The following is a 144,179-nucleotide window of genomic DNA, read 5'->3' on the forward strand; positions in this document are numbered from 1 at the left end:
AATTTGGGGGCATCACCTAAGTCAGCTACTTCATTGCTTATCCCTAAATGAACATGTTAAAAAGCACATGTCCTTATCCACATAACCAGCTGTATTGTGTGTGTTTCTCTCTTGTAAATGTAATATCCCATGCTAGCCTTGGTTTGGTTGAATTTAGATTTTATGTGTTTGTCTAAAGTTCTATTTTGTTATTTGAATTATATGGTAAAATTTAATTAAAAATACCCTTAAAAAGGACATGTCCTAATAGCAGCTGTTGGAGGAATGCTGACTATTGGGAAATACTGAGCACTGCTAATAGTTAGGATTCCTACAAAATATGCTGAACTATATTGACCTTTATCTGATTTGGTAAAGCACTTCTTACAATGAAATGAAAGTGTTTATTAAGGATCAAGTAACATAGCTTACTAATCATTTCAGTGTTAGGCGATCCTGAGCCTGCAGTTTAGAATTTTGCATTTAAAATTAATCAACGTATTATACAGATTCCAATAATAACACAAAGTAGACACCTGGTCAGCCGATTCTGGGTTTTAAATAATGTTACATAAAATATGGAACATATATTTTGAGCAGAACTACACTACAAAATGCAGAGAAATGTGCCGTACGTAGGATTACTCCATACTGATCTGCATCTTAGTTCAGGAGGTGAGGAATGCATTCCTGAAGCATCCCTGAGTGTATCCCCAGTGACATTCAATCCCTCTGGTTACAGAAAGCATCACCTATCTGTCTGTCTACCTTTCTCCCATAGTATGGTGTACAGAGTATATAATCATGGATAATTAAACAACAATTTCCTTCTGTTTTCTACCAGTTGATACACCTTTCAAGCGCTTCCTGCCTCTATAATTCATCATGTTAACATATTGTAAGCATTGCAGATCTCCTTCAATTAACACCTAATTTCCCCTCCTTTTTCATGTTTATTTGTTCATTTTGTTGTTGTCTTCCATATTAATGAGGTATTAAGTGGTATTTGTTGTGCTTCAGTTCTCCTCTTCTGCCCATTTTCTAACTGAGTCTGGCATAGTATGTGATCATGCCAACAAATAAAGTCAGCATGACTTTATTTCACAGCTACAGATTTAAGATACATGTGATGGTGCCATAATCAGGACTTCATTTGCAATACAAACTCCTTGACAGAGACAATGTGTGAAATGACAGGATGGAAAATAAGCTTTGAAATGTCATTCACTGGGAAAGCAAGGGAAGCACTGACAAATCATGCTAAATTATTGTGAGCTGGAGGACAAATGAGAGTGAACATTTTACCAACTTAAGCATCATTAGCAACTAACAGACCTGTACTTTGTGGTTGGACAGAGCTACTAATGTCTATAACTGCAGGGAATCTGTTGGCCTTCAACAAGTTCTGGTTGAAGAAACTGTCACATAATGGAAACATTTAGCATAAATGTTGGTTCAAAATAATTCATACATTCAAAATAATCTCCTTTGTTTGCAGCTCATTGTCTGAAAAATGTTAGTGACCTGAATTTACTACACATATTCTGTAAGGCAATAGAAATAAAATTCACATTTATTGCAACCTTCCATTTTCTGAATGTTTTGGATATGCTTTCTCCTCTCAGCTGCTTCAATGATACATGCAAAATTTTAGTCACGGAGTACCCTAATTTAATACCGGAGTATTCACTTGTATACATTTTCTTTTACCATTTTCATTTTCTCCTTTGTCTCATGGTTCATTCCAGACAGGGCTAACAAATAAAATATAGAAAAATATGTGAAACTATTGTGTTAAGTGGGATGTTCTTCAGAAGAGTTAATTCATAGAAGGTATGGTCCTCTGTCCATGCATTTTTTAAAGGTTAACAGGCAGTTGGGGCATTGGGCAGACAAAACTGGATTGTACACAAACAGCCTCAGTTTTGCACATAGACTTAGGAACTGCTCAGTTGGTAGCCACAATCAGCTAAAAGGTAAAAGGACCCCTGGACAGTTAAGTCCAGTCAAATTTGACTATGGGCTGTGGTGCTCATCTAGTTTCAGGACGAGGGAGCTGGCATTTGTCGACAGACAGCTTTCCGGGTCATGCAGCTAGCATGACTAAACCACCACAGGCACATGGAGGACCATGATGAGTGCCAGAGTGCTTGGAAATGCTGTTTACTTTCCTGCCACAATGGTACCTATTTATCTACTTGCACTGGTATGCTTTTGAACAGCTAGGTTGGCAGAAGCTGGGACAGAGCAACACGAGGTCACCCCATCAAGCAGATTCGAACTGCTGACCTTCCGAATGTCAAGCCCAAGAGGCTCAGTGGTTTAGAACACAGGACTACCCATGTCCCTAGATAAGCAGGTATCTTTCTTTGAGGGACATTGCTCAATCATACCTGGTTTTTGCTTGAAGCCCACTGTAGTTTGGAATGTAGGGGGAAGTGTGGGACACAGTATCTTGTATTACAATTCTACTGTTCTTATTTTTTTATATAAATCTCAATTTGCCCAAGATTATTTCTGCACCACTGAAAACCTTGTTGGGAGAGATCATCACAGACCCCAGCTGAAGCAGTGGGCCAAGCAATATCAGGAACTGTACTCCCAGGAAAACATAGTCTCTCACACAACCACTGAAAATTGTGCCTGTTTGATCTTTTGAGCCATCTGGATTAGAAACTAAATCAGGTTCAGAAAAACTTTTGTACCATCTCCGCTTGTCATATTGTCCAACAAGATACTTTTAGAAGATTCTCAAGGAAGAAAGGAAGCCAGTTTCTGGAGACACACACATACACACCATTGCTCCTCATCCAATTATATTTAGTGGCATAACAGCTCAGAACATGCCAGTTCCATATAAGCATTTTCTTCCTGAATCTGGCTAATTCCTAGCAGGGAAGGCTCAGTGGTTCAGCATTTGTTTTACATGCAGAAGTTTCCAAGTTTCCAGGATACAGCTGGAAAAAACCCTGTCTGAAATCTTGACAAGCCACTATTATTCAGGTTAGACAATATTGAGCTAGATGGACCTATAGCCAGTATGGCCAAAAGTAGTTCCATCCAGATATTGTTAGCCACAGCCATCATGGTCAAGGATCAGGGCTGATGGGCTATCACTGAACCTATGATCTGGCTCGATAAGGCCAGTTATCAATTGCCTTCACCATATATTGTAACAGTGAAGACAATTAATTGTGTAGAGTATTTTTATTTTGTCCTGCCATATTCTTCACATTTTTTAATACAGAGGAAAACCTCTGGATTAGATGTGTATGGAGAAAAGCCAGGATTCATTTAGTAGGAGTTGTGCACTGTATTTCAGCAGAAAAGGAAATGTAAGGGATAATATACAACTTTTTTTCAGCATGATGACTTCAATGATTTTTTTAAAAAACCCACCTAAAGTAACCTTTATAGCCAAGAAAACTAGGTCAGTCATGTGTGACCTGAATTACTGAGCTAATGATATTCTTAGCCTTGGCTGTCCTCTGGGCACTGCCATTGAGAAGGAAAGCTTGTGTGTTGCAAGTTGAAGCACGGGAGGAAAAAGATGTTGTCAGGTTGCTTTCCCTTCCTTCAGCAAAAGTGTTCTGTGTCTCTCTCAGATAAAGATAAAGTTGATTTCTTTGAAAACACATTTAAAGTAAGAGATAATGCCAGGAATGCCAAGAGCCAAAAAGGGGATGGGGGCGGGGAGGCAAACAAAACAGGCTGCTCTCTCACATTTCTTCCTCTACATTTTGGCCAATATGCTGTTTCTCTGTGTAGATGATATCAGACATTTGTTTGGGGATTTGTGGGATTGTGGTTCTGGTGTGAGCATTTTCAGGAGCAAGGCCTTGTATAGAGGCAGTAAACGGAGGCCGATAACACAGGTTTAGATGTTTTATTTAGAATAGCTTGAGGTTTAGAAATAATTTAAGCAAACGTTTAAACCCTTCCAAAGGATCTGTAATAGCAACACTTCCTGCATGTCTCCTAAATATACATGCTTAGGTTAGCAAGAGGGTGCCTTTTTGGTAGGTCTGCCACTCCCAGGAGTCTCAAGAATAGCAACCTAGGAATGGGTTTGATATGTGGTAGCCCCTTAATTGTGTAAATCCTTCCCCACAAAGGTGCATCCAACACCTTCATTGTACAGATTTTGCTATATGCTGAAGACACACCTCTTTACCTTGGCCATTTTATGGGTAAGGGCAGGGAAGGCAATTGACAAATAAATAAACAGCACCACAGAGCTTTGTATTACTCAAGCCCCAATTGAAAAACAGATGCTTGTTGAGTATAAGTTTATTGTTAAACATTGGTTCTGAAAATACATAAACTAAAATGTAGCTTCTTTGAGAATTCATGGGGCCACATATATTGGAATGTGATAACAAATCCTTTTTTTAGTATAAATATGAGCAAAGACTGAACTTGGTGACACTTTGGTCAAAACTTCACCAATTTTGAATGATATTGTTTCCTGCCCAGTTCCTGGCTACACAAGTATCTCATGGGTATTGAATTTGTAGAAGGGCAATCTGATTCTTAGTGAATGTGTTAAGTATGCGTTAAAGTTGACAAATACTCTCTCCAGGTCTTTAGTATTTTGGAATGGTAGATATGGGACCAAATAGACCATTGAGGTGACATAAAATAGCATGTATTTCCTGATGTTCTTAAGCATTTCATTCTAACATCTTAGTTGAGCATGCACAACATCACAAGTAATGGTAAAGGTAAAGGGACCCCTGACTATTAGGTTCAGTCGCGGACGACTCTGCAGTTGCGGTGCTCATCTTGCCTTATTGGCCAAGGGAGCCGACGTACAGCTTCCGGGTCATGTGGCTAGCGTGACTATGCCACTTCTGGTGAACCCAAGCAGCGCATGGAATTGCCATTTACCTTCCCGCCGGAGCAATACCTATTTATCTACTTGCACTTGGACGTACTTTTGAACTGCTAGGTTGGCAGGAGCAGGGACTGAGCAACAGGAGCTCACCCCGTCACGGGGATTCGAACCGCTGACCTTCTGATCGGCAAGCCCTAGGCTCTGTGGTTTAGACCACAGCGCCACCCGCGTCCCACAACATCACAAGTAGCTGGGCCAATACAGTGGTTCTTTCATTAAACCCTGTGTACTTATTTCTAACTGAGAATGTTTAAGGATGGAGCCTTGGACACCAATTAACAAACAACTTGTTCAATTACAAAGCTGTATCATCATTTAGAAAGTGATATTCAATGGATTATTTCATTGTTTCGTGTAACATTTTTATCTGTTCCAGAATTAGCACACTTTGTAAGTGTTGCATTTAAATCACAGATTAGTCAACTGTTCTCTTAACTGTAATTCCATTTTTGTGACCTATGCTCACATTTTCTTTTGCTGCAACATGTTCCCCTCCCCCTTGTATGATGTGCAGGAGGTGTTATTGCAATTTCATGGCTCCCAGGTGGAATATTAGTGCACAACTTTGTATAAAGGTTTAAACTAGGAAACATAATGCATTCCTTTATCTTGTCAGTATAGATTTTCTGTATTTATATACAAGCCTGTGGAGAATGAAAGGGTACTTTAGTGTCAAAATAAGCGATACTCAATGACAAATTTTACCGCCATAAGCATATATCAACCTGGAGGTGAAATTTAAGAATTTAAGAGAAATTTTCATTGCACTTCTGAACGTAGATTTTTTTTAAAAAAAATCAAATATGGATGTATTCAAGTCATGTGGACTGGTCCTTGTACCTAATTTTTCACTGCAAAGCCAAATAGCCTAAATATTGCTGCTGTCTTGGTTAATTTTCTTTTAATTGGTTTACCAATTAACATGGCAATATTTCCTTATGACAGAATGTCTATACAGAAGGTATTTCAATCAAGCTAAGCAGAAAAGTTGCAAACAGTTAAACTCAGCAATTATACATGGACGTTGAAAATCAATTTTGACATGGATAAACATTTTTTAAATGATACCTAAATGACTTTGTCCTTTGTTACTGAAAGCAATGATGTTTGGATGGGACCAATGGTCTTCAATGATATCTTTTTGGTATTTCACTCAACTCCATTTTTCTTCCTGTTTTCACATTTGGACTCACAACCACAAAATATATACAGAAACTGAGCATAGTTCCTATTTCTTTCTAGAGACTGACCTGTTTCACAGATATGCCTTGTTCCATGCCCAATAAGCGAGGGGTGCCTTTGCCTGGTGGCACTGGGTTCCATAGTTTGCAGCAAAATACAGGGCAAGGTTTTGTTCATTATCTTGTCTGTGTTATCAGCCCACGGGCCCTTCCTTCCTTCCTTCCTTCCTTCCTTCCTTCCTTCCTTTCCCCCCCAAAAAATTTTTCTATTGAACAATTTCAACAAAACAAATTCTCAATCAAAATAACCAATTACAATTTTTTGCCCATTTTTATTCCCCCCCTCCCTCCCTCTCCCCCCCCACCAAAGACTTCCCTCAGCTCCCCTCTCTGATTTGTTTGCACATATTATTCTCTGCATGTTAAAAATTGTACATATTGTTACCTTATCTGTCATATATTCTATTGGCCCACGGGCCCATTAAAAGGGGAGGGGAAAACCCAAGTACGCCTGCTTTCCTGGAGCTCAGGGCCATTTTATCTGGACAGTTCCAGCCACCCACTGAGAGCTTCCCCACTTCACTGATCAATTTTACAAATGTAAAATTAGCACCATTGTTCTGCCACCTTTTGTTTCTTGCCATGCCCTCCTTTGGTATTTGGCCCCAGAAAGTTACTTACTAGGGAATGTGACCCTTAGGTTAGAAAAAAAGGATATTATCCCCTATTCTGTACTATTTTGCTTTGACAGATAGCATATACAAATCTTGAATCTGCTTTGTAAGCAGATGGAAAACTGCAGAACATATATTGGAAACAACTGAATCTACAGTAAGTTGATGTGGAATTTTCTCAATATGACATGCAGGGTTCTCGTTAATGGCTTCCTAGCATTTGGTACATTATATTACAGTCCCAAACAGCTCTCCAAGTCACTATGGCAAAGATTTGAATCAGGCAGAACCAGGATGATGAGCTAGCACACTGAAAAGCTCTGTGGGAATCACTTTTCTTTCACCTTGGCTTAACTTAATCTGAAAGGAATTCTCTCTGTGGGTGCATATATATGGAAAAACATAACTGATAAATTTAAACAAAGGATACCAAACCTACATTGTACTACAGAGAAGTACTCTTATCTTGAAAGATGAGACGAGCCCTTGACTTATGCTTTGAATTACTGATGCCGCATAGATGAAAAATGTCAGGGCAATTTTTAGCAGTTGCCAAAATAAAAAAAAAAGGCTCTTCTATGATTTCATATAAATACCAGGTCATTACTTGCTCGGTCATTTTCTCATTTATCACCCCAGGCATCTGAATTGTCTACCAGAAAGAAACCATTGTGAAACAATTCCACCTGCCTAATAAAGTGTGAGGTGTTTTAAAACGTTTTGCAGTTGTCATACATACTGCAGTTGTTGCATTGCATCCTCACACACCACAACTGTGGTATGTAATGAAAAAAAGGCATGGAGCTACAATATAAGAAAAAGACCATCTTGTGTTGAGTTATGTTGAATGAAGTAACAAATGGTTCAGAGAGAGGCAATTATGTAAGAAGAAGAGCTGATGGCAACGTCTCTTCAAATACTTGAAAAGAAGAGCTACAGTGCTACTGAAGTCTCACCTAAATGCTCATTTTTATATATATGCGCACAAACCACAGAGCCTAGGACTTGCTGATCAGAAAGTCAGCGGTTCAAATCCCCGCAACGGGGTGAGCTCCTGTTGCTCGGTCCCTGCTCCTGCCAACCTAGCAGTTCGAAAGCACGTCAAAGTGCAAGTAGATAAATAGGTACCGCTCCGGCGGGAAGGTAAACTGTATTTCTGTGCGCTGTTCTGGTTTGCCAGAAGCAGCTTAGTCATGCTGGCCACATGACCCGGAAGCTGTATGCCGGCTCCCTCAGCCAATAAAGTGAGATGAGCGCCGCAACCCCAGAGTCGGTCACGACTGGACCTAATGGTCAGGGGTCCCTTTACCTTTACCTATGCACAATTCCACCTCTCATGACTCCATTATCCAACAGTAACAAGGGCACTGAGTCAGAAGGTGTATATATACAGCCAGACTGAGTTCCTGACTATGAATCTGATGATGCTGGTGACTGGTGACCACTGAACTTGAGGCTGGTAGACAGGAGAATCTTGACCCTCATCCCACAGCACCAGAACCTGTAGAACCAAAGTCGGGACCCTCACAGGAACTTTCCACTTGGCCAAAAGACCTAGCAGTGACCTGAACAACCTTACCAGGCCAATGGCACAGACCGTGCAACAGGTGAGAGGCCATATAGCACAGGATAACTATCCATTTTCAGGTCATAATGTTGTACTTTTGAGGGTGCTAGTTCTTAAAAGGGGGTGGAGCCTAAGAAAAATAGGCCATAGGCAAAGGCTCAAAAACCTCAGTTCACTCTCAACCATTGTCAGAGAAAGTTACTCACTTGGAGGTCTCTGTGGTGCTGTGACAACTGACCTGCCTTGCTCCCTTATGCCATAGACTCTTCAAAGGAAGAAGAAGTGTGGGATACCATTTATTAATTTAGCAAATTGGACAGCTGCTAAAATAAAAAGAGTATTTCCTTGATTACATATAAATATCAGGTAATTACTTGCTTGGTCATTTTCTAAGCTAGTCTCATTTATTATCCCAGGTATCTGAATCAAATATTAGAGAGGAACAGCTTGTGAAATAATTCCATCTGTCTAATAAAGTGCCAGTGATTTTAGAACATTTTGCAGTTGTTCATAAATACTTAAGTTGTCATCTTGTGTCTTGACTGTGCATTGAAAAAAGGCATGGGGCTGCAAGTTAACCCCACTTCAGGTGTTATTAAAGTGAAACCATCAATCATCTCTTGCCAGCTACTAGCCGTTAAAGGCCTAGGAAAAAATCCCACAATACTAATCTCTGGAAATGGCCGTGCAATTAAAAAGGTAATCACAGTACTTCCAGACTTCCAACTCCCAACCCACAGAATCATTCCATGAAGATACCATTTTTGATATCAAAGGTCATCAAGACAGAGGGGGGCAGAGAGAATCAACAAGATTACACTTCTGTTTCTCTCTCAAGAAAGGTGATCCACCAGTGTCTGAAACCGAGTGTAAAGCCGAATTGAAATGAGTCCAGATCATTAATTTCACCCCAATATATATGAAGTTGCACAGCCACCACGCTCTCAAGAACCTTGCTCAAGAGAGGAATATATGCAACTTGGTAACAATCATCACACATCACCCTTCAAGAAGGCACTGTCATTTATTACTCCTGAAACCTACCTAGTCAACTAGCTCATTTAAACATGAAAGTAGAATTCGCAACTATTTACTACACCATTCACTTCCCATGACTAAACATTAACCAAGCATTAGCGACTATTCACTTGCAATTTGCCTGACAAAAGTAGTCAACCAGAAGCCATAACCACAGTAATAGAATTGAATTCCCACAAAGGATTGTTCAAGAAACACTCAATTAGATGTGCACAAAAAATAAAATAAAAAATGAATGCCATTTAACCCAGTCGCAACAATGATAACAAGTCACTGTGGATCCCATTACACAGTATCATTTTTACTAGTCATAGGCAATGGTTTGGACACTTCCACTGTGTGAATCCAAGTTAAACAAGGAATTACTGAGTTTCTGTCAAGAAAATTGCTTACACAGTAATGCAATTATTGACTTAATCACAAAATGCAAAATGGCTGTGCTTTATAACACTTAATGCATCATTAGATTCTGTATCTCCCTTCTGACATATTAACCTTCCTGCAATTATGGGAATATATAAATCTCTCTCTCTCTCTCTCTCTCTCTCTCTCTCCCTCTTTCTCTCTTTCTGTGTGTGTGTGTGTGTGTGTGTGTGTATGTCCTTAAAATGGAAACCCATCTGAAGGTCTTTTCACAAGACATAAAATATGCAGATTTGTTGCTGGTGTTACCAATATCTTTAAAATGTCTAAACTCAAAATACTTAAATATTTTTCTCATCATGATTTTCCTGCCATTTCCTCCATCTGTGGTTTAAATAGTTCTAGTTTACATTAGGAACAAAAATTCAGTGTATAAAATGCTCATCTGGAATGTTTCAGTTGCTTCAATCTCCTGTAAAGTCAGGTTAACTGGAAATTATATATATATATATATATATATATATATACATACACACACACACACACACATATATATATATACACTTGAGTTTAAATTAATTTTGGCTTTGTACTAGAAGCTTTTCTTGCTTATAAATTATTAAAGTCATATTTTTGAGTTGTTTAGTGAAGCATCCTTTTTTAATTTGTTACTTTATTACAGAATTATTAGCTCATCTTCCCTATAAAACGTGCCCCAGATTATTCAATACATGTGTTGGTCCCAAAGGAGAGATGATACAAAGTAGGTAAGTGATATAATTTATTGGACAAGTCATGTTTCCCGCTTCTTCATAAAATCCCAAACCTGTGGTTGTCATAGAATTTCCATTAATTTTGTAGCCTGTTGTCTGTGTTATTTGCAAGCTTTGGCAAAATTAATGAACAGGATTAACTGTCATTACGAAATATAAAAGTAATTGCATGGTGAGGCTCCGAGCACCATCCCATTTCTTAGATAATGAAACACAAGGACACCTATATTTTGGGTTAATGGGATAAATAAGGCCACAACTTTATTGGTTACAGATGTGAGTGGTATTGGCTCAGGCACTGGAACTGAACCGACTATATCTGACTCCTGCCCGTATCCCTTCAGATAATCTGGTCTCGTTAGGTCCTCTTTTTTTGGTCAATATAAAAAGCTTAAATTTGGCCTGGGAGCAAAGAGGCACTCAGAGCCACAGTGGCCACTTGGACCTATAATGGCAAAGGTGAATATATGAGCACTCCCAGACCCATTCCTTCAGAGAAAGTGCAACCCCATCCAGAACACACAAATAGCCCAATTCCCAGATCCAGGAATCATCCACCCGATAAATCCTCCCACTTTCAGGATTCGGCTTATTGACCCTCATTGAGCCCATCTCTGGTTCAGACACCAATCTGGTTCAGAACTTGCATGGCTACACCTGACACAGATGTAACAGAAAAATAGAGCTGGGTGTAGTCAGCATCCTGACGGCATCAAGTTCAAACCCCCACCCCCTGATGCCATCCAATTGCTTCACATAGATGTTAAGCAGCATTGGGGACAAGGTAGAACCTTGTGGCACTTGGCGTAGTCATCGCATTGGACACCTCACTTGAGCATGTCATCACTACGGCTTCAGCGCCATGGGCTTCTGTTTTATTTACTTCTTTAATCCACACGCCACTTCTATCTGAGCTCTTAAAAAAACACCTTTCCGCAATTTTGGCTAACGCCAACTGCATCATGCACGACTAAACACACATTTCCTAGTTTGCCCCTATGTTATCCTGAGAACATGTTAATTCTTTATTAGTGCTTTGCATTTATGGAAGGGGAATCTGGTAAACCCCAACAATGCTGCAACCCATCCCATCTGGCATTGTTTAATGATTTTGTGAATACGCCCTTTAAAAAGAAAGAAGAAAAAAGAAATGTCATTCGTGGAGGCGTTTTCCCTTTCTAAATTGTTTTATCTTGCCTTGTATTTCCTTCCTATTATTTCCCACATTTATCTTACTACTTTGCAATATTGCCTGGTTTCTGCACTCTGTTTCTCTCTCTCTTTTTTTCCTGTTCGCTCCCTCCTTGGTCCACGGTCTCTGTCCTTTCCCTGTCTGCTGCTGCCCTTCCCTCCCTGTTTCCGGATATCGTTGCCAAGTAATGCCAGCTGCTGCACAGTGCTTGGAATGTGGGCACCACAGTCTGGGGCCGTTTTCACAATTGTTCACTGCACTCTGTGCTGAGCTATTTGGCAAGGATGATTCAGCTGGCAGGCAGTCCCCTACCACCTCCGCTGCCTCTCAGAGAGGGCTCAGAACATATTTTTCTCCTACAGGTTTCCTTTTCCGACACATTAAAGCCTTGAGTGCTTTGGAGGTGGTCTTCAGTCTTGTCATAACCAAAGTCCCTTAGCATGGCTCAGTTACCTGGATGAGCCAAAAATGAATAAAAATGAAGCAAAGGAATAAAGTATTGTACCTTGCAGTACAATACCATTAAGTATTGCTGCACCTTAACAACAAACAAATGTTTCTTTTGGGTCACTGCTCACCTCATCAAATACTTTCTCTTTGTCACATCACTCTTCTGGAGAAGAAGAAAAAGCTATGCTCCAGGAAAACATGTAACTAAATAGATTCCCAAACTTTAACTCTGTTGTTGTAGGTGCAACAAACTAGGGCACTTCTCCACACAGTTCATAAGCTGTGGAACTCACTCCCATGGGAGATAGTGATGGCCACCAATTTAGTTGCCTTTAAAAGATAAAACATTTTTTTGGCGGGGGAGCCAAGGGTAGTATTGCAAAATTTTCAGTGTTTCCCCTGCCTGTTATTCCCCTGCCTGTGAAGGTCAGTTCATTTAAGAAGGCAGATGAAACAAAAATGTTCACCATGTCTAAGGAGGAATATGCAGGCAACTCCCAATTCATGCACATTCGAGTCATGCCCAACCGTGCACACACACACACACACACACACACACACACACACTGTTTTTGGTGCCAAAAGGGGATAGGGCTGGAATGGGGCAGGGCTGGACCAGACTAGAGCGGAAGGGACTTACACTCTTTCTACTGACATGTGTGGTGCCCCCCTCAGAAGCGGGGATTCCTCTGAAGTCTGCCATTTGACTATGATAGGTATTGCCCTAATATGGATTATAGGAAGAAGTCCCTACACAAAATTCCCTACACCCATTTTCTTGTAATTTCACAGACTTAATCCTTTCTGAAGGAACTCTTATGCCAATCAAATTGGAGGGAGAGAGTACACAAGAAACAGATTTCTTTAAAAAACAAAAACAAACAAAAATGCACAGATACACATGGAGTCCATGCACAGCTCTATAAAATACCATTTCATGTCCACATACAAATAGTAAAAGCTCATTGCATGGAAGGTATTAAACCTTGTCAAACAGCTGCCATCAAAGATTTATACAAAGATATTGCTTTCAAAGACATGGAAAAATTGCAGTTTTAATTGTTAATAAATAACTAAATGCTATAAATTAAGAATAAGGAATAAGGAATAGGACAAGATAAACCAATAAGCTGACTTGGTATGTGTCAGGGGTTCAGGAGCAGAGGCAAGGGCAAGGGAGGAAACAGAGAGCGAGGGAGAGGAGGCAGAAGAAAAGATGAGTGATGACGACGACCCGAGATCTCCGAGTCTTTCCAGTGAATCAGAAGATTCACAGAAAGGAGCACCAGTGGCCAGGGCAAGGGGGGAGCCTAGGGGGACACCCCAGGAAGATAGAGCCAGAGGGGACTCAGAGGGGAGCAGTTGGAAATCAGGACCAGCGTCACCGCCAGAGAGCAGGGAAGAGGAAGGGCGCCAGGGATCAAGCGCGGGCAGCTCACAACAGGGGGGAGGGCACGAGTCAGGAGTGGCCACACCTCCATCGGGGAGCGAAGAAACGGTCAGACGGAAGGTGGAAGGTTGGGCGCGCGTGCCAAGTTCAAATGCACAGGAAGGTGGCGCAGTAGGCAGCCCGGAAAGGGAGCCAGGTCCTAAAGCCCGCCGAAAGGAGGGAGAAGAGTCAGGGGGGTCAGCGTCAGCGTCAGAGGAATCCCGGAAGGAAGAGACCCCGGGGGGCAGAGGGACCCAGAGAAGAACAGTCAGGCGGAAAAGGTGGAGCAAGGGTAGGATATTAAGTTGGTGTACAAGGGGCGGAGACTCAGATGGAGCTTCGCCGATCTAACCATGAGACGTAGAGTTGCACGCAGCAGCTTGAGAATGGAAACTGTAACTCAATAAAGACTTTTATTTAATGATCGCTGGCTAGCGTGATCCTCTGTGAGCTAGGATCTGGAAGCAGCTCTGACAGTAAGCTCCATCCCTAGATTGTGGGCATCTACGTCCTCGCGGAGAGGAGAGAAAGCGGGTGCCTACTAGCGAGCTCACGAACGGCAGACAACATGACGGCCGAACAGCAGATAGTGGAACTCAGAGAAGCAGTGACACGACTGAATGCCGAGGCTCTTGCATCCAGGAAGAGAGAGGAGGACGCAGCTGCCGCCTACAGGGATCTCCAGGTCAGGTTGGAAGTGCTTACGAAGCAAGGGCAACTGACACCCAAACCGGAGGGGATTGGGTTGGGGAGACGAACAGGCGGTCTGGTCTCTCACTTCGATGGGAATTTGCAACAGTACCCCAACTTTAGAGCAGATGTAATGTGTGCACTGCAACTGCTGAACAAAGACTTTAGAGATGAGCAAGAGAAGGTGGGATTCATCATGTCCCATTTGCATGGAGATGCTAAAGCATGGCTGCGCAATTTGTGGAGAGATAATGATCCGGCGCTCCAAAATGCGGATGCCTTTATTAAAGCGATGGATGGGTGCTTTTTATCAAGCATTGACGTGGATCTTGCTCGGCAGGAGATACATGGACTGAAGCAAGGGAGGGCCAGCGTAAGGCAGTACCATGCCCGCTTTTTCGCTTTGGTCAGTGCCCTGGAATGGGACAGAGATTCGGCTCCTGTAAGAGACCTGTTTTGGGAGGGATTGCACGGCTCGGTTAAAGATGAAATTGCGAGGGGGGAGAGACCCCGGACCACGCAGGAGATCGTTCAGAGGGCGCTGGCGGTGGGGGTGCGGCTGGAAGGACGTCCGTGGAGCAGGGACGAAGGGCGTGGAGGGCGCGAACCAGCCAGGGGCTCCTCCTTCCTTCCCAGAGAAGCAGCGCGTGCGCAATCCACGCCTCCGCCAGGAGGAGGAGCGGAACCTATGGAGGTTGGAGGTGCAAGGGCTCAGTCAGCAGCCAGAGCCCTAGCACCGGCAGCAGTGAAAGCGAAGCCTCCTAGAGGGAACAGGAAGTGTTACATCTGCGATGATCCACAGCATATGGCGAAAGAGTGTCCCCAGAGGCTCCACAAGCACACTGCAGCCTCAGCAATGGTAACTGCAGCAACGCAGCAAGGACAACCACAGCAGGGAAACGAAGGAGTCTGGTTGGAGGAAGAGGCACTGGGGCCCAACCAGACGTGTCAGTGAAGCAGTCCCCAGAGATTTTACAGCCCATGGACCCCCTCCCGCCCAAACCGGTAGTGAAGCTCACCGCGTCGCTCCAGCTGCCCAATGGAATCACCATGGACGTGCCAATCACCATTGACTCCGGAAGCAATGCGGACTTTATAGGGCAGGACTTTGTCGACCGGCACGCTATACAGTTGCTGCCTGCCACGCTGCCCCTGCAGGTTGTCACGGTGGATGGCAGGGAGCTGCTAGGGGGGCAAGTGGTGAAGCAGACGCCACCAATGGTGATGCGACTTGGGAATCACAGGGAAATCATCAGCTTCAATGTCACTCAACTATCGGACACGCCCATTGTATTGGGCATGAGTTGGCTGGACAAGCACAGCCCGACGCTGGCTTGGTACCAGAGGCAGCTGACCTTCGGCTCTTCCTTTTGCGCTGAACACTGCATCGTGCCCAGGCAGGAAGGAGGGGAAGAGGAGTCACAGCTGCAGCTAGGCACGCTGCAAGTGGTCCCCCACAAGTACGCAGAATTTTTGGAGGTTTTCTGCGAGAAAGAGGCAGACAGGCTACCCCCCCACAGACCATATGACTGCAAAATTGACCTGCTGCCGGGGGCGGCGCTACCCAAAGGGAAGCTGTATTCCATGTCTGAGGACGAACTGCAGGAACTCAAAGAGTTCATAGATCATAATTTGGAGCGCGGTTTCATCCGAGAGTCCAAGGCAGCGGGGGGCAGTCCGGTATTCTTTGTTAAGAAGCGGGACACGCCCCAAAAAAGACTTGTAGTGGACTTTCGCATCTTGAACAGTGTGACCAAGCCATCGGACTTCCCCATGCCCCGAATCGACGACCTCCTCGCAAAGGTACGGAAGGGCAGAGTGTTCACCAAGTTGGACCTGCGAGGGGCATACAACCTCATTCGCATGCGGGAGGGAGATGAGTGGAAGACAGCCATGTTCACGCCCCTGGGCACCTACGAATATAGAGTTATGCCTTTTGGATTGCAAAATGGCTCCCACGTTTTTCAAGCTTTCATGCATCACGTGTTGGCGGGGCTCCTCTACAAGACGTGCGTCTGTTTCTTGGATGACATCCTGATCTTTTCGGAATCGCAGCAGGAGCATGACAGACACGTCAAGGAAGTGCTGAGCAGGCTACAGCAACATAGGCTTTACGCCAAGCTGGAGAAGTGCCAATTCGACGTGACCGAGGTGGATTTCCTGGGCTACAAGTTGTCTGATAAAGGGCTCGCCATGGACAGCGCCAAGGTCCGAGCAGTGTTGGATTGGAAAAGCCCACGCAACCGGAAGGAGGTCCAACGGTTTGTCGGCTTCGCGAACTTCTATCGCAAGTTTATCAAAGGCTTTGCGATGCAGACAGCGGCCATCACGGACACGCTCAGCTCCAAGAAAAAGAAGTTCATCTGGACAGAGCAGGCGGAGCAGTCCTTTCAGGCACTCAAGCGTCTCTTCGCGTCGGAAGAGCAGCTGCTTCATGTCAACCCCAGCAGGCCGATGAGGGTGGAGACAGACGCTTCGGACAGAGCCGTGGGAGCAGTCCTGCTGCAGAAAGACCCGCAGGGGGTTTGGAGGCCGGGAGCGTTTTACTCAAGGAAGCTCAGCAAGTCCGAACAGAACTACACCATCTGGGACAGGGAGTTGCTGGCCATTCATGCAGCGTTCAAAGCGTGGAGGCACTTCCTGATCGGCGCCAAGCACACGGTGCAGGTCTGCACGGACCACAAGAATCTAGAGCACTGGCGCACGGCACAGTTCCTGAACCAGAGGCAGATACGTTGGGCTGAGTTCTTTGCGAATTTCGACTTCCGAATAGAGTATGTCCCGGGGGACACCAACATCATGGCGGATGCTCTCTCCCGTAAGCCACAGTATCTGGAGGAGGCAACGCCAGCGGCCGCCATGCACATCTTCGCACCGACAGTGTGGGCGTGCGCGGCGGCAACAGTTGACCTGGATGCGGTGCGACGAGCGTTGCAGGATGACTCCTTCGCGCAAGCAAAGATGGCAGAGGTGCACAGGGGCACGGCAGCGACCGACGAGTTCCAGCTGCGAGATGGTTTGCTCATCCGTAAAGGGGCCATCTACGTGCCGGGAGACGAACTTCGCGCCAAGGTACTGCAGCAGCTGCACGACGCGCCCACTGCCGGGCACTTTGGCAAGGAGAAGACGGTGGAATTAGTAGCCAGAGACTTCTGGTGGCCCGGAATGAGAGGGGAAGTCGCGGACTACGTGGCGAGGTGTGACACCTGCCAGAGGTCCAAACCAGTGCACAGACCGCCGGCCGGACTGCTGGAACCGCTGCAAACTCCGTTCGAGCCATGGGAGAGAGTGGCCCTGGACTTTGTCACGGATCTGCCCAGCTCGAGGGGCAAGACGGCTGTGCTGGTGGTGGTGGATTTGTTCTCCAAGATGGCACATTTCATTCCGTGTGCGAAGGTGGCCACGGCGGAACAAACCGCCAAACTGTTCATAGACCACGTGTTCAAGGTTCACGGTCTGCCGCGGTCTATTCTGTCCGACCGAGGGCGACAGTTCATCTCAAACTTCTGGCAGAGGCTGATGGGCTTCCTGAACGTCAAGATCAACCTGGCGTCGGCTAGACACCCGCAGACCAACGGGCAAGCGGAGCGGGTCAATGCCATCATGCAGCAGTACCTGAGATGTTATGCGAATCAACAGCCTGCGACGTGGGTGGATTACCTGCCTCTCGCCGAGTTCGCCTACAACAACATGAAGCACGTGTCCACGGGGGTCACGCCGTTCTTCGCCAACAACGGGAGGCACCCTAGAACCTTCCCGGGACTGGAAAGAATGGGGGAGGGGGAGCCGCAGACAGCAGATGCGTTCGCGTCGGAGTTGCAGGAGGTCCACGATCAGCTGCGGCGGCACCTGGAGCTGGCTAAACACGCATACAAGGTACAAGCGGACAAACACAGAAGGGTTGGCGAAGAGATCCATGTGGGAGACTGGGTCTGGTTAGCAGCCCACGCAGTGCCGGCCAGGTCGTTGGCGAAGAAGAAACTAGGGCATAAACAACTGGGGCCCTACCAAGTCGACGAACAGGTCAACCCGGTGGCTTTCAGGCTGGCTCTTCCGAAGGGTTCCAGAATGCATCCGGTGTTCCACAGATCGGTGCTCACTCCCTACAAGGCACCTCACAGGTTTCAGGAACCAGGAACGGCACCGGGTCCGCTCCGAGAGAGAACCGGGCAAGGGGGAGTGGCACAGGAGGAGCGCATCAACGAAGTCACGGAGATTTTGGACTCCAGATGGGGGGAAGAGGGGGTAGAATACCTTCTCGCCAAGGAGGGCACCCCGGCCAGTGCCAACAGCTGGGTGCCGGGCTACGCTTTAGACGAACCTCTGCTCAAAGAAGAGTTTCATGCCCTCTTCCCACATAGGCCAATGCCAGCAGACTTTTTCGACGACTGGCTTTTCACGCCCACGCTTTCAGCCAGCACGTTCCGGGGGTTCGACTCGGACGAGGAACCGACACGAGACGCCCGTTCCCCAGAGGGGTCACCCTCGGGATCTGCTTCAGAACCCTCGTATTGGTGGGATGATCGACCAGAGGAGCAGTTCCGCAGAAGGTGGCTGGAGGGTCCAGGACGAGCAACGTCTCCAGAAGGCAACGAAGGAGAGACGGACATGGACGTTTTCGGGGACGACCCGGGTTTCGAGCACGGCGGCACAGAGATGGAAGCGGAGGTGACCGTCGTCAACGAGAGCAGGGAGGAAGAACCGGAAGACTTCGGATGGCGGCCCGCCACGGGAAGCGAACTGTATCCGACATTCGTCCCCCTGACACGGCAGCACCCAGATCCCGCACCGGAAGGAGGGGAGGGGGGAAGAGGGGGCTTCGAGGGGGGGATGGATGTCAGGGGTTCAGGAGCAGAGGCAAGGGCAAGGGAGGAAACAGAGAGCGAGGGAGAGGAGGCAGAAGAAAAGATGAGTGATGACGACGACCCGAGATCTCCGAGTCTTTCCAGTGAATCAGAAGATTCACAGAAAGGAGCACCAGTGGCCAGGGCAAGGGGGGAGCCTAGGGGGACACCCCAGGAAGATAGAGCCAGAGGGGACTCAGAGGGGAGCAGTTGGAAATCAGGACCAGCGTCACCGCCAGAGAGCAGGGAAGAGGAAGGGCGCCAGGGATCAAGCGCGGGCAGCTCACAACAGGGGGGAGGGCACGAGTCAGGAGTGGCCACACCTCCATCGGGGAGCGAAGAAACGGTCAGACGGAAGGTGGAAGGTTGGGCGCGCGTGCCAAGTTCAAATGCACAGGAAGGTGGCGCAGTAGGCAGCCCGGAAAGGGAGCCAGGTCCTAAAGCCCGCCGAAAGGAGGGAGAAGAGTCAGGGGGGTCAGCGTCAGCGTCAGAGGAATCCCGGAAGGAAGAGACCCCGGGGGGCAGAGGGACCCAGAGAAGAACAGTCAGGCGGAAAAGGTGGAGCAAGGGTAGGATATTAAGTTGGTGTACAAGGGGCGGAGACTCAGATGGAGCTTCGCCGATCTAACCATGAGACGTAGAGTTGCACGCAGCAGCTTGAGAATGGAAACTGTAACTCAATAAAGACTTTTATTTAATGATCGCTGGCTAGCGTGATCCTCTGTGAGCTAGGATCTGGAAGCAGCTCTGACAGTATGGAATACATGTCAACATTTGAATCTCCTCATTCCTATTCTCATAAAAGTCAAGCATATTCTGGAAGTCCAAATTTAGGGGGGCAGGAACACCCTGATATTTTTTGTTAATTTCCCCTGGAGAAAATGAAAAATTAAAAAGTATCATTTTTTTACTGCTGCCTGGTTTTACATACAATTCTAAAGAGATTTTATTCCTCTTTCATTTTTATTAATTGCCCGTTTATCACATTCTAATCAGCTAATTGGGACCAATTATTATATCTCAAACTGACCAACAACCACTGCTGTATCTTGTTTGATTAATTAAATGCTTGTTTAGAAGTAAGCCTAATTTGAAGTGATAAAAATATTTTCTTGGCAAGCAAGTTCATATAACTTTATTATTATTCTGTCTGTATAAGCAGCGCATGCAAAGCTACTAAGAAGATTATGTATAACACCTTGGATCTGCCATAAAGTGGCTCAAATGGAGCTTATGTTATTGTTAAATGACTTGTAAAAGGAATCTTTAACAAAGTTCAGGTTATGATATGTAAAGCCTTCCAGTATAGAAGAAACTCAAACGTAACAAATAAGTTTCCATTGGCAAAGACCCAGCATCTGTGCCACCACGGAAATCCTAAATGCAAACACAAAACAGCTTTCTTTGATGGAAACCACTCCTTTATATTCAGATACCTCCCATCTGGATATTCACTTCCCAACTTGCATTTCCACATTTACTCTCTTACTGGACCCCACATCCAACCCTTTTGAGTTATAACAATACGGAAAGACATTTCATTGGATATAACCCTGTGTTGCAGAAGCACAAGCTTATCAGTTTGTAACCCTTGTGGAGGGGTATTCAAGTGATTTTTTAAACAATCTTATTAGATTTGTTTATTAAATAAATAAATCTCAGTTCCTTCCATATTTTGCAGTTCTGTACTTCCATAATGTATTCTGGATTGGAAAGTGGTACAGCAAAATCTAGTTGTATTCTGCAGGAACATTTTGACATTCTTCCAAGGGCAAACTGAGCTGCCAAAATTTTGAAAGAACATTTTGTCATCCTCAGCTTTTAAAAATGTACAATATTGTGGGACAATGTGATAGTAGAATTGCATTCTAATTTCATTATTGCATCTTGTACAAATCCAAAATCAAAATCCACAACAGGAAGCTTCTCCCTGCCTGCCTCCACCCCCAAAAAACACTATGGCAAAATGCCAGATGATCGACAGATAATTGAACATGTCCACATTTCCCCCCAATAAAACACACACACACGTCCAAGAAATATTTATTTATTTATTCAATTTTTTGTACTGCCTTTCATCTGAAGATCACATGGTGGTTTACAATATAAAAACACAAGAATACATAACATAGTAACAAACAATAGCAATCTCTCTCCCCCCACAACTAAAAGGCCATAAAGGTAAAGGGACCCCAGACCATTAGGTCCAGTTGTGACTAGCTCTGGGGTTGTAGCACTCATCTCACTTTATTGGCCGAGGGAGCTGGCATACAGCTTCCGGGTCATGTAGCCAGCATGACTAAGCTGCTTCTGGCAAACCAGAACAGCACACGGAAATGCCGTTTACCTTCCCGCCGGAGTGGTACCTATTTATCTGCTTGCACTTTGTGCTTTTGAACTGCTAGGTTGGCAGGAGCAGGGACTGAGCAACGGGAGCTTACCCCGTCCTGAATTAGCCAAAGCCCTGGGAGAAGATATGTAAAGATATGTAACAAAGGCACCAAGTGAGCTTCCCTGGGGAAAACATTCCACAAACGGGGTGCCACTGCAGAAATGGCCTGCTCTTGTGTTGTCACCCCCTGGACCTCTCATGCATGAGGCACACAAAGAAGGACCTCAGATGATGATTGCAGGTTCTGGGTAGGTTCATGTGGACAAAAGCTGTTCTGGGTTTTCCCACAACCCTCTGGAGCAGATCTGGGGATGGTGAGCAAGAGCACAAGGTGGAGGAGAGAGAGGCAGTTATTTCACTGAATACTACAACTTGCTTTCAAGCTTTAAGGCAGGTGCCCAAACTTTTTGCAGAGAGGGCCAGATTTGATGAAGTGAACATGTGTGAGTGCTGACCAAACTTGTTGAGCTTTTTTTAGGATTAAAGTTGTTGTTGAGCTTTTTTTAGGATTTTGCCCCAGGACGTATGCTGCCACGGGGGGGGGGGGGAGATTAAATTGACTGGCGGGCCGAGTTAGGCCCCGAAATGGACTTTGGACATGCCTGCTTTAAGGGCATTATGTTTTGCATGCAAATTTAACTTGTATGTAGAAAAGTAACAATGTACATTTTCCCCCAAATATTTGATACCGCATAATGCAAAAGAGCAACTAGATGAGAGATGCATTATGCAAAAGGTTACAGAATTTTCACACTGTTTAATGTGCAGTGGGGTAAATACAAGTCCACTTTCTTTTTGACAAAATGGATTGTTTTTGCATTAAGAACCACCCATACAAAAATGAATGGTATTTGTTTTGATACTTCAAGGTGGAAACCATACTGTGTGTTCTAACCAACCCTTTTGCTGTACTTGATATATAAAAGCAATCACTCTTCTGACAGCAGGAACCTATATTTATTTTGTCAGTTAAAATCATTACTTTAAATGACACATTTAAATGCCATGAAATGTTCATTCAAGCAAATATGTTTAGGTGGAAAAGCAAGGATCTAAGAACCAGAGTAAAGATCATAATCATAACCAAAGGAAGTCAGGCACTGAACCCAGAAACTGATGCTTATGGGAGCAAGGCCAAGGGTTATTTCTGAGATAGTGTTAATTCCCTTTCCTTATGCCAACCAGTTAAAGAAAGATTTTTTTTAATTTTTTTTTTAAGAATAGCAGCTGAATTTTGCCTTAATATTTCATTCTAGTTTTTAAGAGTTGTATAAAAAGCTACCGTGGTAATCAATCATTCAGAAGAGGAAGCAATAACAAAATCTAAGTGCAAGGCTCTCTCTCCCTCCCTCCTTCCCTCCCCCCCCTTGTGATACATCACTTGATGGAAACACTTAGAGAAAAGACTTAAATGTCGCTCTTGTGGTCTCCTTGTCTGGGTAGGCAATTCTTCAAGCACTGAGGAGCCTAAACCATGAAGGCTTTCAGGACCAGCACTTTGAACTGGGCCTAGAAATGAAGCGGGAGCCAGGCAACGCGACTGGCATAATGTCCAGCCCCATATAGCAAACTTTTGGCCATATTCTGCATCACCTGTAGTTTCATCACCATTTTTAAAGCAGTAACGGATAGCAGGGTGGGGTGGAGACATTTACCCAACCTCTCTGTGGGTGAGTTATGGGTGAGTTGCTGCTTCTGGAAAGGCAGAATACAAATAAAGTAATGTTGTTGTTGTTGTTGATGATGATGATGGACATGCACCAAGAGCCAGGACCTCAGATAAACAGGCTGATTTCAGTCCACCAATACCTTTCCAGAAATTACACTGAGTTCACGGGTCTATGCCACTTATAGTGCAAAAATACAGTAATGAACAAAACCATACAAAGACTAGGGGGGCAATTGGAAGCAACATTTCCAGGTGAACAACAAGAAGGATTATTGTTGATCCTTCTTGAAAAAGGACCGGAGCTCTCAATAGCCAAATGACAAGAGATGACAAGAGATACAAGGGATTGTAAGCATGAAGAAGGCTAAGGTGTTTATTGAATTAGTATGTGGAGACTGAATTAGGATGGGCGAGTGGGAAGCTGTTGAGGCAAAATGACCCTGAGCTGCAGGGGAAACAGCCTCATATAGGATTTCCACCTCCCCTTTGCAAGGGATTATTGGACAGCTTTTCCCTATGAGACTACCACACAAAAAAGATACTGGGCAAAACATTTCCCAGTATTTTACTGCAGTCTATGGGCCCCAGCACCACCAGGTAAAGGCACCCCACACTTACTAGACATGGAAGTTTGTAATGTTGTCAACTTAATAAGTAATGTGTGTTATTTTAAGAAAATGTTTTAATATATTTCATGCTTTGATATGGATATGTTTAAATTTTATCAATCCTATTTACAAATTTTAAATATTAAGTAGTAATCTTTTATATGACTTTATGTAAATTCTGTTATCTGGTTTTTAAATTGTCATCTTGCTTTGTGCTGTTATTTTCTAAGGACTAATGCAGTACAAGTTATTCACAACTATTTGCTCTACATGAAGATTTGAATGCTGAAAATGGATCTTCAGGATGAAAATAAATTATGTTAAGGGTAAGGGTAACAGGTTACTGAACTGTTTGACAAAATTCATACTCTCTCTCTCTCTCTCTCTCTCACACACACACACACACACACACAATGTATGCATGTATGTATTTATAGATATCTCCATATGAATTGATAGAAGCATTAAAGTGTTGTGTTGCTGCTCTTTAGTGGCAGATTTTGTAGATACTATTAGCATTCACATGCCACCTGCCTGGTGTTAACAGAGTAATTCACACCACAAGTTTGCATTGCTAACTGGCAAGCAGTTAGGAGTCTTTCTCCTTGAAAAGCATGTCTTCATGTTCCCCTAAACTTAAATAGTCTCACTCTCTCACTCCTGTTCTCACTACCTCCTATGACTGGCAGGTGTTTCAGTTTATTTCAGAGTCTCAGTCAAGAACTCTTTCATATGAAAACTGAAGAGGAAGAGAAAAGCTCTTCAACTGAAAATACAATTTTCACTAAGTTACATTGGAACGCTAGACAATTTTTGCAGCAGAAATGCATAGACAAACTGGGGAACGATGCAGATGCCATTAAAGGTGTAAGAACATTGTGCTTCCTGGGAACTATGTGTTCCTTGATGTATAGAGGTAGTTGAACTTCCCCCATTCTTTGATTCTGTTTTAGAAAACTCAGTTTCATTCTGATTTCTTTGATAAGGGCTCTTCTTCCACTACCTCATAATTATTTCTTGTTTTTTTTTATTATTTCAGTTCCCTTTACCACTTTCTTCCCTTCCCCCCTTGACATTTATCTGAAATATTCCAGGTTTCAATTTTCATCACACATGGAGATGTCAACATTGAATGGCTACAGGAGTTAACTGCATTGCTGTCGAACCAGACACTTTCTTTGGATTATTTGAATGCTCTGGGCACTTAGAGTTCTGAGTCCAAAGATCCAGAATCTCCCATGCTGGAATCACACTTACAGCTCTAGGAAAGGTAGTCCTGCTAACAGAAAGTCCCTCAGTGATGGTGTGTCTCTCTACAACTCTGTATCTTTTACTGGACTTTTTAGTAACGGATGGGTTTTCATTTCATTTTATTTCTTTAAATTTGCATTAATTATGTAAGGTATGAGAATTATTTCAGTTTTTTATTATGCATTGTATATATTTATATTATATAGTGTCTACACACACACACACAAAATATAATATAAATATTATATTTGGAAAAGGGTGGTGTATAAAATTCTTAATAAATAAAATACGATGAAATAAAGGCATGCTCTAACATGATGTAGGGCAGCCTTTGCCAGCCAAATCTCTTCCTCCCCAAATAATTTTTCTTAGCTGTGAGACCCATTCTTAAGAAATGCCAACTGAATTGTATAGAAATGAATTGTGTAGAAATGCATGAACTGTATAGAAAGAGAATGTAATGCATATATATATATAGTTACTGTACTAGTCAGACCTTGGGTTCCACTTTTTAATTTTATTTATTTACTTATTTATACTAAAACGTGTACCCTACCTACTTATGGTACTGCAGATGTAAGGTGGATTTCAATACATTAGACAAAAAAGAAACTTAAAGAAAATCCATTGTAAATTACAAATGATTGTTTCTTTATCATATTACCGAAGGGAAGGTTAAACTAGGGATGGGGAACCTCTAGTATTCCAGATGTTATTGGACTCCAGCTCCCCTCAGTCCTAGCCAGCATGCCCAGTACTTAGGGATAATGGGTGTTATAGTCCAAAAACATCTGAAGGGTTGCAGGTCCATGGCTTAAACCATTTGTCATAAGAAGAGTTCTTTTTCCCCCATAGGAGTCCATTCAAATATGCAATTTTCCTAAACCGTCTAAACTGACACATTCCAGAAAGGAATGCTCTGCATGTGATTTCTGTGTGTTTGTATCATCCCTGAGTCAGGAAAGCAAGTGAAATTATTGGGCAGTTTTGTGGAAATGATTTGTTGTACAATCACTCTACTGGCATGTCCGAAATAATTTCAAGTGCAACTCAAGTGAGATCACAGCTCATCTTCTATGAACTGGGAGGTGGGGAGCATTTCACAGAAGAGGAACCACAATTTTACTGAATTTGCAGTTCAGACATTATATTGCTCATGCAAGCAGACCACTCTTACGAGTGGCTATTGGTGGAAGTGAACTGCTGGCTGATAAAAGGAACTGATGCGCTTTAAAATCTCCAAGGATCCAAGTGCCACAGAGCATCACTGGGATAAACAGGTTTTGTTTTTGCTGGAATAACAGATGTCTGCAAATGAAACAAATCTAATTATGGTGGACATTGGGATTTTTGATCATTTTAAAGCACCCATGCTGAACATTTCTCTGTATAAGAAACCAAATATCTAGGACAAAGCTAAGCACATTCAAATATCTTCAGGCCTCCATTCAAACGAAGATTCACAATGGTGAAGGTGTAGGATGCTGTTATAGGAATGGACCAGAAAATGGACCAAGTTGTTAGGGGATGTTTTGCAATATTCCTATGATACAGAAATAGATTGAGAATGTCTCGTCAATGGTTTATTTTAGGGTCAGTAAAGAGAATTAAACTAGGTGTCCTCTACAGTCCCTTTATGGTTCTTTATGATTCTGGGAAGAAAGCCATGCTTCTTTCTTTTTTTTTACATTTAGGCCTGCAGTACAAGCAGCTAGTGCCTATAATTACATATAAATTGATCCACATGGCTCTCCCATTCGCCTAACTAGAGATCTACAACTCACTTAGAAGCACAACCTCACCCTTGATCAGAGTTCATGCTCCACAAATACACATTCAAGAATGGATAGGAATTTAATAAATTTAATATTGGCTCTGTTATCATCAGTAAATACCATATGCTCAATTGAGCAAAGGCTAACTTTGGTATCAGCATAAGACTGAAAAACTGGCTGGTGCACTTGCAATCATTGCTCATGAATATTTGCATTTAGCTCTGATATATCAACATGAACTTGATTTTCCCACCTGCTGCTCGGGGCATCAGTAACAGTGGTGGCACTGTAAAACTATATGAAAGGAAGAAATGTACAGGTTTATTGGGGGGGGGGGGGGTTTGCAGCAAGTTTCAAGCTACAAGCCATTTGTGGCCTTGCACTTTAGGGAACTGTTCACAAGGGCTTTTGCTTAATGTTCCTTTTTTTTCCTCTTGAGTTGCAGCGAAAGGGGCATGAAACACATTACTTTTTTGAAAGCTCCTTATGCATATGTAATAGTTTTGAGAATGCCAAGCTTCCCCGATCCGATTCTCGGCTGAAGCATAAGGCAGGCCATTATCCCTCCAAAGTGTGCCATGAATGATAATAATAAACAATGTGGCATTACATTCCTGTAACTGCTTCAGCAATTGACAGATTTCAGACCATGGTATCCAAGTACACAGCACAATGATGAATAGCTCCAATGTAGCAGGAGAGAGCAAATTCCAGAAAAATCTTATGGAAAGCATTTAACAACTAGTATACCAAGAGAAATCTGAAGCCACCCCATGAAAGGGCAGCATCCCAATGTCCATGGAGTATATTGAACAACTAGAACAGAGGTGAGCTGTATTTTCTTTCCTGCCAAGGGCTACATTATTGTGGGGGGGCTATCTTTTGGGTGCTGTATGTCTGTGATGGGTTAAACCACAGCTGATGATGATAGGCAGAGCAAGAGCCAAAGGAATTTGAGATTAATTACTGTGGGATCAAGGTCATCCTGCTTCTATTTTAACTTTGTTTCTCTCAGATTAGAAATTCCCAATTCCTGCAGTTGTACAGGAAGCAAGACCCCATTGGTTTTTAATGGACTACTTTCTAAACAGTACACCTTCTTCTTCTTCTTCTTCTTCTTCTTCTTCTTCTTCTTCTTCTTCTTCTTGCCAATACAGCTACTCTTTAGAAATCAAGTGAAAGTAATTCGCTTGCCCCTCTAAGGTTTTGTTGTTGTTTAGTCGTTTAGTCGTGTCCGACTCTTCGTGACCCCATGGACCAGAGCACGCCAGGCACTTCTGTCTTCCACTGTCTCCCGCAGTTTGGTCAAACTCATGCTGGTAGCTTCGAGAACACTATCCAAACATCTCGTCCTCTGTCATCCCCTTCTCCTTGTGCCCTCCATCTTTCCCAACATCAGGGTCTTTTCCAGGGAGTCTTCTCTTCTCATGAGGTGGCCAAAGTATTGGAGCCTCAGCTTCACGATCTGTCCTTCCAGTGAGCACCCAGGGCTGATTTCCTTAAGAATGGATCGGTTTGTTCTTGCAGTCCATGGGACTCTCAAGAGTCTCCTCCAGCACCATAATTCAAAAGCATCAATTCTTCGGCGATCAGCCTTCTTTATGGTCCAGCTCTCACTTAGTGTGCTATAAACACACATATGACAGAAACCTACAAATCTGTTCTCTAGTGGTTGGAGGGTGGTGGTTTCTTTTCCTCAAGCCATATTACCAGGAAAAAAAGGTTTGATTTCTATGTTTGTGTGTGTTATTTACTTCTGGAAATGTTTTTATACCACATTTCAAAAGGATATCAATGTAGCATACAGGAACATTTGAAATGTGAATGTCAAACAAGCAAATTACTGACCCGCTTTCAATTGCTCTGAAACCACATGAGAAGAAGAGAAAGGTGGGTGGGAGGCCTATAAGAAGTCAGCGTAAATAAGGAAGGAAGGAATTGTGATAAGATTGAAACCTAAGGCATCTTCAGGACACATCAGAGGGCACATGAAATGAGGATGGGACTGCTTGTTGCTTGCTTGGGGCCTAGTCTCAATACCATCAAATGACAGATGGCAACCAGGCACTGGATGTTGTGAGCTACTGCACCCAATTCAAGATGCTGCTACTACTGGTGTACAAAACTCTAAATGGCATGGTGCAATGAGTGCCTCTCCAAGTACTGAATGACACAGATATTGTGTTAAGTGGGGGAGCCAAGCTTGTGTGTCTGGCAACCAGTTTGGGGTGACTAGCAAAGACAAGGCCTTCTCAGTGGTGGTGCCTCAACTGTAGACTTCCCTCTCTGAGGAAGTAACTCTGTCCTCCATGACTTTGAGGCCAGAGGAAGAGGGTTTGTGTGTTTGTGTTTGTGTTTGTGTGTGTTTGTGTGTGTGTGTTATTGCAAGTTGGGCCCTATATTCATATTGTCATTCATTCTGAAGAAAATCACGACAACTTATTTTGTCTATCTCTTTTCACTGCGTTTGCACAGCAAACATTGAAAACATTTTCCTCCGTATTTTAGATATCTTTGATTTTTCTTTATTTAAAAGCATGCTCTTAAAGTGTACTGCAGTGCTGTCATCGTGGCAATGTGCTTTAAAGTAAGGAGTTTTTCATTGACCCATGGTACAGTGGGAACAGAGCCATGGGTGGTATTAATTCTAGGTCAATCTCTTAATATATTTACAGGTACAAAACAATTTATTAACAAAAGAAACAAGTTCATGCCTGTTAATTGTCTTGTATGCTTGTATACCTTGTTATACTAGAGTAATGATTATGGAGAATGCAAAACAGTTGAGTGCGTTGCTTGATAGCTGTACCAAGCACACACACATTTCGAGACTTAGTGAGTAAGATTTAACCACTAAAGATGATAAGTGGATCTGACAAACACAATGGGATAGTTTCCTTGTAAAATGGAGCTTACTAGAAAGTGGGATAATATAGCCATTATGTGTAATTCACTCCTACTGGGAAGTTGTATTTAGGTCTTTATAGGAAATAAACACATTTATTCTAGACACCAGTACAGTTGGAACAAATTGTATTATTAACCAGACAAGCATTTAATTTCTCACTGTGATTTAAATTAGGGTTATTTCAAAATGTGAGCACCCCAAAAATATTTATGAGGAAAGCATCTCTTTACTTTGATCAGTTGCTTAATCCATAATGGGGAAAACCTTCTAATTGTTTTTAAGTTTTGCTTAGCCTCACCATTTTAGGTATTTTAGATGGGGTTAGAGCAATTTAACAGTTTAATACACCTAATGGCCCAATTCAGTTGTAGTGGGAAACTACATGAATAAGCTGAAACAAGCCTCATTTGCATGCTCACACTTCCTCTTTCTTCGTGTTTTGCAGATGAAATTAGAAGCTCTTACTTACAATTTTAAAGAAACCACAGTTCTTTGTGACATCTAAGCTCAGGGAACTGTGATATGTTAACAAAGAGGCCAGAATCTAAAACCAGAGCTTTGCTTTCATGAACCAGAGTTTAAGCAAACCACGGGTCCCAAGTTTTGGTTCTGCTGTGATTTGTTTGAAATTAGAAGTGAAAGCTTCCAATCTTCTGCATGCAGCTATGAAAGCAAAAGAGGAGGAGGGGGAACATGTGAACCTGAGGCTTGCCATGTTCACAAAGTGTGTGTTTGTGAGGGAGGGAGATGGTTTCCTCTTATATCTCAACTAGGTCAAAATCTGTATTGCACACTTGAAAAATAATGCTGAATGGGTGAATCAAGTCCATTTGAAAACATTGGATTTGAAATGATAAATTATATCTGTGTCAGTCTTCTTATGTATGCAAATCACTGTTTCTATGTTGCAGTTATTAAGTGCATGTATGAACCAGCCATTAACGCCCAAGAAATATGGAAAGCCACTTTTCCAGATTATAGACTGGAGACTCCTACTGTCCAGCACTTCATGCAGATGCAGCTTGTTCTTGAGCATAGAAAATAGCCAGTCCATATGCTTCTTCTCTCATGTAGAATAATTTATCCAGATCACTGCCAAGATGATTGCCTTGGTAACTGTTACCTTTCAGTCATAAACATGTCTACTGGGAATTGGGTCACAATAAATTCAGTAAAACTTACTTGCGCTTGGGCACTTATAGGATCACAGTAGTTCCTTTATTTAGAGACAGAGCAATCCAAGCTATAGGAAGACAGCATGATTTATGCAAGGGTAAGTTATGTTTGTATAACTTATCCCTAATTCCACAGTTTTGAAGCAGGGTTAATACCAGCTGAGCCAGCCCAAGCCTGATGGAGGGAAAATGGCCTTTAAAATAGAGTTTGCATTACACTTCTATTTTTGCCGGTGTAGCATCTGCTGAGTTGCTAGATTACATGACTAAGATAAATTGAGCATGGAAAAGGGGTAAGTCTTCCTGCTGTCTCATACTGCCACACCCCCAAATGCTGCTTTTAGAGAATAACCTTGACCCCAGCTCAACCAGCTGAGCCAGGATGAAGGATGAGGAGCTGGGATAAGGGACTTTGAAGAGCTACCGATTCCAAACCCCGCTGCCCATGGCAGATATTGGGTTTGGATTCTTCCCAAAATTCACTAATATCGAAGCTCATTACAATACAGTTTCTTCAAAGGTAACCTTTACTTGGAAATAAATGACACCCAACTGAGTACATAGGGATTGCATGCAAGTTTTATAAATGTAATACATTTAGGATCTTTGTCCTCAACATTCCTTAATGAAGTGTGATGTGCAAATCACACATAAAATAGCACATCAATGCAGCCTTTTTTAAAAGGAGGCAGGCAGCGGAAAAGAGTAGGAGACAAATATTTTTCATCACCATTGGACATGGATCAAGTTTGTCCTCTGTCCCACCTTGACATTTATACTGAGTGATACAGCATCCTTTTTTATTTTTGCTTTGTTTTCCAGTGTGCACATCAGCAGCTTTACTAAATCAAACTCCCATCGGCTGCTACATTTGGAAGAAAAGTGAGTTTTCAATATTATACTTACACATTTACCCAGAGGCATAATATTTCTAATACACAGCTTTCCTCCTGTAATTTAAAGGCAAGTTTGTGGATCGTCTTCCTTCTAGCAAACTGTCACCGTATTTCCCATATGTATATATTAAATAATATCCTGTTCCTGCTCCCATGGAAACAAGCCGAGCACAAATCCAGCTGAAAAGTGTTGGTGCTCAGGGTTGAAGTCTAAATAATTAGTTCCCAATCCTGTTTGCCTGCTTCTTGTAAAACAAAGGCAATTTAAGGCACACAAACTGTGACCTTGGGTGATCCAAATGGTTAGAGAACTAAAATAATGAGTCTAGTCTTGAGCTACTTTGGGGGAGGATAGATTAATAAAGGGAAGGGTAGAAATGCCCCTTAGCACCTTTGTTTGTTCACCTGATCCTGCGATGACCTACTCTGGGTTTATCCATCCTATGCAATTATGTGCAGTTTTGTCAATTGATGTCCTAAAGGAGAAACAAATGTTGCAGCTGAGAATAGCTAAAATATAGGTGCAGACTAGCCACTTTCTTATATTTTACTAGATTCTGAGAAGCAGCCACAGGCAGAGAGACAACCAAGCCACTGAACCAAATTTATCTCCCAACCCTACTGTCAACTCTCCTCACACAGAATCCCACTAACCCTAAATCTAAAGGTGATGGAAGTCACAAGCCAACACCACTGTGGAATGGAAATTTCCCTTATCCCATGAATTTTCTCCCTTATAAATGCCTTGGAAAAACAGATTGTAATTGCCGGCTAGTGTTTCATCAGTAAGTCTTAATGCTTTCAAGGTAGCTGCTCTCATATCTCATCAACACAAATAGTCATTGGCCCTTTCTATTTCTTTTGCTTTTTCCTGAAAGGAGTCAAGTGGTCATAACAGATAGATTGTATGAAAGGGTTAATTGCAAAGAAACTGCTCCACTCTGGATGGCTCCTAAACCTGGCCGAATTGGCCAAAATTCAAATAATGGCTGGTAGGAAAGTCCGCCAATCCAAGTAGCTGACCAGGGGAACCCCCCAACTGCCAGCCACCCTCCTCTGTGTTGCTCCCCCAGGGTGAGGTCTTGACCACAATGGACCACAACTGCCACCCACCCTGGGATTGGATAAGCATCTATTTTCATATCGAGTGTCAGGTCTTACTAACTCTGCCCAATGCATCAAGCTTCTTCAGTAGCCCTGGTCTCTGAACCAGGCATCTAACTTGACCAGGGAGCCCGTGAATGTGGAAGCAGAAAGCATTGCCAGACACACGAAGAGTAATTTTATTCTACTTATTTTAGTATGCATATGCTCTTCATGACACTTGTTACATCTTATGTAAACCTCTGTAACCCGTATACTTATTCAAATGTACTTTCAGATTTCATGAAACAAAGTGTTTTCAGTGCACCCCAGTTTGTACAATTTTCAAACTTTCAGGTAGTAGAAGAAGAGATTGTGGATTTTCAAAGTGTGTATGAATCAGCTCTTAAGACCAGGACCTGCAATCCTCATGACATACTCAGAGCCATTCATCCAGTTTTTGATAATGCACTCACACTAACAGCACAAACTGAAGCTCTTTCATTCATACAGTTTACTGTTGTAAACCTTTAATGAAGAGAAACAAAGAATGTGAATGGAACAAAATACAAGTTTCTTGAAAGACAAAATCACCACCACAACAGTGTATGAGAGTATCGACTTCCGGGGTGGCGCCATCGGCAATGGCGGACTCCCTCTGAATTGGAGGGACTAGCTCCGCGCACGGGTCTTTTCCGCTACGGCGAAGCGGGGACCCTTTTAAAAATCACAGGCGGATGAAGCCTGTGACCATGGGACTCGGCGGGCACCCTTAGCACCCCCCCAACCCGCAAAGGAACCCACTAACGGGCTCTGAAGTGAAGAGGGGGAAGTGCCGCGGTGCTGTGAGTCAACTGCTATTTCCGTGGAGCAAAGCCGCACAGCCGTTGCCGGAGAGCGCTGCCTTTTTCCTGGGACAATTTGGCTTCTAAAATAAGCACCCGTGAGTACTTAAACTTTGAACAATTGGACTTTAAATAAGGACTTGCGACCAGAAAGGAATTGGACTTAAAAATTTTATTTCAATTTGGTACTGAAACGGGAAGGTCTAAACAGGAAGTCAGCCTTCCGTTTCTTTGTAGACAGAATAAAGCAAAGACAACGTAAACTAGAGCTCAGAAAATCGCCTTTAAAGGATTGGCTTTCATCATTTAAAATTGTTGAACCCCCCTTCGGCAGCAGGAGAAGAAGGGGGATCTTTTCTGGACTGTTTAAACCTGCAGAAGTGAGTTTAAAGTAAAGTAACTTTCCATCGTCCTGACCCTGGAGCGGGGTGTCAGGACTGATGTTTGAAGCTCATTGACCAGAGACAAACGCTTTTGACAGATAGCTAAAAGAAGAGAAACATAGTGATTCCATTGTTTCCTTTCGCACCTTAAAGGAACAAATATTGACAAAATATCTGAAAAAAGGAAACTCTGTTGCTAGACTTGTCTTTAAAAGAAAGATTAAATAGAAGTTTTCCCCCTAGAGGGAGACTGTGAAACTGTAACCAACTCCTGGGAGCTGGCAGCTGTTACAGATTACAATCGTGGGAATAGACATCTGACCTTGCAGGACAATGTATTCAGAAGCTCTGTTGTGTGCTTTCTATAAAACAAATGCCCTACTGGAACAGCTACATGAGAAGACGAATTTGATGGCTGATTCGATTAGAAATTTTGAACAGGCAGTGGGAAATTTTGAACAGGCAGTGGGAAAATATGTGGAGCCCACCCAGGAATTAAATCAGGAGTGTGCCCTGACAGAACAGGCCCAACAGGACTATGAACTTTCGGATTTGACAAATGAACTTGGAAAAAGCCAGATTTGGAAAGAAAAAGTTTGGTTCGGTTTGGAAATGGGGGGTTGGATAGATCCTCCTATGCAGGGATGTTTGGACTTTTCAAGTCTGGCAATGGGCCGTGAGATGTTTGGGTTTGTGGGGGCTCTCAATTTTGGAGGGATTTTGAAACATGTTTTTAAATACCACATGGAATTTAGTGTCGATTATGGAAAAGGGGCTGATCTGTCGAGAAGGGTCAAAAATATTGCTAAGCTGGAGTTCCCATGAGTGAAACGAGCAGGAGACAAGGGAAAATACAGTTACAAATATGAAGAAGAGCTGCGGAAGGGACATGGAAGAGACTTAAGGGCCTCGGATATTAGGATACCAGGTTAATGTGCCAGATCGATGGGATAACAAGGACTGACAAAACCCGGGACCAGGAGGAAGGGACGCTGGATGAAGATTGGATTTGTTTTTATTTCTCTTTTTCACTACTAGGACTGTTTTACAAAATTGATGAATGTTAGAAAAATGTTGGAATGAAATTACTTGGCTTTAGTAAAAATGTTTAAAGAATTATGCAAGAATATTATGGTTATGAGAAGTTGGTAACAATAAGATTTAAGTTTTAAGTTTCAAGGTTTTTTATAGTAAGCTAAGATTAAAATAGTTTAAGGTAATGTAATGACAGAATATTATGAAATATGGAAAGGATTTGCTGTGACAATTAACAACCAGGATACAAGGAAGGGGAGGAGGAGGAGGTCAAGGAAAGAGGGTAATGATAGTTGAGGAGTTGAGAATAATGGATTTGTTTTTAAATGTTTTTAAATGTTTGTGGTGTATTTTTGTTTGTTTTTTTTTCTCTCTCTTATTTTGAATTGGTATATGTATGGTTGGAAGTGGCTTGTTTCTCTCTTTTTCTACTTTGTTTTTCTTTTGTAACTTTAAAAAAATTTTTTTTCAATAAATATCATTTTTTTTTAAAAAAAAGAGAGTATCCACAACAGCAACTGTGCAGGAACCTATTTGCCTTCTACAATTGCCGCAGCAGCAGCAGTGGTAAGTAGAAGCAGTGTCCAGAATATAACATTAAGTCTAGGGTAGCAATTGTGGAAGGAAATGTTTTGTACATCAAGCCAAATTGGACTGCTCCCAGTTTGCTAAGCAAGTCACCTTAATGCAAGCCATGAATCACAATTGCATGGTTTCTCTAATTTGGAGCAGGTGCATTCTCCACAAGTTGCAGGGTGCTTTATAGGGGCAATTTCTTCAAGCTGAAGGCAGAATGCTGCCTTAACCCTGCTAAAGAAATACAGCTATGCAACTGAATTGTTGGTAGGCTAGCAATAGCACATTAAAGTACATCTGTCTGCTATGTTAAGGCGAAAAAGCAACTGCTTATCTTGCAGCCAGCCTCTCCAAAAGGCCTGTGATGGTTGAACATCATGTCTGGCATTATTCAAACAATGCTGCACCAGCAACTTTTTATTTCGTAACAGAAAATTGAATTTGTCAGATTTGCCAATAAAGGAAAGGTGTGTATTTGCTCAGATTCAACCCCGGTAGCAATACTGTTGATTGGGATGGCAGATGGTGGCAGAAGAAAACTAATTGAGACTCAATCAAACAAAATAACTGACTTTTCAAAGAAGTGCTCGTCAATTATTGATCATTCACCATGTGGTCAATATGTTGACTGGCACACGCAGACAATAACCACCTTAGGGCTATTTCAAGTTCTCAATATATTGTACGATTTTGGCCCTCAAATTCAATTTCCTGTTACTTTAGCCATAATGAAAGTAACATATAGCGTACAGAACAAACGTGGAAATCACATTTCTTCCTTTCTCTGTGCCAGCTGCAGTCTTAATTGTAAGTCTTCCTCCCTCCCTCCCTCCTTCTTCCTGCAATTTGCGAAAATACTTTTCTGAGATACACCAAAGTACTTTTAGTTAAACATATTTATTCTACAACAATTAAGTTTTGCTCTGTATCTTCAGCAACTTATATTTCTGTTAAGTAAAAAATTGTCCAGTAGCACCATCTCTAAGGTGCTACTGGACAATTTTTTATTTATTTCGACTGCGTCAGCCCAACATGGTTAACTACCTGAATTTATATTTGCATGTTCAGACCCAGAAACCTCCCCCCTAAATAAATTCACACTTGACTCAAATTTTAGTTTCATTTTTGACAGAATTTAGGCCACAACTTTATTGATTACAGAAAGTGAGTGGTTGCATAGGCTCTGGTTCGACTAGCTCCCTGCCATGCAGGTAGTGCTGACCCAGGGTTCCAGCATAGATCAGCCAAGGCTGAACACCTGGATAGGCGGAAATTCAGGAACAGACTATGTCCACCACTCAGATGTCCTCCTGGACTCAGGCATGGGCACAACCCCCTCTCAAGGGTTGACCAAACCATTTGAGTCCCTGGATTCCTTTAACAGAATACCTTTCACATAGGGAAGGCGAGAGCGCTCTCCCATCCCTATCACCTGAACCAGAGCCTATCTGCAGCCTTACAAGTTGTGACACTTTGCTACGCAGCAGGCGAAACCCAAATGGCAACAGCCAATCAGCCAAGTGAGGAAAATCCCTGCCGTGCCCCTGTCCCAATGACGGATGACACACGACAGCGTAGCAAGGTCAAGCGCAAAAGCCCTAAAAGTAGGGAAAGGTCGGCGGGTGTTCCAAATGCACGCGCTGAAAGAAGAAGCTTTGGGTCACGTGCATGGGTATATAAAGGTCCCTCAATCCGTTTTGACTGCGCCCCATTGGCCAGATTGAACCCAGCATTGAGGGACCTACCAACTGGGTATTGTGGCTGACCAATCTTACCCACCCACCACACAGGGTTTCGGTTGCCAGGTCTCACCGCAGCACATGCCCTCTTTAAGGGAGGACACAATTTATATTATTGTGTTATCAAAGATAATAGATTCTACACAGTAACTCACAAAAAAGAAAGGAAAAGTATTTGCATGGATAGGACTGAGACTTGGTAATGTACTCCTCCTGTTCCATATCTAGTCCCAAACTGGAGCAGTAAATTCTTTCCTCTCTGAGCCACTGGAAAAGTTCCATGTATGTTGGCATGACAGAAATGTGAAGCTACCAGTACAGAATATTACATTTTGTAGCAAGCTGGATTCAAAGTAGGCAATGGCCTGGTTTGCATGCAATGAATTATATGACACAGTTTGCAAGAAGTCATAACTTGCTGTGAATGAACAGAGTGCTAGTACACACTGCTCAGTTGCACCTACTTCACTGCTCCCTTTAAAGAGCTGAGAAACTCATGGTTGCTTCTCTCCAAATATACTACAAGTGGGAACCAAGGTTGGTGCTTGATCTATTGCTTGTGGTTTGTTAGGGAGAAACAAACTGCAAACGCTGGTTGGCATGTAATGCTAGGTAAGGCTTGCTCCTGGTTTTGGAAACAAGGAAGGAAAGTGGGTACAACTGAACAGTTTGCAACATTCACAGTCAGCCATGGTTAATTTCAGATAGGTACATGGTTATTGGTTTCTCTCTGCATTCCATCTATAGTTACCCTGTATGTCCTACCATTCATTCATTCATTTGTCTGCTTCTACTGATCTTTAATGCTTATTTTAACTGTTTTATTATTTTGCTATTAGCTACCATGAAATCTTTTTTGCTAATTTTTTAAGATTAAAGAAATAAAAAGTTTTAAACTGGAATCCCTTAAAAATATGAGAAATAGTTCTATTTACTCACAAGAGATCATGGTGTCCTACTGCTTTAAAGATATTAGTAAAGGTAAAGGGACCCCTGACCATTAGGTCCAGTCGCGGACGATTCTGGGGTCGCGGCGTTCATCTCGCTTTATTGGCCGAGGGAGCTGGCGTACAGCTTCTGGGTCATGTGGCCAGCATGACTAAGCAGCTTCTGGCGAACCAGAGCAGTGCATGGAAACGCCGTTTACCTTCCCACTAGAGCGGTACCTATTTATCTACTTGCACTTTGGTTGGCAGGAGAAGGACCAAGCAAGGGGAGCTCACCCCGTTGCGGGGATTCAAACTGCCGACTTTCTGATCAACAAGCCCTAGGCTCTGTGGTTTAACCCACAATGCCACCCATGTCCCTTTAAAGATATTAGTCCGTTGTTAAGGGATAGGTGTTTGTCATCTTACCCCACTTGTCAACATCAGCTCTATTTCACAAAAAGATTGTTGATTGTTGTTTCTGCCATCTGAGGTACAAAAAATTGATTTCAGTCTTTATAAATATGGAGTTATGTCCTATTTTATTTGACATGTACGCTAAATCAGGGAATGATTCAGAAAAGTGCACTACTTCGGCAGCCTACTCATTTCAAAATTCATGTAAAGCATCTGCTTTATATTCTCACACTGAAACTAACATCTCTTCGAAATGTTTAACTTTGGTTGTGCCCATAGTATATAATGGTTGGAAATGTTTGTTTTTAGTTTGTTTTCCCAAATCAATCATGCTATATTGTATGGGTGTCTGCATTTTTGTCCTTATACTACCTAACGCTCTTACCAAATCACAAAGGCTTGACCAGACATGCAAACCATTGTTGCTTTTGATATATAGTCCAGAGAAGAGAAAGTAACTCAACTGGTATGTTACCTGACGTGTGTGTGTGTGTGTGTGTGAGAGAGAGAGAGAGAGAGAGAGAGAGAATATTTTGATTAAACATTTATGAGAATTAATCAGACTAGTTTAATTTGTGAACAGTAATAAAATCACTCTAGAACAGCTATGAAAGTGAAAATTATATTGGGTTACACAGAGCAACATCTGGCTTGAACTAAAAGGCTTTGTCTCAGTCTAGGTACAGTGGTACCTCAGGTTAAGTACTTAATTCATTCTGGAGGTCCGTTCTTAACCTGAAACTGTTCTTAACCTGAAGCACCACTTTAGCTAATGGGGCCTCCTGCTGCCGCCACACCGCCAGAGCACGATTTCTGTTCTCACCCTGAAGCAAAGTTCTTAACCCTAGGTACTATTTCTGGGTTAGCGGAGTCTGTAACCTGAAGCGTATGTAACCTGAAGTTATGTAACCCGAGGTACCACTGTATTATGAGAACAAGGCTTCATGAACACTGGTGTGCGTGTGAATACTGCAGGCTTCCTCAACCTCAGCCCTCCAGATGTTTTGAGACTACAATTCCCACCATCCCTGACCGCTGGCCCTCTAGCTAGGGATCATGGGAGTTGTAGGCCAAAAACATCTGGAGGGCCGAGGTTGAGGAAGCCCGACTTACAGTGCTATCCAATCAAGTCATACTCAGAGTAGATTCATTGAAATTAATGGACTTAAGCACATATGCTTTGGCTGGAAGACACATAGGGCCTTCAAGCATTACCAGGGACAATGTATGCACTGCTTTCTACTCTCCCTGCATAATATATTTTATATGTTCTATTTTTAAAAAATCATGTACTTCAACCTGTTTCAACTCAAAGGCTGCATATGGAACTTAGGGTGAAAGAGCTTAGGGTGACTACCAAATATCCACTACTCATCACAGGCCTGCCTGGATGCTTCTTGTCTTGCAGAGCCATAGTCTCTCAATAATTATTACAGACAGATATCAGTTCTGCCTCTGCCAATGCCACTAGCTGGGAGTTAGTAGTAAGGTTAGTAGTAAGGTCACAGTTCTCAAAGGCAAGATAAGCAAACTCAATTGGTTCTGATTTTATTTGAGTTGGGGCTTATTGGATTATTTTGTTGGATGCCCCATTGACTTTTCATTTTGCCATACCCTGAATAAGATTTTCTGTCTCCCTCTCTAGCTCTCACCTTCCAGCCCCTTCAGACAAGCTGCAGAGGTCATGTCTGTGGACCACACAGACAGGGTTGTGTAGGGTTTCCATATTTTGTAAAATAAAAACCAGGACACCCCAAAAGTTGCCAAAGATCCAGGAAAAATTGCCACCTTACAGAAATTCCCCCCAAATTGATAATGTGTAAAACAATGAGTAATGGTGCAATCCTATATGTGTTTCATTAAGTACTTACTCCCAGGATAAGTAAATATAGGATTGCAGCCTTAAACATTGGAGTTTTATTCAATCAGGCAACTCAGTTGCTGTTGCCTCCATTAAATCAAATGAGGAAATGAGAGGGTGGATGGATCTAGTAAAGGACCATAGAGTGTATTTCTTATGATGAAAAGGACTTTGCACTTGACCTCCATACTGCGGGCTCCCTAACACTAAAAGCAAGAGCTAGGTGGGCAGTCTACCTTAAAATAGGTTCGACCTTGCTCCAACTGCCAGATAAATCCACTAAGTGGCCAACACTTTTATTTGTTGTGCCAAGGAGACAACTGACATCTAGTTTCCATTTCTGCTGAGCAACCCTGGATGGAAAAAAGATGCCATAGCCTAAGGGTATGTCCCCACCAAACCTCTCTGAGCTGGATAATTGAAGGTATTTCAAGCAACCCTTGAAAGCCACTGAAATGCATCAGCACAGTGTACACATAATTCCTTCTCAGCCAGCCCTGCACCTTTCTACTGCGGCCAGAGAATGCATAAACCAAATCAGTCAAATGGCAACTTAACAAACCTTATTAACTCTACAGTGTGAAATAGTGAAAAAGGTGGGGGGTGGGGAGGTAATTGCTAGCCTGCTGGCCCATTGAGGGGTGGGCAGGGCTGCTGTGTACAAAAAAAAGAAATGCTACTAAGGACCTACTGTGATAATCTTTAAAGGGAAACTTCATATCTCCCCTGACTGGCTCTCCAGTGGCCACGGACAGCTTCGCTGACCTGCCTCCTGCCGTTCTTCTCCCAGCATGGGGGTTGCGGGTTTATCCACATTTGCAAACTATTGCCATGAAATGTGATGACCTTTGAAATGAAAACGTATAGCTGGAAAGGTTTTTTAATCAGAAGGAGTATTTATTTGGTTAAGATTTTGGAACATAACTGGGCAGGGGAATAAAAAAGTCATAGAAACCCTATGAAATACAGTGGTACCTCAGGTTAAGTACTTAATTCATTCCGGAGGTCCGTTCTTAACCTGAAACTGTTCTTACCCTGAAGCACCACTTTAGCTAATGGGGCCTCCTCCTGCTGCTGCGCCGCCGGATGACGATTTCTGTTCTCATCCTGAAGCAAAGTTCTTAACCTGAAGCACTATTTCTGGGTTAGCAGAGTCTGTAACCTGAAGTGTATGTAACCTGAAGTGTATGTAACCCGAAGTACCACTGTACAACCATTTCTTATGGGAAGCATTATTCCATTTCTTATGGGAAGCGTTATTACATTGCTTCCAGACAATTTTACAAAGAAAGAGTTTGAGGGTTAGTTACTGTAAAACTAAAAGCTATCTTGATAAATGAAACAGTTTATTTTTTAAAAAATGAAGTCAAACCAAGGAGTGCATACCAAGGAGAGATCCTAGCACCCTACCATTAGAACAGCCTTCCTTGAAACTTATATCCCTGATCCTTTGTTTGGTTTCTGAAAACCCATACAGGTGAATCATTTTCTATGTAATGAGGAACATGAGTACAGAATGTCATTCTCAAGTATTCTTGAAAAGCAATATAGAAATGCAAATGACTATTTTTTTAATACCATCACAAGCATGCCAATGACTCTAGGAAACCTCTCTTTATGAGACATGTCCATATGTAGGAGTTTCTATCTACGGTTTTCAAACAGACATACAAAACAGAATATACAAGGTTATCTCATCCATTTTTGTAATGCTCTTTAGTTGTTTCTTTCTTAGTTTTTTTAAAAACCCATCAGAATTATGAAAAGGGAACGTGTTTTACAAATAAGTATAAAATGAATCATTTCAAATGACGGAAGGTTATAGTCTTAAACAGCAAACCCTATTAGATGTTGTGGTATAGTTCACAGTCAGCCCCCATGAATAAAGTATAGAGTTTATTTTTTAAAAAAATCCATAGAAAATACAGTTCAAACAAATGGAAGATAATATTGCTCAGGAGGTCCCTGTTGTCATGAGCTTTTGTGTTCAGATGTGGAGACAGAGATAGTCTACCTGACATTTCGTCAGCTTTCCTTAGCGTAAGCAACAAAGAAAAATATTCATTCCCAGAGTGGGTCACAGGCAAACTTTGTATTTTTTATTAACGTAATCCCTGCATGCCTCTGACTATGTAAAGACATGTAAGGTTCTGGAAGAGAAAACATAAAAAATCCTATCTTGCTCATTTCCCTCCTTGTCATAGAAGGAGGTAAATGTCAAAAAATCTCTTTAATTTTATATTCCAAGACAGAATGGAATATGGGCAAACACAAACTATGTTACTTATCTATAATTGGAGATTTTTGAAGATAGCTTTCCATTTCCCTGAGGGTAGCATTGAGCAATATATAATGATCCAGCAATGTTAAAAGTACAAAGTAAGACATCCAAAGGTTTTTTAAAGTTATCACCACACTCTTTATTTTTTTTGGGGGGAGGCATTGCAGGGGAATGAAAATGATAAAGTAAAAGAATAAAAAGTAACTCTTATTTTAAATAGCAGTGGCATGGAATCCTATATTAGCCATAGGGCAAGCTGAGCCAAAGCATGGGGATTTAAATATGCCATTTCATTTTTGGACCTGACAGCTTGCATCCTTGACACACCCAGAGAGAAGTAAAGTGGCAAAGAGGAGAAGAACCTGGAGGACAGTGTGTGACTAGATATCAGGAAGGGAGGTGGGTGGGAGGGAGGTGTTACCCATCAGTTATCTGTTGAGAAAAGGAAAGGAGATGGGAGTTCTCATCAGCAAAGTAAATTCAAAAGGTAGAGGAAAGGCTTTTCTGGAGGAACAAAAGGCATGGAGATGCAAGGCACCCTTTGCAAAAATGGGGCACAAGTTGCCAAATGGTTGTGGTTGGCACTAGGTGGAAGGTGTTCGGGGTTCTCAGTGTAGTCAGTTAATGAGTGGAAGAATATTGCCCTGATTGTAATACAATGTGGAGGAAATTGGCTTTTACATATTCTTGAGTTCAATAACCAAGCATAGCCCCCACCCCACGATTTCATTGGAGGATGCAGAATAGCCAGTTCGGCCTACTGGACTTGGCTGCCAGCTTTTGGCAGCTCAACTACCACAGACAGGCAAGATGGAATCTTTATTAAACCAATTGGAACTTTTGGAAGAAAATGAAGGTGATCTACCAACACACAAACTGGCTGTAGCTCCTCCTATTTGGCCTCCCAGCCAATTAAGTAACAGTAGCAGAAACAGTTCAGGAAGTGCCAAAGTATGTGTTTTTGTTGGGTTGAAATGAACGACAGACGAGTAGGTAGGTGTCATACGGAAGGCGTCTCCTGAGCAAGCCCCGGAGAGTCCCTTTTATTGAATATTATCGCGTTTGCCACGTATGTGCTTGTTGCTGATTGGTTAACATAAGTACAAAGCAAGGGTTGCATATAAGACATTAATCATTGCATATAAGACATTAATCATCGATAGGTTAAAGGTTGGGAAAAGGAACGCGGAGTTTAGACAGGCATGGTTTCGGACTGCCCGTACCAGGGTGGTACGAAAAGGAATGTACACAGAGGGATAAGTACAGATTGATATGGTGTGAACTCAAGGTGAACAGAACGTACCAGGGTGATGAGGGAATGTCTTAGCATCAGCACGGTTTGTGCAGCGTGAGCAGAAGTAAAGCTTAGAAGCAAGACTTCCCATCATGCCACAGTTATGTGCAGAAGCAGTGCTTCCCATCATGCCATAGTCATGTGCAAAAGCAATGCTTTCCTTCATGTTTTCAATCCTGGCCACTGGGAAATATCTGAAAACTACAAGATGAGCTAAGTTACTATAGTTAAAGTAGATGAATAACAAAATCAACTTTTCACTCTAAAGCACAATCCACAAGGGACTATCTTCAGACAAGCCTCATTCATAGAAGTGGGAACTCTGTTTAGTTTGTTATTTTTTTAAAAAAATCTATCATGAATATTTGGGAAAGGGTGGATTTAGATGGATACAGATACTGGTTTTTGTTCTTAAATAGTAATTCTGGCTTAGAAATAAATAAAGGGAAAATCCTCATCCCAGTGCCTTCATGGCATACACCTGGATCAACTGGGTTTTATGTTACTCACATAACACTTAAACCTTGCAGATCCCAATTTATCAGGATGCTAGGTCACTAGGAGTCTAAATTCAGTGAATCAATACATGGTTTGGAAATAATGATGACCTTTGGAGACTTCCAACAATCCAGGACGTTTGCCCCATTGAGGACATCTTTGTACAATTTTTTATAGATGAGGCATGAATACTAGTTTAAATTTCTTATTAAATTTCCCTAGAATGTTATGAGGCCTTTTCCTTTTAAAAAAAATAAAATAAAATTATGTGGTCCACATTATCTTACAAGATATTCATTCATTTTATTTGTAGGCTGCTTTTCTTCAAATAATCATGCTGAAAGCAGTTGACAACAAAGAAACGGGTGCATTTCACACAAACACTACAAAAACAATTCCATAATAACATGGCAAGACAAGAATATACCAACATACAAAAAAAAACACCACCTTTTCTATACTATAAATATAAGACTACTTAAACAACATGCAGCATCCAATAGCAACAAGGGAGCTTCACAGTTTCACCTTAGTCCTAGAAACACCTCTCCCATGATGTTGCTCAGAGTCCTCTTCTGCAGCAGCTTCTTACAGGGCTTCCAAGGGCAAGGGGTGGGCTGGCTGGAAACACTCATCTCATGATGTTGCTCATAGACTTATAGTTCCTATGTTCTCCTTGAGGGTTTGTACGGGATCTTTTCCTATACAACCAAAACACATGCTCCCTGGGATAATACAAGGTACAGAGCTGAGAAGAGTATTCTACAAATAATTTAATCATTTTGGAATTTCAGAATTGCTCCATTTTTATTATGAAAAACTAAAGCACACTTTCAATCATCCCTTTCTTCAGAGCATTTGCTAGCAACTTTGAATTTACTTGTCCCAGTAAATTCCATGTCCCCACCCTCTTCTCATTGCTTTTAATGGATCAGATGAAAACATCAGGTTGAGAGCATTAGACTAGGAACATGCCTGATAATGTATTTTTATAATCTCGTGTCTTTTTCTCTAATGAGCCTATTATTCTACATGTACTGTACATATTTTGTTGGTTATCATATATTATCTTTGGTTGCCTGTGATGCCAAGAAGCTTTTATTAAAGTCTTTAGAAAGTCATTTATTTCATTTATATTCCACTTTTCTTCTCTCACAGAGATCAAAGTAGCATATACAGTTCTTAAGTACTCTCCCATCCAGGTACTGACAAGACCAAGACCTGCTTAGCTTTAAGAAAGTTACTACATCATATGCCTTCAGGCACAAGTGTGTAATCTGCTGTTATTTGTCTAAATATACCTGTTTAAGATAGTTTAATAAAATACAACATTAATCTATTCAGCTGAGAGTTAAATCAATAACATGTGCAACCTATTATTCAGTTTGACATAAGCCTTGAGTAGACTGTCAGCAGAAGGTTATAGCCTGAAACATAATTAAAATAAGATAAAAATTGATTACATATGTAGGCCTTGAAAAATTTAAAGACATTTTCGATCATTGGATGCCAAAGGATTTATCAGATCATATCCATTGAAAAATATGCTTGATAAGGCATAATCCATTATTTTTCATTTGGCTTATTTTATTGTTTTCAGTTTCAAAAGTGTAGTTTGCATCATCAAAACAGATATTTCTGATATATATGTATGTATGTATGTATGTATGTATGAGATATATACCCGCAAAGTAAGATAAAAGCCTTTTCATAAAATGAAAAAGTCACAATATGGGAAAACAACTAAACAACTAAAATTTCTATTGCTGAGAATATTGCCCTCAATATTTATCTGGGAAATTGTCTGCTTCACCAAAGAAGAATAAGCCTTATGTGACTTCCTCCTGAGGGGAGGGAATGTGGAAGTCTATTACATGACCCTGGAGTGGCCAATAGATTTGCAGAGTGGGCTGCCTATAAAAAATGGATTTTCCTTGTCTTCTGCTAAGCATCACACCTTCTCACCCTTTGAACTTTGTTGGCTTTGGATGGAACCTGGAAGCCACAGTCTCACAACCCCAGTAAGTGAGTCTTTGATGGCTGGGGGAGCTCACTCCCTTTTGTCTCAGGTAGAAAAATGGGATGGGCCAACCCTGAAAGAATGAGGCTCCATCAGTAAAACATTTTCTTGAAAAGTAGCATAAAAAGAATCACATTTTGTTCTGGGCCCTTGTAAAGTGGTAATGAAAGAATATATAATAAGAGCAGGGCTGTTTTTCTAGAAGAAGAGATGCCAGCACTCACTATGAACACCTCCCCCATTCTCTTAGATGGCAATGGCACCAACCTGAAAGATGCCGGAAATAAGTTCTGGTGAGTTTCAGCTGAAAAAGTGCCCTGAGCAAGAGTAAAGTGTTTTAGATTGAATCTTAATTGCGGGGGGGGGGGGGGGGACAACACCAATGGGAATTAATCATGATAATGGACCCCTCTACACAAATACAAACCAGATTTGATGTATAAGAATCATGACATCAGTTTCATTAGAATTCTTGGGGTAGGGATATGTCACATTGTTGTTTCATTTTCCACATTTCAAGTTTTGCTCACAAGTAGCAGCAGGATCATCTTTTGTACTGTCTGTCGTAGTCTTATTGCTATCAGTTCCACATCTGCAGTTGACACTTCTAAGTTATCCCTAGTGGCTAATTTAATAGCAATAGCTTTGTAATCATAGTAGGAGTATCACCTAGAGACCATTATTCATTGTGCAAAGAGGCTGAAAAAAGTTTGTTTTTTAAATAGCTTTATAGTTTCTTTGATTCTGCTTTAAGTTCAGGCTTACAGAACAACACTTTTTTAGGTCCCAGAAATTTACAAGCATTCACAGGTTAGTACATGTTGAATGGCTGCTGCTAATGAATTTTTAACTAGATGGAGAGTAGTTGTATTTTTCTTAGGTTTGCCTGCTTGGTTCCATGAGACTTTAGACTCAGTGTCTTCACACTAGAGAGAACACCTTTATAAGATTCAAAATAATTGAGACTTTATAGATTTTTCATCTTTACTGGCAATACGGATTGAATTTGGGTTGCTTGTTGGTGTACATTGTATGAGTCTTCATAATCTGACGTTGTTTATAACAATGCAAGTCTTTGATTTGTCTTTTTAGATTTTCTGAAAATTGTTGTTGTTGTTGTTGTTTAGTCGTTCAGTTGTGTCCGACTCTTCGTGACCCCATGGACCAGAGCACGCCAGGCACTTCTGTCTTCCACTGCCTCCCGCAGTTTGGTCAGACTCATGTTTGTAGCTTCGAAGACACTATCCAACCATCTCATCCTCTGTCATCCCCTTCTCCTTGTGCCCTCCATCTTTCCCAACATCAGGGTCTTTTCCAGGGAGTCTTCTCTTCTCATGAGGTGGCCAAAGTATTGGAGCCTCAGCTTCACGATCTGTCCTTCCAGTGAGCACTCAGGGCTGATTTCCTTAAGAATGGATCGGTTTGTTCTTCTTGCAGTCCATGGGACTCTCAAGAGTCTCCTCCAGCACCATAATTCAAAAGCATCAATTCTTCGGCGATCAGCCTTCTTTATGGTCCAGCTCTCACTTCCATACATCACTACTGGGAAAACCATAGCTTTTACTATACGGACCTTTGTTGGCAAGGTGGTGTCTCTACTTTTTAAGATGCTGTCTAGGTTTGTCATTGCTTTCTTCCCAAGAAGCAGGCGTCTCTTAATTTCGTGGCTGCTGTCACCATCTGCAGTGATCATGGAGCCCAAGAAAGTAAAATCTCTCACTGCCTCCATTTCTTCTCCTTCTATTTGCCAGGAGGTGATGGGACCAGTGGCCATGATCTTCGTTTTTTTGATGTTGAGCTTCAGACCATATTTTGCGCTCTCTTCTTTCACCATCAATAAAAGGTTCTTTAATTCCTCCTCACTTTCTGCCATCAAGGTTGTGTCATCTGCATATCTGAGGTTGTTGATATTTCTTCCAGCAATCTTAATTCCGGCTCGGGATTCATCCAGCCCAGCCTTTCGCATGATGAATTCTGCATATAAGTTAAATAAGCAGGGAGACAAAATACAGCCTTGTCGTACTCCTTTCCCAATTTTGAACCAGTCAGTTGTTCCATATCCAGTTCTAACTGTAGCTTCTTGTCCCACATAGAGATTTCTCAGGAGACAGATGAGGTGATCCAGCACTCCCATTTCTTTAAGAACTTGCCATAGTTTGCTGTGGTCGACACAGTCAAAGGCTTTTGCATAGTCAATGAAGCAGAAGTAGATGTCTTTCTGGAACTCTCTAGCTTTCTCCATAATCCAGCGCATGTTTGCAATTTGGTCTCTGGTTCCTCTGCCTCTTCTAAATCCAGCTTGCACTTCTGGGAGTTCTCGGTCCACATACTGCTTGAGCCTTCCTTGTAGAATTTTAAGCATAACCTTGCTAGCGTGTGAAATGAGTGCAATTGTGCGGTAGTTGGAGCATTCTTTAGCACTGCCCTTCTTTGGGATTGGGATGTAGACTGATCTTCTCCAATCCTCTGGCCACTGCTGAGTTTTCCAAACTTGCTGGCATATTGAGTGTAGCACCTTAACAGCATCATCTTTTAAAATTTTAAATAGTTCAGCTGGAATACCATCACTTCCACTGGCCTTGTTATTTGCAGTGCTTTCTAAGGCCCATTTGACTTCACTCTCCAGGATGTCTGGCTCAAGGTCAGCAACCCCACTACCTGGGGTGTGCGAGACATCCATATCTTTCTGGTATAATTCCTCTGTGTATTCTTGCCAACTCTTCTTGATGTCTTCTGCTTCTGTTAGGTCCTTACCACTTTTGTCCTTTATTATGGTAATCTTTGAACAAAATGTTCCTTTCATATCTCCAATTTTCTTGAACAGATCTCTGGTTCTTCCCATTCTGTTGTTTTCCTCTATTTCTTTGCATTGCTCGTTTAATAAGGCCTTCTTATCTCTCCTTGCTATTTTTTGGAAATCTGCATTCAATTTCCTGTATCTTTCTCTATCTCCCTCGCATTTTGCTTGCCTTCTCTCCCCCGCTATTTGTAAGGCCTCATTGGACAGCCACTTTGCTTTCTTGCATTTCCTTTTCATTGGGATGGTTTTCGTTGCTGCCTCCTGTATAATGTTGCGAGCCTCCATCCATAGTTCTTCAGGCACTCTGTCCAGCAAATCTAAATCCTTAAACCTGTTCCTCACTTCCACTGTGTATTCATAAGGGATTTGATTTAGATTGTATCTTACCGGCCCAGTGGTTTTTCCTACTTTCTTCAGTTTGAGCTTGAATTTTGCTATAAGAAGCTGATGATCTGAGCCACAGTCAGCTCCAGGGCTTTTTTTTAGCTGACTGTATTGAGCTTCTCCATCTTTGGCTGCAGAGAATATAATCAATCTGATTTTGATGCTGCCCATCTGGTGATGTCCATGTGTACAGTCGTCTCTTGTGTTGTTGGAAAAGCGTGTTTGTGATGACCAGCTTGTTCTCTTGACAGAACTTTGCCCTGCTTCATTTTGCTCTCCAGGGCCAAACTTGCCAATTGTTCCTTTTATCTCTTGATTCCCTACTTTAGCATTCCAATCCCCTATAATGAGAAGAACATCCTTCTTTGGTGTCACTTCTATAAGGTGTTGTAAGTCTTCCCAGAATTGGTCAATTTCAGTTTCTTCTGCACCAGTAGTTGGTGCATAAACTTGGATTACTGTGATGTTAAAAGGTCTGCCTTGGATTCGTATTGAGATCATTCTATCATTTTTGAGATTGCATCCCAGTACTGCTTTCGCCACTCTTTTGTTGACTATGAGGGCCACTCCATTTCTTTTGCGGGTTTCTTGCCCACAGTAGTAGATATGATGGTCATCCAAACTGAATTCGCCCATTCCCATCCGTTTTAGTTCACTGATGCCCAGGATGTCAATATTTATTCTTGCCATCTCATTTTTGACCACATCCAACTTACCCAGGTTCATGGTTCTTACATTCCAGGTTCCTATGCAATATTTTTCTTTACAGCATTGGACTTTCCTTTCGCTTCCAGGCATATCCGCAACTGAACGTCCTTTCGGCTTTAGCCCAGCCGCTTCATCAGCTCTGGATCTACTTGTACTTGTCCTCCGCTCTTCCCCAGTAGCATGTTGGACGCCTTCCGACCTGAGGGGCTCATCTTCCAGCGTCATAACTTTTATATGCCTGTTGTCTTTGTCCATGGAGTTTTCTTGGCAGAGATACTGGAGTGGCTTGCCGGTTCCTCCTCCAGGTGGATCACGTTTGGTCCAAACTCTCCACTATGACCTGTTCATCTTGGGTGCCCTGCTCGACATAGTTCATAGCTTCTCTGAGTTCTTCAAGCCCCTTCGCCACGGCAAGGCAGTGATCCATGAAGGGGTTTCTGAATGTACTTATGTTTAAACTTAACATGGTTTTATGCTTTTAAATAGTCTGATAACAATGTTGTCCATTATCTTTCTTTACAGCTCATGATAAATGAGATTACCTCTGAAACATGGAGAGCAAAGTAAACATCTTCCAGTAAGCACCAGAGCCTGTCTCCTCTCTGTCTGACTTCTCATGGTGCTTCTTTACTTCTTCCTGTCTGCTGCTGAAGGTGCAAGACTCCATCTCACCAGCAGTCCTGCAAGACCTGTTCCTGGCTTGTCTGGTTTGAGCCAACTCCAACTGGCCTGGGAGGGAAGAACATTGACTTTCTTCAAGTAGAAAGGCTGTTCAGGATGTCTAGGGACCATCACGGTGTGGTAGTGTTTAGTAGTTGTTGCTGTTTCGGTTTTAGATAAATGTTGTTTTGCTGTTAATCTGTGTTATGTTCATATATGTGTTTGTGTGTTGGATGATTTAATTTGATTTTATATTTGTTAATCTGAGATATTCTCCTTCTATCACTGTATAGTTGACCATTTAATATTTGTTGTATCTCGTAACTCTTAGTGAATTATCCCCCAAGGGGATGTGTTGGGAGGTTGAATCAAGCAGATCTAAAGTCACTCATAACTCCTCATCTTTTGCTTCATAGGTTTTAATTTACAAAGAAGCACACACATATCATTCTAACCTGCACCCTGGCCATCTTAGGTTTTTACATATGCGTACAAGCCAAGTGTAATGTGAGAGCAGTTTATGTGCATAACACCTGACCATACTGCACATTCACCATTGTCTTATGGAGAATGTGCACATAATCTGTCAATGAATAGGGAATTATGCACATTTCCCAGTTAATCTACATAACTTCCAGCAGGTTTGGGAAATGTGTATTTGCCCAGGCCTGCACATTATGTGACTCATGAAAGCAGCAAAATAACCAGACTGTATAACAGTGAAGGGATAAAATCAGGCCAAATCTTTATTGCCATAAGCAGACAGATCAAGGGTTTGCATGGCATTGGGTCCCAGGATCAGTTCTTCATTCCACAAGCCCCATGTTGATGGAATGGATCCGCTGGATTTGGATCACTCGAAACCTGTATGATGGGAGTTGGCCAGTGCTGAACTTTGCCGTGGAGCAAGCCAAGCAAGCAAGGTGCAGATTCCAACCAGGCAAATACCGAATGCACACTTGTGTTTGCTGTGGTCAATCCTCCCCTCAGACCCCTTATGGGGGGTCCCCTATATTATGATGATCCTGCCAATGCTATTTCTGCCCCCATGCAAACAGTGTTCTTCCACCTAACAAAGGAAAACCATAATTTCGCTGAGGGAAAGGCAAAAAAACAACAAAGAACCCACCAACCAAGTGCCAATCAGGTTGAGAGGGAAAAAAATCCTTTCCAGCCCTGTCAACCAGTGACCCAAAATTGCTCAGTGAAGGCTCTAACCCGAGGGTGGGCAGGCAGCAAGCTCTTGAGAGAAAATGGCCCTGAGCTCTAGGGGAAACAGCCTTATATAGGCTTTCCTCTCTCTTTGCAGCAAGGGCTCATAGGACAGCTTTTTCCCATGAGCCCATCACACAGAGAACATACTGGGCAAAACTATGCCCAGTATTTTGCTGCAATCTATGGGCCACAGCATTGCCAGGCAAAGCTGTCCTGTGCTTATTGGATATGGAACGGGGCTTCTCAACAACATTTTGTTTATTTTCCAGCCTTTATGCAGATTCTCTAGTCAATATGCATAGTCTCCAATACACAGCAAGGACTGTGCATATCTCAAGAGTATCTTATACATTCTTCAGCATGATCTGTTCATAGCGTTGTCCTTTGCTAGTGCTATAAAAATAGTGTTCCAGTACCTTAGAGATTGCACAAGAAACAGCTATATATGAAGGACCATTGCATATTGATCAGTCCATCTACTTCGTCTGCAAGTGATGTTGGGGAATGTTCATAAATAACAAATTACTGCATAGATTAATCTGAAGGTATTGTTCATATTAGCACAATATAGTTCACAATGGTGTCATCTAAAACAAGTCTGGCTCTAAACAGTCTGGAAAATAAAGCTGAATTCTGGGAGTACAGGAAACACTGTTCAAATTGAGTTTTCTCAATGGAATTTTAAAGCAATGCTTTAAAGATTTCAGGACAAGAAGTAGGCTATGTTGCCACAGAGAAATCAGGCTGGCTAGGAGCTAACACAGATTGAAGAGGGAGGGGAAGCACACTAGGTTTCAAAGTGAAGTAATGATCACTGGAAAGCAAGGGACTAAAGTACTTTTTATGTCTTGCTCTCCAAGAATACATAGACTTAACTCACTTTTTCTATAAGCTCCAGACAACAGGCTATTTCACTGAAAAAACAACCAAACAACACTGTCTAGGAAAATGAAAATGTCCAAAGAGTTGAGTTTTATTTTTGTAACAATCACTTCCAATGTAACTTTCATATTTTGCCTGAAAAAACATATTAGTTTTGCTATGATATTTGTGTGAATCACATTACACCAAATGCCGTTCTTATGAATATTGAATCATATCCTTCCCTGTCTGAGGTCCTGTTTAGAGTTTGTAACCTCTGACAACCGGGACTCCATAGAAGTGTCTTCTCTGCCTTATCTTCCTTTTGGCATGCTCCATGATCCCATTTTGAACCACTGAATGTGGAAGTAACCAATCTTCAAATGGTCCAAGACTACATACTTATAAAGCCCTCTGGAAACACATAAGGGAATTTGAATATATTTGGTATCCAAAATCATACACAGGTGTTAGGAAACGTTGGTTTTATCTGTGAAGTTAGCTGCTCATTATTCCTCAGATATGTGTGATGAAGAAGCTAAGGTCCTTCAGTCCACTGTAAGGGAATTGCCCTAATGAGTAGCATAATAGTCTTCAACTTGTCAGAGAAGGTGAAAAGTCTTATCATTTGAAACACCGTTGATTGAATCTTTCATTCATTCTGAAACCAAATCCTTTTCAGCATATGGAAGTGCTGTGCTCATTAGGTACAAGTTTTACAGCTTTCATTTTTTTTTGCGCCCCCCCCCCCAAAAGGTGCACAAAGATTGTGGCTTCTTAGGCACCTTATTCATATTTTTGCACTTGAAATGTTTTAATTCTCTATAGAAATCACAAAGAATCACTGAAATAACTGATTCTTTCATGAACCTGTCCTGTGCTAAAGGATTAGCTATTCACACACAAGTCAGGATTGCAAGAGCACATATAGACCTTGACATATGTTAGATAAGGAGTAACTACTCTCATGCAGTTATCTGTCTCTGTTTATCAAGGACAATCCATATTTTTTTTAAGTGCCCCTGGTACATCACTATCCTATTTTATCCCACTTTTTTTGACTTTTCATAATATCCTGTTTCAGGGATAGGACACTGGATCCAGCCAGCAGGTCACGTTTGACAGATGCCACACACCTGTCAATCACCTAACATCAGAATTATGCCAAGTAACCCATTTTCCTTTGCCTGAGCAGTTAGAGTCAAACCACATTGGCAAAGGCACCATGTTTTGCAAGCAACAACAATTAGTTATCAAGCTCTGTGAACTGCAAGTGCCAACAACCATCACTGCTATGCAAACTCTGCTTTCAGCCCACTTGAAACTTTACCTACTTGGCATGTGTGGGTCTTTGTGTGTGGGTGTAAAAATCAGGTTGCTTGGGCAAAACAGCTTTGCAGGCCATATGTGGAACCTTGGCATGCCTAATTAAGCCTGTGGGCCAGAGGTTCTCTGCTGCTGCCTTATCCTGTCCCTATTTTTCTCTTTTTGTGTGTGTGAGTTGCTAAAGTTTTCTTGCTTCTGTTGTCTTGTCTCTTTTATTTCCTGCTTCCACTTGCAATAAATGTCATCTTGGTTTTAAATCAGTGGAGGGCAGGCTATTGCAAATAAATGAATACAGAAATGCATAATTGTAGAGCGAAGGGGCACTCAAGCATTGATCTTTAGAATAGTGGTGCTATTGTGTTACTGCTGTGCCATCTATTAAATGTTAAAGCATATGCTTTTTTGTGTCCCTGACAACTGCTTAAAGTTGTGTGTGTGTGCGCGCGCACACACACACACGTGTGTGTGCCTTGAAACAGCAAAATTGCCATCACAATTTATTTTGAATTTTAATACATGGCCTGCTTCTAGTCAGATCTCATTTACCAAAACAGTTTTGTTAAATGTTATTTTTATCCCAGGACACCGTCTATTTGAGACAACAAATCTTTTATCATCTATATTGCTAATTACTGCAGGAAGCCAACAATCCTTCATACCTGGGAAATATTATTGGCAGAGGAAAGAAAAGCAGTAGTGATTTCCTCAGCAGGGAAGGCATAATACTGCATCTTTTATTGTGTTCTTGAAGAACAAATGTAGGTGGTTGAGTGCCCATCTGTATGAAAGCAAAACAAGGCTGTCAGAAAATAAGACCATGGTTTCTACATACTCAAGGGGCTCACTAGATGTGCAGAAGTACATAACTTTGTAGATTAAAAAGAAAAATCCAAATATCTAGACAAGTATCTGTGAGTTTATAGGTGTGGTGGCAGCAGTTGGAGTAGAAATGTGCGGCTAGGAGCATGCTCAAATATCATGTCCTCCCTAAAAGAGGGCACATGTTGTGGTGAGACCTGGAGACTGACCTCCTGGTTGTGGGTGGGTATATTGGACAGCCACAACACCTGCTTGGTAGGTCCCTCGTTGCTGGGTTTAATCTGGACAATGGGGTGCACTCTAAACAGACCGAGGGACTTATATATACCTATGCACATGACCCAGAGCTTCCTCTTTCAGCTCCTGCATTGTTATACCCACCCACCTCTCCATACTTTTAGGGCATTTTGCGATTGACCTTGCTATGTCGTTGTGTGTCGTCTGTCGTTGGGACAGGGGCATGGCAGGAATTTTCCCCACTTGGCTGATTGGCTGTTGCCATTTGGGTTTTCACCTGCCGTGTAGCAAATCATCACAACTTGTAAGGTTGTGGATAGGCACTGATTCAGGTGATAGGGATGGGAGAACGGTCTCACCATCCCTATGTGACGGGTATTCCGTTAAAGGAATCCAGGGACTCAACTTGGTTTGGTCAATCCTTGAGAGGGGGTTGTGCCTGTGCCTGAGTCCAGGGCAGCATCTGGGGAGTGAACAGAGTCTGTTCCCAGGATTTTCACCTACCTCAAGTGTTCACCCTTGGCTGACCTATGATGAAGCTCTGGGTCAGCGCTACATGCAATGGTGCAGGGAGCTAGTCAAACCAGGGCCTATGCAACCACTCACTTTTCGGTAATCAATAAAGTTGTGGCCTAAATTCTGTCAAAAACCAAAACTAAAATTTGAGTCAATTGTGTGTTTATTTAGGGGGGAGGTCTCTGGGTCTGAACACGCAACTCTAAAACCTTAGAGCAGAGGTGGAGAACCCATGAGCTGGATTCCAACTGACATCAGCCACACCCAGGATGTCAGTGGTCAAGGATGGATGGGTGTGGTAGTCCAGAAACATCTCGTGGGTTGAAGCTTCCCCACCCCTGACTTAGAGTTAAGTATCCTAGAAGGGAAGATTAGGGGATAGGTGTGCAATGGGGTAGAAAGAAAGAAAGAAAGAAAGAAAGAAAGAAAGAAAGAAATGCAAAAATGGGGTGGGCATCTGGTGGGGGGGGGGAGACTGTGGCAATCCCACCCACCAGTTGACCCAATGTGTTTTGACTACACATAATTTTGGCTTTAAGTATGATCCCCGAACCGTAAACCCTGTGCAAGTTGAGGGCTTATTGTAAACCTCACTTCTTGCAGTCTGAATCTATTCATTAAAAAAATATGTTCCCATTTATGTTGCTTTTACAGGGCAACTCACAGATGTAGCTGTTACAGATTTTTTAAATTTATTTTTTAAAGGATTCTGTTTCTGCTTTTTTGTTTTACTTGCCTAATAGCCTTATAACCATATTCATTTTATTCTATGAGCACTTAATGCCTAACTACAGTTTTCTTCCCTCCCTGCTCTCTTTCACACACATGTACTAACACAAGCCAGTCAGTATTTTATTGTGCATATGGAACTAAGTCTTTGTTTTCCTAAGAAATCTGTTTTGAACCGAGGATCAATTCCCCAGACTGACTGAATACTTGAAATGACAATTAGAAACTTCTTTTCACTAAGTGGAAAGAATAATTCTGAGTGCCCTGAGTTAAATTGCAGTGCTCAGCACTCAGTGATACCACATTGTTGTTATCAGTAATACATGGTTGATTAATAGGATTTGCTCCACCGATGATTTTACTTTATTTTAATGTAGCAAAAATTGAGAAAATTGGAGCGGCTTGGAGGATTTAATGATGGGGATTAGGGAGGGAATGCTTTTCTTTTAATGAACCAATGTTAGAGGACAGAAGTCCTTCTCTCTCCCTCCACCCCATTTGAACAGGATCCAGTGGAATTTGTTGGAATCCTCCCAAGTGGAGCACTCGCTTTTCCCACGGTCACTTTAAACAGCAGATGCAGCAAAAATGCAAAGAGAGAACGACTCTGTGCCATGATTTCTCCTTCTGTGATCTTTCATTTCCAGACTCCTATTCATAAGCTCCTCAAGGATAAGAATAATTCTTTTATAGGTGCAAACTGAACAGTCCAACATCACACACTTTCACAATCTTCTTGGTCTCCTTTTGTAATGAGATATTTTAAACAGTACATGAGATAAGCAGGAGGTGCAACTTTACATTCTCACCTGCGCTGACATGAACAGGTTGATTAACATTCAGCTTATTTAGTAGAACTTTGTTTCTCTCATTTTTTTAAAGAAATGATTTTCCTACTTTTATGCTGCTGAATATCTCAGTTACATTTTTTTCAACATGTGTGTATATAGCAAAAAAGCTGTATTATCTTATGCCATATTTATATAAAACTTACATGTACTTCAAACATCCTGTATACATTTTTTCAGTAATTATTTTTCAGCAATTATTGCTATAATCCTATAAGGTGCATCAGTATGATTATCCCCATATTATTATTAATATTGGGGGAGAAGAGAGAAATTGTTGTTTGCCTAGGCCAGCATGGCCAAACTTGGCCCTCCAGATGTTTTGGGACTACAATTCCCATCATCCCTAGCTAACAGAATCATTGGTCTGGGATGATGGGAATTGTAGACCCAAAACAGCTTGGAGCGCCAAGTTTGCCCATGCCTGCCCTAGGCCATATAGTGACTTCATTGACATACAATGCCAATGTCATACAAACAAATCTTGTGTATGATGCCTTGAAAATAAAATTCATTGAGACTTATTTCTAGGTATGTGTGTGTAGTTTTTCATTAACCTCTTACCCAATATAGTGCCCCACATAACAACTCCAAATGTAAATGTTGACACAAATGCCAACACTGCTTCCATTGTGCAATTCTCTTATCTTGTCTATATGTATATAACAGTTTTCTTTTAATTAAATTGAAATCTCTTTGGCTTCCTAACATAGTGATCTAATGAGGAGGAGGAAGAGAAAGTAGAAGAAATCTGTAGCTATATAAGAAAACACTTCTGCCAGAGAAAGGTGATACTCACTGATTTATTTTCCCTTCTGCAGCCTCTTCATTAACAACAACAACAAAACCCTATTCCTAGAGTGTTGGTGGATGCTTTGGAATGGTCTTGGAAGTGCCACTGGATGGATGGGTGCTGAGGAAAGAAATAATTGGCAAAAATATTCCACCTTCACTGGATCTTGAATCTTTCAAAAAGGGAGAGAGAGGGAGAGAGAAAAGTAGAGTAGAGTAGAGAAGAGAAGAGAAGAGAAGAGAAAAGAAGAGAAGAGACCTTCTGATCACTGGTGGAAAGTTCTAGATCCAACCAAAAGTGGTCAGGATTGGGGAATACAGCTTGCATCACATCCACACTTACCGTATTTTTCGCCCTATAGGACGCACTTTTTCCCCTCCAAAAATGAAGGGGAAATGTGTGTGCGTCCTATGGGGCGAATGCAGGCTTTCGCTGAAGCCTGGAGAACGAGAGGCGTCGGTGCGCACCGACACATCTCACTCTCCAGGCTCCAGGAAGCTATCCGCAAGCCTTGCACACCCGGGGGGGGAGTTCCCCCGGGCGCGCAAGGCTTGCAGGCGGCAGCCTGCAGCGCGGAGCACGGGGCGCCCTTCGGAGGACGCCCCGTGCTTCACGCAGGTGTCCGCAAGCCTGCAGCGCCCGGGGGAACTCGCCCCCGGGCGCGCAAGGCTTGCAGGCGGCAGCCTGCAGCGCGGAGCACGGGGCGCCCTTCGGAGGACGCCCCGTGCTTCACACAGGTGTCCGCAAGCCTTGCGCGCCCGGGGAACTCCCCGCTCGCAGAGTGCCCCTCGCGCCGGGCAGACATCGGCCAGCCCCACAAGCTCGGGGGACAGCGGGGAGGCACAGCGCCGCCATCCCACTGTTCCCCGACCTGGTTTTTGGGGGGGGGAATAAAGGGAAAATTTTTTCCTTTATTTCCCCCCCCCCCAAAAAAAAAGTAGGTGCGTCCTATGGGACGGAGCGTCCTATGGGACGAAAAATACGGTATGTGGATTTAAAAATATATATTTTTTCACTTCCATGTTCACTAGACTTGCTGTGGATAGGAATATTTAGAAATGGGCTGAAAGAGTTTCCCATCTCTCCATTAAAAATGATCTTGGGCATTTGTCAGGATTTGATCTGATCTGAATACAATGGAACCTTGGGTTACGTACTGTCCTCCTTATGAACGCTTCGGGTTACGAGCTCCGCTAACGCAGAAGTAGGTGCTCTGGGTCGCGAACTTTGTGCGGCGGCAGCAGGAGGCCCCATTAGCGAAAGTGTGCCTCAGGTTAAGAACGGTTTCAGGTTAATGGACCTCCGGAACGAATTAAGTTAATAAATGGAGGTACCACTGTATATAGTGCTAAGCAGAGCTTTTTTCGGGGGGGGGGGGACAACGCATGGGTACACATACCCCTGAACATTTTGTGAATCTTTGTACTTTTGTCCATTTATTGTATTTATTTTTCCTGATTTTAACTGTAAAATGGTGGTTTTCTTGAGTCAAAATGAGAGCATCCCTAAACATTTTTAAAGAAAAAAAGCACTGGTGCTGAGCAATATATTCCTTTCTAAAATAAATGTGTCTACAGATATTTCTGGTTCATCGCTTCCTGCACACCACCTAATGGGATGAACCACATAAGGATTTGGAGAATGAAGAACATCTTCTCCATTCAGTTCAAGTCTGACAGTTGTACTTCTATGCAAGTCAGAAGAGGGTGCCCAAGCACAGGGCAACTCTCTCTGTTTCCTCCGACTGCACACTGCCGAACACACGTAAAGTATTAACAGCACTTGCTGCTTCTGCCACTTCAATAATGAATGAAAATTCTGGCTCACAGCAATGTAATCTGCGGTCACTAGGCCAGCCTTTCTTCATATTAATCCTCCGACCCTCACTTCAGTTATGAACAATGGAGCTGGGAACACATGTAGAATATTGAGGTCAATGGAAACCAGATGTATTGTATTCACTATTGATGTTTCCCATAGCCCTCTCTAAGGTTTTGGCTGCATTCTCGTCAGATATAGTCATTTTTTTGTGATGTTTATATACTGTATATATTACAACTTGTTCATTTAATATATGTGTGGTTGAAACATTTGAATTTGTAGGCACTGTTAAGAAAAACAATCGCTTCTTTTAAGTAACTATGCAACAGTGTCAAGATGAAGAAGTGAAGATTTGTTGAATAAAATAATAGTGTATTGTAATTCCTTATTAGCTGATCAGATTTTGTCACTTGACACTGGATGTTTCAAGAGAGGTTTGTGAGAAAATTGCACACACACATATCCCTCCCCATAGAAGCTGGCTTATATGGCTATAAAGCCTCCTTGCAAATATACAGAAGAAGCTTTTTAAAAATATGTAAAAAGAAGTAAAACCCCTTTTTAATTAAAAATTGGACCCTTTGCTGACAGAAAGTTAGATCTTATTTATTTAATAGGATACCCAGAGCCAGATTTTCATTCTTTCCCCCACTGGGAGGTGGTTTATTGTTTGCTTCCTTTCTCCTGCCTGTTTGGTGTGTAATTTAAGACTGATGCCTCCCTGTGGGGGGGAAAAACTTGATCAGAGAACAGCCTGCACTGCCACCTAAACAAATTATGTTTTAGTCACTGCTGATGTTGGCTCTGTCATAATGGAAATGCATAATTAATGCATTTGATTCAAGTGCTTTGGAAATACAGGCACATAAAACTAATTCAAGAGGGGGAGATATAACAGGATACCCTAACCACAAAGGGCCAGTGCTAAAACTGAACAGTCAGATCTCTGAGCAGCAGTACTTGGGAAAATACAACCGTTTACTTTTATTTCATGGCCTCCAATTTAACTCACTCCACGTTGTCTCTAACTTTGTCTGAAGTTAATCATCAGCCAACTTTCTCCATGTATTGAGCTATGTTTTGCAAGGTCTTCCTCAGATTACTGAGCAGCTGTAGATAGTATCATTCTGTGAGCTGGTTCATATGTAATGCTAAGCCAAATCATGACTTAGTATATGCACACTAGAATGAGGTTGCACAGCTTATCACCTGGAGGAGACAAACCATAAACCCAGATTCAGAAAACCTGAAGCCAAGCCATGGTTTAGCTCACAGCAGTGTAGCAGCAGGATGACTTGAGGAGGAGTTCAGAAGCTGCAAACTTCTCTCCAGGAACTGTCACACCTGTGCATTTGAACTGAGTCAGTTTGGCCTAACTTTATGTGTGATCCAGCTCTATATGTTGCAGAGATGGTACACAAGGTCACAGCTAAAGTTTTTCATATGATTAGAGCTGTCACACAGGAAGTATTAAAGTGGTAGCTGTAAAGTTAAGTAGTTGTGAATTTCTACCCTGGCTAGCCTGAGATGCATAGTGCTTCCCCAGTGCACCTGTCAACCCTCTGATTGAATGTACAATATGTATGAAGACTAAAGTTCCATATGGCTCTGATGATCAAACAAAACTGGATCAACAGAGACTGTTTGTTTTGTATCTGGGAAGATATGAAAGACCCACAAATCTATGGTCATTATTTCTTCAGGTTCCTTTGTAAAACCTGCAAAGGAGAGCTGCTCGGGGGGGGGGGGGGAGGGTTCTAAAGGGAGGGGAAAGAGAGCCCTTATCACCTAGATCTTTCCTGGATCTTCTGTTGAGAAGGTCTTGGTTACTTGGAATAGTATAAATATGTAAAGTGGAAAGTGCTTAATGAGGTGTGTCCGTAAAGCACAGATGAAAACTGCACAGAGCCTCCCCTCCACAGCAAAGAGAATAGTGTTGTCCTAGCTTTTATGGAGTATCATTCATACTCTGGGACCACATGTGAATCCCAAAGCTGTTAGAACTGGTTGAATGAATCTGGCCATGACATCAAAGAAGAGGAAGATTTCCTAAACTTGCAGGTGATTTCATACATTTTTCCTATCGGAGGAGCCTGATAAAGATTAAGCCATTTCTCATTAACTACCTGCAGAGCTGCAAGCAGTGATAATAGACATGTGCTAATTTCTCTAGTGCACACTGCTATGAAGTACTGCTGTAGTTTGTCTTTTACCTGCTTCATGACTCCAAATATCCTCAATTAGCAGCTCATTTTTTTTGTTGGGTTCACAGCAGCCGCTAAACATCTGGTGCTTTGCCCGAAAATGCTCTCCATCTTCTAGCTTCTGGGATGCAATATAGCTTTGGACTATTTATACTTTGATATAAAATTCTAAATGACCAAATTATTCTGCTGTAATGGGCCCTAAGTGAAATGAAATGGATGGCCTCAGCTTTTTCTTTCCAAAATGGACCTCTCTCACACCTCTTTGCCACTGCACGGCAGGAAAAGCAATCAAAGCAGAGTATGGCCAAATGACAGCATCTCCATTTTAAACAACAAAATCACATTTGATTTCTTGGTGAGGGGCGGGGGGAAAGACTAAAATAGACCAAGTAAAACCAAAACTGTACAATGGTAAATGTTCCCATCAGGAAGGCAACAAGCTGCCTTCTTCTCTTCAGACAAGAAGGGCCCAAGAATAATTTGCGGAGCAAGACCCTAGTTTAATTCTTTAATGAAACCAACTTTCAGTATGACCTTTCCTTGATGTTTTAATCATATAGTGGCCCTACGTTCTCACTCCAAAATATAAGAATAATAGGAGTGTGACAAAGCTAAATGCATTAAATGATTGTACCTCCAACACTCTGGTAATCAGGTTTAATATCTGCAGCCTTTATTTTACTCCATTCCTCATTCTCCCAGCTGCCATGCAATTTCTGGCCCCTTATCAAGTTCACAGAGGAAGAAAAAGTTCTCCACATTAAGAGTTTCTGTCTAAATATTTCCTGTTACTGCTGTCTGCACAATTAATACCAAACAGTGCCAAATTGTTTTCTGAAACTCTCTGACTGGAAGCTGTGTTTGCACAATTAAGGTGGTGATTCACTGGCAATTTGATCTCATGGCGCCCAAACCACAAAGGTCTATGCAGTCAAAGACATAGTCTTCCAGATCAACAGACAAAGAATTCCTCACAGACACAATTGCAGGCAGATGGTAAGTAGAAATCCCTTTAAGGTAATTGTAATGCTTTGAACAGATTTCCTGGTATTGACCATCATCTCACACAAATAATACACTCTTGTTCTTAGTTTTTAAGGCAGTCTGGTTGCCGTTTAATGATAATGATAAGTTCCTAGCTCCAGTAAAGAAATATTGTCTGTGATAAAGTCATAGTGCAGTTCAACATACAGTCAAGAGGCAGAGGGAAACCGCTGGGGTGCTCACTTAACATGTTTCACTGAACATATTTTACAAAGAATAATGTGTCTACCATATTTTTAAAAGGATGGAGTATCTAAGCATCAATCTATCTTAGAAAATTACTTTGGAAACAACTTAAGATGCTGATCTCTCTGTAGACCACATATGAGACATGGAGTAATAGAGGCAGGTAGGAAGAGTAATAGCACATTTATCATTTATACAGCTTGCAAGGTTAGGACCCTTAACTTTCCTCTGAAGGTTCCACTTGAGTAGAGTAAGGATAAATGTATGACACTGTTCCTTAGCCTTCACATTTAAGCATTTCTGCAATAGTTTTCTCTACCATTCCTCTTTACCACTAGACCAATGAAGGAGTTGGAAAATATAATAGAAGGCTATTCATACACTTAGCAACCATTATCCTATTGAATTTATTATTATTGCTGTTGTTATTATTATTGTTGTTGTTGTTGTTATCCATGCGCCAAACTATATGCCAAACTCTGAATGATTTTCCACTAAAGAAAAGGTGGAGAAGAGATAAATTAAATGAGATTACCAGTCATTTTCAGTATCATCAATAATATCAGCAGTAATTTGAAACCTGATGCAGATGGCACTGCAGGGTAAATGCATCTAGGCCCTACCCACTGATTCTGCAGCCAATTTATATGTGTTGATCTCTTATATATGTTGATATAAACCATGAGATTTTAAGGGCTGTATTTGAGATCTATATTTTTCCAGACTTCAAAGCGTAAGAACAGGCTGCAGAGAGGGTAAAATGAAAACGTGTAAGCTCCATATGGAAATCTGGATGAATGCACAAAGGTCAGAGATCAGGCCATGGTCTTACCTCCCCTCTGGCTCAAGTTAACTCATCCTACATTGGCATCTACACAGAACTTCAGAATAGTTAGTGCTGGGTAGGAGAATAATTTCTATTGTACTCCCACAAAACCTACTAGCTAGATATCTTGCCAGCTTACTAGTTATTTTCCACTCAAAGCGTAAGCTACTCAAGGATCGACATATAGCAAGCAGCTTCTCAAGCAGTGAGAGAGTTACATGCATTTTCTACTCTTCTAGTTTCTTGAGGAACAAGTAAATCAGGGCACAAGAGATTCGAGAAAACCTAGTGTGGCAAGCAGCCATTACAGCAGTAACAGAGTTGGATGAATTTTCTGCTCTTGTAATTTCTTGAGGATGGCATTTCCAATTACAATGTGTTTTAAGCACATGGCATTTGTATGATAAGCAGGCCCTCCCGAGACCTATCTGTCTCCATGTGGGGGATAGATTTGCAGTATGTTGCATTCGGAGAGATATGCTTAAAACTCCTGCTAAAAGGAATTGAATAATGAATTTATTATTAAGGGGAAAGCCTGCCACTAAAGCATTGTGAGGGAAATACATGAGGCGAGGGAAACATGTTTTAAAAAAGAAACCTGTAAGACAGAAAAGCTGATACAGTTCAGAAGTATGGACAATTGTGTATGAAATACAAGTAATTCATACATGTACTTATGCCAGTGGTGCCAGGTTGCACCCAAGATTGAAGGGGCCTGGCGAGCATTGCGCATGTGCAACATTTTGCATGTGACACACAACATACTGCGTGATGTGTTCATGTGATGTCATGTCATCTCTAGGAGGCTGAGTACTCTGGGGAAACTGGCCACTGAAGCTGCAATACACAACGTGTGTCGCACGTGATGTCATACTCCTACATCACACGCTGGGCCCTCTCAACACTGAGAGTACTGCTATGTACTGAAGTTCTCACCCTGGGCCAGCAGGAGGATACTGTAATTAGTTTTCACTCAGGTCCACATATGCAAATAAGGAATTGAAAGTGACATTCAGTGATTGGATAGTTATAGAAAGTGGTTACTGTTGCTTTGTAGTTGAGCTCTATATAAGCAGGTTGGCTGAACCCTTCAGTTCTGGCCTGTGAATAAACAAGAGCTGTCTGAAGAATCGCTGTGTCGTCTGATACGTTCACCCACAACTTAACAAGTACCCAGCCCCTAGAGTTGGCATGCTTGACTTATGATGGCATACAACTTGGTACATGGGAACTTTCCTGTGGTGTCCTGCAGGGTTCCATTTTGTCCTCTATGTTATTTAACATATATCTGAAGCTGCGGGGGGGGGGGCAGTCACTGGCTGTTTGGGAGTGAAATTTAATCTCAGAGTCATGAGTTTGAGCCCCATGTTGAGCAAAAGATTTGACCAGATGACCCCTGTGGTCCCTTCCAATTCTATGATTCAATATGTGAATTTCATCTGAATCAGGAGAGATGGCTGAGAGGGTAGATAGGTGTTTTGAGGCAGGGTGGCCTGAATGGGGGTCGCAGCAAATCGAAGCTGAATCCTGAAAAGACAAAGGTGTTATGTGTTCCATGTTCCCAAGTCCTGGAAGTGGGAACACACAACATTGTGGACAGGGTTGTACTTTGTACAGGTCCATAGTTTGGGGGTACTCCTTGATGCAACATTGTTACTTGAAAGTAGATTGTAATATCCAGGTGGTAAGTTCAATTGTTCTCTCTCATTTTTTTAATGAATTAAATCTGAAGTATATGCAAGGCAGATATAATTCCAGTTTTAAAGACATTATAACTAAATCACACTGCTGCCCAAAGTTCAAATAGGATGCCTGCGGTAGTGCTAAAATAGTAACCAGCTTCTGACACGATCCCCTGCAACTCTCTGCCAGATCATCCTTTTATTTCTTATCGTGCTAGGAACATTGCATGGTTTTGGCAGTTACACAACTTGTGTAACAAAAAGAAAAGAAAAAGAAAGCAGAATTCTGTTTAGTCTCTAATTTTGCTTGGTGTGAAACTGGAGTTCTGCACAGTTTTCAGGAGCAATATTATGCAAGAGATATAGGAGTTACTGTTGGTTGCCATGGAAATAACATCCATTAATTTTGAAACTTAGTTGGTCTCACTGAATGCACGGAAGTGTCCTTAATTTCTGGACATTAATTCAGTAGCTTCATGGAGTTAACATGGGGATTTTTATTTCAAGAAAAGAATCAGCAGTCTTATAAAATAGATTCAGTTTCCTTCCATATGGATGTGGTGGGGATGATAATAACAAGTAGAAAAAAGTAAGAATATTTAGCATAATGACTCTTTATCCATATATATGAGGCCTCCATTGCAATAGGCAGTAAAAGACATATCAATAGGTTAAACACAGGTAATTCCTTTTCTTAATATCTTGTTTATCCCAATGGAACTCCTCCTTATCCCGCATCACTGCCCATTGAAGAGTCTGGAAATAACAGTACCCCTATTGTCTTCAAAATACCCACCATGTCACTTCACTTTGTTAAGAAGAATATGAATAACTGAAGCACAATCAAATGCTTACATCCCTATTGCAAGATTTGGGGCCATTGGTGGCCACAATCCTCTACATGTGCGTTCAGAAGTAAGCCCCAGTGAATTTAGTGGGACTTCTACAGTTAAGATACTCATGTTGCAAGCCTAGCATTGTTAGGGTGTTAGATTTCTTAATTTTGTGGTGAGATGCTTCAGCTATAAACTAAACTAGCAATAAGCTCATGTAGGTATTGGAAATCATATATGATGATTATAGGGCTTTCCCTAGGGATGTTTTAAGTATTAAACCTCCACTTTATGCTTGACATAAGTACAAAATTACTTACTAGCAGTTAGGTATTAGTGAAATATTAAAGAACATAGGTAAGGAAGTCTGTTTAACAGTTTTGTTCAAGCTTTAAGAAAACAGAATGGTAGTTCGAGTACAAAGAGTAAGAGAACATTCTGTGGTTACAAAGTTTCAGGTGACATTTTGGCTAAGAAAATTCACTGAACATCACATCAGAGGATGTGATGAAAACCTTCTGTTGAAACAATTTACTTCCGTTTTGAGAAAGAAAGTGTTATTAACCAATGGCTTTGCTAGGTTTTAGCATAAAGTTAATAAAATTTGGTGCAGTTATGAGGGTTTGAAAGGTAGAGTGCACATGAAGTGGCTTCCAGCCACTTATAAAACATGCAGGCAAATAGCCTTTTGCTTCCTTATCCCTGGCTATCCTTCTGTATTAGAATCACGAATGACTATCATTATAGCTAGGTGAGTGAGCCCATGTTCACATTCAGGTCTCAGGTTTAATCCCTGATATCACCAACTAAAAGAATCAGAAAGCAGATAATGTGAGAACCCTGGAGAGTCACTGCCAATCAGCAGATATTAGAGCAGATGGACAAATAATATATCGACTAGTGCAAAGCAAATATATAAAGGTTCTATGATCTTCTGATTTTTCCATCAGTGGTTTTAATATTTTATGCAGATGAATACCAAGTCATTTCTTTCTATGGAATGTCAATAAAAGAATCATTTAAAACTATTTTTATAATATTTGTACACAGACAATATGGGTAATAAATTATGCAATTTTAATATGAAATAGATGGATCAGAGTAGAAGAAAGGGTAATTAAACTCTCCCCCTCCCCAACACAATCTGAATAGCAGCAGTTCCTAGGATGAGTGCAAATATATTTTATGGGTAAGAGATATTGTATCATCATAGGGAAGGTATGTAACACTACAAGTAATGTATATTTATCTGTTTACTTTCCATTTCTTTAGAAGTAATGTGGAATTACTTGGATGAAGAGCTTTTTTCCTCTTTTTTCTTCTTTACTTTGTGACTTATCTCCTATGTCACTGTAACATTTGATTATGAAGTCCTGTCTATCTCGCCAGTCTACTTTTTACTATTTCTACATCACTGAGCCTGTCGTGAGTGACAGAAGGTATGCCTCTGCCAGCATTCTGCCTCTATAAAACACCCAGGCCCCTTTTTCACCGAGGAGGTAAATATGTGCCAAAATTCTGAATTGCATGAGGTCAGTTCTTAAACATTTTATATTTGAACAGGCCAAGTTCTTAATAAAACAGATGATCAATTAACAAAGCTATTTTGACTGGGGGCTGGGCAGTCATAAAATGATTTATGGGTGCAAAATATCCTTTTGAAATATGGAGTTGTACTTAGGAATTACAACAACATCTCTACAATGCTACCAACTTTCGCATCATGATCCAGCCATAACAGGGATGATGGGAAAATGGGACATACTCCATCTTTACCTTAATAGTTCTAGTAGTTAGAAACTGGAAAAGGTTCATTATTCTGGAGAGTGATGGTAACACATTTTTCAATTCAGGGGTTCAAAAACACCCCTGCCCCAATTTAGAAATTATCAGGTTTATTATTATCTGAGCCCCCTTGCTCAAATTTAGGATTGGCTCATAATTGTCTCAAGGCCATTGAGGTCTCTCTGTGATTACTTCTTCCTTCCCAAGCAAACTTAGCATTGTGAACACAAGGAAGAGGCAGGGAATGTTTGCTGGTGACAGAAAAGGCCTTGGAAGTCTAGACGTTCTAAAACATATTCATGAGTGGCCATTGGTGCTGTGATGCTCAAGAATTGTAATTTCCATTACCTTCTAGTTCAGTGAGGTGAGCAGGATACATTGGAATGTATGTGAGGTGTTGCAGGACACCTCTATATTCAGTTGTGGTGGCATTTCACATTTATTGTTGTGGGTAAACCCAAGCTGCTTTGTAGGATTTATGAACAAGTTAAAGGATAGGAATTGATGTTTCTCCTGAACATTCAAATGTAGTTTAATCTGAAACCAGACCGGTGTAAATTATGTCATGTTTAAAGCCTTTGTGCTTATCCTCCAGCATTCCTAAACTACAATGAGATCATGTCAAAATGCATTTTTTCCCCAGACTGATGTCCTTTTGCAACACGGCCACCTGCCAATATTATGAAGCACAGCTGTTCTTCATTGAGACAAGTAGTTTATCACCATGTTCACAGCGGAATTATGAGCTGTAAGGCTTGGGGTCTGTAGTGGATACATCTGCATTATCCAGAACCTTGGCATATTCAAACTATAGTTACTTCTGGCATTCATCTGTTTTCCTGGATGTTATTTCAGCCCTGATGATAGTCTGTGCCTTATTATTTAGGTAGATGACTAAATCATGACTGATAATGTTTTAATATTGCTGTTCTAATTATTGTTAAGAGGTACTTTTATCTTCTAGCTACCTGCCAGATCTGTAACTTGTTCTAGAAGCATGCAGTTGATGTCTAGGCCTCCTGTTCCAAAGTGGTCAATAGCCGCTTCAGAATGTAATGATGAAGAATCTTCTGTAAGAATTTCTTAGTCCCTGCTGACCATTCATTAAGCCAACCTTTCCATAGATCTTCGTCTTTCTTGGAGCACTCCCTGTAGCAATGTTATCTGACCCAGCTGCCTTCAGGAAATCTGAAGTTTAGGTGATTATGATCATAGCATCAATGTGTTTATTTAATTAGCAAATCTAATTCATGTATTGATGAAGGCTTAAGTTATGCAAATTTGTGAGAAGATTGTGTCCATTGTAAAATAACGGTGTGGAGGCTGCCAGCATAGAAAGACTCACTTTGCCAGAACATTCAGTTCTATAGCCAGCTCATGATGAGGACAGATTGTGATGTACCAACTGCCAACAGGCAACATCATGGTGCCAGATACTAAGCAGGAAGGAAAGAAATAAAGCCAGTGTGGCATATAGTGTTATGCGATTAAGCCAGTGGCTGTGGCCAGAGCAAAGGGCTCTGTGTCTTTGTTCCCCATGATGCTTCATTGAGTTAGATAAACACATGTCCATACTTTGGAATTATAGTGTGTGTTGGATCTGGATAACTTGACACCTTTCCCTCTCCAGTTTCTCATGCTATCACTAATTCAAATATTGGGGTTTGTTATGGAGATAGAGAGTTCTATTACATATCTATGGCTAGCATAAATCAGATTGTTACTCTGTCTCTGGCTGTGTATACACACTCCCGTTCACTCTGCATTGTGCTCCCACCTTGGATTTGGGAAGTGATGGACACAGGTTACCCACAATCCATTTCTATCTTGTCATTTCTTATTAAATGCAGTGTTTTGATTTATTTCCCCCAAAGCAGCTTTGACCCAAATTGAGAAAAAGAGTGACCTAGCTGTGTTTTAAGCCAGTAATGTGCACACAGCCTCTCTTTGTGCTCATGCTATCTCAAAGAGTTCGTCTTTTAATTTTTATGTATGCTACTTATGTATTCATGTATTTATTATTCATATTGAACCGCCCTTAATCTAATCAGAATGTTAACTAAAAATCTCTGAAGCCTAAACTATACATTGCCATCACACCCAACCCAAGGAAGACTTGAGATACCATTTTAAGTTGGGGAAAATGTTATATTTATTAAATATAACATTAAGGAAAATTTGAGGATCTGCAGAAGAAAACCAGTTACCCTAACTTGATCCAATTCAGCCAAACAAAATGTATTCCGTGCAGGAAAGTTCCTGACTTAGGGAGGAGATCATCTCACTCCCAACTCCTAAAGTGATGAAAGTCACTACTTATACTATACAACAAGGACTGGGATAAATTATTCCTCCTTGCTACATGGGCCCTGGGTCTGTGAATCAGACAAGCGCACCGTGGTCTGACTGGTTCAGTGTTCACCCCAATGTGCATGTCTAGCCCACCTGGCAGCCCTTTCACCCACTAAACAGTGTAGGGCAACACCAGAGTTCCCCTGTCCCACAATGCCTCAGGATTAAATGTCATAAACTATTTTTCCTGTCTAGACTAAAGGGCACTAGGGGCAGTCAGCAACAGTTTGAATGCTTCCTCCGAAGCACAAACAAAAGCTGAAGGAGAGCCCTTGTCATTCCCCCCAAAAATGTGGAAGAAAGGTAATGGTGCATCCTGTGATCTGTACGCCCCCACATTGCTTAAAATGAAACCTTAAATTAACTGGATCACCTTATGCTTAGCTCTGTCAATTTAGGTGGGCTGGAAAGCAACCACCTTATCATGTTCTGACATTGTTCTAGGAGCAGGAACATCATTGCTGAGCACCCTCCCAACTTCTTCTCAGTGTGCGCTTGCTAGTGTTTCACGTACAGTGGTACCTCGGGTTAAGAACTTAATTCATTCTGGAAGTCTGTTCTTAACCTGAAACTGTTCTTAAACTGAGGTACCACTTTAGCTAATGGGGCCTCCTGCTGCCGCTATGCCGCCACTGCACGATTTCTGTTCTCATCCTGAAGCAAAGTTCTTAACCCAAGGTACTATTTCTGGGTTAGCGGAGTCTGTAACCTGAAGCGTATGTAACCTGAAGCGTATGTAACCCGAGGTACCACTGTACAATCTTTTCTTAAGGTCAACTGTTTTTAGTGGGTAATGTTTCTTTGCCAACCCCCTCTCAGCTCCCTTGGTCAGCTGCAGCTACAGCCCCATGCCAACCTACCCTCCAGCAGAGGTGGTTTTAAGGCATAACAACCAGTTCTCCCGCACTGGGCACTGAGCGTAGGGGGAGCTCACTAAGCACTTGCCCTCACACCTCCTTCCCAAAGCATGGCATGGAGTGAGGGCTTGCGGTGGAGGCCTCCAAATTTTAGCCTAGCTCAGGGCACAACAGTAGCCTCCCCAGCCTCCGGCAAGGTGGGGCAAGGTGGCCAAGCATTCCCCCTTCTCCCTGGTGTATGCCTTCACCTGGGTGACCACCTCCATTTGGCTACAAAGGAACAAATATGGAAAAGAGAAATAAATTGATATTTTCACCTTGGGTTTTTTTATTCTTTATTTTAAAAATAATACTCTTTTTATTTATCTCCATGGTACAGAAGATAATTTTTGAGAAAACAGTTGTTACAACAGTAAACAACAAACAACTTGTCCTGATAAAAGTTTCATTTGTTGTTTTGAGGATATGCTGTTACATCTTTGGTTTTTTCTTTCATTTCAAGCACAATAACACAATTGTCATTGGGGGAAATAGCACACAGGAAATGGAATTTTATACCTTCACTCCCCTATCATGATCAGAATGAAAATCCACTTCATTCCTCCTATTGGCATAAATGGAATCTTCATTTTCTAAGGCTCCAAAGCTGAGTGTGGAGGTGACAGTATTTTGATTGCAACCACAGCTGGGAAGGAACAGTATATCCCTCCCTCCCCTGCAGGCTGTGGTCCCACTAACACTCCCTCTTTCCCTGTAATTGAATATAGAATAAACAAAGATGCAGTTCTACACTGCACACTTAGTTTGACCTTCCAAGACTTTTCTGGATGACTCAATAAGCTTGTAGAGAATGCTCTAGAGTGACTTTTAATAGGTTCAAGGCAATGCTAGCCAGCTTTCATGCTGTGACTTAAAGACAAGTAAGTCTTGCCATAGAATTCTATCTTACTACCAGGGGACAAACATTAAATTGAGTTAAAATGATACCATTCTATGCATAAATTTCATTCATATACTTTTAAAAACTGCTGCTCCTATCAGTATTATATCAGGAGTTCCACACAGCAATGTGATTTGAGTATTTGGAAACAGTAATACAATGGCAAAAACTTTGAACCAAAACTTTAAGATGTAACAAATGAGATACTTACAGAAATAAAAGAAATGGGAAAAATATTATAACACACTGATTTAACAGTAGCAATTAAATGCTATAAACTCAGCTATAATACTGAAAAGTTGCAAAGAGTTACCATGAGTCCATGAGTTACCACATCCATATAAGAAACTACTGCTGTTTCTGTGCAAATGAATTTAGAGTCAGCATAGACAAGATGGTCTATCAAAGTAAAAATCACCTGTTATCATTAAAAAAATAAAAATCCTTTCTTAGGCAGAAACCTTTTTGGCCAAGCATGGTGTGGCATGTCTTATTTTTATTTGCCAAATTAAAGTCTTCTCACTAGAAATGTTTGAAGTTTCCAGTTCAATAATTAAATCATTAATATTTACATTACATAAGGAATACTGCCAGGATAATGGCATTGATCAGTATAATCTGTCCAACTGTAGGATGAGATTGTGTTCTGTTTTCCAACAAGGCACGCACACTGAAGCAAGACTGGTTTAGGTGACTAATATTTATGCCTATGAATCAACACAAAACACTTAGAGTAAATCCCATCAGGCTCTCTCCTCATTTAAAAAACCTACCAACGTTATTATGTTGAACGTGTGCCCAACACAAGGGGTGCCGAAGTTATCCAGAATCTAGGCCTGCAGGCTTCCTGACTTCAGTGATGAATGGTATTAGCTATCCTAAATCGGCTTACCTACTGCCCAAGAATCATTACTAGGAATGGAAGTTCTCTGTCTGAGATTTATTTTGATCAATGGATGAAAAAAGCTTTGGGATTTGGGACCCCTTGATCACAGTGCAACAGTAGCACACTTGCTAACTGAAGCAATGAAGAAAAATAAATAACCATAAAAAGTCAATTGAGACCAGAGCAGCCATTTGAATTTTTCAGCCATAGCACTATGTAGGAAAAAATAATAGCTGAATGAAATTGAAGGGGGGGAGGGAGGGAAAAAAGCACAAGTGTAAGACTGGCTACAAATCCAAACAGACAAGATTAGAAAGTAAATGCTAAATTTATTACAAGTTACATGATATTGCTGAGTCTGCTTAATGGAAAAGGGATAGGCAACAAAATGAAACAGCTTGGCCAAAACTACTAAAAACAAATTGGTGTGTGAACACTCTTACTTTTTCTTTCTACTGCTGTTGCAAAGCAATCCTTTTCCCTGCCTGCCTCCCCCCCCCTCCAGTAACTTGGCAATCTTCAATTCATATTGTTCAGTCATTCTTCTGAAATTAATAGACCTTGGGTAAAAACTATTAAGTTGTCAGATAAAATCAAAATAGTTTTATTTACTTATTAATTTTTCTAAGTTATGCCATCTCAAGGACGTGAGATAGGTAACTTAAAAATTTAGGATAAATAAATAAATAAGATGGCTGTTAAATTAAAATTAGTTCAGACTAGGTGAACCCAGTTATCAGAAGCCAGCCCAAACAAGGCAATATTGCAGATCACTATATTTTAGCATAATTGTAAAGCTCACGTCTTCAAAATGTATGTGTTTGTGTGGACATAAATCACAATCTAGAATAATTTACTCTGACAGAGGGAGTCAGACCTTAACGTACTGCATGGTGTGCAGAAAGTGGATTGCGTTACGTTTTTCTTCTTCTTCTCTCATGATATTAGAACTCGGGACCATCCAGTGAAGCTAAATGTTGGAAGATTTTGAGACATAAAAGTAAAGCACATCTTCATACAGCACATAGTTAAACTATGGAAGAGGTAGTGGTGACCACCCACTTAACATGCTTTAAAAGAGGATTAGACGAATTCATGAACTACTAGATCTCCACTTTTGGAGGCAGTTTGTTTCTAAACCACAGATGAGAGTTTAGAATTGCTACGATCCATCATAGTAAAGAAACATCAGAAGCTGCATCCTGTGATAACACCCAACCTTTTTCTTGTTAACCACTAACGAAGCTTTAGTCCTCTTAATTCAGTTTAACACACTTAATTTTTATTAAAATGGGCTTCCCGACATTTAAAGGAGCATTTGGAGGACGGGAGCTTCCTGCATTTCCATCGAAAACCTCCATCCTCTTCACCTATAGATGTGGTAAGACGAATCAAGTCAGTCTATATTTTAAATAACTTGTGCAGGATCAGTCCTACCCCCCTCTCATAGAATAAGCAATAAAGCAAGTAGATTAGATGTGGAGTTTACCTTAGGTCTGTCAGCGTTAAAACTGGCAAATGTTGCCATCCACTGTTTCTCACATCCAACCAAGAAAGCTATCAAGGAGCTTATGGAGACCACAGTATAATCATGAATATCTAACCATTGCTGACATTATTAAAAAATAGGGTTGGTGAAAGGTCACTAATGTAAAATAGGCATTATATCCCTTTATTATCCTACCCAGCACTTTCAATTTTTGAAATGACATAACAACAAAATGCACACTGCGCAGTGCTGTTCTACAAAGTAATTTGTCGTTATGACTTACTTTCTTTTTGAAACATGCTTGCTGTTGCTTTTTGCAATCTCCAGAATCCTTTTCACCTCTTAATGATATGGTTCTGAAAATGAAGGCTGCCCTGATCAAGATTTGTTTAGACACACAGTTCTGCTTTTACAAACAGATGGATAAACTCTGTCCATAGTAAGTTATTTATTATCAGCACTTGAAAATGACTGGTTGGCAACCCTGCATACCCATGACCTTTCTAAATAATGAAATGAGCCTCATTTGGAAACAAGAAGAGTGAAATAACAGTGGATAAGGAGGATTAAAATGAGAATGAAAGTAAAACAAAGGTCATTAGGGCCTGCAATCAAGAATCTTCCATTTGTGAAACAGCTGAAGCAAATACCTAAGAGCCATGAGCTGCCTTGGAAGCATTCACAGCACCAAATCAGCTATATAAAAGTTGGTGTGGGAAATTATTCGTAAAAATTGTTGGTTTCTTCTGTGTAGAAAGATGAATTCATTAGCAGAGTATTAAAAACAGCAGTAAAAAGAAAATCAGGTCAAATGTAGGACTGGTCGTGCCAACAGCAGCAGTATGGATACTTCCAATGCCAGTGTAGGACAATACTCTTTTCAGGTACTCCATTACACTCTGTATCACAGGTGGGGATTTTTGTCCAGCTTCAGGGCCACATTATCTCCTGGCAGGCTTTTGGGGAGGGGGTCACATGGGTGAGGTGAGATACAAAAATGTGCAGAGTAATGAAACCAATTTTTATATTTGTACAGCAGGCTAGTTTTTACACACATGACCCCTCTTTATCCTCCATCCAGGAAAGCAAAAGGCATTATCTTGACACATTCCTGCGAGGCAAACACTCAAGGAGAAGGGTGTGACCTAGGAAGCAAGAGTGTGGCTGGAGATAATGTGTGATGTGGGTTTTAAGGGCCAGACAGAGAGGTTGGAGGGCCACAATCTGAACCCCTGAGGTTTTCCACCCCGCATTATAACCAAAAGCTACAGTTGTGGCCCTTTTGATCTATCCCCACATAAGCGCTTTCATCTCTGTTTCACTAGTGCATACATAATAAAGTAATACAGTTCAGAAACAACATGCTTTTTGTAACAGGCAGAATTCAGCAGTACTTAAGCATTTCTTATTTATTTCAATGTGAGTGGTTTAAGCACCTGCTCATCTCTCCCTTGGAATCAATAGGACTTTACAGTGCTTAAATTTGATCAGACTGTGCCCATAATGCAACATGGGTATCTTTGCTTTGAAAATAACCAAGCACTTGAGAAACTATTCCATAACAATTTGAGGAAGCTGGTTTTATATTGCAAGCCACCCACTGTGTATTGTCTGCTCAGACTCTAGCAATAGATTTTGTTTCATTTCTGAGGTCACATTTCCTTTCACTCCAGTTGCTGATTCTGCTGTTCAGTTTCTGTGATTCATATCTTATGCCATATTTACAGATGTTATTTTTCTGACAGTACCAAAACTAATGATCTATACAATAGTGTAATTACAAAGAAATTGCTCAGGATGTATCTAGCATGTGAACACAAAAAACCACTGTGACATAAAATGCAGAAAATTAATGACTTTTTTTTTTGCTTTCTGCATGGGATAAAATAGGCTATGGTTACACATTAGAGAATTTTCACATCATAACTGGACTATGTGCACACTTGCCGGGTTCATATTTCAGAAATTTTGTCAAAGCAAGAAATAGTGGTATATAATAAGTCTTATGACGCATAATAAGTTATCATAGTCAGAAATATCGTAAATCTTATTTGTAAGAAAAGAATAATCTAGAAAGTATAAAGAACATGCCTGGCTTTTCATGGAAGATGGATGAGACCAAACTATGGGGCTGTGGGGACAGGACTGGTCTAAGAATTTTACTTCCTGGGGCAAATTCAAGACACACACACCCCAGTCCATGTATGGAGGCTGAATGAACTGTCTGTTGAACCTTATAATGAGATAGCATCACCCATCACACCTGAAGGCCAGTTTAGGTGGTCTATGATAGGTCTCTGATACACACAGTTGTGATTTTCCATGGAGAGCAGTGGCCAGGGGAATGGCTAGGGGGGTGCCACTGCCCCCCAGCACCTGCTGCCTGAGATGATTATCTCATTCTGATTGATCTGGTTAGCTTTGATGATACAGGTTAGGCTGCATAACACCCACAACTGACAAAGGGAAATAGCTGTGGGGCTCAGGAGGTGGAGAATTGCTTGTGGGTTTTCCTATCTCAAGGGCCAAAATATCTTGACTGGCCTTGATATACTATGCATGCTGATTTAGTGTGCAATTGGGATGGAAAGATCTGACAATTACAGTTCTTCCGGTTCCATTTTTTTCCAAACTTAAATTCATTTCTCAACATTTCGGATGCATTTAAAAAAAAATAATCCTCATTAAAATTCTCCAGCATCTTAGTGTGTAATTCTTCTTATATACACATTTTTGGATGAAATTTTATCCGCTTATGTTTTTACAATAAATTCCCCTAATATCATATTTTTGTTATTTCACGAAGATCTTTATTTTCAGGTGCTGTTTCCTGTAATACATGCAGTTTTGTAAACACTGGTCGTTGGAGAACCGTATTGCAAAATTCAGATAAGTGCAAATTTCAAAGGATTTATTTGTTTCGGTTCTGATATAGTCTTGGAAAGTGTGGATATGATAGATTCAGCTTTAAATAAAAATTTAATCAAATTTCTTCCCCCTCCCTAGTGGGGGATAACCATTTACTGTTCTGCCTCAGGCAGAAAAATGTGTTTGGCCAGTCCTGCTAAATTTTCAGCCCATGTGCTCAAGGATGAAAAGCTTTCTAGTACTTTGGATTCAAGCCATAACTTACAGTATAGGTCTGTAGCAGCCAAGTATACTTTTACAAAAGGTTGTGCTGAGTAATTGAGGTCAGAGAGACACTGGGGCAGATGTATTGCTATAGTTTATATCTAGTGAATACATATATGGAAGCAAGAAAAAGGAATTATATTTTATACTTTGTGAGAATCTGATTGCTAAAGCTTCTTCTGTGTGTTTCTGTCACTTTGCGTTAAGTCTTCAATGAAGTAAAAGCAAACAATCTGCTATAGTCACTTCATAAATATAATTAGAAACTCGCTAAAACCAGGTTAACCACAAATTAACATGACAGCAACATTCACTTTCACATGGATTATTTATGAACAAAGTTTGGCAGCAGAGAGCTACTGATATGACCAGGTGTTCCTGCATGAACTAGCCGAGTTGCCATAGTGACAGCCAGGCCACAAGGGTGGTCTAAAAGATATGATAAACTGCAGACATCTTGTAACTCAGCAAGCTAGCAAAGTTTGGCATTTAAGAAATATTGGGTACATCTGCAGATCTATTCCTTCCTCTAGGGAAAATGTAGGTACAGTATTCTGGGGTCACAGATTTTTGTAGCAGCTACATTTTCTTTCCTGTGTAAACACAGGGTTGATCTCAAATGTTTGATTCATACCTCCCTTTCTAGTCAGCCTCTTTAATATATTTCTCTCTCTCTTTTGCAGAATGCCTCATCAAATATCCACAGGATTATTGTTGTCCACATATGCAAATTACCCATTACAGTAAAATGCCTAAAAAACTTAAACAATTGTATGTTTCTAGCTGTTGGAGCTACCATGGGAACTGCCAGCAAATCTTCCAACTTAAATACAGTGTCAGCCCATCAGTTTACATTCTAGTAAAGGCACAACAATGACAACAAAAATATAAGTAGAAAAGAATTTGTGAATAAATGAAGAAAAGCAAAAATCTGGTCATTTTTTTTTTTTTACGATATTTCGCATACGTCTATGGAGAGAAAATATATCTCACTAAAGCTAAGTAGAGTTGAAAACAGTATCACTTACTCAGAAACAGATTGTAAAAACTGAAACTCAGGTCAACAGCGTAACAGAATTTCTAGATATAAATGGTGAGGATTAGTGGTGACTGATCTATTAGGCCTAGTGGGGCACTGCCCCACCAACCTCAGTCTGCCCTTAGTCAATCCCCACCTGCCTGCCTTCTTACAGTCTGTGGGGTGTCCCTGGCTGTCAGTTTCCCTTCTTGGCCTCAGTGTTGCTATTATATGAGAATGATGGGTGTAAAAGTAGAATTAGTTGACTCTGTCATCGACTCTGCTCCCACCTGCTGTTGACCTCTCTGCCATTCACCCTAGCAGTCTCGATGAGCAAAAACCATCACTGGCCTGGATCCAACAAGTGGTGGGACTTGTTACACAAGGTCAAAGGTTATTTAGAATTGTTTTGTGTTTAATTCATAAGAACATACATGTAGGAGAAATGAGGTGCACACAGAGAATTTGAGAAACACATCACTATATGCATTAAGAACATTGACATTTAAATAAATTAGAATCAGGAAACCAGGTAGGGAGACAACTGGATAGTTGTGTGACAGGAGAGTCAAAGGTGTCTTAAAAGAGGGTGATGTCTCAGTTCCTTGGTGGAAGAGTAAACCCAGAAGGTTCAAGTCTCCTGTTAGACACCTTGACCATTGATTTGCAGGGTCCCTCAAGGTTCTGTTCTGTCCCCCATGCTATCTATCATTTACATGAAACTGCTGTGAGAGATTTTTGGAGTGCTTTTGCTCAGTGACACCAGTATACTGATGACACCCAGCTCTATTGCTCCATTCCACCTAATCCAGGTGTGATGGCCTGGGAATCCGATTCAGAGGCTGAACCGGAGGAATCCCAGCCTGCACAGGAGTCCCCGCCTCCAGGGCTGGCTGAACTGGGGCAGGGCCTTGATTCTGAAGCACCTGCACCTGTGCCGGATCCTCAGGAGCAGGCACCAGGTGAATCCACTCTGGCTCCGGAGGTGGTTGAGGACTCAGTGCCTACAGGTGAGTCTCCTCCTGGGTCCAGTAACCGTTCAGCCTCTCCTGAACTGCAGAGGCTCAGGGCAGAGAGGCGAAGGGAACTGGTTTCTCCCAGGAGGAGTGCTCGCCTTAAGGCCAGGAGAGGCGGGTCTCCTGGGGGCCGGGACAGCCCCTGGCCTCAGAGAAGATAAAGTCCAGTCAGCCCGGTTCCAGGTTCTGGAGTAACGTCGTTGAAGAGCTGCTTCGTCCAGCATCCAGTCCTGTTCCCCCAGAGTTCCTGTCCTTGCCCGGCTTCTCGCTGTGGACCCCGCTTCGCCCGAGGAGGACTGTCTGCCGACCCTCAACTCAGGTCCTGGACCTCGCCCCATGGTAACCTCCCCCCTGGACCAGCACACCAGGCATGTCCAAAGTCTGTTTCGGGGGCCTAATCCGGCCTGCCAGTTGGTTCAATCCGGTCCCTGTGGCAGTTTATTTCCTGGGGTAAAATCCTAAAAAAATCTCAACAAGTTCAATCCCAAAAAGAGGTGAACAACTTTGGGTGGCCCTTTGGTCAGCCCTCACAGTCCTTCACTTCTTGCCCTCTTTGAAATTTTTTTGGACACCCTTGACATAATCTAAGGAAGCTATTTTGCTTCTAAGCCAGTGTATATCATCCATAATGGACTTGATGAAGGTAAACAAATTTAAACTTCATCCAGATAAGACAGAGGTCTCTTGGTCAGGCAGAACAAGTAATAGGGATTTGCCTGTGCTGGATGGGATAACACAAGTTTGAAGTTTTTGTGTGCTCCTGGATTCAGCCCTGAGCCTGGATGCCCAGGTTTCTGTGGTGGCCAGGAGTGCATTTGCACAACTAAAGCTAGTGTGCCAACTGCACCATTTCCTGTATATGCCTGATCTGGCCACAGTGACACATATCTTAGTTATATCCTGTTTGGATTCCTGTAGCACACTCTACCGGAGGTTGCCTTTTAAAAGTGCTCAGAAAATTTAACTGGCTGCAGCCAGACTATTGACCTAGGTTAGTTTAAGGACCATGACTCCCTTCTTATAACAGCTCCAATCTATTTCTGGGCACAATTCAAAGTTCTGGTTATGATCAATAAAGCCCTTTCTAGTTTAGGCCCAGGAAATCTGAAGGAACCTGTTCAACCATACAAACCTGCCTGGGCTCTAAGATCTTTCAGGGAGGTGTTCCGCTCAGTCCTTTTAAATAGTGCTGTGCTGTTTTTACCATCTGTATTTTAATAGATTTCTTTTTTACATTATTTTATTTCAGTTATAGTTTAATTACTTTTTCAACTATTACATTTTATATGTTTTAAGTTTTCTGTGTTTTATCAGTGTTCGTTTTAATTTTTTTAAGTCACCTTGAGTCCCAGTTCTAGGAAAAAGGCAGGATATAAATAAAATAAGAAAACAGTCTATGATTTGTAACTACAATTTGTAACGTGTCTTAAGAGAATTCAGAAAATATCAAATATGGAACAGATTTTTTATTATGGTGGTCTCAAATAGGACAGCAGATAAAAGAAGAAGGTATAGCTTTAGTAATTAAATGAAATACTAACATGTCACCACTTGATAGGTTCAACCCAATAGCAGCTGGTTCAGCACTGCATTTTCCCAGGTCCACAAACTGGGCCAGATGTATTGTCCCTGATCTGCAGTTGATAAGGTGAATCCAAGATTAATATTTCATAATGAAATATCACTCAGAGAACTCATGGTTAATCTAAGATTTACAATGGTGATGAATGACCCACTTCGAAAAGTGTAGTCAAGATTGGAAGGTTTAGAAACTCAAACAAGAACAATTTCCATAAAAGCATAAAATGAACTTCATTAAAACAAAACTCAGTAAAAAAGAAAAGCTTCAACCAATTACACAAATTAAGACCAGAGGCTAAAAAATAACAAAATTATCTTATCCAGCTAGCTGACAGAAACACGCATAAATCTTAGCAGGCTGAGTGACAAATATCTTCTGAAGTTCAAACAGATGCTGACCATCCATGCTGAGAGCTCCTCATGCTCATCCCCAGCCCAGGTTTTAAGGGAATGCTGACTATGGGTGTTCACCCCTTCCGCCCAACGAAATCAGCACCTGCTCCCATGACACGTATTTGATTACCATTTGACACTGGTGTTGAGGTCTTAAAGAGAGGCATCTGCGTTTAGATTCATTATTCCAGGAATTCTAACAAATTGCCACACAACCCACAAGCTAATCTTAAAGGGACTATATCACCACAACAACCATTTACTAAACACACTTACTTAGGAGTAAGCCTCAGTTTGCTCAGTGAGACATGCACATGTTGGATGCCTGTTTAAGCCAGGACCTAGAGTCAAGCCACCATTCACTATTCAGAACATGCTGGGTCTCTCCAATAGCAGAGAGGAGAAATATCCTTTCAGGGTACATATTTGTGATAGAAAGCTCCTGGGGCTATATCAGAAGCCAAGTCCTATTAAGATTCTTTTATTTGCTTAATTGGTAACACAGCAGTTACTCTATTTAACAAATCATTATTTGGTCAATAGGCCTTTCGGACATACTGATGATAATGTTAAATCACTTACCTCTTTTACCATCCATTCTTTGACATGATCATACACATATAGGTGGTGCATAATTTCACAGAGAGGTGAATCAAAGTGTATCTTTCCCTTGACTTTTGATTGGCTTTAAGCTCACCAGCTTATTCACTCAGTAAAATATATTCCACTTCCTTAGACATCATTAGAGACTTTATTTCAATGTTTAATAATGGGAAAGGTAGAAGAAAAATGGTTTGTGCTTCCCATTCGTGAAATAATCTCACTTTTTATTGTGTTTTTTTGCAAGATTATTTTTAATATTTGATTAACGGAGCTCAAACTACTGAAGTTATAGTTTTAGAAGACAGAAAGCTGTTATGTACTTAACTCTATGGAGACTACATTTCTGAAAAGCATTAAATATTACGGTAAGTTTTACACAGCTCATTGTTCTTCCATGCTAAACCTTTAAACTGAACTTGTCATAGGGAAGCCCTTAGAGAATGTTTTGTCTTGTGTAGCTGTTCATATTTTGTTTTAAGGCAGAAAAAGGAAATGTTATTCAATCTCAAATCCTTTTCTGAACTTTGAGTTCCCTTATCGGAATATGGCACCAATGGGAGTTATTGTGCTGTTATCACTATATTCCACAAAAAAGGTAGTAGTTGGTTTTTTTCAGGATCATGGTTGAGGAAGAAGGGTTAAACCTTTCCCCATGGGCTGTGGCCTCAATCCAGGTCACAAGCAGACACACCTCAGATGCTGGGTTTCAGTTTTTTTAATACTTGAGGTCATTCAACCAATTCATTTAAACTAGTTAGGCTCTAAGATTTTAAGTTGTGTTTTCCCAATCTATGAGAGCCCAAGGTAGGTAAGAATCTTGATGAGTTGAAATTTCCTGGGTTTCCACTAGCTCAGAAATTTCTGCAAAAGAAAACAGAAGAAAATGGTTAGAATTATTTTTAGCCATTTCATAAATATTGTTGAAATTCATGTGTAGCAATTCAATTTCTCCTTCAACGTTGAATGAAAGGTTTGTGGACAAATCAAGGGCTCAAACCACAGCACTATCTTGTCTTCTTCCTCTTTTTAAAAAAGTGGGATACCCAAGTGCTTCTGAAAATGAAAAGCACTTTGTCACTTCATCTCAAATCAGGGGTCTAGAATATCTAAGCAACATTAGCTAGAAAATATGGGAAACATATTGCAGGGCCCTCTCTTCTGAGGAAATACTTGTAAGGGAAATAGACAAAGGTAGGAGGAAGTCCTTGAACCATTTTTCTGACTGTTATGCTTTCCTCTTTTCACTCTCTGGAATAAATTGTCCTTTCAGTAAATCAACTATATTCCTTGTAAAGGTAAGAGGTGCATTTTTAGTTGTAAACAAACGAAACCTTCACATCTGAGTTTGAGATCGGAATTGTTTCCATTCTTAGCCATACAATAAGTTTAAGGTCATCCTTGTCTTGCTTGAAAAGGCCTTCAATATTTCTGTTCTAATGATGGAGGAGAAAAAACTTTCCAGTATTAATCCTGTACAAAACGGGCTTCCATTTTTCTGTCTCATTCTCATGTAACTTGAGAATTTATTTAGAATTTGGGTTGTTGTGTTGTGAGACGTGTTTTTGTTTCCATTTTTCCAGAGTGCTATAACCTTCCTGGTTGTCTGCACTTCCAGATATGGACAACCCATGGAATGAGGTATCTAATAATGTATTCCCTTGGGATTTAACAGAAATGTGGGAAGCCAGAGAAGCTTTCAGTAGCTCCATACACTGGTGGTCATTTCAGTCATTAATTTTACAGGAGAGTATAATATAAAAATAAAATGAGCTAGCCAATCGGCAAGGCATAAGCATTCATCTAGGCAACTGTGAGAAATGAACATCTTTTCTCAGATCACTGAAATATGGCTGCTGTTGGTAATCTAGTTAAACTATGAAAACCTATACAGTACCTTTAGTATAAACTTGACAGGCTGCTCTATTTTAATTTATGGAAATTGTATTAAAGGTGATCTGAACAAAAAGAGTAGAGAAAATGGACTGTTAATTAGTGGGAGCAAGGAACTGTGCAAAGATTAGGGATAAACAAAAGCAAGCAATTTTCTGGTAGAAAGTGTCAGTGAGATTGTTAAGGACAATTTTAAATTGCCTTTGTGAAAATGCGAGATTATTATATGGATTAATGATCCATTAATGTCTATCATTTGTAATCATAATAAAGTTTACTACTTTAAGTAGTAAACAACAGTCTTGTCATATAATACTGTGAAGCTTTGGGAGCAAATGGTGATATTAAGTTCTAGTTTTCATGAGCACATCCACTGCCTCTGTTTTTCTTCATCCGTCTGGCGCCGATGGAATACTTTTTCCTGTGTTTTGAAGCCACTTGGGAAAAAGTGGTGATATTCAAGTGTTGCAGCTACAAATGAAAGGTATAAACCTTTAGCTTCTTAGACGCTGCAGTCCTGATAACAATTGTAGCATGCACTTTTTATTAAAGAAAAACAAGACACATGCTCTGTGCTATGTATTGAGCCCACAACAGATTTTGAAATAGGGCATGTGAGAAATCGCTTGGTCTCAAGGCAGCCCCATATAAAGTTGAGGGAGAAAATCAATAAGGTTCTAAAGCAGATCTACCCAATTCACACTTTCTGAAACAATATGCAAGCTGAAACACAGCCGTTCTTTGAAATCTGCACTTCTCCAATTTTTTCTTTGAAGTTATCCAACTTGATAATGTTTATAAACATGCATATATTAGGATAATGTATGCATAGTTACAGACACGAGTGGGAAAACCATGCAAAATATTATGGGGAAATGCTTGCCACAATATTAGGGGAAATTGCATACAAAGTTATGTGAAATGTGCACTAATATGCTGGTGAATTTTCGTGAAGAAAAGGTTTAGAGTAGAATTTAAGGTTGGAAAATAAGAAACTGAGAGAAACTGAAACTGAGAATAGTTTCATGTGAGTATAGTGCCTTTGGCATCTACCTGTCACCAGGTAATATGTGGGTTTCCCACTGCTTTCTTATGTTTGTCGGGGGGGGGGGGCTTTAACCAAGCGTAGGGATGTGTAAATCTGCTTCCTTCCATCTCCTTGAGGATTTTTGTTTGATGGTCATAAACATCTGAATAACTCATTACAGCACATTTTTCCTAATACTAGTGTCAAAGGTGGCTTCTCCCACAAGAACCTAACTGGATGTCCCTGTTCCTGCCTAGATAGTGTTACAAGGAAGCCCAGGAAAACTATCAGGTTTTGCCTGAGAAACACTCCATCCTTGGACTATGCGTCCTTCCTTGTCCTCTCCAACTATCAACTCCCTTAAGGTTAGTCCTCTGATTCTTGATCTTGGTTTTCCTCTTAATACTCATTTGATCCCCCCCCCCCGCAGCAATTCTACAATGTCAGACAGATAATTTGGTAACAGGATAACTTGAGACTTACTGAACTTCCATGCCAAATCAAGCACTATCAAGGCAAACTACTACTATGATCTCTGACATGAACTATAAAATCATAACACATGGAAGCTGAAACCTCAGGAACTGGGCATCTGATGCTGTCAAAATTCCCATTCAGAAATGTTGATTGAGTTGTTTCTTTAAGTGCTGACACTACAGACACTTAAGGAAAACTCTAATTGCCATGATCATTTACTATATCTGCCTGAATGGTTTGCTTTTCTACAAGTTTCTTATAGATGCTTGTATATAGCTTTCACATTTTAAGAGCTTAGATGGAAAAATAAAAAATGTTTATTGAAAGCTGTATTGCCAAGGTTTTTGCGCCCACACTTAGAATGTATAAATAAGACTCTGAGTATGGGTTGTAAAGTCACAACTGAAATACCACTCAGTATATTTATCATAGAAAACTGAAGTACCTTTTCTTTATTGAATTTCACCACTCCTTCCTATCCCCCCTTTAGCCTATGAAGAACAATAACAGTATAATGGGAAAACAACTTTTCCAGTAGCATATAAAATATACAGTGGGCTCATTTAACTCTTCAGAGGCATTCATGTAGCCCAGGCTTACTTCCAAGTGAGTGTTAGGAAGGCACAACTTAGTCCAGTCCCCTTCAATGCCAAGAAAGCTACGAGAAGCAGCCCCAGCCCCAAGCAATTAGTCGTTTGGGGTCAGCAAGGCCATCAGTGCCAAAGATTGGCTTTAAGACAGAAAGCTTTTAGCAATTACTTGAACAACCCTCCCTTCAACAATCTAGTGTCTCAAATACTCATACTGTACAAATAAATAAATAAGTACCACTGTGGTGGGAAGTAAACAGCGTTTCCATGCGCTCTGGCTTCTGTCATGGTGTCAAAGTGGACAAACTCCGGCTCCCTCAGCCTGAAAGCGAGATGAGCAGCACAACCCCATAGTGGTCTTTGACTGGACTTAACTGTCCAGGGGTCCTTTACCTTTACTTAAATATTTGCACTCTGCTTTTGTATGTCATAATCACATAATTCCGGCCCCTTGTGACTCCCATCATCCATAATCCCAAGATGTGTGAACACTTCCCTCTGTGCCTCTCCCTTGACCACCAACTGGACCATTTATAAACTTGCCCCATTTGAACTGGTTCTAACAGGCCATCGAACAATCTCAAGATATCAGGCTTTTGTTTTGAGGTATTATATAGCTTTATATATTTATATATATAGCTATTTTTTAAAAATTGCATGTGAAGACCCCCAAAACCAACCCCCAAAATAAACGCACAATAGACACAGAATTTATTTTTAAGGTTTTTTGCATTAAATTAGGCCACAACTTTATTGATTACAGCATGTGAGTGGTTGGTTAGGCATTGGTTCCAGACTACCTGAACCTGCACAGTGGCAGGAACAGGACTGACACTGGGCACCACCATATGTCAGTAAGGGAAAGCATCCTGGGGGAGCGAGAAGCGGCTTCCACCTCACAGCTCATCCCACATGCTCCCAGGGGCTCTGGCGTGGCCCTAGCCCCTTGACAGGGTTTGGACAAAAGCAAGGCAAGCCCCTGGATTCCTTTAACGGAATTCCCTAGCAGCAGCAATGGAGGGGCAGGCACAGCCAACCACAGCCACTCCGAACAACAATGAACCAATGCCTAACCGCCAACCTTACAAAGTTTTGACAATTTGCCACACGGTAGGCAAAAACCAAGTGGCACCAGCCAATTGGCAAAATGGCAAAATTACTACCGGGCCTCTGTTCCAAAAATAGACGACCCCTAGTCAGGCATAGCAAGGTCAGAAGACAAACCTAACTAAAGGGAGGGGAGGGTGAGTGATCCGTTGCACGTCACAAGAAAGTGAAACTTTCCAGCAGTGTGCTGCAACTTATATAGCTACTCAGCAGCCAATAGCCATCCCAATTAACCAAATTTCTGCCCTAGCAACTGAGATGCAAAAATCGGGTGTTGCGGCCATCCATACGGTCCTGCCCTACCACAGGGAGGCAGTTTATGATGATCTCATCGCAACACATGCCCTCCGTGATGGAGGACATGATTTACTGCATTGAAAAGACAACACAATTGACCTTGCACGCTGGGGAAGTTTGGACTAAAGTATCTGTGAAGACAGTCTCAACCTAAATTCAAGGTTCTGCACTAAAAACATTATTTACATGGTAGTATACTCCAGTCCAGCTCCACTTTTTCTCCATTGTAAACATATTTTGAATTTGGGTGGGAATGCCATATAGTATCAGAATTCTGGGAAATTGTATTTCAAGAAATTAATTTAATCACTAGACAGGACCTCATGCCAAAACCTCCTGTGTTTCTGGGTATCCAGGATGGAACAAATGAATACAGAGCAGATAAAGAACTGATTTGGTTTCTGTTAGTAACAGCTCAAACAGTTGTTGCTAAAAATGGGAAACATTTAGTGGGAGTGACTAAAGAAAAAGAAAAGGCAATGCTTGATGAGGAAAAGTGAAGTTTATGAAAGGCAGCTCAGCCCTAGTATTCTGCCTCTACATTCTACTAACATTTGCATTGAAAGCTGCCATTTTTCCACCTATTTCAGGATCATTTGCATGCAGCATATCTTCATTGTTTCAGGCAGGGGTATTTTTTAGCCTCACCTGGAGATGCTCGGGATTGAACCTGGTCTTCTGCTTGTGAAATGTATGCTCCACTGCTCTCTACTTTTATTCAGAATGAAATTATCCCTACAATTTACTGTTTACGGAATGGGACACAGTAATTGATCTGGCAGTGGAATGCCACAATGTGCCCAGGGGAGAATGCCAATGATGCAGCATGAATGAACATCATTGCCAGATACCGTTGTACAAAGTCATTGTATAGCATGGTATATATGTGAGGTGAGTTCAGAATTGATGTGATTTCCATCTCTGTAGGCACAATAGTAAGTGATCTTCACATTTACATGACCTTTCTATTACTTCACACAGCACTGGGCTAAGTAATTTAGCTTCTCAACTTCCTCACATCTTGCTGTGATTAAGTGGGTAGCAAGTGCATTGATTTGTATGACTGAGAGCCTACTGTCTCAGTAGACAAATAGGAGGGAACAGGGTGGAGAGATGAGGAGATGCTTTAATGCATGGTAAATATTCATCACAGTAAGTCCTCATGACTTCAGGGATAAATCTGTAGCAGAGTATGTAGAGCAAGTTGTTCTCATAGCTGAGCACTAGATTCCTCAGTATGTAATGAATTATCAACTCAGCCACAAACACATTCCTGACATACCCCAGCATATAATTGCAAAGTAAATATGAAATCAGAAACTACTAGTTATATGGCTCTTTAGAGGGAACTACCTGAATGTAGATATGGGAAAGCCCATCTTTAATCTTATCAGTAGTCATCAGAATGTCAGTGGAATCAGGCAAGCAGTGTTGTGTGTCAGCATTTGTAGGATTTTAACCATAACTTGACCAATTGTGACTTGTGTGTATGTTGCCTGCCATTTTTTGCTGTGCCACAGGAAGCAAAATGTCTGAGCTTTTAGTTGTTCTATAGGCAGGCATTGCACAATTCATGGTGTTAACTGAGCCATACCCTGCTTTCATTCTTGCCTGCATTCCCATATTTGCCTGTACAGATAGCCTTACCGTCTCCATCTTGATTATCCCACAGGTGGATTGTACCCACTAGCAAACAATTTCACTGGCTACTGTTGACCTAATAGTCTGATCTATTTGGTTCTGGTTCTAGTTAAGGATTGGGTAAATGTATGGAGACAAGTAGAAATTAAGTAATGCATACATGTTTATTCAATCTCTTTTTGCAGATAACAGATGTTATCACTTCTGTATGTCATATCCATACATTTCCCTGTTTCACCCTGAAAGGTTTTTGCAAGCCTGGGACATGATCATTTTTCAATTGTAGTTTCTACCCACAGTTGAATCGAAAAATTATATCTAGTCATATTTATTTGTTGTCATAGGGAGACGCGGGGGCAAAAGGAAAAGGAAAATCATGGTTTTTCATTTGCCGTTGTTCTCAAAAGTCTGGTTTCTGCGCTTTATTGAGCATAGGAGAAAATGAAAAATTAAATCAAAGCAATAGAAAAGGAAGGCAGTTTTCTGATTTGCTCAATAAATGTGCTATTCCAGATAAGTGGAAATCTGGATATTTTGTTAGTATGGACAGGGATGCTCTGGTAACTTCTTGGTCAGATTACTGCAAACCTTTATATGTTTGGCTGCTTCTTAAGATGGTTCAGAAACTTCAGCTGGTACAGAATTTATCAGCCAGGTTGCTCACCGGGGCAAGACAGTTTAAGCGTAAAATGTCAATCCTGGCCTGACTGCACTGGCTGCCAATTAGTTTCTAGGCCCAGTTCAAAGTGACCCAATATGACTCAACCTGGACCCTGTGATCATCATCTGAGGCACTTCTTCATGTGCCTCCTCTGTCAGAGGTCCAGAGGGTAGAAACACGAGAACAGGCCTTTTCTGTAGTAGATCCCTGTTTATGGAATGCTCTCACCAGGGGAGCCAGTGTGGTGTAGTGGTTAAGAGCGGTAGACTCGTAATCTGGTGAACCAGGTTTGCGTCCCCACTCCTCCAAATGCAGCTGCTGGGTGACCTTGGGCTAGTCACACTTCTCTGAAGTCTCTCAGCCTCACTCACCTCACAGAGTGTTTGTTGTGGGGGAAGAAGGGAAAGGAGATTGTTAACCGCTTTGAGACTCCTTAGGGTAGTGATAAAGCAGGATATCAAATCCAAACTCTTCTTCTTCTTCTCTTTTTTCCCTGGGGCCTTTGTTACATATCATTAGGCACCAGGCAAAACATTTCTCTCATTCTAGCCTTTTGCTAATTAAACAATCTATGGGCTTTTAAATTGTGTGTGTGAGAGAACTGGGGTGAGTATTGTATGTTATTATGGTATGTAATTATTAATGGGGGTTTTTCTGTTGTAAACCGCCCTGTGATCTTCAGTTGAAGGGTGGTATAAAAATTTGAAAGAAAATAAATAATTAAATTAAATTAAATTAAATTAGACTCCAGATATATTTAGGAAGAATTAATTCTTTTTTAAAGCACATTTTTAACCATGGAATGACATTAACATGCATAGAGAGGACACCATTTATTATACAGCTAGGCAAGATTCATTCATCAGTCAACTGGACCCTAAAATTTTAGATGGTAGACTTAGGAATTAAGATGAGAGGCAGCAGCTAGAGATATGGGATTAATTTATACTGTTTGCATTTTAATGTAAACCGGATTAACTAAATCTTCCTGATCTAACATGTGAACCAAAATGTACCTATCCTTTAATTTTTGCACTTATTCACATTTTATGATGCCGTTCTCCAAACATAGTATGGGTACAAACACACACTCACACACACACACATATGGAAATGTGCACATGGAATAATATATTTTCAAAAATAATGTACAAATTTTCTGTGGACTCTTTTTTCTCGTTTTTAAAGTTCAGAAACTAATACTGAAACGGGGTAAACTGAATTTAAGGTAAGAAAAATGGGAAACTGCCAGAAACAAAAACTGTCAGATTTGTTCATTTCTTGGAACATAACACCACTTTGACTCAGAATCCAAAAGAGTGAAACTTGGTGCGGCCGAAGTATATACTACACAGAAGTAAAGCGGGGACCCTTCAAAAATCACAGGCGGAGAAAGCCTGTGACCATGGGACTCGGCGGGCACCTTTTGCGCCCCCCCAATCCGTAAAGGAACCCAACTACGGGCTCCGGAGCAAAGAGGGGCTAGTGGCGCAGTGCTGAGAGTCAACTGCTTCTTCCGTGGAGCGAAGCCACACAGCCGTTACCGGAGAGCACTACCTTTTTCCTGGGACAATTTGGCTACAAAAACAACTACCCATGAGCAGATCAAATTTGGACAATTGGACTTTAAACAACGATCTGTGAGTAGAAGGGAAAATTGGATTAGGAAATTCTCCTTAATTTGGCACTGAAGCGGAAAGGTCTAAACAGGAAGTCAGCCTTCCGTTTCTTGTAGATAGATTAAAGCAAAGACATGGCAAACTAGAGTTCAGAAAATCGTTTGCAAAGGATCAACTTTCACTATTTAAAACTACTGAACCCCCTTCGGAAGCAGGAGAAGAGGGGGGATTTTTTCCGGATGATTTAAACTTGCAGGAGAGAGTGTAAAGAAAAGTAATTTTCCACCGTCTTGAACCTGGGAGCGGGATGTCAGGACAGACATTTTTGGGAAGTTCATTGACTATAGATAAATGTTTTTGACAGATAGTTAAAAGAAGAGAAACATAGTGATTCCATTGTTCTCTTTCGCATTTTAAAGGAACAAATACTGACAAAATATCTGAAAAAGGAAACTTTGTTGTTAGATCTGTTGTTAAAAAAAAAGAAAGAAAAGAGATTGATACAAATAGAAGTTATTCCCCTGGAGGGAGCTTGTGAAACTGTTATTAAACTTGAACTGGGGAGCTTCGCAGCTGCAAACAGATTAAGATCGTGGGAACAGACTTCTGACCTTGCATAACAATGTCCTCAGAGGCTCTGGTGCGTGCTTTCTGTAAGACAAGTGCTTTATTGGAACAGTTACATGAGAAGACGGATTTGATGACTGTGGCGATTAGAAATTTTGGACAGGTAGTAGGTATCTATATAGAACCCACCCAGGAATCAACTCAGGAGTGTGCTCTGACAGATCAGATGAGGGAGGAGATTGTTGTTGGACCTCGGGTGGCAGAGATGGAGGGAGCTGTGGCCCAGCAGGAACATGAGTTGTTGGATTTGACAAATGAACTTGGAAAAAGCCAGATTTGGAGAGATAGTTTTGTTGGGCTTGGAGATGGGGGGCTGGATAGACCCCCCCTATGCAGGGATGTCTTGACTTTTCAAGTCTGGCAATGGGCCGTGAGGAGTTTCGGGTTGTCGGGGTCCTCAACTTTGGAGGGACTTTGAAACATGCTTTTAAATACCATATGGAGTTCAGTGCGGATTATGAAAAAGGGGCTGATATGTCGAGAAGGGACAAAAATACTGTCATGTTGGAGTTTCCACGAGTGAAAGGACCAGGAGACAAAGTAAAGTACAGGTATAAATATGAAGAAGATCTGCGAAAGGGACATGGAAGAGACTTAAGGGCCTCGGATATAAGGTTACCAGGTTAATGAACTAGATGGATGGGACAGAAAGGACTGACAAAACCTGGGACCAGGAGGAAGAGACGTTGGATGAAGATTGGAAGAAAGTTTTTTAAAAAAAATTTATTTAGGATTGTTTTGTAAAATTAATGAGTATTAGAAAAATGTTGGAACGAAACTATTTGGCTTTAGCAGAAATGTTAAAAAGAACTATGCAAGAATATGTTATGGTTATGAGAAATTGGTATAAATAAGATTTAAGTTTTAAGTTCTAGGGTCTTTTATAGTAAGATAAGGTTAAAATAGATTAAGGTAATTTAATGACAGAATATTATGAAAAATGGGAAGGATTTGCTGTTATAATTAATAACTGGAATACAAAAAAGGGAGGTGTGAGGAGGTCGATGAAATAAGGCAATGACAGTTAAGGATTTGGGAATATTGGATCTGTTTTTAAATGTTTGTGGTTTACTTTTGTTTTTTGGATTTTGATGTTTTTTGTCTTTGTTTCTTTTATTTTTACTGATTTGTATTGTTTGACTGCTGTTTGCTTTTCCCTTGTTTTTTTCTTTTCTGTCTCTTTGTTTTTTCTGTAACTTTAAAATGCTTAATAAATATCATTTAAATATATATATATATATACTACACAGAAGTAAGCCCAATTGACTTCACATTATTTTGCATCAAATTGTTTATGTTATTCATAGCTTTTAGGAGCATTCTCTATTATCCACAATATAGTTTGCTTGCTGGTAGTTGTTAGATACATACGTTTTCCAGAATCCGAACCATCTAAAATAAATAAATAAAAAGAAATGATTCCATTCCGCTCCCCTGAAATATTTGATTTGTGTTCTGATTATACGGATCTCTGTACTGCCAAGTCTGATACAAATGGAAGTGATTTCTCTTTTTGGCTCTGCCCCTGTTGGACAGCTTATGCTCTTGTTACTTTTCGTCCATCTGTGCTAACAAGAGGGTATTTCATGATCATAATGCTGCTGAGATATATTGCGAATGTTCCCTTGAACCAAGTGTTTTCATTTCACAATGTAGCCTGAGACCTTTCTGATTTTCTAATTGCACTTTTGTGAAACCAAAATAGCTTCTTAAGATCAAGAAAAAGCCTTACTTATTTATGATTTTGCACATGTAGTATGATATTTTAAAGTGGTCTAACTTAAGCTTGAGAATCATAGGTGGAACTTGGGTGTCTGATCTAATCCGTGGCAGGTGCAGAACTCACACACAGATAAAGGAATTGTCATGGGAAAATATTTCTCCTATAGTAGACAGCGGGGCACTAGTGGGCTTTCAAGTGGACCTTGGTAACAGAATAATAATAATAATAATAAACCATGTTGTGAGTAAAGATGACTAATAGACAGAAAGAGGTTTTCTTTTAGCGGGTTGAAGAATTCGTTGCTTATGGATAAAGTACCAGAGGAAGTGCTTAAGGACATTGGGAAGAGGGATAAAAGGTTAATATTTTGAAAATACAACTGTGAACTGAAAATAGAAAGGAATGGAATCAGAGATGGGAGCAGCTGTAGGAGGAAGTGGAGGAGTCATAGAATTTTAGACTTCGAAGGGACCACCAGGGTCATCTTATCCAACCCCCTGCAATGCAGGGATCTTTTTCCCAACATGGGGCTCAAATCCACAACTATGAGACTCAGTGTCTCATGTTCTACTGACTGAGCTATCCAGCAGCTAGTAAAAGGAGGAATGAAAGAAAGTGGCCATTTGGAAGGATTAGGTAGAAGTTAAGGATGATAGGGAAAAAATGGAGAAGAAAATACAGGAGAGGAGCAAAACTCCTGCCTCCAAATTGAAATCTTTAATATTTTCATAGCTTATAGATGAACCTCACCTTACATGTGTAAGGTGACATCTAGAATATTCTCTCCTCCCCACAAGCTAAATCAGAAATCACAAAATGGAGGCATGCACATGTAGGGATTAATTGGGATACCACCAGAGGACATTAAGATAAATTTGGATTTAATTAGAGTAATTAGCAAATAAGTAAATTGAAAGTTTTGGGCTGTATATTGGAAAACGTGGTAGTCAGAGATCTGGTCTTGTTCTAAATTGGCAGCTCTTAAGCATTTTTCATGTCTATATTATTATTATTATTATTATTAATAATAATATAAATTTTTATTTATACCCCTCCCTTCCCGTTTTAAAACCGGGCTCAGGGAGGCTAACAGCAAATATAAAACATTGATTAAAATGTGACTTAAAAACAGCATAAACAGCATAAAATACAACATAAAATGCAGCATCAATATCAATAAAATTCAAAAATTCAGGGGGTCATTGGGGGGGGCAGCACAGTTCATGGGAAAAAAAAGGGTCGGACCTTAACAGAACTCACTTCTAAATAATATAGCTAAGAAGAAAGAGTATGAGGTTGGGAAAAGATGGAAAAATACTGAATGACACCGCATTGCCTGTAAATGTTCACAACCACCAAGTTCCTGTGAATCACGCTAAAATGGTTTTACAAGGTTATTAAAGCTGTATTTTACTATTTGCACTTCAAGTTCCAGCTTCAAATAAACTAAAAATGAACTATAATTTGTCAATGGAAACAGGAAATATAACTGTTTACACAGAGAATTAACACGCATGGGAAGTTCAGCTTGTATTTCAGTTGAATATTCAGGTGTGTTCTTATTACAGGCATATGACTTCATTCATACCTTGAAGATAGTTTGCTTAGTGCACTGAAAATGTACAATAGAGGGATCTAGGTATCAAAACAGCTATATCACACTTCATTTGCAAATAGTATAAAGAGAAATGTTTTTGTTCATTTTTTTACTGATACCACTTAGGACTCACAGTTACTTCTCATGTACATTATTCAATAGCTTGCGGTTAAAACCAGGCATAAGCAGAGCAGATTTTGTATACAGTTCAGTATACAAAGAACTGTTACCCCCTTGTAACAAGTTATTGCCATTGTGCAACACCTTACACTGCCAGGGGAAGCATGTTTTGCTTTCACTTGCTTCATAGTGCCTAAAATAATTTCACACACTTATTTCTGCCCATGAAGTCTAATTTTAGCTTTCTACACTAAAAAGGTTGGAAGTGAGACCAATAGACTCATTAATATGAGAATGTTCAGCATCATGAGTCATTCATTCTGAGCACTGAGATTTGCTTGGGATTATGAGACTGTGATAGGGAGATTTGCTTGGGAGTTATGATATTTGTAAAAATAAAAATTCAAATCCTTTGTCTTTTTATTTTCCAGATTACCTTTGGACTGTTCTCCAGTGGACTAAAACATTCCTACTACCTGGGTTTAGGTTGCTAGGTAGTACACACTGGGGCAGGCTATTGTCCCATATGAAATCAGTTAAACCGTTGAGTAGCAGCAGTTGGAACAACCTTACCACCTCCAGCAATAACAACATCATTTAGGGCTCACTATTCTTCACCCCACCCCAAGAACATTCATAATTCACTACTGCCTGTGTTGGTGCAAAAAAATGGAAAAAAAATATATAAAGGAGAAGTCTGGGGCAAGTACCGCAGCAGAGTTTTAAAATTACAAAACATGCATCAAAGTAAAGTGTGGAAATCTAGGTTGTTAGACCTTTACAATATGTCCTTTAAGTTACTTCCAAAGTCCCTCTGTTCCTCCTCTGTTTAGAAAGTTAAAATAGCTTACTTACAAACTCTTCAAAGGTCTGCTTTATGTGTTTTTCCATACATCACTTAGAAAATATGCACAGGCAGTAAAATTTAGATTAGTTACAAAGTGGTGAAAGTTCCTATATTATTGGTATAGGAACTCAAGAGTGACTTGTAAGAGCCATGCAGTCTGAACTGGAACAGCCAGTTCAAACCTCTTCACAGACTGGAGGCTTGGCTACCTAGTTTGTTACTAATATATGATGATCTCTGCCAACAATTTTTAGACCATCTATGTATTCCAACATGGAAACCAGAGACAGAGGTTATACGCTTCTTATTACAGGGGAGAGACCAGGAGCTCACCAAGACAGTAGCTAAGTTCCTTTATTTTATTTTTTTGTTGCCGAAGTACGCTACAGGATCCTGCCCTTGCTGGAGACCCACAGAGATGAAATAGATTGCTTGTCTCTTCTTCCTTTTGGCAAATGACTGTACTGTTGAAATGGCGACGAGATAGCACTGGCCTATTTATTCTGAATGTTTGTAAGTGATGCCAATAAAGGTTTGATGATGATAGTTCGTTACAAGGTGAGGAGAAGTTGACTTAGTTAAGTGTGGTAGGCCAGCTATGGTATTAGCCCCTTCATGCATTAATTAGACTTAAGCAAGTTGGTTATATGAGGCTGGTTATCACACAATACATATATTTATTATCAGTAAATATTAAAAATTGATTAAAATTAATTAAAATGAAACATTAAGGGATGAGCGCAAATACCAGCTCCTCACAGATCAGCACATAGTAGAAACCAGGCAGAGGGCCTTTTCAGTGGTGGCGTCCGCCCTGTGGAACGCCCTCCCATCAGATGTTAAGGAAATAAACAACTATTTGACTTAGACAACTAGAAGACATCTGAAAGCAGCCCTGTTTAGGGAAGTTCTTAATGTTTTATCTTTTATCGTGTTTTTAGTATGCTGTTGGGAGCCACCAGAGTGGCTAGGGAAACCCAGCCAGATGGACGGGGTGGTATTAATAATAATAATAATAATAATAATAATAATTACCAGGAATGTTTCTCTAAGCATAAACTGCCTGTGTATGTGAGAAGCCAGAGAGCTCGATGTCCCTATAAGAACAGGACTGTCAATCTGTAACTGGCTAGCCAATGAAAGGCAGATTGTTAATTGTAGGATTCAGCACATTCTTGGAGAAGTAGGCATATAATATGTATATCAACACAGCTTCCTGCTTTGGATAGATTCCTAATAACCTTCCATTTATATAGAAAAGTTCATTCACTTGAATATTGCACTTTACACTTTCACACAGTAATTTGGGATGGGAAGTAATGAATAATGTGTCTAATTGCAACTATTGTGTACTGGGGTTTTGAGGTGGGTAGGATATAATGATCCCAGTGGGAAATTAGTCATGACACTGAGGTTAAGTGAATACCATTTCTCAGGATGAATTGACTTTGAGAATGCATCTCCTTTCTTTTGAATTCAGAAGGTCCAACTTTATTAACAGAGTGATACATTTGGAAACATGACAAATGTTTCAAGTGCCTTTTGTGTTCTTTATGTAATATGAATGAACACTAGTAATTAATTTTGAAATGATGGCAATTTACATAATTTACACTTTGCATTATCAAATGCAGAGAACACTTAATTACTCAGTCAACCATGTTGCCCATTATAACTTCCATTAAAACTTCCATGGATACGTCCAATAAAACTCTTGTTTAAAAAGAGAAGTAATATTGTTAGAGAACAAATAGATTTAAAACTTTGGCATTTTAAATTTATTTTTTTCATGAAGGTTGATGTCAAGTACACAGGGCAGCCCTTTTAAATAATATTTGGATATAGTCAGAAACGCAATTTGTATTGTTTATGTATAAATCTGTAAGCATTAATCAAGTTAGGGTGTCAAAGCTATTTCAACACAATGGCTTTTGTTGAAACAAAATTATTGATAGGAGAATAAAGTTGTCATTACTTTGGCAATGTCCAGTGATTTCCCATTTTACATTTAATAGTAGAAGAAGAAGAGAAGAGTTTGGATTTGATATCCCGCCTTTCACTCCCTTTAAGGAGTCTCAAAGTGGCTAACATTCTCCTTTCCCTTCCTCCCCCACAACAAACACTCTGTGAGGTGAGTGGGGCTGAGAGACTTCAAAGAAGTGTGACTGGCCCAAGGTCACCCAGCAGCTGCATGTGGAGGAGCGGAGACGCGAACCCGGTTCCCCAGATTACGAGACTACCGCTCTTAACCACTACACCACACTGGCTCTCCAGTAGTGTGCACAGTCCCCAAAATTTGCCGTGTATTGGTATCTGTGAGGTTTCTTTAAAAAAAAAAAAAAGTTAATCTGTTTCTGAGTTTTTCTGTATTCCCTCCATTTTGATCTGTGCTCTGCGTTCTGAACTGATCTGAAGATTTGCCTATTGTTCTTTCTTACTTTAAAATAAGATATGGCAATGGGTTTTTTGTTGGCTGACTTGTTCGTTTTGTTTTTGGCGCGCGCGCGCACGCACACACACACACACACACCATTTAATTTATAAAAAGACCTCTACCCTTGTACTTCAGCAAAACAATTCTGCCCTCTTCAGTGTTCCTCGCTAATCTTCTCTGTATCGTTCCAATTTTAGTATATGTGCTGCCGAAGCGAGCACTGCCCTCTTCAGTGTTCCTCAGGCAACATTTTGCACAGTATTACTTCTTGCAAAGCCCATGGACCTAGAGAAGCATAGAGATATAGAAAAATATAGAGAGAGCTATGAGGGAAACAATTTCAGAAACAAAACAACACAAGACAGAGTTGCGGACATGAGACTTTGTGGGGGCCCTGATCTGACTCAGGAGGTTATTGACTTTGCATTTCAAATCAAGAGAAGGAGGACTCCCAAATCAATCCACAGGGGCTATTAACACCCATAGTATCTATCCCATAGTGCCATCTCACAACATTATTAAGATTATTTTGTGCAACAGTATGACATGGACAAGCATCCAGCCAAGGAGAAGGAACAGAGACAAGAACTCTCACTGAGCCCTGTGCTTACCTTTTTGGCCATGCAATCATGATGCACATGAAAGGAAATAACGCCCCTGTATTTTTCATGCCATTTGAAGGACTGCTTTATTCTTGGTTTTTTGTCTAGTAGCCCGAGTTAGGCACTGTGAAATGCTATATATGTCTACCCAAAAAGGTCCAGTTGACCTAAAATGGGCTCTCAAATAAATAAATAAATAAATAACCATAGAGTTGCAATCTGATTAGAAACTATAAAATATATAAAATAGGTATTCTTTCACTTTGAACATGAACAACTGAGATAAATGATGGGCAAAAAATGGAAGCTGTGCATTTCTGATATGACTCACTTATTTTCACTCGTGCAAAATTTGCATTAGTTTGTCTTGGAATTCACATACTAGAATGGAATTTGAAAAGTTGGTGCTTCCAATCCTTTTCTGGGGTAGTCAGAAATATTTAACAACACAAAAATAAATTTGTTAGCTTAATAGAGAAGGGAAGATAGACTTTATATAAATTACAGCATGTTAAGAATCTCCATTTGGTGTCATAATCCTGTTCTATAGGACATTGCATTCAGGATAAATATGGAAGTTCAGAGGGAGAATAATAGAATTCCTTACAGTGCTTGTTTCTTTCTGTCCCCAGTTTTGTATTGGCTTAAAATTATGGACTCAAGAAATAGGAAATGTCTTTAGGGAACTACGGTATCTTTCCATTTCTTGTACAGTATACATATGTGAAATTACCTCCTCCCAACTGTAAATATGGAGCATAAATCAATGTTTTGCCTTGATAGCAAGCATTCATTAAAATGAAGCCCTTATAAAGCATTTGCAAAAAGAAACCCCACATTTTTAATTTTGTTATTATTGTTGGTTAAGGTATTGTTTTAGCAAGACAGATACTAATAGCCAGTGCTTTTTTTCTGAAAAAAGAGGTGCCAGAACTCACTATGAACACCTCCCTCATTCTCTTAGGATGGCAATGGTGCCCACCTGAGAGGTGCCAGAACTGAGTTCCTGTCAGTTCCCCCTGAAAAAAAGCCCTGCCAGTAGCTTTATCTCCCAGGACAGGGAGAGGCACTGAAATGTGTTTACCTCACCAGCAGTTTTTCACAAAACTTTTGTCATGTTAAGGATGGACAGAGCTTTTTTAAAAAAAGAATAACAAGGGACAATGACTATTATTCTTTAGAAACTGGTGGGACACCTTAATTCAAAACTGAAAGAATATCTTACTACATTCTCACCTGCTCATTTGTTTTTCAGGCTCTGCACATAGCCCAAAATTCTGAAATACAAGAGGTATAGACTGATGTGGTCTTGGTTTTAGTGATATGGTACTGATCCTTGCAGAAGCAAACCATTACAAGCACCTCAGAGATTCAAAGTGCACCCATTTATCCATTATGCATCTGTCCCCTTTCAGAACTGTTCGCGTGAATATGAGATGGATTCTACTTTACAGCCATATTACTGATCTCATTACATGTTGATGTACTGATAGGAACAGATTCATTTCTATTGGCTTAAAAGTGTCATCTGATACATTTATACATTTTTATACAATGTATAAAACATAACAAAAAAACTGTTGGAGATGTAAAGAAGGGGAAGGTACATTTTATCATATGTGGTGGGATTGCAAGATTATTTTTTTAAAAAGGGAAATGATATATAATGAACTGAAAAAAAAATGTTTAAAATAACTTTTGTTAAAAAACCAGAAGCTTTTTTTGTTAACTACGGTATTTTGGGACAATAATTGCTGAAGAAAAATTGGTTATTATTTATGTACACTACTACAGCAGCAAGAATCTTAATAGCACAAAATTGGAAGAATGGAAAAATACCATCAAAAGAACAATGGCAAGAAAAACTGATGAACTATGCAGAGCTAGCAAAGTTAACGGACAAACTGTGTGAAAAGGACAATAGTGACTTTGAAAAAAGATTGGGAACCTTTTACAACTTACTTGCAGAAACAAAACAAAAAAAAAATGGACTTGTTGGCAGGAAAAAAAACAACATTTACAACTTTATTTACAGAGAACAAGAAATATAACAGTGATAACAGAACATTATATATAAACAGCAGAATTTAACATCTGGTGTAACAAACCAGAAATGGAAGTTGGGGGAAGTCAACAGGGAGGGGGAAAACTAGAAAATGAATGCTAAGTGATGATATTGAATAAATGTTATGAGAAAAGAAAATCAATTAAAATTATTATTATTATTATTTTAAGTGTCATCTAATGTTCTGTTTTATCATTAGTTTATATTTCAGGGGTAATCCTGTCACTGAAAATAAGTTCCAGTTTTTGGTAGAAATGAGCACACAGAGCTAAAATAAATTGCAGCAGTCTAGACTGTTTGTTGGGTTCTTTTTAGACCAGCTTGGTGCAGGCATCAATTTAATGTCCTGGCCCTATACCTACTTGGTCTTCACTGTATTCAGTCGGGGAACAGGGATTAGGGAAGCTGTTAACAATACAGGGGTTTATAGTCATGCTCACGGCTAAACATCCTACCAACCTGATCCAAGAGAAATGATGAACTTGAAAAGTTACAAAATGTTGATCTGACTCAGAATGAATCACAGTTTGCCTCCTGGGCTTTTCCAAATGATCACAAAATGACTATTTAAAATGGGTCATTTCTTTCGGAAACAGATTTGACTATGGCATTTTTTCCCTATGATTACCAACTTGGACTGTCTGGGTTATTATGCTCTCTCTCTCTATGCATCCCTAGTAATGGCCGTTTAATACATCAAATGTATTGGAATTTTGCTTGCTTGCTTGTTTCCTTGCTTTTTGGACATAAAACATCTTGCCTATGGCAGGCTATGATTGCATTTGCATAGCCAAACCCACTGTCCCCTCCTTCTATATTCTCTGTTTGAAGCCAGCTCTCTCTTTTAATCAGTGTATATTGAAATCTTTTCAAAGGAGATTAAATTAATTTGGGCAGACAAAGAAAACCGGTACCGAGAGAGATAGGCCTAACTTTGTACAGAACAGCCTCCTGTGCTTTCTGTTTCCTGGTCTCACCCCCCCCCCCCCATGCTGCTTACCAATGTCTATAGAAGGACCGACAGAAACAATACATACTGTTCTTGCTCCTGCTGAGACAAGACCTCCTTTGACTGTGAATAAAAGCTGTCCGATTTACTCACTCATTCACCTGTAAAATGTGCACTCTCACCTGAACATTCTCGTTCACTTACACTTCTTCAGTGTTAGATCAAGCGGACAGCATTAAGAGGTAGGCGGAATGACAGAGATGGCAAATGTTTTCTGTTACATGATAATGAAACCTAACTACTTTTAAGAAGTAGAATTAGGAAATGAGGCAATCACATAAATCATCTCTGTGTGTATGCGCAGCGCAGTTGCATTCAGACAGCACATTATTTTGTTTTCCTGACATTTCCTTACCTGTTAATTTCTGCATGTCATGTCATCTTTCACACAATGCAAAAGCTGTTTTCGGAAATCTAGTGCAATCTAGTGGAAGCTCTGTATTCAATTCTGTGTTAATTTGTTCCAGGAAAAAAAAATATTTTGAACTCTCTGAACTCAGAAAATTGTGGGAATTTTGCACTGTAATTTAACATGACAAAATTTGAGGTGATATTGAGGCATATACTGTAATACTTTCCAACTATTTTAAAATTTAGTGTGACATGGCAGTATATTGCTCAAAAAGGCACAGTTCCATTATGTAACAGATGCTGCATTATAAAGGAAATGCTAGCAATTTGGACAGAAGTACTAGCATTAATACCAGTAAAACTAACATGTCTGAATGAAGGATTTTGAAACTAACACCATACGTACCAAGGGCCCTTTTTTAAAAAAACTTTTTTAAAAAACCTTCCAGTCTTATATATTATTAATAATTACTTATGTCCCAGTTATTAAAGGTCCCCCAAAGTAGCTTACAAATAAAAATAATAATTAATAAAATAAAATGAAGGCAAATACAATGAAACAAAAGCAGGAGCCATGGAAACAACTGGTCCCTTTAAAACTATTAGGCAATAAATGCCTTCTTTAAAAGAACTGATCACTCGTTAGAAATGCTATTAGTTGTGCTTTCCTTGTTGTTGACTGAAATGTGAAAAGCAGCAGCGAGAGCTTCTTTGCACAGTCCATATTAAGACTAAGACAAATGCAGACTTTGGTATGAAGAGTCCCCAATGTATATTTGGGGTCTTCAGCAAGGTGTTTTTCTCAGCAAGGTGTTCTAAAAGTAGATACCACAATAAGGAAAGCCTTCTGACTAGTAGAAACCCCTGCCACCTCAGAAGAGTAATGTATACAGGCCTTCTTCTATGCATATGTCAGAATTATGATCTACCCCAAGATGTTTATAGATTTAAAAGTACAGCCATGAGTTCCGGAACTTTATTTATGTAAAACAAAACCTGCACAACCCAGATCTCCAACCCATTTCAACTCTCACCCACAGAAATAACACATAACCACGACCTTGAAATCCAAGACTAATATAAGGCAACTTTTAGTCTAGCACTTGGTTCCATTTTACCCCATTATAAGTATGACCCTAATTAACCCTCTTAGCAAAATGGAATTTATTGGCTCTCAAGGACAGTCTCCTTGAAAAACAATGTCGCAGTGCCATTCAAATGCTTAAGTAATGCTGCTTTATAAAGGGATTTGTGGTAACAGTCCTTGAATATTAATAACTTCTTATGCTATGCTTTTACAATCATGTTAATGTAAAGTCAAAAGACTGAGCTCTGTCATTCAATATTTCTTTACAAAAGGAAATAAAATATTTTTAAGAAGTTCTTGTGAGAGTTACTTGATGATTTAATGACAATGTTCTAACACTGCTGATTTTGCTATGGGCTTAGAAGCATATATGAAAGTCAGATTTCCCATCCATGATCCAAAATTACCCTGCTGAAGGTTATTTGCTGGGATAGCTTGCTAATCTGATTATAGTAAAACATAAATATTTTTCTTGCATATTATAAAGAGAAGCATTGTCAATTTTTGATCCCAGAGCTGCTCATTTGTTCTATCAGTGACTAAGTGGGGAGTGGAACTCATCTGTGTGAACAGTATGAATCTCTATAGGTAGTAAGCCCTCACATATACAGATGTGTGCCCAAAGGATCCTTCCTTGCAAATCTCTGCTGTGTGCATGGATGCAAGGTGGTAGAGCTAGTCAGAAGCTGCATTTTCATGCCTTTTCCATTCTAACTGAGCTTTCATGTGACATAAAAGCCACTTCTGGAACAACAGAGGGATATACTGCAAGTTTAGCACTCATTTCTGTATTATTTGCTTCCAGGAAAAAAACCTGTTTGCAAATAATATGGAAATTTGTGCTATTGTCCACTATAGTTCCACTACATTCCGTTATAGCTCCAGAAGTACAGCACCTACATCAGATTATCTAGGGAGACAGCAAGCTTTTTCAGAGTTAAAATGCGGGTCTCCTTCAGTCACGTCTCCAAAACTTTGTGCTGGTAATTAATAACCAGATATAGCCCATCTTACACATAGTCCTGATCTTCAGCCAAAATCTGTCTCTATAGATGTGTAACTGATCCATCCATGTCTTAATGTGTTAATGCTGATGACAGGGTCAGGGAAGTTCCTCCTTTAATTAGGCTAATTCCCTAAATGTGTATTACATGTGAAAGTGGCTTTTGTAGTTCAGTCATATGGGGCCCATCCTCAATGTTAAATACTTTTAAAATCTAAATTGGGGGGAAAGGCATTATTGAGCAGTCAGGCAGTTTAAAAAACTCCTGTAGCTGAAGAGTTGTGCATAAGATATTATGCTTGTTCGAGTGACTGTGAACCCACCTTGTCACCCCAGCCTTGTGTGAACCAGTCTTCCTTCACCCGGAATTGAACATTAAGTCTATTGGAAACTTGGAGAAGGGGATATTACCTCAGAAATATAACACAGTAAATGAAGATAGAAATATAGCCCATTTCCATCACTGAGGGTCTAGACAGTTCAGTGATACAATGCTGGGGAAGAAAGGCTTTCCCTGAATTTCATCTGTGTGGTCTGCTTGTGTGAACAGTTGATTATGCTTCTCAGTTGGTTCAAATAACTTCTGAAATGTGTGTGTTTTAGCACTATTATGTTACGTATCCCAAACTATTTAGATTAGCAGAAGATAGAGGTAGAAGAAATTTCATTACTCATTAGTATGCTTCATTTCAAATAGTTGTAATCTTTGCCATCCAAGAGTCAATGATGCTGACATTTAAATGAATCACTATCTATCTATGTGCCCACTAGAAATGTTGAGCTCTTCATAGCCTTGAGCTGGCTAAGTTGGCTACACTGGTGGAGAAAGACAAAATTATCTACATCAAAGAAGAAGAAGAGCATTTTGAGTACATGTCAGGTAACATTAGCGGAAAATGACAAACTATTTCCTTACAACTTCATTGCTAAGTTGTCATGGCATTACGAGCTTAAAAATTAGGATAAATTTACAATTTTATCAATGTGAAGGATTTGCTAGCTATCAGAAAATTGGTTTTATTCTCCTCAAGCTAATCTGATGGATTTGATTGTACCAAGGCAAGAATCTGTGATCCTGAATACGTGTGTGTGTTGTGTGTGTTTATCATCACTGTCAGAAATTAATTTAACATTCCAACCATGCCTTTCATCAGATACTTAAGCAGGACCTGCTCATATAGCAAGCTGTCATCCTTTGAGTTCCTCCTCATACTGTTAGTCCCTTAAAAAATAATAATACCCATTTTAACTGACATCCTGGAAGGTGACTTATTCTGGAGCACTGTAAAACAGAAAAGATGGCAAGTAGAACCAAAGCATAGTAGAGGCCCTTTTTTTGGCAGAAATCTTTATTTGATCCCCTCCCCCCCAATAGAAATAGGCAGACATGTGACATTTGCTGCATTTGATGTGTGATTATTTACAAGTTTGGCAGTTTTGTTTTGGAAGCCCAGAAATGTTTTGCAAAGTTCACTTCTAAAGGCTGCAAACTATATCTCTAAAATACCTAGTAATTTAATTTGGCTCTTCTTGGTGTATTCTAGTGTGGGGTTCTGCTATGGACTGCAGTGAAGTGTAGTTTATATATAAGTGTAGTTCAAGATTTATTTTATTTACCATCTTCATTTGCCATTCTGGCATATGCATATTGTCCTCCCTCCGCCCTAACAAATAACCTTTAGAAAGTAGGACTCCATTTTTCAACCATGTCAGATTCTTTAGCTATTTTATAAAAAGTAGCATTTCTGTAGGTGGGATGTGAAACTTATTGATAGATTGTGTCCTTTTGAAATATTTAATCAAATTGGAAAGCTCCAAGATGGTGGGTTCTTATGTACTCCTAAGGGAAAGGGGAAAAACTCATTGTATTTACTGTTGTGTGGCCAAGATGATCTAGGGTTTTTGATTAGATTGTATGCTCATGCTTCTCAGGGCCAGCCTCCGTTGAGTCTAACAAGCAACTAGACCCACCAGATTTCTCTCTGGGGTCCACTACTGCAACATTTTTACACCTCTATAATGGGTAGGCATTTCAGATATTTTTCAGAAAGGCAGAGGTGAGTTACCTGGTGTGAGTTTGTGTCCATCACCCTTGTTTTCCTTTTTGAAACATATCATTTTAATAAGCATTTCACTAGGACTTCAAGAAAAGAACTTTGAATAAACCAAGACAAGAGAAAATAAAATAGATAGGAAAATTAAACAAAGTGTGTTCTCCCTAAAATGAAAGCACGGTGTGATGGGACGATGAGCTGCTTGTGTGTAAAATCCTAGTCCCTCAGAGTTTGGTCAAGTTTGCAAACCTCTGTCTGTAACGGAGCCCCTTAAACATGGCTCCGTCAGTCGCTGGCAGATTCCGACAGTGGTTGCTTTCGGAATCGCTTCCAACATAAAAGCTCCTTAACGGAAACACGTCTTCTGGACTCTCTGCGTGACAGTTTCCGGCGAGGAGTGGGTGTCCCTACAGGAGGTCCTGAAACCTCCCCACTGTTTTCGCTGGAAGTGTCTCTGAGCCATCCCTCCAGCTCCCTTTCCCTCAGCTCAGCTCCTCTCCCCCTACTGGTTCCCTCTTCAGCTGCTGAGTCTCTCCCAACCTGTGTGAGCCCTTTCACTTCCCTTCCTTCCGATGGCAGTTCCCTGACATCCACCTCCCCTCCAGGGCCCCCTTCATCCCCTCTCGCCCCCTCCTCTACGGGCGGTGAGGAGGCAAAACCCCGGAAGGAACTTCCTTCATCTTCCGATGTCCCGAACACTTCTCTCCACCTGTTGCGGTTCCTGGTCTCGAAGTACTCCTCCTCCTCAGAGTCCATCTCCCCTTCCCCTTCCGATTCCGAGAATCCTTCCAACTCCTCCTCCTCATCGGTGGTCCCAAAGTATTCCCTCCGGAACCTCTCCACAGGCTGAGGTTTCCTTGGGAACCTTTGATGGAACGTTTCTATCAATACCTCGTCATTGATATCTTCTGCCATTACCCAAGTGTTTTCTGACTCCGGTTCTCCTTCCCACGCTACCAAATACTCCACCTGATCCCCCTTCCATCTGGCGTCGAGGATTTCTGCCACATGGCTGCTGCATTCCCTTTCTTCTATGACCGGTCCCCGAGTGGCCATCCCTTCTCGTCCCCCCTCATACGGTGACAGTAACGACCTGTGAAATACTGGGTGCAGTTTCATGTGGTTGGGTAACCGGAGCCTGAAAGCCACTGGGTTGACCTGTTGAATGACCTCAAAGGGACCCAATCTCCTGGGTCTTAATTTCTTACAACCTCCTTTGAACGGCAACCCTTGGGTTGACAGCCACACCCTATCTCCCACCCTTATGGTTTCACCTTCCCTTCGGTTCTTGTCTGCCTGCCTCTTGTATTCTTCCTTCGCCCTTTCTAAGTTGAGTTGGAGCTGACGATGGATTGCTTCCATTTCTTCTACAAAATGCTCGGCTGCCGGGACACCCCATCTCTCCCCTTCTCCCCCTGGGAAAGCCCTGGGATGACACCCATAATTAGCCAAGAAGGGGCTCATCCCTGTGGACACATTCTCGGCATTGTTGTAGGCAAATTCCGCCAGCGCCAACTTTTCTACCCAGTCATTCTCTCTGTCATTGACATAACACCTCAGGTATTGCTGGAGGACCCCGTTTGCTCTTTCCGCCTGCCCGTTGGTTTCAGGGTGCCGGGCAGTCGAAAAGTTGACCTCCACCTGCAGTAAGCTCATGAGCTTCCTCCAGAACCTGGAAGTAAATTGTTTTCCTCGGTCTGAGACCACCCTCAATGGCACCCCGTGCAACCTAAAAATGTGTTCTACAAATAACTTCGCTGTCTCTTCCGCCGTGACTGCATGCGAGCAGGCTACAAAGTGGCACATCTTTGTTAGTAGGTCTACCACCACCATGATGGCTGTTTTCCCCTTGGACTTCGGCAGATCAGTCATAAAATCTATCGACACTGCCTCCCAAGGTCGTTCTGGGGTTGGTAAGGGTTCTAATAGCCCCGCCGGTGCCCGCCTCTCCCCTTTGGCTCGCTGGCATTGCTCACACCCTCTTACATACTCCCGTACATCTTCCCTCACCTTAGGCCACCAAAATTCCCTGGTGACCAACCACATGGTTTTGTGTTGTCCAAAATGCCCCGCCGTGGGGCTGTCGTGCAACTGCTTGAGTACCCTCCCCCTTAAGTCTCCTTCAGGGATATACAGTGCCCCTTTGTAATACAAAGCTCCATTTCTTTCCTCGAAACCCCCTGGTTCCTCTCCCTCACCCCTAAGACCTCTGAGCTTATTCTGGGCGTATTCATCATTCTCTGTTTCCTCTACCAGTTCTCTTTGTCCCACCAATGCTGCCCCACACACCCAGCGGTCCTCTGGAATGACATGTCTCTCTTCGGGTGCCCCCTCCCCCTCCAAATATTCAGGTTTGCGTGAGAGAGCGTCCGCCCTAATGTTCTCTGGGCCTGGCACGTAACAAATCTCAAAGTTAAATTTGGAGAACTCCTGGGCCCATCTCACTTGCCGTTGGTTGAGCACTCGTGCCGTCCTCCAATACTCTAGGTTCTTGTGGTCAGTGCACACTTGCACCTTATGTTGTGCGCCAATTAGCAGGTGCCTCCATCTCCGGAACGCCTCATGAATGGCTAGTAGTTCTCGGTCATACACCGTGTAGTTCCTCTCGGATTTGTTCAGCTTTCGCGAAAAAAAGGCACACGGTCTCCACTCTGACTCCTCCTTCCCTGGCTGCAGAAGCACCGCCCCAATAGCTCTGTCTGATGCGTCAGTTTCCACTCTCATCGGTTTTTGTAAATCCACATGCAGGAGTTGTTGTTCCGAGGAGAAGGCCCTTTTTAGTTCCTCAAATGCTCGCTCCGCCTCCTCAGTCCAAACGAACTTCTTCTTACTGCTGAGACAGTCCGTAATGGGCGCCGTCAGGTGGGCAAAGTTTCGGATGAACTTACGATAGAAGTTCCCAAATCCTAGGAACCTCTGCACATCCTTCCTTGTTTTGGGTGTTTTCCATTCCAGCACCGCCTGGACCTTGCCGGGATCCATGGCCAATCCCTTGTCTGACAGGCGATACCCCAGGAATTCCACCTCCTTGGTATGAAACTGACACTTCTCCAGTTTCACCCACAGCTGGTTGGCTTGCAGCCTGCTCAACACTTCTCTGACGTCTCTCACATGCTGCTCCTCATTCTCAGAATACACCAACACGTCGTCTAAGAAGGCCACACAATTCTTGTAAAGCAAAGGCCCCAGGACGTGGTTCATAAACGATTGAAAGCACGCGGAGCCTCCTTGTAGGCCGAAGGGCATAACTAAATATTCAAATGCCCCCAAAGGGGTGAACATGGTGGTTTTCCATTCATCCCCCTTCCTTATTCGTATCAGGTTGTACGCCCCCCTTAGGTCCAGTTTAGTAAAAATCTTTCCCTTCCTGACCCTTGTCAAAATGTCGTCAATCCTGGGCATAGGGAAAGCCACTGGTTCTGACACTGCATTTAAGGCCCTGAAGTCACACACAAGCCTCGGCTTGTTCGTGTTTTTTTTATCCACAAAAAACACTGGGCTGCCCCCCACCGCCCTGGACTCTCTGATGAACCCTCTCTTCAGGTTCTTGTCAATGAACTCTCTTAGCTCCTGCATCTCTCTGTCTGACATGGCGTACAGCTTGCCTACAGGGAGCTGTGCCCCAGGGAGTAAATTGATTTGACAGTCAAAGGGTCTATGCGGGGGTAGTTGGTCAGCTTCCCTTTCGCTGAAGACGTCGCGGAGATCTGCGTATTGTCGTGGTACCTTCACGTTCTCCGTTACTTCAGTCCCTGCTAGGGTGGCTTGGGCCCCTGCCAAACCCTTTCCCTCTTTGCAGTGTTCTAAGCAATGTGCTGAACCAAAAGAAACCACTCTCTGATGCCAGCCCACCAGCGGATCATGTAACGCTAGCCAGCTCATCCCCAATATAATGGGAGCTCCTCCCAAGGTGGCCACATTAAACGCTATCAGTTCGGTGTGCCTTGCCACCTTCATTATCATTGGGACGGTCTGCAAGCTGACTTCTCCTCCCAACAGCTCCCTGCCATCGATCGTGGTCACCTGCAGGGGGTTGCTTAAAGGGATCGTCTGTATCTGGTGTTCAGCTGCAAACTCTTTGCTCATGAAATTGCAGGAGCTGCCTGAGTCCAACAGCGCCTTTATCTTTAGAGGGTGTCCGTTTGGCAGCTCTAGCGCCACTTCTATCACTAGGGCGGGTTTAGGAGGTTCTGGCGTGGGCACTTTCACTGCTCTTTGGCCTGGCTGCTGTGCCCCGACGGTGGCAGCCAGGCGTTGGCTTTTACTTGCTTCGGTATTTCTTCCTCTCTTCCCTCCACAGCTCCTACCATCCCTTGCCATTCCTTCCTCTGGGGGCAGACTCTGGCAAAGTGACCTGGCTGTTGGCAGAGATAGCATTTCCGGGCGCCTTTTCCCTCCTTCTTTCCCCCCTCACTGGGCTTTGAAACTGCGCGCGCGCGCGCTGTTCCGATTTCCATCGGCTCTGCCGGCGGGAAAGTTGGCTCTGGAATGTCTGGAATGCGGAACTCCTTCCAACGTTCCCCCTTCCCTTCCCGCCTCTCCAATGCTCTCGCCTCCTGGCGCGCTCCTATGGTCAGCGCTGATTTGGTCAGCTGGTCCATAGACTCCGCCCTGGGCGCCCGGGAAAGTTCGTCTTTCACAGCCGAAGAAAGCCCTTCTTCAAAGAGCATTTGAATGGGTTCCGCCGATAGATCCCACCCCAATTTATGGATCAACATGGTGAACTCCGTCCAGTACTCACGGACAGATCGGCTCCCCTGTTTGCAAGCCATTAACTGTCTGCGGACCACTCCCTGTTCAATATCGCTGGAAAACATCAGATCCATGGCGCGAAAGAACTTCATCGTGTCCTTTAGGACGTCACTATTCGCTGCCATCAGGGGTCTAACCCAGTCTCTCGCCCCCTTTTCAAGATGCCCAATCACGAAAGCCACTCGTGATTCCTCGTCAGGGAATTCATCAAACTGCAGATTGAGGGCATATTGCATCTCTGTCCGAAAGCCATGATAGTCTTTGGGCTCCCCCCCAAACTTCTGCACCAATCCTGGTACCTTTCTGACGAGCTGGGTGTCTTTCCCCTTTTTGTCTGCATCCTGAGCCCTCCTCTCCTCAAGCCTCGCCGTCTGCAGCGCTAGCTGGACCTCCAACACCCGGTACCTTTCTTCCAGGCTTGGACCCGCTCCAGCTCCTGCTTCTCCGGTTCCGGCTGGGTTGCTCATGATGCCTTCTCCTGCACAAGCTGCTCACGAAGACTGTCGGAATGCTGTGATGGGACGATGAGCTGCTTGTGTGTAAAATCCTAGTCCCTCAGAGTTTGGTCAAGTTTGCAAACCTCTGTCTGTAACGGAGCCCCTTAAACATGGCTCCGTCAGTCGCTGGCAGATTCCGACAGTGGTTGCTTTCGGAATCGCTTCCAACATAAAAGCTCCTTAACGGAAACACGTCTTCTGGACTCTCTGCGTGACAGTTTCCGGCGAGGAGTGGGTGTCCCTACAGGAGGTCCTGAAACCTCCCCACTGTTTTCGCTGGAAGTGTCTCTGAGCCATCCCTCCAGCTCCCTTTCCCTCAGCTCAGCTCCTCTCCCCCTACTGGTTCCCTCTTCAGCTGCTGAGTCTCTCCCAACCTGTGTGAGCCCTTTCACTTCCCTTCCTTCCGATGGCAGTTCCCTGACACACGGGTTGCAGTGTGGGCCGCTAAGCCAGCCCTTTGTTGCCAGGCAGGTTAATGGCTATTGCCTGGCACATCGATTGACTGACCGGGTTGCTGGGGCAAATTGCATGTAGCAAATTGGGTGGGTGGGACCATAGTCTTTAAATATTGGGGCACTCTGCCTGTTGCTTTCTCTTTCACAGATGCATCGGATCACCCGCCCGCCCACCCTGTGTTCCGGTTGACCCTGCTTTGCCTGTCATGGGGTCGTCTGCCTTGGGGCAGGGGCCTAGTAGGAATTTTGCCATTTGGCTGATTGGCAGGTGCCACTTGGTTTTTGCCTACTACTTAGCAATTCGTCACAACTTGTAAGGTTGCGGTTAGGCATTGGTTATAAAAACTGGTGGTGGAGGGGTCAGGATAGGCTGTGCCTGCCCCTCCAATGGTCCTGGAAGAGAATTCCATTAAAGGAATCCTGGGGCTTGCCACGATTTTGTCCAATCCCTGAAATGGGACCAGGGCCGGCAAGCCTTGGGGAGCTGGTTGGGTGAGCGGTGAGGGACTGACACTCAGCTCAACTGATCCCCAACATTGTCTTTCCCTTCGCTGCCTTCCGATGGAGTTCGGAATGTCAGTTCTGTCCCAGTCGGGGGGACAGATAGTCATAACCAATGTCTAAGCAACCACTCACAGATTTTGTATTTTAATAAAGTTGTGGCCAAAATAGTGCCAAAAACCTTAAACTAAAATTGCGTGCGATTTGTGAATTATTTTGAGGGGTGGCTTGAGGACCTACACACACAATTATGGCAGTATTTTCCTTAATGCATGTCCTAATTCACTGTGTTGACAGTAAGTAGGAATTAGGACTCATGTTTTAAAATGACAGCCTTTATTCATCTTTGATTCATATAGTATAGGACTTTGCAAATATATATTCTGATTTGGATTCATTCAAGTAGCTCTTTCATTTTGTTGCTTCAAGACACTTTCTTTTGTTGTTTTGTGGGCTTATGTTGGTTTGTGCCATCCCCACTCTGTAGGGCCACTTCATTTCATAAGAGGAACTTCATTTGCCTTTCTCATTGACTTAAATTGACTTAAATGTAAAGATCACAACGTGCCCATAACATACAAGGTTAAAAAACATAAACAGAATTGAATGAATTATCTTTGGAGACAATGAAGCCTGCCAAATTTCACACAAACCAGTCCAGGGTTTTTTCTTGTCTGTTACATACATGCCTTTCAAATGGAATATTTAAAAGACATTTCTCTTTTGTGCTAAGTGTTTGTGTGGAACTCACAGGGAATGTACAGTACACCTTTCTTTTGATAAAGATGCAAGTTTTAAAGGGGCACCCATACTCCCCCACACAGAAAAGGAAGGGGGAAACATAACAAATCAGATGGTTGCAAAAAGCTCATAACTTTTGTTGCCTAATGAGTGACAGACAGACAAATTGCATTCACAAAGGTGAAGGGTTCAAGAGACACAGACGCTATACTACCCCTCTTGCTCCCAACCAAATCACTTAACTGGAAATGTAGCAGTCCACAAAAGAAGCAGCAGACCCAATTAGTAGGAACGAAGCTACAAGCCTGCAGGCAATGATAGGCGTTATTCCATTGATGGCTAGAGATGTCAATGGCAGTACTGACTTGCCCTTGGCCAACACCTTCCCCTGACCCCCCCCCCCCATCTTGCTTATTGGAAAAAAGCTCCAGAGCCAGCTGTAAATTGTTACAAAGTTATGAATAATCAAGACAAAAACAGCTTATATTAATCAACAAAGCTTTACCTCCCAATTGCTTTAGTCCCATGTGCCTCATCACTACTTCAGTTGCCTCCTCTTGGATTCTAAAATGACTACAAATATAACACACACACACACACACACACACACACACACACACACACACACTTGTTAATCCATCTTGGATTAGAAAGGATTGCATGGCACAATTTTTGAGAGAAAAATCAAAGCTTTCTCTCAGTCTCAGGCAGATTTAGGGGTGCACGACTGGTTCCACTGCAGTGGGTGCCAAGCCTAGGGGAAACTGCAAGGTGTCACAACTTTAGCATAGTGACTTGAGCAGAATGGAAGGCAAGAGGTAGGTGGGAAACTGCTGAAATTTGAAAGACCAAGGTCTACTCCTGCTGAGAGAAGTTATTGCAATGATCCAGCCTAGGAACAAGCTGTACTTCTCAAGAAATGATAGCATAATGATTCAGCTGGTTATGATTTAAGAAAACGATATCTTATTAGAGGTGCCAAAGAGACTGGAATAGGGACGCGGGTGGCGCTGTGGTTTAAATCACTGTGCCGTTTGGGCTTGCTGATTGGAAGGTCGGCGGTTCAAGGACCCACAACGGGGTGAGCTCCCGTTACTCTGTCCCAGCTCCTGCCAACCTAGCAGTTTGAAAGCACACCAGTGCTAGTAGATAAATAGGTACCTCTGTTGCAGAAAGGTAAATGGTGTTTCTGTGTGCTGCCCTGGCTTCGCCAGAAGTGGCTGAGTCATGCTGGCCACATGACCCGGAAAAACTGTCTGCGAAAGCTGGAATCCTAAATCTGACCAAAGGCCAGCAGAGGGGTCAATGGATGTGGTTTAAGAGCAATTCCACTGCTAGGATAGGAGGCCCACTTAAACACTGGCATTTGTCGTGCTGGAGCACACAGCCACACCCGCCCCAGTATGACAGGAAAACCTCTATGGCCTGAGATATACCATTTGCAGGGTTTCATCAGTCGTGCAGTGAGGGAGACAATGGACCATCTTGTTTCCTTGACAGTCGCGTGTGTAGGTCCCCAGGCCACCCCTCAAATAATTTCACACATAACACATAATTTAGTTTTGGTTTTTGGGCACTATTTTGGCCACAACTTTATTAAAATACAAAATCAGTGAGTGGTTGTTTAGACATTGGTTATGACTATCTGTCCCCCCGCCTGGGACAGAACTGACATCCCGAGGTCTGATCGGTAGCCAGTAGAAGAGAAAGTCAAACTGGGGGTCATTTGAGCTAAGCGTCGGACCCACGCCGCTCACCCCAGCAGCTCCCCGAAAGCTTGCCGGCCCAGATCCTATGACAAGGATTCCCATGACAGGGATTGGGGGGCCCTGGTCCCATGACAGGGATTGGACAAAATCATGGCAAGCCCCAGGATTCCTTTAACGGAATTCCCTTCAGCACAATGGGAGGGGCAGGCACGGCCTATCCTGACCCCTCCACCACCAGCATATTATAACCAATGCCTAACCGCAACCTTACAAGTTGTGACGAATTGCTGAGTAGTAGGCAAAAACCAAATGGCACAGCCAATCACCAAATGGCAAAATTCCTACTAGGCCCCTGTGCCAAGGCAGACGACCCCATGACAGGCAAAGCAAGGTCAACCGGAAAAGAGGGCGGGCGGGCGGGTGATCCAATGCACTCTGCAAAGAGAAAGAGAAACCAGAGTGCCCCAATATTTAAAGACTATGGTCCCACCCACCCAATTTGCAACATACAATTTGCCCCAGCAACCCGGTTATCCAATCACAATGCCAGGCAACAACTATTAACCTGCCTGGCAACAAGAGGCCTGGCCCGGTGGCCCACACCGCAACACGTGCTCTCATTTATTGGAGAACACGCTTTACTAAAGGTGTACTAGCACCATAATTAAATCTGGCATCTGATGTCATCATTACTTACCATGGAATAGCAAGCAAAAATAGCAAGCTTTTAATTATCTGTGGCTTTCATTAGTGGGTAGCATGTTTTCATTCTGCCTTATCAAAAGTTGTCTGTTCGCTTTTCCCCTGTTTTGTTTTATGTTGGTTTTAATTAATGGGCTATTTATTTATTGTAAGTGGCTTTGATTCACCTTTGTAAAAAAAAAGTTACTAATAAATTTAAAAAATTAATAATAATAATAATAATAATAATAATAATAATAATAATAATGTGTCCTCCCATTCAATGCCAAATGGAAACAAGTAAAATGGGAGAAATTTGGAAATGTTGCCCACAAGCTCATACTCGGGCCATAGCAAGCTGGCAGGGCTTAGAAAGTGACTAGCTCTGCCATAAACTCTCCCAACCACCCCCATTGTGAAGGAATAATCTCTTACTTTTAAAAATTGACTTTTTCTCATGGCCACATTTTTGTTCAGTTTCTGCATTTATTTCCCCCCGTGCCTCCATGCACTATTAATTTTCATAAAGCGTGAAAATTCATAAAGAATGCACACTTTTCATCCTTATGAATATTTTATGTAAGTTTTACATATATGATTAGTTGTCCATATAATGATATTTGTGGATTTTTTAATTAAAAATAAATTCAAAACTAATCATCCTCTTGCCGGTAGCGTTAGTATCAGCTTTCCCTTTTAATAAAGGATTATTGTTTTTGTTTGTATAGCAGTGTGGTTTGTGCAAATATGTTATGTATCATATTGTTGTTTTTGACAATGCTTGCCCCCATTTTCAAGTCTTTGCAACGCATCAACTTCTATTTCCTTGCATAAATAAATAGGTGTTTATTGGGAAATTTATATTAAAAGGCAATTTACATTTTCACAGAAATAACAACAATAGCTTATTTTTATTCTAACATTAAGGGGTAAATAGGGAAGACACTGACTGGCAGCTGCCCTCTAGCCTTTCATGCAGTATTTCCCAGCTTTAACAGGCTATCCTGGGGATTGAACTTAGGACCTTTGGTCCGTTCTGCCACTGAGATACAGCACTTCCCTGAGACATTCCCTAGGGCAAAGTCTCTGATTACCATCCAGCAGAACAATAGGCATGAACTGGGCAATTTACCTGTTCTGCTTGAGCTTACTGCATATGAAGGAGGGTGTATATAGTTGGGGTGTGTGTTGGTGTGTGTGCTCTGTCCCCTATTATTTGTCATTGGAGGTCCAGGTTGCCATAGTGGCTAGATACACCTTTTACCATCATAAAGGTAAAAAAAAGGTACAGGACCCGTGGACAGTTAGGTCCAGTCAAAGGTGACTATGGGATACGGCACTTATCTCACTTCAGGCCTAGTAAGCTGGCATTTGTCCACAGACAGCTTTCCGGGTCATGTGGCCAGCACGAATAAACTGCTTTGGGATGCAACGGAACACCGTGATGAGTGCCAGAGTGCATGGAAACGCCGTTTACCTTCCCGCCGCAGCGGTACCTATTTATCTACTTGCACCGGTGTGCTTTCTAACTGCTAGGTTGGCAGAAGCTAGGAGAGAGCAATGGGAACCAAAGAGGCTCAGCGGTTTAGACCACAGCACCACCCACATTTTACCATCATAGGTTGGTATACACCAACTAAAGCAGTTCCCAGAAGTGGATAGCTTTGCCAGAGTGATCTGTGATCACTGTAGTGTCCTTCATGTGGAGGCTGCCCTTAAGGTTGGTCCAGAACCTGGAATTAATGCAGAATGCAGAGGCTAGGTAGCTCAATGGAACTGCTGGCTGTGGGCATATAATGCAATTAATTAATTAATTAATTAATTAATTAATTATTAAAGGCCCTGACTGTCAGTTCGCTACTGGGTCAAATTTGAGATTTTGATATTGAACTAAAAATCCCTAAACAACTGGGGATTAGGGAATCAGGGAACCTTTTCCTTGATGGACTTACACAGTCACTGCAGGACCCTCCCAGTGCTACCATAGCATGCAGAAACACATCTTACAACAACCAGGGTGATGTCTTTTCTAGAAACAAGGCATGTGCCAACAGTGATACCATTTTGATGCATCATGAAAAGTTATCAATTTACTGCGGGTTTTGCTGGCTTCTGATACCACCCATTTGCCATAGTTGGTTTAGTCAATTTTTCTGCTAACTCTTAATGCTGCTGGATTCATGTCATGGTTGGTATTGTATTTTTAATGGATTTTCTCATATCATGAGAAGTTTTCATAAAAGGCAGCATATAATTCTTTGTACTACCAAAACAAAAACCTGGATACAACTAATAGGACTTACCTAAGTTAGTTGGGACCAAATTAAGTTCTGTTGACTTCATTGGGCCTACACTAAGTTTGGCTAAGTGAGGCTCCAACCCACTGTTAATAACTCATTCTTAAGACTTTCTAAATATGTCATGTTATTTTACATTTTACATTTATATTATAAAACGGAGGCCAGGAAGGAAATCTTGTACCTATCTGAAGTGCCCAGAGTCCCATTTTCTTTCTTCTCTTCTTTCTTTTGTTTGAATTATGGGAAGGGGGTATTTCACTTTTTAAATTACACAATCTGCATTTATAAGAATTAATTAGAAGCTAATTGGCAAAATTCCTTTGCTTTTAATACGAACATACTGTTAATTCAAAAAACTTTGCAAAGTGCTATCTTTTATCTTTTGTTTCATGAAAAGATTCTGTGCGGTGGGGAAAAATACTTAACATTTAATTGATCATGCTTAAATTTATAAGGTTTCTATATTTATAGACCTGCGCATTTGTTCATACAAAGCAAATGTTAATGGATTTGAAGTGTAATTATGCTCAATTTTGCTCTTTCTTAATTTCTTTATTGTTGCGACAGAAAGAGAAAGTGAAATGAATCAACTCCATTGCATGTAAATGGTGTCATTTGGTCACGATTTCACTTTATTCTTTGAGCCAAAAGGCTTTTGATTAATATGTTATGCAAGGATGGCAGGGTGGGGGTGGGGAATCTTGAGACATAAATGTGGTGTTAATGATGTAGCAAGGCAGGTTTGGAAGCATTTGGTTACACATTTCCCTATACAACAATAGACACCAATTACTCTCAAAAATCAATAGATTAAAGTATGTTTTTCCCAGAAGCAGAGTTCAAATTGCTTTATTCTGCTTCTAAAACATCAGACTAATATGGATATGCATCTGTATATCTTCTCCAACCTAACAAGGCTAACATAATATATGCATAAACAACAGGCTGAGTCGTTGAGCACTGGCAATTAAGGTGAGCATCTAATTGCCAGTATAAGTCTCCCCTTTTAGCCATCTTACATTGGATCAGATAATTAACCTAAAGAAAAACACTGATTTGAAGGAAACTATCAGCCTATAGCTGTTATACTCTGGGGAATGATGCTCCCTCGCTTGAAGCTTTGAAGACAGGGGGTAGATTTGCTCCAGTCAGTGCCATGAAGATGGCATGAAACCTGAAAATATTGTTCACTAATTGAAAGAAAGAAATTTGTCTAGGTTTCTTTCCGTTATAGTTCATGATTAGGGAGGGAAGGAACTACCTTTGCACCCTTGAGATTGATACCAAGTGGATAGTTCTTCTAAAGTTAGTATTTGCACAAAGGACAGGGTTTCAACAATTGCATCTTGAATTTCACACCACTTCTGCATTTATCTACATTGCCATGTTGTACATATCTTCTCAGAGATAAGCCCCATTGTGTTCAGTGGGAGTTTTTACGAAGTAAGTTTGTGTAGAATTGCAACCTTGTTTTCTTACTTTTAAAAACAGAGCTTTCAGCTATATCTGGAGGGTAGAGTTTACTGCTGTGAGCATTCTGGAATTGCTGCCTACTTAGCATTTGTAACCATAGTGTTTATAAGCCAGCATCCCTTGTTGAGCATCATGATGTTTCATCAATGAAAGTATTTCTCTGCACATACAGTTGCTGTTGTCTTGGCTTGTAGCCATGGGGATTTCTCAAGATTAAGCATTTGGAGAATAGAACATTAGCTTATTTTTTATAAAGCGTGTTCTCCATAGGAGAGAGCACGTGTTGCGGTTGGGGATGCAGGCCACCCCATTGTTGCTGGGCAGATTTTTTGGAGGAAACCCAGGCAGTGAAAGGGTTAATTTGGTCACTGGGGAGAATTGAATGTTGCCAAAATTGGAGGTGGGGTCAGAGCTTTTAAATGCTGGACGCCCAACTTGGGACGTCCTCTTGGCTGTTTGCAACGGATCACCCGCCCACCCTCCCTGTAATGGGGGGGTTTCTTTACCTGACCTTGCTATGCCTGTCATGGGGTCGTCCGCCTTAGTGCGGGGGCCTGGTAGGAATTTTGCCATCTGGCTGATTGGCTGGTGCCATTTGGTTTTTGCCTACTGCGTAGCAAATCGTCACAACTTGTAAGGTTGGCGGTTAGGCATTGGTTAAAATTGGTTGGTGGAGGGGTAAGTGCCTACCCCTCCAATGGTGATGCGGAAAGGGAATTCCGTTAAAGGAATCAAGGGGCTTGCCATTCTTTTCGTCCTTGTCCCTGGCATCGGACTTGGGCCGTGCAAGCCCCACAGGAACATGCGGGTGAGAAGTGAGGAACTGATGCCCAGCTTCATTTCTCACCCAATATTTGTTTCCCACGCTGGCTTCCGCTGGAATCCGGAAGTCAGTTCTGTCCCTGGGGCAAGGACAGATAGTCATAATCAATGCCTAAGCAACCACTCACATTTTTTGTATTTGAATAAAGTTGTGGCCAAAATTTATGCCAAAAACCTTAAACAAAAAATTATGTGTGATGTGGCATGGGGACCTCAACATGCAACTTTATTTTTCTCCATCTTATCCTCCAAGGTTTCTTATAACTCAGCAATACTAGAAAGTTCAGATTCTTATGTATGGCCTGTATAATTCTACTTGCTTTCACTAGTGGCTCTGAAAACCGGCTTAGGTTTAATTTTAGTCTTCGATCAATAGTTTTGAATAAATACTATAGAAACATTTTCAAACACCAATGAGTCAGAAAGCTGGCCCTAAAAGTGGTCCATGATAAAAAATACATTTGTAGATTATTAATGTATGGGTTTTCTTTGTTAAAGACCATACTTCCATCTGGGTGAATGACCACCTAGTGGCTAATTTAAATTGATCAAAATACTCGTGTGATATATAAAGATAATTACCACTCACCTTCTGCAGTTTATGAATTTTTAAAAGCTGCTGTGAAGGATTTACCAGTTATGTTTGCTTGATGTACCTTTTATGCTTCTTGTGCTGGTATGTACAGTTTACTTCATGTTTCTGTTGGGATGAATAGAATCTATTTTGAATAGATAAGGTGGGGCTAAAATATCTATCAACTCACACACACATACACACACACACAAACGCAGCCAAAAGAAAGATTTTTTTCTCATTCTTTTTATCCTTCATGTTGGGAAAGCACTAGAACTTGGGCTCATCCAAGCATCTGGACTCATAACCATGGGGGTAAAGTCCCATAAACATAGAAGAGAAAGTATTTGTTACCTGACGACCTGAAGAAGAAAATCTGCTGTAGGTTGGGTTGACCTAAGGCTGCTTTATTTACTTTATAACATATATGTAGCAGAAAGCAATCTAGTCTGTAATTCCTTATGGTGAGCATGTCCTGTCAAAGGAGAGCATCAGTTTTGAATCCTCCCCCCCCCCCCAGCCAAACCTTTGAAAGTAAGTAGGGAAGCCTCCTTCAGTCATGTAAGACAAGATGGTCCCAAAGATGACCCATATCCTGTCCATGGATCCCAGAGCCCTGATGGCAGGCTATAGAAATTCCCCATCACCCTAAAGATGCCTAAAGGTAATCACTTAGTCAGTCTTACCTGTGCAAGTGTTTGTGCATATGTAAGTGTATTTGCATGTACATGTGACATGTGACATGCACATGTGGATGCTGCTATGCAGCCCTTGGAGAGATGGTCAACCGTCAACAGAGCTTTCAGGCCAAGAAAGCTTAGCTGCTCCTGGTATATAAAGAAAATTTATTAGAGCATGCTGTCAATCTTACTCCACCACTACTATGGGAATGTTCCATGACATCCCCCATCCCCATGCTGCTCATATACTTGTGGTTAATTTCTTTTGAGAAACTGGAGAGATCGACAAAAAATTTATCACTGCAATTCAATGGGATCTGAAAACAAACAAACAAAAACAAAACAGCCCCTGCTGCCTGAATCATAAAATAAATGTGCTGGATGTATTCACCCATGTAAATGAAGTAGCAGTGGAACCAGGAGTCCCACAGGATAGTCTTCCTCTGGCAGAAAAAAGGCCTAGTATGCATCATATCTAGTTTATTATTAGCCATGGATGATGCTCTCCTTTGGTGTTGTCTTGGGTCTCCCCTGTGTAAAGCTATTTGTCTCCCTGGCAGGGTAGCTGTCTCTGACTTAATAAGCTGTAAACTGTTGCAGTGATAGTCCCACACTATCACTTAACTGCAGCTGATATTTGCAATGGTAGGCTAAAACTCCTGTTTCCTTATTAAGCAAGCATGGTCCAGTTGGGTCCCCATGTATTTCACACTGTCTCTAGAGTTTTTGCTTGGGGAGATGCTAAAGAATATGCACTTCTACGCTGAGATTTACCAGTAGCTAAAAGAGATGGATAATATTTGTATTTACTAGTGCCACCTCTTTTAATTTGTGGATATACCTTCACAGGGATGGGTGGTAGGGTGGTTTGGGGGGGGGGTTGCCTTCTCCAAAACAGAATCTTGTAAATACTTTTGACTTATCTTACTTTGTAATAAAAATTCAAGTGTGGAGGGGCAATAAGTGATGAAACCAAATCCCCTCCCATCTGGGACAAGCGTTTTCTGCACGCTCACATCCTTGTACCTCCCTGAGCCATTTGTTACTGCTCAGTGACTCAGAACTCCTGACCAGAACTAAGTCATGTGTCCCAAGCTTTTAATTCAGTTTGTGAGCCCTGGCTAAATAACTCATTTGTATGCAATTCATTTTGCAATTGTCTTTACCCTGTAATAATATCGAGATACCAGTGTGTTTAATTGCACGACACCATTGAAGCCTATTGTGATTTTCATTCCACCTTTGAAAAATGCAGTGCTGTTATTGTCTCTAATTTTCTCTTTTAAGTTCTTGTCCATAGAGTGATGTGAAGGATAGCAGTACTGATAAGGATTAATTGGACTGAAAGGCAATTGGATTCACAACAGCAGGCAAGGTATTTCTAGTGTGTGCTTGTGATTTACTGTCCATTAAGCAAGACTGAGACTAACCAGGGCTTGAATGGCATGCCGCTAAGAATCTCTCCTATTGTTTTCTCCACCTTGGTATCATTTTAATGAGAGGTGGTATATAAATATTTAAAATAAACAAATAATTTGAAGTTATAACTTATTAACCAGTAATGTTTCTAAGCACCATTCATCACCCCCCCCACCCTGTTTAAAATAAGGACTAAGTATACTTTCTTTTCTTTCTATTTTCTATTTCTAAATCTCTGTTACAAAAAGTTTTACACTCGAAACATTATTTATTATTAAACTCCCAGTAGTATCAAAATAAATGTAAGAGTAAAGCTCCAAGCTTTTACTCAGCCTTTCTAGCTATTTGGCTTTGCTATTTGCTAATAAAAATACTAAATACCCACATCACTGATAATTGAAATGTGGTAAGTTTTCAGTGGGTTTGCTCCTGTTATCAACTTTCAGAAAAGATGAACAGCCTCCATAAATTTGACATGAGCCAATAATTAAAGTGCAAAAACACTCAGATTTGCCCAATGGCAAAACCCCATACTACTCATAATACTTTGAAAAGAAACATGAGATTCTACATCCCGATGGGCTTGTATTTTAACAACTTGCCTCCACTAATTACAGCAACATGATTGACCTTCATTAGTCTAAACTAAATTAATTTGGAGTCTCTTCCCACTTTTAATCAACATGTGACTGTTGTACCATTTTTTTTAGTGGTGATGTCAACAGCACAGCAAGAAACTGAGCTAACTGAGTTCTTGTAGGTCAAGGCTTAATCACAGAACATGCTCCACTCTTGGTCTGTACAAACACTGCAGATGCCCACAAGAGTGTGTCTATGCAATTGCCTAGTGATACTCAATTTCGTGTAATGTTATTTTAAAATAAGATAGAGACCTGCTTATTGCAGACTTTCTAGTACTCATGCAAGATAAATAGTCAACACTTGGACCTTTTATTTCATTCGGGAGTATTTAACTCTTTTGGGGAAATTGTCAGCATATATCCAGATCACAATTGATTCCAGCTTGCATTTCTCTGCTTCTGTCACAATTCTGTAATACACATGTTAGCTTCTGGGAATTAAGGGGATTCCTGCATAAGCGCAAAGATCCACCTGGTCTAGCATCTTGATTCTCACAATGGCCAGTCATATGTCTATAAACAGGGATATTGCTGAACTACAGTTTCCATCATCCTTGATCATTGGCCAGGTCGGATGTGAGTTCAACATCAGCTATAGGGCAGTGTGTGGGCTACCCTTGCCTGCTTGCATGAAATCCAATACCCTCTTGTCCTCCAGTAATGTATATATGAAAACAAACATCTGAATGTGTGGATTCCATTTACCCAATATTAAGTTTAGTTCTGTCCATTTCTTTATCAGTTTATACCCCTTTTAAAAACAAACAAACATTCATGAAAATTAATCAGACTTTTATTGTGCTTTTCTCCTAAAATACATACCTTTATGTGCATTTTTGCCTATTTCACACATTTTTGAAAGCAATTTCCACTGACATAATACATTAATGTATGTGATTTTTTCCCCAGTTACATGCATTTTATGCACTATTCCCTGGTTTACACATTTTTTGTAAACATTATTTGGTAGGAGAACTGCACGCCAAAATTCAGAGAAGTGCAGATTTTGAAGTATAGTTGCATTTTGGTTTTTGTGGTTTTCCAGAATAATTAAATTAAGTAGAAGGGATTGGGATTCATAGAATCATAGAATCATAGAGCTGGAAGAGACCACAAGGGCCATCGAGTCCAACCCCCTGCCAAGCAGGAAACACCATCAGAGCACTCCTGACATATGGTTGTCAAGCCTCTGCTTAAAGACCTCCAAAGAAGGAGACTCCACCACACTCCTTGGCGGCAAATTCCACTGTCGAACAGCTCTTACTGTCAGGAAGTTCTTCCTAATGTTTAGGTGGAATCTTCTTTCTTGTAGTTTGGATCCATTGCTCCGTGTCCGCTTCTCTGGAGCAGCAGAAAACAACCTTTCTCCCTCCTCTATGTGACATCCTTTTATATATTTGAACATGGCTATCATATCACCCCTTAACCTCCTCTTCTCCAGGCTAAACATGCCCAGCTCCCTTAGCCGTTCCTCATAAGGCATCGTTTCCAGGCCTTTGACCATTTTGGTTGCCCTCCTCTGGACACGTTCCAGTTTGTCAGTGTCCTTCTTGAACTGTGGTGCCCAGAACTGGACACAGTACTCCAGGTGAGGTCTGACCAGAGCAGAATACAGTGGCACTATTACTTCCCTTGATCTAGATGCTATACTCCTATTGATGCAGCCCAGAATTGCATTGGCTTTTTTAGCTGCCGCGTCACACTGTTGGCTCATGTCAAGTTTGTGGTCAACCAAGACTCCTAGATCCTTTTCATATGTACTGCTCTCAAGCCAGGTGTCACCCATCTTGTATTTATGCCTCTCTCTTTTTTTGCCCAAGTGCAATACTTTACATTTCTCCCTGTTAAAATTCATCTTGTTTGTTTTGGCCCAGTTCTCTAATCTGTCAAGGTCGTTTTGAAGTGTGATCCTGTCCTCTGGGGTGTTAGCCACCCCTCCCAGTTTGGTGTCATCTGCAAATTTGATCAGGATGCCCTTGAGTCCATCATCCAAGTCGTTGATAAAGATGTTGAATAAGACCGGGCCCAAGACAGAACCCTGTGGCACCCCACTAGTCACTCTTCTCCAGGATGAAGAGGAACCATTGATGAGCACCCTTTGGGTTCGGTCAGTCAGCCAGTTACAAATCCACTGAGTGGTAGCATAGTCAAGACCGCATTTTACCAGCTTCTTTACAAGAATATCATGGGGCACCTTGTCAAATGCCTTGCTGAAATCAAGGTAGGCTACATCCACTGCGTTCCCTTCATCTACCAGGCTTGTAATTCTGTCAAAAAACGAGATCAGGTTAGTCTGACATGACTTATTTTTCAGAAATCCATGCTGACTATTGGTGATCACAGCATTCCTTTCTAGGTGCTCACAGACTGTTTGCTTAATGATCTGCTCCAGAATCTTCCCTGGTATTGATGTCAGACTGACTGGGCGGTAATTATTTGGGTCCTCTCTTTCCCCCTTTTTGAAAATAGGGACAACATTTGCCCTCCTCCAGTCTGCCGGGACTTCGCCTGTTCTCCAGGAATTCTCAAAGATGACTGCCAGTGGTTCTGAGATCACATCTGCCAGTTCTTTTAATACTCTTGGATGCAGTTCATCTGGCCCTGGAGACTTGAATACATCTAAACTAGCCAAGTATTCTTGTACTATCTCCTTAGTTATTCTGGGCTGTGTTTCCTCTGCTGAATCATTTGCTCCAGATTCTTCAGGTCGGGCATTGTTTTCTTTATCGGAGAAGACTGAGGCAAAGAAGGCATTGAGGAGTTCAGCCCTTTCTGTGTCCCCTGTTTGCATTTCACCATCTTCTCCTCTGAGTGACCCCACTGTTTCTTTGTTCTTCCTTTTGCTACGAACATACCCATAAAAGCCTTTTTTGTTGCTTTTAACCTCTCTAGCAAGCCTGAGTTCATTTTGTGCTTTAGCTTTTCTGACTTTGTGTCTACACGTGCTGGCTATTTGTTTGAATTCCTCTTTGGTGGTTTCCCCCCTTTTCCATTTTTTGTACACATCCTTTTTTAATCTTAACTCAGTTAAAAGTTCTTTAGATAGCCACCCTGGCTTCTTTAGGCACCTTCCATGTTTCCATCTCATTGGTATTGCCTGACGTTGTGCTTTTAGTATCTCCCTCTTAACAAACTCCCAGCCATCATGAACTCCCTTTCCTTTTAGTATTACTGTCCATGGGATCTCACCCAGCACTTCCCTAAGTTTTATGAAGTCGGCTTTCTTAAAGTCAAGAAATTGAGTCCTAGTATGCTTGGCTGCTCCTTTCCGCTGTATAGTAAACTTCAGAAGAGCATGATCACTCGCGCCTAATGATCCTTCCACTTCTACCCCACTAACCAGGTCATCCACATTGGTTAGGACCAGATCTAAAATGGCTGTTCCTCTTGTTGCTTCTCCCACTTTCTGGACAATGAAGTTGTCTGCAAGGGCAGTGAGGAATCTGTTTGACCTTATGCTCTTGGCTGAGTTTGACATCCAACAAATATCTGGGTAATTGAAGTCCCCCATTACTACTATCTCCCTTCCTTTTGCATGCTTGGCCATCTGTTCCAGGAAGGCATCATCTATGTCCTCCGTTTGGCTTGGGGATCTATAGTAAACTCCCACAATGAGGTCACTGTTATTCTTCTCTCCCTTAATTTTCACCCAAATGCTCTCACTTTGGCTTTGAGGTTCTAAATCTTGGATCTCTTCACAGGTATACACATCCCTGACATATAGCGCCACTCCTCCCCCTTTCTTGTCTGGTCTGTTTCTCTGAAATAGATTGCATCCCTCCATTATTACATTCCAATCATGGGACTTATCCCACCAGGTTTCAGTGATGCCTATTATGTCATATTTAGTTTGCTGTACCAAGAGCTCAAGCTCATCTTGTTTATTTCCCATGCTTTGCGCATTAGTGTACAGACATTGAAGTCCATTAATCATTCCCCCGTGTCTCTTATTTAAGGATTTTTTCCTCCTACCACTAGGTCTGCGTGCTGTTTGCTCCATTTGGTCTATGACATTTGGATGATCATCTTCATCAATTGATAGACTCCTACCTTCAGGAGCACTGTCTCCCTCCCCCACATTAGTCAGTTTAAAGCCCTCCTGATGAGGTTTCTGAGATTTTTGGCAAAAACATTTCTCCCAACCGTTGTGAGGTGCAGCCCATCGCTTGCCAGAAGTCCATCTTCAAGAAACTGCAGTCCGTGATCTAAGAATCCAAACCGTTCCTGTTTACACCATTTGCGAAGCCAGCTGTTCACTTCCACTATTTTTCCCTCTCTCCCTGGGCCACTTCGTTCAACTGGGAGGACAGATGAGATGACAATTTGTGCATTTAATTGCTTCAATTTCCTGCCCAGAGCCTCATAGTCTCTTTTGATCTTCTGGAGGCTATTGCTTGCAGTGTCATTGGTTCCCACATGAACCAAGAGGAAGGGGTATTTGTCAGTGGGTTTTATGATTCCTTGCAGTCGTTCAGTTACAGCTTGGATCTTAGCCCCAGGGAGACAGCACACTTCCCGAGACATCTTGTCAGGCCCACAGATCACTGCTTCTGTTCCCCTCAGTAGGGAATCCCCTATCACCACTACACGCCTCTTCTTAGGTTTGTTCGGGGTCCTTCCGTGAGCTGTCCGTTCCAAGGTCGCCTGCACATTCCGTGAGGACTGACTTTGCTGCTCGTCTTCATATACCTGATCGACTGTAATGAGGGAGAGATCCTCAAATGGAGTCTGCTCTTCGTCTTCCATGCTAGGGGAGAGGACCTCAAAGCGATTGTGTATTTCTAAACAATCAGAGCGAACCCTGGGCCTCCTACTTCTTTGAGTCACGTTTCTCCATATATCTGGCTCCTGTGTTGGTGAACTAGCCTCCTTTTCAGGGGAGTCCCCTGTCACCTCCTTGGTGGAGACGGTGTGCTCTGTTGCTTCCAAGAAGAGCTCCAGCTCTCTAATTCTTTGGAGTGTAGCTACACGTTCCTCCAGTTGCTGGACTTTGTCTTTTAAGAGGGCAATCAACATGCAATTGCTGCAGGTAAAGCTGCCTGCAACCTTTGGCAAGATGGCAAACATTGCGCAGGAACCGCAGGCAACTGCAGCTGTTCCCTCCCCCTCCATCTTGAGAACGTGTCGTTCGGGGTGGCTACAGCGGTCCTCCATCATAAAAAGCGTGAAGACAGGACAAATAACTTCCCCCCCAAAAAAACCTAGGTCTCCCCCAACAAACGTTTAAGACTAGCTCCCCTAAATCTAAAAGATGGCTCAAACTCCTTCAACTGCTGCCCTGTAAGCTCTGATAAGCTCCTCCCACAGCTAATCACCTGCCTCAATAAATGATTCATTCATTCTCACTTACAAGCTGAACAGCTTAAGGGAACAGCGAAAAGAAGCTGGTTCCCTCTCAAGCGGAATCCAAAGAATAGTGAGATGAGAAAGGTATTTCGGTGGCGGTACCTTAGAACCCAATAATAGAATGGAAAATTAAAATGATGAAACAGAAAAATTTTGAATCTGCAAATAAATGTGGGAAATTGTTGGCTTGGCAATTAAAAAAGAGACAGAAGCAAAGTACTATTACAAACATTGTATCTGATGGAAAATCTATGGAAAACCCTGCAGATATAAGAAAATGTTTTCAGAAATACTTTAAACAGCTGTATAAAAAAGGTAAAGAAGATAAGGATAAAATTGAGCAATTTCTTGTGGCGAATGAAATGCAGAAAATTCCTGAGGATAAAAGGTTCCTACTAAATGGCATGATTACAAGACAGGAGGTTGAGATGGCAATAAATAAGATGCAGTCAGGCAAAGCCCCGGGACCGGATGGTCTTTCTGCAAAATATTATAAAATATTGAAAATATTGAAAGATTGGCTAATTCAACCATTGGCAGATGTAATAAGATTTTAAGAGGGGACAAAGCTCCCAAAACCTGCAAAGATGCATTTATTACTCTGATTCCAAAAACAGATCAAGATAGATCCGATGTAAAAAATTATAGACCAATCTCATTACTTAATGTGGATTATAAAATCTTCGCAAACATTTTGGCCAATAGATTAAAAAAGGTTCTATGAAATTATATACATAAGGACTAGGCAGGATTTCTGCCTGGGAGACGTATGAAAGATAACATTAAAAATATAATTGATATAATAGAAAGGTTGGAAGCGAAAAGAAATTGTAAAGCAATGTTAATGTTTATTGATGCTGAAAAGGCCTTTGATAATGTTTCTTGGTTATTTATGAGGAAAAATCTAGAAAGAATTGAGGTTGGCCAAGAATTTTTAAATGGTATTAATGCGATCTATTTTGAACAAAAAGCAAAAATCATAGTTAATAATGTGGTCTCAGAGGAAATCAGAATTGAGAAAGGAACCAGGCAAGGGTGCCCGCTTTCCCCTCTGCTATTTATTTCTGTTCTGGAGGTTTTGTTAAACATGTTGAAGAAAGAGGAGGAGGTTAAAGGCATTGTAGTAGGATCCAAGCAATATAAATTAAAAGCCTTTGCTGATGATTTGGTTTTAACATTACAAGATCCAGAAACCAGTGCAGTGAAAGCACTGGAGCTGATTCAAGAGTTTGGGCAGGTAGCAGGATTTAAATTAAACAAGAGCAAAACCAAAGTTTTAGGGGGGAAAACTTAGATAATGAGGAAAGAAAAAACCTTTTTGAAAGGACAGGCCTTGTTTCGGTGAAAAAAGTTAAATATTTGGCTGTGAATTTATTGGTAAAGAATTTGAATCTTTACAAAGATAACTATGAAAAATTATGGAATGAAATTAAGAGAGATCTTGAGGTATGGTCAAATCTAAAACTCTTATTGATGGGCCGAATATCGGTGGTTAAGATGAATGTATTGCCGAAGATGTTGTTCTTATTTCAAGTTTTACCAATCATCGATAATGTCAAATGTTTTAAAGAATGGCAGAAGGTATTGTCTAAATTTATCTGGCAGGGGAAAAAACCTAGAATTAAATATAAATTACTTACAGATATAAAAGAAAGAGGGGGCTTTTCCCTGCCAGATTTGAAGATATATTTTGAAGCTGCTGCATTCTGCTGGATCAAGGATTGGATTCAATTAGAGAATGATGATGCGTTAGACTTGGAGGGACTGGATAATCGATTTGGATGGCATGCATATCTATGGTATGACAAGGTAAAGGCCCACAGGGGTTTTAAGAATCATGTAATTAGAAAGGCATTATACAATGTATGGACTAGATACAAAGATCTCTTAGTAAGAAAAACACCAAAATGGATTTCACCAATGGAAGCACAGGCCCCAAAAAAGTTAAATATGGAAAACAAATGGTTGAGGTATTCAGATTTGTTGTTAGAGAATCAGGAAGGTTTTAAATTAAAACAATTTGAACAAATTAAAGATAAAGTGAATTGGTTGCAATATTATCAAATTAACCAATTATATAAGATGGATAAGAGAAATGGTTTTGCAACAGAAAAAACCAAATTGGAAACGGAGTTGTTAGATACTAATGATAAGAATATGTCTAAAATGTACCGTTTGTTGTTGGAGTGGCATACAAAGGATGAACAAGTTAAATCGGTCATGATTGATTGGGCAAGGGATGTGGGACATAATATAATGATGGAGGACTGGGAGAGACTATGGAGGAAAGGGGTTAAGTTCACTGCATGTACGATGTTAAAGGAAAATATTATGAAGATGATGTATAGATGGTACTTGACCCCTGTAAAATTAGGAAAGATTTATCTCAAAAGTGATAATCTTTGTTGGAAATGTAAAGAAAAAGAAGGTACTTTTTTCCATATGTGGTGGACTTGTCCCAAGGTGAAAGACTTCTGGGAGAAGATTTATAATGAACTGAAAAAAATGTTGAAATATACATTTATTAAGAAACCAGAGGCCTTTCTCCTTGGAATAACAGGTTTAGAATTGCCCAAGAAAGATGTTAAATTATTTTTGTATGCCACAACGGCCGCTCGAAAATTACTTGCTAAAAATTGGAAAACACAAGAACTACCAACAGTGGAAGATTGGCAGATGAAGATGATGGACTTTTCCGTGGCCAGAAATAAGAGGAGTTTCAAGAGGACTGGAGGAAATTCAAGGACTATTTGAACAAATATTGTAATATAAAAAATTAGAAATTACTTGAAAGAAACAAATAGGCCTAGGACAAATTAAGTTATAATTAAATAAATGGGATTCAGAATGTCAAGAAAAGTGAATAAGATGACTATAATTGGAAATTGTTTTAGTTTAATAATGATATTGGAAAGCTGTTATTTTTAAATTACAAGGAAACTCAGAAGGGAGGGATTTGAGGAAGTCAATTAAGATGTTTAAAAAGTTGGATTTGTGAAGAATTAAGTTTGTTATTATTGTTTATTTGTTTATTGTTCCCCCCCTTTCCCCCTCCCTCCCCCCTTTTTCTCTCTCTTCTTCTCTTTTTCCTTTTCTGTTTTTGTGTATTATTCTGCTTTGTGGCTTGTGCTATTATGGTGGAAAAATGTAATGGGACATAAGGGAAGAAAATATGGGGAGTAGTATAAAAGCAAGCCCATGTGAGAAATCCAGTGATGAAGAGAGTTTCTGATCTCTTTTAGGAACAGACCCAGCAGCATATGTCAGTATCCTTACTTCAGCATATTCTGAAGTATGAATGTACTGGCACACTGAGGATCCTCTGGGGTGGTAATAAATAAGCTAAGAGTAAACAAAACAGACACACATACTCTGAACTGGAGTCTCCTTGCTTTTTGATCCTGCTAAGTATTTACAAAGATGCAGGCTCTGACCTAATGTCAGTTTAATCCATTTGCCACTGACTCTTAAATGCAATAAGTAGGAGATCATGGTCATAGCACTGAATAGTATGATTAGCTGTACTGTAGGACTAATCATAGCAAGATGCCAACTTGACTGACAGTGAAAGATCACTGTGACATTAAATGTGAAAGCTGCTAACAGCAGAAATGTTGCATTAAGCCATGGAAAGAAAAGGGAGAAAACTTTCTAAATAAACAAAAGTTCAAAGGTGTTCATTAAAACATATTTCAGCTGGAACTGTCACTTATGGTCCCCCCCCCCCGGAAATTCTACAGCATTAATATATTAAATTAGCAGTAATAGCAGGAAATTATGAAAGAGGATGGACTTTACTTTAAGGCAGCATTTAATGTTAGAGCAATTGGTCCCCAGTTACTAGGGATGGATGAGGGAAGAGAAAAATAGATTCTCTCTCTTGCATGTCTGGTTGGCATTTGGCAGCCTGAGGTGGGCTGCAACACAGGTGTGCTACAGCCTGGAAAGGTGAAGTGTGTTTCTGCCTATAAGCTATGCTAGGTCAAACAAACAAAGTCAGAGGGAGAGGCAAGGATACCTCCTTCATTTACCCTATGCCCATTTGTGCTAGATTTGCTCATGTGGTGTTCATTATGTGCAGTAGCAGCCCATGTGGTGAGCCTGTTATCCTCACTTCTAGTGTCACTACAGCTTACCTGCAGTGGTGTAGCAAGGTCAGGTGGTACCCGGTGTGGAAAATTTCTTGCCCCCCCCCATTGAAATTATTAAAAGAAGGGAAAATATGATATAGTTGCAGGTGTTATTTTCTAGTTTATTTACTTAACATTGTGAGCATAAGCACTTAAAACCTTTTTTCACGATGGGAATTTCTTATTTTAAAAAACACATATTTTTGCCACTTTGTCACCCCCCTCAGTGATGACACCCAGGGTGGCCTGCACCCACCACCCATCCCTTCCTACCACTCATCAGGTATTAATTTAGCAGCTCGTGCATTGTGCCTTTGGCCTGTCCCCAAATCTGTTCGAAGCCTTTAGAATTAGGACTGCTATATCTGCAGCAGCATTGCATCTCCACAGCTAGTCTGCTTCAGTCAATTCTTTCTTTCTTTAGTTTTTTATTTTTTTATAAAATATCTAGCACAGTCTTCATCAAATGATGGTGGGAGAAAGTTCGGGAAGGTTGATAATTGAACGAGGTTCCCCATTAAAAGTTTGGAAGTATTTAAGTACAGTTTACTCATAATTTACATGGATGTTACGTTTTGGGGATTGTGCATAGTCAAAACAACCCTGGAAGTGTCCCCACACAAGAATTTCCAAAGCTGAAGAGAGGAAAGTCAGAGTCAAGGTGCCACAATTAAAATTCCTCTTCCCTGTGTTACCCATATTCACTGCTTGACTAATAATGGAATGCTGAACCTCTAATAATGAATGCAACAAATGGTAATGTTCATGTGGGAGGAGATTGCTCTTCAAAAATGCTAGTTCAAAACCACATAATGCATTCTATACAAACAGCAGGTTAGTGTCCTTCAGGTCAGAATGAGTATACCAGTCTCTAGCCATTTTAAAACCTATTTCCAAAACAATTTACAAAGTTGAACCTCATTAAATGGGCATCAGAATTCTGAAGCAGGGGAGCAAATTTGGAAGAATATACATAGATCCTCCTCATTTCCTCTTTCCAAACTCAGAGAGTAACACAGATCTTTCTGTAGTGGTTAATTTTAATTTTTGTTGCCCAAGGGAAATGCTTCAGGAATTGCCTGCATGACTATTATATCACATCCATATTAGAGCTTGTTCTTCTTTGAACCAGATGCCTGAATTAATAAAGGCCCTTTTCTATTCAACACTGCCATATTGGTAAATACTTTTTGACTGGCTAAAAACGAAAGTGCAAAAAAGTGCCTTCCCAGCTGTCATGTGCAGTCAAGATCAAAGAATGGCATGTAGGTTTCTGATATTTCACATTAGGCTGAGCATTCCCTGGAGTCCACCACATTGCTTGCGAAGAAAGAGTCCTCCAAAAAACATTGGCTTGGAGAAGCAAATAACGCATAGGCTTAAGCCATAATAGTAGTATTTATTTCGAGAGAAAATGTCTGTTTTCCTTGTGTTGTCAGGGCTACTTTATCCCAGCAACTTCTTGTGTGCATGGAAGAAGAAGAAAACTTAATTCATGATGTGTCTTCAAATTGTCAACACTACACTCTTCTTATTTTGATTAAGAAACAAAAGGAAAGAATGCTGCAGCAATAGCCTGAAGGAAGAGAAAAATGTCCTGGGTAATAGCAGTTACAGTTTTATTAGATATTAAGGGCAGCAGAACAGGCAGAACAGGAAGAAAATATGTAGCATTGTCACATCAACCTCTTTTCCATCAAATCTCTGGTATTGGTGGTCAGCCTTGCAGTGGTGGGTGGTGTCTGTCTGTCTGTGTGTGTGTGTGTGTGTGCGCGTAATAACGGGGTGTTAGTGGTGTTGGGATATTCCGTTCCACCTTAAGGAACAGGCATGATTGTTGTGTGTCACATGCCTGTTTACACTCCAGCACAGCTTGCTGGGAACTTCCGTTTGTGTATAGCTTTTGCTTTAGCCGTTTTGCTTTGGACACGAAGGAGATCAGACATGTTTCCATTTGTCCTGATGTACTGCTTATAAATATTGTCACACCGACTCTCCTGCTACTTCTGTTGTGCAGCATTTACTCTGCTGAGTAGCATGCCCTAGCTTCTGAAGCTCGGGTCGCAGATTCATTCTGCACCAAGGACTGGAGTTTGCCCGACACAATGGCTGGTGGGCTGGAGCCAGCTGGGGGCCTGCCAATTGCCCCCATTTCCTTGGCAGCATGCCAAAAAGTGGAACAACATAAGAACATATGAAGATCCTGCTGGATCAGGCCAATGGCCCATCTATTCCAGCATCCTTTTCTCACAGTTGCCTATAAGAAGCCCACAAGCAGGACCGAAGCACAAGAGCACTCCCACCCAACAGTGGTTTCCAGCAACTGGCATTCAGAAGCATTATTGCCTCCAACTATGGAGGCAGATCATAGCCATAAGGGTTGGTAGCCATTGATATCCTTCTCCTCCATTAATTTGTCCAATATCATTTAAGGTTGGTGGCCAGCACTGCCTCCTGTGGGAGCAAGTTACAGAGTTTAACTATGCTATGCATGAACAATTACTTCCTTTTATCTGTCCTGAATCTTCAAACATTTCCCTCCAAGAGGGGATAAAGGAAGGTAAACTGCAGGAATTGAGAGAGTTCCACTTCCTACAACTACAGTGGTACCTCGGGTTACATACGCTTCAGGTTACAGACTCTGCTATCCCAGAAATAGTGCTTCAGGTTAAGAACTTTGCTTCAGGATAAGAACAGAAATTGTGCAGTGGTGGCGCGGCAGCAGGAGGCCCCATTAGCTAAAGTGGTACTTCAGGTTAAGAACAGTTTCAGGTTAAGAATGGACCTCCGGAACGAATTAAGTACTTAACCTGAGGTACTACTGTATATGATTTTGGGGGATGCTGCCCAATCTCCCTTTTCTGTATGAAATCAACTTCTTCCTCACCTATCTGAGTAGCAAGTTTCTTTGAGGAGTCAAGTAGCACTTGGCCTTAGGATGATTCATAATGCTGCCACTATGGCCAGCAACATACAGCAGTATAGGTGGGCTAGTTCAGCAATTAGATAAAGCTGTGAGCCCATCCCCTTGATGCCGGTCTGATTCACCTCTGAAGTACTGTGGGCTGCTTAAAAGCCAAGTAGGAATTCCTACAGCACCTTGCCCCTTATCTATACAGAGATGAGGGTTGTCCAACTCCTCCTGCAAAAAACCTTTCTCTTTCTTACTGGGTGGATTTTACCAGAGGCTGGGCTGCCATCTGCTAGGGGTACTGTAGTTGCATCCTGCATTGCCAATCTTGTATTGAGCAGCAGTGGCTGAACTTGGCTCCTTTCTATACTGCCAAGCAGGCAAAGGAGTTGCTCTCTGGTAGGGTGGCACTTAAGTACTCCCCTCACCCTGGTCACAGCTGGCATAGCAGTGCCTGGCTCATTCAGAGCTTAGGGGTTTGTGGGGAGCTTGGGGACTGGTGGTGACTCCCTCAACTTAGTTACCATTTCGTTGTGAGAAGATGAATTGGTTAGCAGTAACTACTCCCAATTTCAGGGAAGGGTGTAACTCGTGCACTTGGTCACAAAGCAGCTGCTATCTCAACCCAGAGAGGGTCACCTTCCTTGGATGCTAAGAGTTCACTCATTACAGATCCCAGTTTTGAATAGCTGAGAATCAGTCACAGCCCTTGTGGAAATCCCTCTTTCTTCATTTTTCTTGCCTTTATGTCCCTGGGTGAGGGCACAGCGGGGCACTTTTGTGTTTAAACAAGCAGAACTGCAAACTGTCATGTCTAGTTTGAGCCCTGAGGGAATATATCACATTAGGTTGTTTAGCTGTGTCGTGCACCCGTCTTCCCAACTTAACTGACAGACTAGCATGCCAGCAGTCCACAGCATCCGTCTTGCCCATCTCAACCTGCTCTCTCACACTTCCTCTTTTTCCTTTGCTTCAGCAAAGTGAACTGCGGCTGAGTGCCTGGGAAGCATCCCATTTTAGATTCCCTACCTATTCCCTTATCCTGGCATCCCAGTAATCACCAGGTAAGCCAAATTAAACTGGTGCTGGGGCTCTTGTGGGAAATATATTAAACAGAGGCACCAACTCTGCTGTGGTTCTGTTCCAAATGGTAGTCATAGTTACAGGGCAGCTCCTGATGAAGCAGGGGTTGCAGTGGGTGTCCTGGTTCAAGATAAGACCTCATGCTGAAAGGAAATAAAGGCACAAGTCTCGGTCCTAGCAGCACCCTGGACAGGACCAGGTGTCAGTCAGGGAGTGAAGACCCATCTACATCTGGGCTCAGTTGTTGCATCAGTTGCCATAGACATAAACTAGGACTGAAACTCAATCTGAAGAGACTGAAACTCAAGCTTTGCCTCTGGTGTGATATATTTACTTGTCTATTGCCTCTTTTAGCAGCTGGTGTTTCCAGCCTGCTGTCCTCAGATTCCAAGGATATCTCTCTTGTCAACTCATCCAAGGAAACCTGTCCCTTGAGACAGATTGATGCCAACAATGGATTCTGGAGAAGTGTAATAATCAGGGAACGATGCTTAAAGGAATTCCTCCTTCCATCACATTCTCTAACTCCATCAAATATGAGCATTTACCACAGAACCATGCCCCATTTCTATAACAGCAACCAGTTCCAGCTGCTGGCCTGTTAATTTCTGGCTTTTCTGTTCCAAATGGGGATATAAATTGGCTAATATTTTTATTTTTATTTTTTAATATAGATTTTTATTGGTTTTACAGCATTTTTTAAACAATACAAACAAATAAAAAGACAAACAAACATGTATAATTTCACAACCTTTTTTCCATAACCTTCGTTTCTCGGACTCCCCCATACCTCCCCTTTCTGCATCCCTGTTTGCAAAATTATTTCAGCAGCTTTTGAGCAATTTTATCAAATATATGTCCTCTTAGTCCTTTCTCTAACTTAATCTTATGTCACTGTTTCCCCTTTTCTCTCAGCACCTCGGCATTTTAGCATTCATCAATTTTATAATAGCTCTTAAGATAAATTTTAAATTTCTTCCAGTCCTCTTCCGCCGTCTCTTTCCTCTGATCACGGATTCTGCCAGTCATCTCAGCCAGTGTCATATAGTCCATCACTTTCATCTGCCATTCTTCCACGGTGGGTAGGTCTTGTGTCTTCCAATACTTTGCGATGAGTATTCTTGCTGCTGTCGTAGCATACATAAAGAAAATTCTATCTTTCTTTGACACCAATTGGCCGACAATGCCCAAGAGAAAGGCCTCTGGTTTCTTAGGGAAAGTACATTTAAGTACCTTTTTCATTTCATTATATATCATTTCCCAGAAAGCCTTAATCTTCGGGCACGTCCACCAAAGGTGATAGAAAGTACCTTCAGTTTCTTTACACTTCCAACACTTATTATCAGGCAAATGATAAATTTTTGCTAGCTTGACTGGGGTCATGTACCACCTGTAGATCATTTTCATAACATTTTCCTTTAAGGCATTACATGCCGTAAATTTTATACCGGTGTTCCACAACCATTCCCAGTCAGCAAACATAATATTGTGACCAATGTCCTGTGCCCACTTAATCATAGCCGATTTAACTGTTTCATCTTGTGTATTCCATTTCAGCAGCAAGTTATACATTCTTGACAAATTCTTGGTATTGGGTTCTAACAATTCAGTTTCTAATTTTGATTTCTCCACCTGGAAGCCAATTTTCCTATCTTGTTTGTAGACCTCCATTATTTGATAATAATGGAGCCAATCTCTTACTTTAGGTTTCAATTTCTCATGACTCTGCAATTTCAATTTATCTCCATCTTGTTCCAAGATTTCCCAATACTTTGGCCATTCGGCCTCCATATTGAGTTTCTTCAATGCCTTAGCCTCCAAGGGTGACAACCATCTAGGGGTTTTGTTTTCCAACAAATCTTTATATCTTATCCAAACATTAAATAACGCTTTTCTGACAATGTGATTTTTAAAGGCCCTATGCACTTTGATTTTATCATACCATAGATATGCATGCCAACCAAATGTATTATTGAAACCTTCTAAGTCCAAGATATCTGTGTTCTCGAGGAGCATCCACTCTTTCAGCCAGCAAAACGCTGCTGCTTCATAGTACAATTTTAAGTCCGGCAGGGCAAATCCCCCTCTTTCTTTTGCATCTGTAAGTACTTTAAATTTTATTCTGGGCTTTTTACCCTGCCAGACAAATTTCGAAATATCTTTCTGCCACCTCTTGAAACAGTCCATCTTGTCAAGAATCTGCAAAGTTTGAAACAAAAATAACATTCTAGGCAATACATTCATCTTAATAACTGCAATTCGGCCTAACACTGACAATTTCAAATTTGACCATATTTCTAGATCTTTTTTAATTTCTGACCAACATTTTTCATAATTGTCTTTATACAAGTTCAAATTTTTAGATGTCAAGTGAACCCCTAGGTATTTCACCTTCTTAACCACTGTCAAACCTGTCTCTTCTTGAAATTTCTCCTTCTCCATAGCTATTAAGTTTTTTTCTAAAACTTTAGTCTTTTGTTTGTTCAGTTTGAATCCGGCTTCCTGGCCGAATTGTTGAATTATCTCCAACACCCTTTTTGTACTAGTGTCTGGCTCTTGTAAGGTTAGTACTAAGTCATCTGCGAAGGCCCTTAACTTGTAATGTTTAGCTCCGACCTGTACACCTTTAACCTGCTGGTCATCTCTAATCATATTTAGCAACACCTCCAGAACAGAAATAAAAAGCAATGGGGAAATTGGGCACCCCTGTCGTGTCCCTTTTTCTATCTTGAATTCTTCAGTTATCACATTATTTACAATCAACTTAGCTTTTTGTTCAGAGTATATCGCACCCATACCATTCTCAAATCCTTGGCCTACCCCCATCCCATGAAGATTCTTTTTCATAAAACTCCAAGAAATATTGTCAAAGGCTAAATTGGCTAATAATTTAAACTCAGTCAAGGAGACAAACATACTTAGGCTAATCTGCATTTCGTCAAAGTCCCCAGGGTTGTAGCCAACCAAATTCTATTCAAAGCAGAACCATTGGGCAGGATTTGCTTAACCAGGCCCATCAGAAGTCCTGCACAAGGACTTCCACTTGTGCAATGGAGTTCCCTCCCCTCTCACTCAGTGCTCTCCACATGCCCCCCAAAATTGGTTCTGGGGGTTGGAAGAACCCCCAGCACATTACAGGAAAGCACAGGAAGGAGATGGGATTGTTCCATCTAGCAAATTGGAATGCTTGTTCAGCTGGAAAAGACCAACACTGAATTCCATCCATTAAGATTAGAGACTCAAGTTAGTCATGTTGATTACTTTCAGTGGGTCTACTCTGAGTACGGCTAACATTGAATGCACCCCCTGGTACTTAAGAAATTAAAAATTAGGCTTATTTGTTGCCGGCTCAAGAGCTTTTTCAACTTTATCTAGAAGGAAACAATGAGTGTATACAACTGCTGATCTTTTTCCTCCTCTTGTAACTGATCAGTCAATACCTGATAACATCGCACCATCAACATGAGGGAGGGAACAGACTTCTGATAGCAGCCACTTGGTGATCTTATCTATTGCAGATAATTGCACTGAAATGGGATGTGAGCAGTCAGCAAGATGAGCAGAGGTAGCCCAATAGCTAACCACAAGATTGTGTCCAGCATTTATGAATTTGTTTGGTGCCTTCTTCACAGCATGTGTTCAGAATCTCCCATAAAATATCCACACTGCAATAGAAGCTTAAAGACCTAAACTCAAAGTGCTGGAAAATTGGGTGTTAGAATATCAGATTGACTGACAACTGGGCAGATTTAAGAGCAGAGCAAATAAAATTGTGATAGCAACACTGTGACCTTAATAGGAGTGAAGTGAGAGCCTTGGGAAACCTGGGATCAAGTCAGATGTGGTCAACTGCTATAAAGTTATGCACTTTTAAAGCCACTGGAGTTTTTTTTGACAGTTAGAGGAAACGGCAAATGAAAATGCATGGTTATGGACTTAAAAGCATCACCCTAGAGACCTAATAAGAAAAAGAAAAAGTTACTTGCCTGGTGGATTTTAGCAACAGTCCTCAGATTAACTGGAGAGTTAGAAGGGACTCTAGGGATCACCTACTCTAACCCCTTGCAATGAAGGAATCATGGCTAAAGAATCCATGACAGATGGTCATCCAACTCTTACTTAAAAACCTATGTGTCTGCTGATGTAGCCTAGAATAGCATCAGCTTTTTAACCTTTTTTTCGGCAGCATCATTAAGCTTGTTAAGTCTGTGGTCCAGGATAGCAAGGAACTGTTGGTGAGCACTCTTTGGGTTTGGTCAATCAACCAGCTACAAATCTACCTAACAGTTATCTCATCAAGTCCCCTGAGAATTCTTGTATTAAATTGCACTGGATCAATTTTAGTGGCACATAGAATGGGAATACAGTTTGCTTCCTGTTTGACCAAATTAGTAAATAATGTTTAATGAACAATCATTAGACCTGAACTGTTTGGTCAGTGCATGTGATTTAGAGTAACACAAAGACGTTTGTCAACAGTATATAATTGATTATGTGCATTTGTTTAGATTTTGATAGTAGCTTCTGACATTAACATAACATTATTTAAACACAGTAATCCACTTCAATCTCTCTCTCTCTCTCTCTCTCTCTCTTTCTCTTTCTCTCTCTCTCTCAACAGCAGGGATGAGCATGCTACCTCCACCCACCCCCCTCTTTATGATCACCCTCCATGAATTGGAGTGCAAACTTGTGAAGTGAGGAAACATATTTACTTGTAGAAACTCTCCACATGTTTTAGAACTCCACTGTCACAGGATGTAATGTGGGCCACCAACATGGATGGCTTTAGAAGACAGATTGAGCTATCAAAGGCTACCAGCCATGATGTCTTCCTGCTACCTCCAGTACTTGTGGCGGTATGCCTTTGAATACCAGTTGCTGGGAATCACAAGTGGAGAAATGTTGTTGTGTTCAAGTCCTCATTCTGGTTTTCCAAAAGATATCTTGCTCAGCACTGTGAACTTGATTGACCTTTGGCCTGATCCCACATGGCTTATTATAATGCATGGGAAGCTTCTACAAATACAGGAGGCTTCCAGCTTCTGATAGCCAGACTTGTTCAAACGGCTTCATACTTATGAAGGATAACACAAATGGTGAAAGAGAGTAGAACATGTTTCTACCCCTGGTGCCCTTCTCATGCATGGAAGAAAGAATGGTGGAAGAGGACTTACGTAATGACATATTCTAGCTTGCTACTCGTACTTCCTGTCCCCCCTCCCCGCTCTGGTCCCCACTTTCTGTGTGAGAGCTTCCCTAACTTAAAAAAAGACACTCAATATAGGTATCATTTGTGTATATTTGTTTATTGGAAATTATGATCATACAATTATCAGAAATAACTAAGTGCCATTTTTAAAAAAAAAAAAACAAAACA

The sequence above is a fragment of the Podarcis pityusensis genome (assembly GCF_964106645.2).
Source record: "Podarcis pityusensis genome assembly, chromosome: 9".
Classification (NCBI taxonomy): domain Eukaryota; kingdom Metazoa; phylum Chordata; class Lepidosauria; order Squamata; family Lacertidae; genus Podarcis; species Podarcis pityusensis.